The 116595-nt window shown below is 50.9% G+C and overlaps 4 protein-coding genes and 1 long non-coding RNA gene across 5 annotated transcripts; 2 read left to right on the top strand and 3 right to left on the bottom strand.

Moving 5' to 3' along the window:
• Window positions 1-21375: 21375 nt before the first annotated feature.
• Window positions 21376-72727, top strand: RIMS4 (regulating synaptic membrane exocytosis 4). Its single transcript, XM_086760812.1, has 6 exons — window positions 21376-21584; window positions 55474-55615; window positions 68614-68726; window positions 69363-69464; window positions 69723-69862; window positions 71766-72727. The coding sequence occupies exons 1-6, from the start codon at window positions 21488-21490 to the stop codon at window positions 71982-71984; spliced, it is 813 nt and encodes a 270-aa protein (XP_086616938.1). The 5' UTR covers window positions 21376-21487; the 3' UTR covers window positions 71985-72727.
• Window positions 72728-83188: 10461 nt separating this feature from the next.
• On the bottom strand, window positions 83189-87830 carry KCNK15 (potassium two pore domain channel subfamily K member 15). Its single transcript, XM_086760608.1, has 2 exons — window positions 87510-87830; window positions 83189-84174 (listed from the first exon to the last, which is right to left on the bottom strand). Exons 1-2 carry the CDS (start codon window positions 87790-87792, stop codon window positions 83261-83263), a joined length of 1197 nt encoding a protein of 398 aa, XP_086616734.1. The 5' UTR covers window positions 87793-87830; the 3' UTR covers window positions 83189-83260.
• Window positions 87831-99367: 11537 nt separating this feature from the next.
• Window positions 99368-100726, bottom strand: LOC147598700 (P2Y purinoceptor 1-like). The gene has a single exon (XM_086761012.1). It carries the CDS (start codon window positions 100530-100532, stop codon window positions 99477-99479), a length of 1056 nt encoding a protein of 351 aa, XP_086617138.1. The 5' UTR covers window positions 100533-100726; the 3' UTR covers window positions 99368-99476.
• A 276-nt stretch (window positions 100727-101002) lies between these two features.
• LOC147598701 (uncharacterized) lies at window positions 101003-103873 on the top strand. The gene is made up of 2 exons (XR_015260367.1): window positions 101003-101836; window positions 103091-103873. It is a non-coding gene; the product is annotated as an uncharacterized LOC147598701 (long non-coding RNA).
• A 77-nt stretch (window positions 103874-103950) lies between these two features.
• On the bottom strand, window positions 103951-109998 carry CCN5 (cellular communication network factor 5). The gene is made up of 5 exons (XM_086760623.1): window positions 109865-109998; window positions 107369-107585; window positions 106526-106777; window positions 106152-106345; window positions 103951-105611 (listed from the first exon to the last, which is right to left on the bottom strand). Exons 1-5 carry the CDS (start codon window positions 109922-109924, stop codon window positions 105588-105590), a joined length of 747 nt encoding a protein of 248 aa, XP_086616749.1. The 5' UTR covers window positions 109925-109998; the 3' UTR covers window positions 103951-105587.
• Window positions 109999-116595: the final 6597 nt, after the last annotated feature.

Consider the following 116595-nt stretch of genomic DNA (forward strand, 5'->3'; position numbering starts at 1 on the left):
AAGGCATCTGCATAATCCCATGTTTACAAAATGCTGACTTAGTGGTGGAGCTGGGCACACTGGGATGAACGCCTGTGCCAGGGAAATACGCTCGCTTGGGGTGACAGGCTGCCCGCAGCACTGCACAGGCATGTAGGACAGGAAATCAGGGAGAACAAATATCCTGTTCAAATACCAGAGGACAGCGTGTAATTACCTGAGCTGGGAGCCAGCCAGGACTCCAGGAGTAATACTGCTGCAAGAGCAAAAGAGCTGAAAAGCGGGAGGGAGGGAGGGAGGAAGGAGGTGGGTACCAAAGAACCAGGCGCAGAATTTGACTCTTTTTTAGGAAGGCAATAGCACAGCATCTCTGGCCTCTTCACACTGGGCCAGTTTATACCCTGAGCCAGTCCCAAGGGAAGTTTTTGCAGCCACACCTGAATGCTGCTGGAATGGCACGTAAAGACTTGAGCCCAACCCAGCCCCAGAACCTGGCAGTGAGGAAGGTGTTAGATGGGTTGGTGCAATGCACCATGAAATACTTTGGGGACCGAGCAGGGAGTCATAGGCTTCATCCGGTGGTGAGAACTCACTGGCACAGGAGCAGCGTTGGAAAAACTGTGCCAAGGGCTGTGGTGCTTGCTTGTGGGCTTGATGCTGGGCTGATGCGTGCATCAGGAAAGGGGCACTGCAGGCCTTGAAACCAGGAGGGAAACCTTTCTGCTTTCTGTGGAGGTGGTACTGGGGTCTTCCCTGAGGAGCCTTCTCAAGTTGGGCCAAGGCCTCCTGGCTCAATTTTGTGCCCATATTGAAGGAATCTGGATGCACCAGCATGATGATGTGCCATTTTCTCAGGACTCCGCTGGGTTCCCTTGGCTGGTTCATGCCAAGGCTTCGGTCACCCAGTCTCTACTGACAGCAGCTTGGTTTTTGAAAGAGCAGCAGTTACATGGCTGGGGACGTCAGACCTAGAAGCACCTCGAGGCATCAGCCTTATAGGGCTGACCTTGTGTGACTGACAGTGAAGTGCCATCAGCCTGGTGGACCAGGCTTCTTCTCGGAGGAGACCCTCCCCCCACAGAGCCTGGTCCCACCACCTGTGGATGCTTTTTCAAAGAGGTCTTTCTGCTCGGTGCTCCTGGACCTGATCTACAACCGCCTTGGCCCAGTGAAGCCGCTGGCTTTGGCTGAGACATGGGACCAGAGCCACGGCCGGGGCAGGAAGCAGTGCGTGGGACAGGCGGGTGGGGGGCTGGCATCAGGGGACCTGTGTTAGCGTCCAGGCACTGACCTTTAGCCCTGACCTTCTGTGTCTCCCTTGGGATCTCGCAGCTGGTGTTGAACTGATTCAAAGGCCAACCCGCTCTCAGGAGCTGCGTTTTGGTGTCCTCTGGACGCTAGGCTACGCAGTTCCCTTTGTGGAGAAGTGACCGGCCACCGCCAGCTGCTCCTTCCCATCCATATCCCTGTATATCCCATCACACTTTTCAAGAACAGTTTTTCGCCTTAACTACCAGCCCCAAGTTTCAAAGTTAATTGGGGCTGGTGAGGTATAAATAGACGCTGGACCAGATGGAAACTCTGTCGTGATTTGTAGCTAGCTGAGCCATCACATGTTCCGCTTGTACGCTGAGCAAGGGCACTATTAATTATGACACTGCCCAGGCAGATCGCATGGGAGGTTACCACAATGATATTCAAGCTGAGGGCTTAAATATAATCGGGCAGTGACGTTTTGCTGAGTGAGTGAGACGCAGAGAGGACTGCGGCAGTGGCACAGTTTTCGGGGCATTTCTCCTGCCAGCCCCAGGGCAGCAGGGATTTTGGAGAGCTTTGGGTGGACAAAACCAATGCAGCCGGTCCTTCGCAGTGACCGTTCCTTTGCAAGATCTTGCTTTTGTCCAGGCAAAGTGCAATCAAGCCGAGGGACATTTTCTCCGTGCTGAGGCCTGGGAAGGGAGCACTGTGCACTCCTGGCCTGACGAAGCCCAGTAAAAATTAAGGCGGTGTGAGCATCCCACCCCACAAGCCCTGAACCCTTCGCTCCGCAGCTCCAGCTGGACGTGGACCCTCGTCCTGCCAGTCCAGAGTGTCACCCCGAGGGGCTGCAGGGCGGGCTGACAAGAGCAGGGGCGAGGGACGGCTCCGTATCGGTGTTTCCAGGCGGATGTAAGGATCAAAGGACTTGCCGGAGGTCATCTTGGAGAGTCTGGCACTGCAGCAGGCCTCCTGAGTTTCAGGCCTCTTTTCATCAGTGCCTGCTTCTCCTTGCAGCCCACACTTAGGACATCTCTTCAGTTATCCATTGTGCATTGGGGTTTTGCTAATTACTGGAAGAAAACGAAGCCCAGGGCAAGCGGGGGTGACTATTCCTACCCTTCCGCAAGCCCTTTCTGCCCGAGGAACAGATTCTCCAGCCTTTATGAAGCAATCAGTTCATGAACGGTTTGCAGATATCCTGATTTTTCTGGGACCTGCTGCTCAGTGCGAAAACAAGAACACGAGCCACAGCCTCCTCTTGCTTTTAGAAAGCATCGACCTCTTGCATTCCCCGCACTGCGTAGCTTTCAGAATACATACAAGAGTCACACAGTGCTGCCAGATATGAAGAAATCTTTACAAAAGCTTCTTGGGAACTCTCTGCATCACCAACTGAGTAAGACATGCAATTACAGAGCCACGATTTAAGAACTTAAAAGCCGGCTAAGCTCGATAGAAGGTATCAGACTTACAAACAATATGTAGGGAGAACTTAATCCTGCAGTTATTGCAGTTATTTGAGGGGAGAGATTGTGTTTGGGATTAAGAGCCAAATTACTGCACAAGTTTTTATTAAATCTTCATATTTTCAGCCATACCTTATTATGGCTGTTTTGGGACAGGAGCTTGGTTTTACCATGGGCATAAATCCCGAAAAATAGTTCAGATTCTCTGAAACAGGCAAAACATGAAGAAAATTGATTTGGACCTTATCTGGGCTGCTGACTACTTAAAGCTCACACACAAGGATTTCATTAAGGCACGCGATTTTCCAGAAAGCACCAAAAGGAGGCAAAAAATATCTCATTTCCCTAGTATTCCTAAAAACCCAAAGAAGGCCAGAGCACACGCACGCACCCCTCGCTGCGAACCCTCTCTTTCCGCCTATACTCATCTCTGAGCATCCCTATTTTGAACCGATCTCAGTATTAACGCACTGCAGACACATTCACTTGGGGAGGCAACCTCCTCGTTATCTTAGAGCTCAAGGGACCAAAGCCCAGCTCCTGCGGGCTGCTGGGTGGGCATTAACGCGCTTTGCAGGGCTCTGCCCGTGCTGGTGGCTTTGTGGCAGCTGGGGGAGGTGGGGAGCAGGGGGCTCGGGGGCTGCCGGGGGCTCACGCCTGTGGCTGAGTCCACAAATATCTGTCGTCCACCTGACAAACGAACCCACGCACACCCACATCATGTCTTGGTGTGCAATGGATTTATCTGTGCAAGACGAATGTTTGATTTACAGTTAGCATCATTGCTGGAGCGGAGACGGTAGGAGCCGGGACAAACGCTTTTCCCCATTGATGTCTCAGGGTTAGGTGGCTTTAGGCAGCTGGCAGCTGACTCCAGGACCGCGGGCTGAACTGGGAGCCAAATGAAGCTGATTGTCCCCAGCAACATCGCGACATCCCTCTCCTGCGGTGTGACAGGAAATGCCATGTCATTAGAATAACACCGACTGCAAAAGTACTTGGGGAAGCAAAACCGAGTGTCCCTGGCTTGACACGGGCGGTGCTGGCCCCTGTGTCCCCACGCAGCCGCTCCCTGCAGCTTCTCCTCAGTGCCAGGTTCGAGCGCTCGTCTCGCTGGCTGGCCTTTAACAAACCTGGTCGTGTCTCTGCTCCTCTGTCAGTGGGGTGACTCACTCCTATCACCAGACCTGAGCATGTGAGCATTGTTTTATTGACCAGGTGAACACGGATACAGATCGCACGTCATTAAATGAACCATGGAGATCAGGAGTTGGGAGAAGGAAGGCGCAGTCAGGGACAGGGAGCAAAATACTAGGCACACACTGAGGTGTTTGTGGGTCAAATCCATGCCAGCAGAAACACTTCAACCTCTGCTGGGAAGAAAAGCATGTGCTGGCTTTCAGGCTGCCCGCTAGCCTAGCTGCCGGCCGAGGAGCGAAGCTGCTCCAGAGCTCGTGTGGTGTTTGGTGCTGGCTGTGTCTCCGCGCCCAGGCCCTGCCACCTCCCCGCAGGCACGGCTCCCGGCCAGGCCGCCCAGACCCCGCTGAGGCCGGGCACTCTCACGGCTGACACGGCGGCAGAAGCAGCGATCTGTTCCCTGCTGCCTCTCGCTGCCGCGCCGCTGGTCACCCGCTGCTCTTTAACGGGTCACTGTCCCCAGCTCCGTTTGCTGCTTTGCCCTTTCCAGCCCAGTGCGATTGCTTTATTCTTACTGGGATTCACACAGTTTCCCAAACTGGGTCAGTCTGGGCAACTCTGGCTTGTGCCAGGTCCCCAATACCTTTCCCCCTTTGCCCGTTCCATCAGGAGAGGCCGAGGGAACGCCGGGGCAGCAGCGCACACTGACCTGACGCGGGTACCAGGGAGCTGCGTCTGGACGGGCCAGCGCCGTCCTCCCTGCCCGCTGCCCACAGCAGGAAGGCAACGGGCAGGGAAACATCAACTAGTTCAGGGCTGGCTTCTTATTAGAGAGAGGCCTGATTGTCTCGGCAGGACAAGCACTTCTAATTTATGGTGACAGAGGGAAGTAATTGGATGTTTTCTGGCGGCTGCACTGTTCTATCAGCCATAACTTAATCCCTGTTGTGCAGAGCGCTGGCTCTGTCTGGAGGGAGCTGCTGGACGAGGCTCCCTGTTGGGAAACGGCCCTGCCCGGGCTGCAGCCAGGCTCTCCATCGGGACACCTCAGGCTTGGTTCTACCTCCCACGTACCCAGCGCCGTTTCCCCGGCACTGAAATGCGACCTCTGCGGGGATGGAGGACACCTCACCAATGTCCCCTGCTCCCCATGCCCTCCTGGGAGGGAAAACCGGCTGTGCACACTGCTGTGCCTTCTGGGCTTTGCACACAACTCAACATACACCCGCTGGAAAATCCTGGCACAAGCCCCAGCTCAGCAGCAGACAAGGAAAAATGAGGCCACTTCCCTCCAGCACCTTTTCCCAGGCAGCACCATCCCCACTGTGGGGCTGCTTCTCCCTCCCCAAGCCACCGGCTCCTTCCCCAGTGACCCGGGCTCACTCCCACTGCGGTTTTGCTGCCGCTGTGGGTGATTAATTCAGTGTGAGTAATTTTGGAGCAGATGATCTCATTCACGTGGTTCCTGCTATTCCTCGGAGAGGAGAGGAGAGGAGAGGAGAGGAGAGGAGAGGAGAGGAGAGGAGAGGAGAGGAGAGGAACACGATGTCTATGAGAGCCGCCCCTCCGTGCGTGCTCGGGAAGCTCGGTACCAGCCTGCAGACCGCTTAGTGCTACAGGCAGAGCAGAAGGAAATTTGCTGGCAAATTGGTTTCTCTCAACAGAAGGCAATTTAATTATTTAGGCTGACAAGGGCCCAATTATAGCTTTGCAACAAGACCAGTGTTAGGGGCAGCAAGCGGCTGCTGGGGCTGAGGAGCAGCCTTGCTTGCTGGACTCCTGGGGTCTGGGAAGGTCCCTGACATAGGACGTGGCACTGGGTGGCTGAGCCCTCGGGGACTGCCAAGGGGTCGGGGAGGTGGCAGGGACCCACTGCCATCCCCCGCCTTGCCAATGGGAAACTCCAGGGGATTTAGCACCCTCCGACTGCCTGCTAAGGGAGTTGGAGACATTAAAGAAATCTTTGGGCCCATGTTTGGAGGAACAGGACCTGCACGGAGGCGGCTGGCCTGTGGTGGGTCCCTGGGTGATGGAACAGCCACCAGCCAGGAGAGCGAGGGCGGCAGCGCCGCCCTGTCCTGGGCTGCACCACGAGGAAACTGGAGCAAACCCTATGAAATGGGATGAGATTAACAAAGCAGCTAAATTATTCTAAGCTAATAAAGTACCCAGTCCAGATGGCTCCCAGTATGAATACTATTAAAGAGAAAAACTCAGGGTAAATTAGGAGATTTGAGGCTAACAAACACTTTTAATTCATGTGCAGAAGATGCTCTGTGGGGTGGGGAGCAGCCCTGGCTGCCTCCAGGGACAGAGATTTGGTGCTTCCTTGCAGCCCTGGAGAGAGGAGTAAGTGCTCCTTCTCACCCAGTTTCTGCTGTCTTTCCCTCAAAACCCCACACTGGCCGCTCTTGTTGCCTCCTGGCAGCACCAGGTTTGGAGCCACGGAGGTAGTTTCCTGCCACACACGTGCCCGTGCAAACCCCAGCTGCTTGGGGTCCATTTTCAGAATTATTTCCCATCCCCAGGGGTGGCCTGAGCCCCCAGACTCCTCCTGCTGTCTGATGGGAGCCCACAACAGGACTAAGGGAGCAGGCGACGTGAGTTTGCTCCTGAATGCTGGTCCCTGAAATAAGCCCTACGCAGCAATGAGCCCCGCACTGCGATTGCCTCGCGAAGGGCTGAGCTGCAGCCCCGGGCGCAGAGGGGCTCGGCAGGAGGCTGTGCAGAAGGGCTGGGTGCGATCCGCAGCGTGCCAGGTGCTCTTCATCCCTCCCTTGCCCTGGGAAACGGATGCCGGAGGCAATAAGTGAGAGATTGCTGCGGAGCTGGGGTAGCCGCAGCCCTGAGCTGTGCTGGAGGGAGTGGGGCACCTACCCACCGGGGTGTCTGGCGGAGGATGGACATTTAAAGCACGTCCTGGTTCCAACAGGGAGAGGGAGAACCTACGGCAGGGAGAAAAGAGCGGGGTTTGCTCTGTCCGCAGTGACCAGGGCGATAGATGGCTGGTGTGTTTAGGTTTTGAATTACCCTGATGAGATGTATAAGCTTGTTGTTAGTTTTAATTAGTGTGAAGGAAGCTGTCAGAGTGCCAGAACGTGGTGAGAGAGGGGGAGCAGGGAGGGGAGTTGGGGACGTTTGGAATTGAAGCATCCTATTAATATCCTCGCTGAAAGACCATTAAAGAACCAAAGAAAAATGAGCGGGGAGGGAAATAAGAGAACCAAACCCCTCTCTCTGCCTCCTGCAGTCTGCATTGCCACCAGGACACAGTCCAAGCCTTGCTGCCCCTTGTCCCCTGCCTTTCTCTGCTGTTTATAAGCTGCCGGGGGGACCCACGCTCCTGTCGGTGCTGGACAGGGTGGGAGGGTTTCAGAGAAGGTGAGAGATGGTGCCTCAGGACATTGAAACTGCACCGATCTGCTGACATCCAGAGCAACGTCTCCTGCCTTTGCCCCAGGACCTCACCTGCACACAGCCGTGCCCCCGCAGCGCCGCAGTGAGCAGCGAGGGTGCAAATACCCCGCTGAAGGCACCCAGACCCCAGCCCCGGAGTGATGTTGGACAGGGAGAGGGGCTGCAACAGGCAGTAAAAACCACACTCGGTTTATTTTTTTTCATTTTTTTCTGCTCTTTTGGAGGTTAACAAGACCAGTGTGCGTTCCCAGCCCTGCACTGAAGCTCTGCTTGCCCAGGAATTGATTTGCCACGCTTGAGATAGAAGAAAATAAAGATTAAATTTAAGCTATTTGTTCAGTATCTCAGTTACGCAATTGGACATCATAGATTAGGGAAGGTGACCTCCTGTAGCACAGGGGGGGATTTACTGACATGTTCGAGCAAATATTACACTTCCTGGGATCCAGCACAGCTCAGGATGGAGGAGAAAAGGGTACCAGTCCAGCCGCCCTGTCTCCCTGCGCAGGTGCCTGAACCCTGGTGATCCCTGCCTTCCCCAGAGCCCCAGGCTGGAGGACCCAGAATCTCCAAAGCAGGGACCAACCTTGCTTCTTCCAGCAAGGAGAGGGAGAAAAGGAAAGGAAAGGAAGATGAATGGGAGGGGAAGGGGGGAATGAGTTTGCAGGATCTCCACTGCCTGCTAAGCATGAGCAGCCCCAGGAAATGGAGGATTTTGTTTTGGTCACCATCTCCCATGCTCCTGGCTCCTGAGAGCTTCGTGGTGTTGGTGGAGCCGAGGCTTTGGGATCTGGCTTGCTGCAGGGAGGCTCCCTGGGGCCAGGGCTCGTCCCGAGGGCTGTGGCAGGGGAGAGCAGAGGACACCATGGGAACGCTCATTCACTCAGGAGACCATTAACAGACCAGTAATTTTAATTTTAAATTTAAATCTGCACGCTTGGAAAAGAAGGGAAAGAAGCTGGGCGAGGACTGGTGTTTGCATTGCAAACTGGCACTGTCTCTGTTTGTGAAAAGGCTTTTGACTGACAGCAAACTTTGTCAGAGGCATCTGACGTCAGAGCTCTGCGCAGCGAGGTGTCGGAGTGACAGCCTGCCAACGGCAACCGCAGCATCAGCCGCCTCTGGGTAGCTCTGAGCTCTCCTCCTCCTCCTCCTCCTCCCCAGGCTTTCAGAGCAGACAAGCAGGCTGCCCCAGCACCGACCAGTTCACTGCCTGTGAAAATCCTGGGTGGAGGAGGAAAGGAAAGATGCTGGATTTTTCCTAACAAAGTGCTCCACGGCCCCTTCTCCGGCCTCTTCCTGGTTTGGAAAATTGATGGATGTGCTAAGGTCCAGGCTGCAATGCCTACCACCCCCTCTCCTTGCCGGCTTTTGTGCCACCTCTGACACGACCTGGACAAAGCCAGGGCTCTGCCTGAAGCAAACCAGGCAAAGCAGCAGGAGACTTAAACGAGTTATTGCATGCTTGGGCACTGAAATGACAGCTCTGGCAGGGGCAGGGCAAGGCCAGGGCAGAGCTGAGGGCAGAGGAGGAGGCTGGGGGGCGAAGGCAGCACAAACGGCTCGTGTTTGCTCTCTTGATGTGAGATCCTGCAAATGGAAATGATTTGCCACGAGAGCATCTGTTCCTCAGGCAAGGGCTGTACCACTGCAGACATCGCTGGCCCCCCTGTGCAAATCAACAGATCAACAAAAGCGGTGGCTACAGTGAGGGATTTGGCTGTCGGGGCTCGGGAACACCTGAGCCTTCCGGGATAATCGCCCTGTGGCTGTGGAGCGATGGGTTTTCTGAGCCTTGAGAGACCTGCTTGCCGCTGAAGTGGTTTAGTCCATCTGTTTAATGCTGTGCTAGCTGGGAAATTGTTTCTCTGCTTTGGCTTTAAATGATGAATTGTTGCCTGGAAGATTATCCTTTGTTTATCTGTCTTTGTTCCAGTGACCCCCTTTGCTGCCTCTCCTCTCACCTCCGCTCGGGCGCTGCGGCAGTGACGGGTGCCACTGAGGGCAGAGGGAGCAGGAGACGCCGTCATTCCCAGCCCTGAATATCAGGCTGTTCATCTTTCCTCCAATCCATCCCACCCCCAGCTGAAACCCTGCCTCTGCCCAGCTCACGGCTTTTCCAAAACACAGAGCGGGGTCTGGCACTCCTGAGATAGAAAGGAGCACAAGAAATACGTACCAGCTGGAATGAGAAAGGTGGGGAGGAGAAGGACCACCCTCCATGTCTCACCCCCTGCCTCCCTTCACCTTCTGCCTCTCATCTCCTCCACCTCCATGGAAAGGGCTTGGGGCCTCTCTCCATGCCTGCACAGGTCTGTGTGTGCTCAGGGACGGGGCTGTGGAGGCATCACCCTCCTGTTGAGGGCCAGCGGGATGTCCTGGGGTGGAGGGACACACAGATGCTCCATCCTGGCTTGGCTTGGGCAAACACTGGTGGGACTGAGACAGGCTTTTGGCACACTCAGCTGCTGCTGGCAGGGTTGGGCACTAAGTGAGAAGAGCTGGGCCTGGAACCAGCTGCAAAAACGTGCGTGGGTGCTCCCCGTGTCACTGCAGCACCCTGAGCCCCAGCACTAGGGGCACCTGAATGCCCCCAGGGTCAGGCTGCTTCTGTGGCTCTGCTCAGATGATTTCCTCTGTTTTCCCTGTCTCCAACAGAATGGTCTCTAGAGGAGGAATCTGCCAGCTTGATTTGCAGTTTAGAGAATTTTCTCTCTGAAATTTGGGGTGGCTTGCTGAATGTCCTAAGCCACCTGGGTGAGGAGCAGTGACCTCAAGCCCCGAAACCACCTTTGAGACACTCCTGTTTCATTCGGGTGTTTCTGAGAACCACAGCCTGAATTTGTCTCCGTTCCCTGACGACACAGACACACCGCTTGGGAACCAGGTTTTCATGCAAATGAATTCGCAGAGGAAATGGAGCCATTAAACAACCAAGCTGAATCTCACTGGAGAAGTTTTGCAGCATGAGCCCAGCTCAGCACACGAGCCAGAATAAAGAAATGAAGTGACAGGATGGATTCATCTGTAATTTGGTTAGAGCTGGGGTGGGAAAACTGCAGAAGGTCACAGTGACACTAAACAAGCATCTTGTATTAAACCCAGCTCAAGTCTTCATGTCTCGGTGAAAGAGCTGCAGCATCTATAACTAGTAGCAGGTTATTTTTGGCATCTCAACCTATTTTGTAGCTCCCAGGAGGACAAAACCGCTTCTCTTTGACTTTGCAAAGCCTGGATTTCTTTTTGTGTCTGGAGGATGCTGGGATCTGCATTTAAATTCCTCTGCCAGTGCCTATTTTAACAAAAACTCGCAGGTTCAGGCAATTACCGTTCTGGCTTGCTTTGCACAGAGCAAAGAGCCCATAACCTAGAAGAGGGCTGTGTTGTTCAAGCCGCTGTTGAAAATAACAATGCAAAAGGGTACCACAGCCCTAAAAAGCCTGAATTCCCAGTAGATGTGGCAGTTTGAGGGGTCGCTCTGTTATTCCCTTCTTACACGGCCACAGATATTCACTTGAGGTCACTTGGAAAGTCCAGAGCCAGGCCACCAAGGCTTTCCACAGAGCCACCATCAGACAGGTTTCCATGACTCTCCCTCTTCCTTAGCATGTCCCTTCCCGAGCCCCGGATGCGCCCACCCCCTGCTCCCACACTTCCGCAGGCTGTTTGGCAGATGGGTGCCAGCTCTCCAGTTCTGCTACGCGCTGTGTGACATCTGGTCTGCCTTCCCCCCCCTCTGCTTCTACCAAATCAAGATAGCCGGAAAAAATATTTAAGCCAGCACACACAGACCCATCAAAATCAAAGTACTTCACAAAATTGACTACATTTCACTGGAATTTTGTTTTGAAGTGAAACAAACAAACAAAAAGATCTGGCAGCATCAAAACATCTTGTTTCAGCGTTTTCAGGAGAAAGAAAACCTTCCTGTGCTATTCTGAAAGGGCTTTTCACTGCTGAGATTGTTTCAGAAAATAGCTAAATCAAGCAGAAAGCAGATTAAAAAATCAAAGTCTTTTGGAGATGGATCCAGTTTCCAGATTTTGCTCTGACTGGCAGCCAAGGGGGGCAGTGCCCCCCCTGGCATCCCACCCAGTACAGCGCTGATACAGCACTGGTCACCTCTGGTCCCTGTGTCTGCACCACGGGAACAGCAGAAGGTCAGGGAGGTGACCAGGGCTGGCTAAAACCTAGGAAAACCAGGGAAAATCAGGGAAACTCTGCTCGCCATGAGGAGATGCTCCTGCTCTCATCAAGGACCAACCTCCAGAATACAGCTGTGCTTTGAAGAAGGACAAAGGGGACTTGTGATGTGACAAAAGCAGATGTCCTGGAGGTGTTCAGGACATCCCTGCCTCTATTTCCTGCATGAGGAAGAAGCGGGGAGGTTCCTCCATCGCATCAATGCACCTAACAGCCATGACACGTACCCGGGACAGGAGTCCTCCCGCACTGCCCGTGCCAGATCCCAGCAAGGTGGGGACAACAGGGCTGAGTGCTGCAGCACCCTGCGGCTCCCCCAGCACCCCGGTGACGGGAGCAAATCCCACAGGGCTGGGGTACAGCTCACAGAGTGCGCAGGTTTCTGCTGCAAAGGTCATTATAGCAGAGTTTTCAGGGAATTCAGGGCTCTCTGCTTAAGCCTGGTTTTCAATTACCCAAACATCTCATCTCTTCATATGTCAATATTTCACATTTCCTTCAAACACTTGGATGGATTAGGCCACTCTCACTGGCATCGTGGAAAGTGGCCTCATGAGGGAGTAGAGCCCCTGGCACAGGGAAGCTGGGCAGATGCCTGCAGAGCCATCAGCTGGGGACTGAGGGAAGTGTGTGTCAGGGGAGCAACTCCTCCAGAATCCATCCAGGGCTCCAACGTTGAGTGTGTTTTGCCTTGAAAAGCAAAAAAAAAAAAAAAAAAGCAACAGCTTCAACAAGCGATCTGCCCCAGGGCAGCACTGCATCTGCTGGAGGAAGAGCCCTCTGTGCCCAAGCTCAAAGTAGAGCAGCCAGTGGTGCAGGGAGGACGCATGGGAACCAGGGTGCAGTCAACCCACCAGCCCTGGGGAACAGAAGATTTCCTGGGGTTCAGCGGCATGCGGTACGTCTCTGTCAGAGCTGACACACAAAATCGTGACACATACAAGTTTATTTAGGCAATTTGTTCGTGAAAGGAATGGAAGTGGATTCCAGCCACTGGATGCCCACAGTGAGCTGGTACAAATGCAGAAGGGCACGTCACCAGCACACTGAAGAACTTGGGCAGACGCTGCTGGATAAACAAAGTTCCTGCCTCCTTTAGTGATGTGAATTCTAGACAGGCAGGAGGGAGAGAAACAAACACAGTGCTTACATAACTAAAAAATACCCCTAAACCTCAGCCTCCAGGATGGGGACGCTACTGTCCACCCAGTTCACAAGGGATCCAAAGAAGAGTGGGTACAACACATGCTGGTGCATAATCAGTGGTGAATTCCTCCCTCCCATAGTTCTACATCCCCCACAGTTTTGCTGAAATAAACTCTAAGCAATTCTTGGGCCTTGTAAGACAAGGTACTTATCTCTACAGCCAGCCAGCAGCAGATTTATTGACCTCTGAGATGCATTCTAACCGTATTTTCTTTCGTGTGACAAGTGTCCTATTTTATTAAAGCAGTTTTTCAGCAGTCTGGAATCACTGCTGCAACTCCATTTTGTCAAAGGCAAACTGAAGCTGTTTGCCACTGGAGTCAAGGAAACTGAACGCAGTAGCTTTGTGAAATGGGGAACGTCAAGCCTTTCCTGGTAAGAATTGAAGGAAAAAAGGGCAGATTTTCAGGGAATAATGATAAACGCTTTAATAGCTGAACTTGAAAGTGAGGGAGGTTTTTTGGCAGCAAAAGTAAAAAAAAAATAAGGTAAACTGTTTTTACAGTACTTTCACTGAGAATTTGAATGAGTGGGCCTAACGTTTTGAAGATTGGAAGCAATTTGGATGAACTTGAAGAATTCTCCTTGGCAAAAAGTGTGAAACCCAGTCTGAGCTGCATTAGTGATGTTGACAGTGATGCCCTCAAAAAGACTGAACAAAGGTGACTGATTTAATGAGTTTGCAAATGTTAAAAAAAAAAAGCTGAAATTAAATGTGAAGAGGTGAATAAAAATAAGGCTGGTGAGATAAGAAATGGAATGATATATTCAAGTACTTGGTGTGAAGTGTAGTCTCAGTAAAAACATGAAAACGTTATCTGGGGTTTTACTGGTACCACAACCAAGGTATTTTTAAAGACAGATGATAAGAAATATAACAGCTCTGAGACCACTAAAGCAATCGATGTAAAAATATATTTCCAAGATATGCTAGTAGTGAATTTTATCATATGCTGCTTTAATTTTAAACTTTCAGAAGACAGACGTTCTTCCCAGTACAAAATCCCTTACACGTCCTCCTATAGTTTTCCATCCTTGGAGACTGAAGAGAGGAGTTACAGCACTTGAAAGAGTCTGTTGGTGGCATATATAGACGCAGCATTTTGAAAGGTAGAGCACATTATTTTTGGTTTTAGGATGGGTTATGTCAGAAGGCAGAAGAGAGCTGTGAAGGAAAATGGGAGCTTGCTGGTGAAGACTACAGCAGGTTATTGAGCTCTCTGTTTATTTTCAAGTCGATGCAATGTTTTAGGGTATTATGATAAAACTTGTGTTCTCACTTGGTTGATCATAACTGGCCTTGCCTTCAGTTTGTACTTATACAGTTTGAGTCACAGCTTCAAATTATTTGTCTTGTATAGTCTTCTATAAACAATCTGCTAGGGGCTTCTTATGTAATATGATTCCTCTCAAGTTCAAGGGAAAAAATGCTGCATGGTGAAAAATATGCATAATGTACAACAAATTTAGCCCCCTCGGTAGCCTCAGACAAGTGAATCTTCCATTCGTTTTGGAGCACGCTTATTGCAGTATGGAGGAAGGAAAGAGGGAAAATGCAAGGCAAAACAAGAAAAAGGGTAAAAGCAGCCTTTGTGGCAGTACCGTAAAAATAGAAATGCATTTTACCAAGCTGTTGCTGGCATCTGAGGTGAAGAAAAATTATTTTTCCCTTTCCCCATTGGCTTCTAGGGTCTTGCGCCGCAATGCAGGACACAAAAGCCCTTTTTGACTGAGACCAGCCTCAGCACAGGCACGGGCACAAGACGGCGACACATCTGAAGTATCCTCAAGTGTTTGCAGTGATTTCTCTCTCCAAGATGCAATTCTGCTGCAGCCGCTGTGTTGCATCACCTCTCATTCTACAAATCTGTCAGTGTCCATCCAAGCCCGGAGCAAATCCATTTCCTACAACTTTTACAAGGACTAAAGCCCATCTGCAGGATGCCACGCACAGGATTATTTCTGTCCTCATTGTACAGACTCAGCAGACTCATTTAAAAAAGATATTTCATAAACCTGTTGCCTCCCAGGCTGAGAGCGTGCGGAAGCGGCCAGTAGTCCGAAAGGGAACAGGCTGCCCGGGGAAGCAGTTGCGTCATCATCTTTGGAGATACTGAAAAGCCGTGTAGATGAGTCCCTTAGGGACATGGTTCAGTGGTGGACTTGGCAGTGTTAGGTTTAGGTTTCTATGATTCTATGACTTTGGCAGCAGTGATGACCCCAATGTGCCACTTGTGCAGAGTGGAAACGCTGAGATGAGGCACGCTGCAGTGAGGAACATTTTGTCCACATGATTATATGTTCTGTCAACTAAAGGACCCAAATCCTAACATTAAATCTAAATTAAATTACCATTCACTGAGCTGCTGAGAGGTATCTGCTCTAAGGGAGGGTTTATGCCACAGACTGCAGCAAAACTCAGAAGCTAATATCGGAAAGCTGCGATGTCTATTTTCTGTATTTTCTAGGAGATGGTCTAGTTGCACAGGTAGCAGAACTTCCCAGTCTTGGCACTAAATCTTGACATTACAACAGTATTTAAACATTTACTCTCTTTTCACACACACAAACATGAGCTCGTGGGTGCGCAGAGGGGAATCAGGTGCAGTCACAGTCCTTTAATGTCAGCGAGAGAAGTAAGCCTGAATCTTTCTAAGCATGACCTGGGATGGGTGCCATACCATTGCTGTGTAATTTGGCTGGAGAGTTCTGAGCCATCTTAATTCTCCAACCATCACTACTTTGCTTGGTTATCATTCATACATCTCTATATGTTAGTTTGTTTGGAGGAAAGAGGTTGGAAATCTACAGCTAGAGTGGATGAGTCTGTATTTTTGGAATTGGAGCTAAATTACCCACCAGTTAAAGCATTATTGTGTTTTACAATAATTGCTGATTAAAACTCAAACATACTACATTCCACCTGGCATTCCCAGCATCGCCTCTGCTGTGACAATGCCAACGCCACGCGCGGGTATGAATGAAAGGAGTGAAAGAAGCGGTTTGTCTGCACGACTCCATGCTTTCACTCAGCCACAATCTGCTAACTCCCCTCTTCCAAACCCTCGGGATATCTTCCACAAAATGTCTGCTCTACAGGATGCTTTGTAGAATGAAGACACTGCGGTTCAGGTTTTCAAAAGCAGCCTAAATTTTCACACCCCTGCAGGACAGACACCCGCCTGCCTGAGCTGCAGTCCTCTATCACTGGTGGCCGGTCAATCTGCTACTTTAATACACAGATGCTTTAATACCGAGACTATTCACTGGGTTTCCAGGTGGGCTTTTCTCTTATGAAGCCCTTTAGAGGAGCTAGATGGGCTGTTCCTGTACAGGAGCTCCAAATTACTGCCTCATTTTTGCTCCTGGCCATAGGATGTGCCCCAAGGCCATTTCTCCAGCTCTCCTGAACTTGCCTGTGGCTACAAATCTTCTTTTGACTGATTAATCTCCCCAGTCCTTTCCTTCTCCTCTTGTGCCTTCTCCAGTTCAGCATTTTTGACCTTCTTGCTTTTGCTCTTCCATCCTCCTTTTCCCAGGTCTCTCAAGGTTTTCCTCACTGTGCCTAGCATTTCCCAGCCTGGAGAGCTGGGGAGGTGTTGTGTTTATGATAAATCAAGGAAGTGGATAAGCAAGTACCTGCTCTTAACAGCATTTTCTCCACGCAGGTGTTTCCTCTTCCCTTTTGCTTGTGGTTGAATATTGCAACAGACAACACGTATCTGAAAATTACTGCTACCTTGCAATTCGCCAGTCTGGGTCCATATTTGAGTCATCAGAAAAGAATTGTCCTGATTTAACATCCGTTTACCCATCCTGGCTGTTTGAACCAGAAAAACAATAATCAAAAGCCAAAAAACCAAACCCCAGCATTTGGGAGGGCACAGTGAAGCAGAAGACGGTCTGCTGAGTTACACCCCACAGCAGTGCTCAACCCACTCCCCACTCCCACTCCCAGGGGCTGGAGGCCACTGAATGGGCTGAACCCGTCCAGATTTAGTAGGTGCCAACAGTAAAACAGAGCGCAGCACATGCCGTGAAGCCTCGAGTTCTCCTAATCCTTGGGAAAAGGCTGGCTAGACAGACGTGAGAAGAAGCAGGGCTAGCAAGGGACCCCAGGCTGAGGGCTCAGCATCTCATCACTCATCCTCTCGGCTCTGTCTCACTAGTGGTTTAGCACCTTGGTGGGCTTGTTTTTGATAGCTGAAGAGGGAGAGAGAGATGTGACTCTAAGACAACAGGATATTAGGAGAGAAGGGTGGAAGAACAGCAGGACTGAAAACAAATCTGCTTCTAGGTGGGGTTTTGGGTTTAAACAAGTGCCGTGTATTTTGAACGACGCTGTGCACACAGCGTAGGGTTCTGGGTAGCTCCTCAGGGCAGCACTTGCTGTGCCACAGCAGGACACGTACATGATTGAGCTATCAACAACTCAGAGCACTCCTGGCTTGCCCGGATCCCAACCAGCAAAGGATGCTGTAATCTTGCTATGGTTAGAATATGTGAATGCTTGTATTAGCGAAAAGCAGAAGGTAGTCTTGGGATTAAGGCAGGAAATCTGCATTCAATTCCTAGCTCCAACAGAGACTTTCCTTATGTAGTCTTGGGCAAGCCAAGTAAAACTCTCGTACTTCATACTCTGAACTTGTGTAAGAAAAATTATACTGTCTTCTGTTCTTTGTCTTGACTACTTAGACAGTGAGCCCTTGGGGAAGAGAAAGGCTTTCACTCAGTGTTTATACTGTGCCTGGTTCTTCAGGGCAGCAGTCTGCAAAATTCTCTCAACACAAATAATGAGAAATAATAAATAAGTTAGAATGCGTATTGTTATACAAGTGTGCCACAACCAGGCCCAGAGAAACTGTGGTACTTGGTGCAGTTGGGCACATGAGTCAGCAATTCTCAGCATCACCCCATATTGATGCAATGCCACAAGAACGGAGGTGGCAGTGCCAGGCCATTCGGCCGTGTTTATTCACTGGTTATGCGTACCCATGCTCAGCACATCGTACCTCCTGCCTTCCAGCCTGCCCAGAAAGACTGAGAGGAACTCAAATCAGGTAAGGGAATCAATTAGAGCCCTGGAGAGCAGGGATGATCAGGTTTGCATTTGCTTTTGGGAGCTGGAGAACATTGCTTACTACCAACCATGAACTGCCTGGCTCCAGCATCAGCTTCGCCCCGGGGAAGGAAGGGGAAGCACGAGGCAGGGACAGCTCAGCTCTCCCTGCTGTATGTACTCTGAGGAGATTTATGCACGAGATGTGTTCTCACTAGCAGGGTTTGTTTCTCTGCTACATTTGAGGTCCCAGCACGTGGACAGGGACCTCAGTGGCTGTGGGCAGACAGGGCAGAGGGAGCAACATAGATAAACCAGGGAGTTTGATTTTGTTTTCAAACAGGCATACGCAGAACCATAGGGGTGTACAAGAGGCAGAGGGCTGCGCGTCCTCTCACTCCAGTGTATAAAACCTAAATTCCTAGGCTGACCCAGACACCTAAGACTCAAGGCAAAAATATAAGCTATGTGACTAGTGGGAAGAGAAAGAACCAGCAGGAAAAATCTATCAGAGCTTTCCATGGTTCAATCAGCCAGAGCCTGCTTCACTGGGGAAACAATCGATGAACCACTTACACTAGAGCAGGCACAGACGTGCTGTTCTGGAGGCAGTAAATCTTTGAGTTTATTTGTTCTCAGTTCCACTCTCAGCTTATTTGCAACATCACAGGAATCTTCCTCCTTGCTTATCCTCACTTCTCTAAATTCCTCCCAAGGATCTTTCTGTCCATGATGATCAGTGAAGAAGAACACTTATGGACTAAGTTTCCAGCTTCACTGCAAATCCTTATTTCCCTTAAACAGGCAGCCAAAATAAACTGCTTCCTCCAGGCATCTGGAGGGCATTACGCTTTTAACTGTCCATCTGATTTCCAGCTGTCAACGCATTTTGTCTCACTCTAAGGCAGATGGTTTTGGTTTAGGATGTTTTGGCCCAACCAGTAACCAGAGAGCCCTGCAGTATAGAATTAGGCAGGTCCCTGGGAAGAGAAGGACCTAAGGGAGCAAAGCGTAGCAGGCAGATGAGAAGCAGATGACACTGAAGCTCAGGGATGATGCCGAGAGCACTCAGCCCAAGCCTCTCTGCAGCAGAAGGGTGCAGGAAAGGACTCGAGCATGGCCAGTCCCATGCCAGCGCTACACTTTCAAGACGTAGTGAAACAAGAGACATTTAGATGACCACAGCATAAAGCTGAGATTACATTTCTATTCCCGATTTATTTTTTTCCTTGCATGCTTTAAATGAATAGAAAGCAGCTCTCAGTACTTCTAGGTAGCTCCTGTGCCTGGGAACCTGGAAGCAGATTTTGAGTCACAGATGCCTCTTGCTCCTCCGTTCAAATGTGCTGCTAGGACTGGTAGACAGAAGCTATCTTAACAGCTCTAATGCACTTGGATTTGTCCCTATAGCTGCTGCTAATGCCTTGATTGCTGCCATTGAAATATCTTCTTAAACGTATGGTAATACATTCCTCACTGATGCCCCTGCCTTTCAAAATTCAGACCTGGAGTCATCATTGTCTGTAATAAGTTCATTCTGTTCCTTCTGCTTTACTGCCTGCCCAGCCTAGCTTTGATGAAGGAATTCATGTACCTCCAGAGCAAATTTTGAATAGTTTTTGAATTAAAAAAATGTATAACTGTATTTTCTATTGAGAAGCCCTACAAACTCAGCTTGGAATCTGATATTCAAATAACTTTTGCTATTCTGGATGCATTAATGAAGACTCTGGGTGGCAGTGCCCTAATGGGCCTTAATTGCCCTAATGAGCCTCATCTGGGGCTCACATCCACCCTCCCTGCCAGGAGCTCCATTTAACCTCCAGCCCTGAGGGCCTTCACCTCTTGCCTGGGCCTTGTTGTAGGTGAGCTCATCTCAGACCTGTTCCTGAATTGGTGCTTGGCTTTCCCTGGTGGACCTTGGAGCTGCTGTGTTGATAGGACCCATTGCCGCTACCACCACCACCACCCTGCTCTGCCTCCTGTGGCATGAGACTGTACCTGCTCGGCGGGTTTGGGTCTGCCCTGTGCTGGGGATGCTGCTGGCTCCTCGTCCCTGGGAGCAGCCCTGCTCTTGCTGCTTCCTGATGCTGGAATACATTGCAGCTCTGGTAGGATTTTCAGTAGATGGAAGACTCTTAATGGATTGATCTATTAACTGTTTGAGTGAAGAGTACAGGTGGCTATGATTCTTGTGTTGCTTGCTGTGCATGGGAATAAAAACAAAAGCAATATTTGTAAGTATGAGGTCTCCAGCTCTATTATAGCCTCAAGCAGGGTTGAGCTGAGTGCTGGGGATGACCGATCCCAGGATGCCCAGTCTGGTCACCCTCTGGTTGTCTGCAGCTGGGCTCCAGCACTGGAGGAGGAGAACACTTTTTCACTCCAGGCAGCACTTGGTGAATAGTAATTTTAGCTGCAGTTTTCCTTACGGAGATTTTGAGCTGTAATCTGCATTTTTTGAAGGGCACAAACAAGTCTGTCACTTGATGTGTTTCAGTGGTATGGCATTTGGTTACGATGGGTGGACAGACCAAACGTGTGAGGAACATCTTCCTTTGGGCCCCACGGGACAGCATCCTTGCTTGGTGGACAAAGTTGCTGTCAAAAATAATGCTCAGTCTCATCCCCATCCCAGATTTATGCATTGAATAAGCCAGGATATACTGGGTTTCCTTCCACAAAGTGGGAATGTAATACTGTGGACAGCTGGTACTTCCGAGCCAGCAATTCTCCATGAAGCTTGCCAGAAGAGAAATACAAGAAGCTAGCCTTTGGGAAGGACCTAAAATTCACTCTTTTTGTGGAGCAACCCCAGTTCCCACCAGCACCTTTCCAATGGTGTGCTGCAGAACTGGTTTAAATGCTGAGCCAGAACAGGCAGCAGCCTTCCAACTTGATTTAACCCTCCAACTGACCACCACAGAAAGCCTCTTGGTTTACATGCTTTCTGCCTGGGAGCTTGCATACTTCCAAACAGTGGCTTTTGGTTTTTGGGGTTGTTTTTCTTTGGGTGCCTGAAGAGAGGTACCTGGCAAGAGATGACTGTTGTGCTGGTGGGTGGTGATGACAAAGACCCTTGGGATGGGGGTGGAGGAAAGGGGAGGAAGTTTAATGCATGGAGTGATGAAATGCTGGCCTGGTCTGGCTGGGAGCGGCCTTCTCTGGGGAGACACAGGGCCTCCTAATATGGGTGATGGCCAACACAGCCTTTCAGAGCTGGGAGCGATGGGCAGCCTGACCGCTCCTTAAATTACACCAGGGTCGCTTATCTTTCCACCTCCTTTTGGAAGAAACCTCCTGAAAGTCCCAAGACTGTTTTCTGGGGGGACACAGAGGTCCCGCGCTGTGTGAGAGCCGCGGGGCAACTCCCCTGCCTCTGCCCCCGGGTCTTCCCGCCTCCCTCAGGAAAATGGCGGCGGGGCCGAGCAGCCCCCAGCCGCCCCTCCGCCCCCTCCCGCCGCCGGGCCCGGCCCGTCCCTCCCCTCCGGGCGGCGATTGGCGGTGCGGGGCGTGAGGCGGGGCGGCGCCCAGAGCGCCGGGCGGCAGCAGGTGGCTGCGCTCCGTACGGCACCGCACCGCGCCGCTCGGCTCCGCGCTCCCGCCTCGCCTCGCCTCCCTCCGCCGCCTCACCGCGGCCCCCGCCGCAGCCAAGACGCCGCGGGCCGTGCTCCGAGTGAAGAATGGGGCGGCGAAGCTGGCCAAGCCGCCGGCCGCGGCGGGCGAGACCCCCGGCGGCGCCCCCGGACCCGGGCTCTTCATGGAGCGGTCGCAGAGCCGCCTCAGCCTCTCCGCCTCCTTCGAGGCCCTGGCCATCTACTTCCCCTGCATGAACAGCTTCGACGAGGAGGACGCGGGTACGGTGGGGCGGGGAGCTGGGGGCTCCAGCCCGGCCCCTGGGTCCGGGTCGCGAGTGGGGCTGGTGGTGTGTGGCGGTCGGGGTGTAGAAGTGGACGGGGGGCCCCCCAAAGCAAGGGTGGGGGGGACACCCAGGGGTGTTGGTGGGGTCGGGGGCAGGGTGTGGGGCCGGTTTCCAGTGTGTGTGTGTCCACCCACGCGTGCCGTGGGCAGGAGAGGGCGAGTTGCGGTGTGTGGGTGCTAGCCCTGACCCCGCCGCGGGTTTGGGGTGTGAGGGGTCCCCTGCCCTGCCCAGCGGGTGTTTAGTGGGGTTTGTGCGTGGGGCTGGGGGGTTTGTGCAGGGAAGTGTGCGCCTGCGGAGATGGAACCGGAGAATTTATTGAGGACGCTGAAACGCATCTCGCCGATCGCAAACCCGGGGTGTTGGCAGACACATCCCCGTGTGCCGAGCTGTGCGAGGGGTGAAGGGCAGCGCTCACGGAGAAGGTGTCCGTGCTGCCGGGCGTTGTGTCTGGTCCGGCGCTGATTTACACACCATGAACTCTCGGGCCGGTTGTTCTGAGGGGTCATTAGCACAATGCACCACACTGCTTTCAGAGAGGAGAAGAAAAGGGATTCTGTTTAAATGAGGGCAAGGAGACCACAAAACACACACAAAACCCTTTCTGAATGGATGCGGTGATTTTTTTACCTGCTTCGTAATGACCTTTCTGGCCTCAAAGAGTTGTCAGTGGTCATAAAATAAGACCAAGCTTCGAGAAGAGGGCCATGGGTGAGGAAAAGTAGGAAAGAAACTAGGTTGAATGGGAAAGGAGGAATGGTGGGTGCTGGAGAAGGTGCTGGGAGTAGAGAGCAGCACAGCAGCTGTGTGGGTGGGGGGGACATAGGAGGGAGTGGATGGAGAGCTGTGTATGAGCACTTCATCCCTTCCCGGCGGCTCGCTTATAAATGAGGGGTGTTTTTCATAGTACACACCGTACCAGGGACTGAACCTGTAAGTGAACCCTCTGAGTGGCAAATAATGAAAGTTGGTAACTAAGGCGGATTTTAACGCTGGCTGTCATGGTTGCATCCCTCAAAATGCCGGCATGCTCCTTTGTCTAGCAGCTCATCCCAAGATGTGCAGATCCTAGCAGGAATACATGGGCAAATCAGCCCGCTAGCTGCTGCACCTGTAATGTTGTAGCTTTTAAAGGAATTGACGTAAGAATAAATTCATCATCTGTGTGGTTAACCTCGGGTTGTCATCAGCGTCATGCAGGGGTGTCAGGCAGAAGACTGAATCCTCCAGTGGATGTATATTTTTAAACAATTTTGTTCTCAAAATTTTACTGATGATTTATTTGCATTTTATGTTTGGTTTGAATGCTGGGGAGCATGCAAGACAATAACGGGAGCTTTGGGAAGTCTCGGCGCTGTTGCTTCAGGAATGATTGATAGTGAGACACGCTCGAGTACGAGAACCCGACACAATGCCTTGAGCAGTGTTCGTTCCCTGGAGTCCGACCCCTCTTCCTCTGAGCAGGGTGATGGTTTAAGTGAATCCTTCCTATTCCAGTGCTTAGAAAAATGGTTTTGCACTGGATTATACTTATTCACGCTTACTGAATGCCCATGCATGAATGTTAATAGGCTGCTCTTAATACAGCTGAAGTACTTGTCTCTGAATTAAATAAATCTACAATTAAGAACTCATTCTCCAGTAGCTTATTAGCGGATCTCGCCTGCCTGAGTTAGTCTCATTACTAAAGCTGCTTGGGATAATGTTCAGCGGAGTGGGGACATTGCAGTATTGCTCCTGTGTTTTGTACCTTTGAATGTATATCCAGACGTGTGTGATAAAATAGCAAGGAAGAATGTGTGCCACTTTGTATTTTTTGCATTGAAACTACAAGCGTATAACTTTCTCAAGAAAACAAATGTCATGAAAGAGAAATGATGAAAGAAATGCTGAAATCCTGCCAGACAAGATTCTGTATTATTCATACCGATGCACGCCTCTGAAATTGGGAGAGATTCTGACCAGTTTTGGTTGCAGTGTGATTTCTGTCAGAAAAATAGATCTTGATGGCTCATTCAGGGAGATGAGTACTACACTTGGCAAGATGTTCTCCAAAGGAGACGGCAGGAAAAAAAAAAAAATTGATCCCACAAGCACTGACAAAGTAAACAATCCTATTTCGGACAGACACATCATCCATTTTGTCTGAAGCGGAGAACCACACCTTTAAGAGAACAGTCATCCTACGGAAAAGGGAGAGGAGCTGATAAATGGCCAAGCTTAAAGGAAACTTGATGTTTGCCTCTGAAAGGGAAAACAGCCCAATGAGAGCTCAAATTTACAAACAAGATAAATTCTTGAGGTATTTCATTTAAGCTACTATGGATAGCTCGTGTTAAAGGAGTGTAAAAGGAAATTTGCAGGAGTGTGTACGCTGAGAGCCGTGGCGATGTGGAAACATAGCCAGCCACATCTGGCCTATGCTAACGATGCCTCTGGGTTGCAGTATTTCCCACTTTTAGTCTTGAAAATTGACTCTGCTTTTGAAAAATGCTTTACTTACAGAATATTTCCTTTTTTTTTTTTTTTTGTTGGGGCCCTTTTGTTCTTTGCTGTCCACCTTCTGGATAACAGGTGAGAAGACTCTTCTCATCTTCCACAGCTCTTCTGCCTGCCACCCCACCAGCGTGTCTGGGCTGAGTTCTCGGCAATGAAGTGGATGCGGATGATGCCCACTTACATCTTAGCGCGCGGAAGGAGGCGGCCAGCGTAGGCAGGGTAGCAGTAGGACTTGGAGCAAGAAACTGGATCACTTTTGAATGCTTCCAGAGCATGAGGATGATGGAGTTTCGGATCTGTCCTGTGGCAAATACGGCCACGTGCCTGTCTCTCCAGAGGTGGATGTGGGATGTGGACTTGCACTCCCGTGTTGTAGTACTCTTCCTTCCTCAGCTGCATGTACAAAGAGGATACTCTGAGCAAATAGCGAGCTCTGTTCACTAGTAAGCTGCAGTGGGGCTTTGAAATAACAGAAATTACTGTCTGTGTAAGGAGTCTAGGTTAATAACTGTCTTGATCTTGGCATGGTAATGTTGCTGTCCTTCCTGCTGGCTTAGTGCTGCTGTCTTCGCTCCATTGAGGTCCCCAGCAATGTCAGTGATGTTAAGGATTTTTAAACTGCGATTATTATCATCGTAATTGTTGGTTTAGCTTATGCAAATGTCTATCCTGAGCTCTGATAGCTTTTCAGTTATGGAGTAGTGGACTAAAAAGAGGTAAAAGTCAATCACATACTCTTTTTGGGTGATTGGCTTTTCTAGAAATACGAGCCTGAAATCAGTGCCTGTTTCTAACAGCGCGAACGCAAATCGTAGCTGTGCTGAGGATCTGCCGCACGCTTGGTCTTGGCTGGAATCAGCCATTTGGTGTGCTGGTATTCATGTGCAATGTGTCGGAAGGGACTGAACTGCCAAGTGGAGAGTGCGTGTGGGGTAGTAACAGGCTGTTAAGGATCCATGATGGCTGTGGGGACCAGCTTTGTAGGTGGCTTGAGTCCTGGGTGCCGTGCACAGTTAAAACTGTGGGATCACGGAATGGGGTGTATGAAAGCCACCTTTGGCAAAGGCCCTGCCAGTCCTGGGTGAGGGACGTCCTTAAGGTTAAAGGGGATGTGTTTGCTGGCATGGAGAACCAGCTTGCTCCATGTGCAGAGTATGAAGCTTGGAAAACTGGCTAAACAGCCAGCAGAACAGAAAGTGAGATTTTGGTAGAGAGCAACAGCAACTGACTTGAAGCTGCAGGTGCAAAACCCAGCAAGCTTTGAGGAGGAGAGAGGAGGTGGTTTTAGTAGCAGGGACAGTCTGTAATGGTGGTGGACCTGCTGGGAGCTGGGAAGCCAGAAGCAGCCCTCAGCTGCCAGGACCAAGGACCCTGTGTACTACAGAGGACAAGGACTACACCTAAAGAAACACAAGTAGGGAAATGCCAAAAATGACTGAAGGGAACGGGGTTTCCTTAAGCGCCTGGGCTAAACTGTAGGACCCAGGAGCTCTTCTCAGGCCTGGGTGTGTGCTCCAGCTGTGCTGTGGCGTAAGTGGGTGAGATGCAGTGATGCACCAGCTCCTTTCTGTTTCATCCTACGTCGTGGTTTTCTCAGGAAGGACACCGACTTGTGCTGGCAGAAGGCATCTGAGACGTGCCCTGACGGGGATGCAGATGTGGGTGTTTGGGAGACTACAGGCATGGGTCATATCACAAATGCAGCTGCCCTGAAGTCCAGATACAACTTGAGTACTTGCACAAGGGGAAACGTGTGTGTTCCTTGCAGGAATCTTATACCCATGCGAGTGTGAAGAGCAGGAATGCTTTGATCAGGAAGCGGGAGAAGGTACAGAACAGCTGCGAGGGTCGTGTGAGGGTCCTGTGGACAGGGAGGGTCCAGCTTGGCAGAGCTCTGCCCTGCCTGCAAGACAGCAGAATCACATCGTGTCTCAGCCTGCTGGAACCAAGTGTCTGGCAGAGAGAAAATGGTTTCCAAAGTCAAAATGTCTCCTAGATACTGACGGTAAGCCTTCCTTGTGTCAGCTGCTCGTTCAGAAAAGAGTTGAGTTAGAGATAAAATTCAGCCTCAGCTGCTGCGTTCGCACACTATCAGGTACTGGCAGATGCACTGTGTTGCGATCAATTGCTTTGAAGAGAAGCTATGTGAAATATTAATTTAGTGGATTGATGAAAACATTTAAAACGTTGGAGTGGAAGAACGTGCTGTGGATGTGTGGTTTAGCTTAGAATACTCTGTGTGTGGGTTTTATCTATCAAACTTCTCTGTAATTTTAAACATTAAAGCGTCACAAAGTTATTAAATAGAGACCCCCTCTGTGTGGTTTCATGTTGCCACGAATATTTCTCAATTGCAGCATTCTGTTGGGTTGGGGTACATATGATTTTTAAAGAAAATGATGATTCACGTCTTTTACCTGGTTCAGTTGTATATTTTTAACTGTATATGCACCCAGCATGTTAAGTCCTTCCGGTGTTTAGTCTGTTTTTGCTTCATCCAAAGTTACCTTTGATGTTTTCTAAGCTTCTAACTAGTTTTGTTAGTTGTTTGTGAGGTAGGTAACCATTTTCACATAGCAAGCGTATAGGGGACAAGGGAAATTATTCGCACACCTGCGATGTTAAATATTTTTCTTATTAATCTTTTGCATTTGAAATGATGGTTCATCCACGTAACCCTGCGAAGACACAGACTCTAGGGCTCATCTGGCAGTGCAGTTACCCCAGGGATGCTGCAGGACAAATCTGAATCATCTTGGAATGTAAAAGTACGTAGAAGGTTTGCCTGAGGCCTAATCCCAGCTGCACGCCAGGCCAGCTCTCTTGGCTGGTGTGGGAGGCAGCAGAAGCCAGGTAAGCAGATGTTTGTTTCATAAATGGATTAAAAGGAAATAAAAAATGAGAACAGTTTTAGAAGGGCTACTATTGAATCGATCTTTCGTCAGAGGAAAGCGTGTGAAACAGAACAGCAGAAGATGCCAGGGGTGATACGTGCAGGTGGGTGATCTCACACCCAGTTGTGAGTTAATCCAGGTCGTAAACGCAGCGACTGACTCTTGCACAGCGGATGCGCCCAGGCGGGGCAGAGCTGGACAAACCGGGCTGTTCCTTACGTCCCCTGTGCGCTAAAGGCAGCTTTCTGCTCTCTGGATCTGTTGCCTGCATATGTGATCGGTAGAGTGCAATTACAGAGGACGGGTTTTGTCTTCTCCTGGCCATGTGGGACCAGAGCAGAGCAGAATGCGTGCGGATGAGTCAGCACTAGGAACAAGTGATTTGAAACCTCATCCTCAGTTGTGTTGCTCTTGGTGTTGCGACCACATGTGAGGACTGTGTTCCTCGGTCAAGTTCTTGCTTGTAGAAATGCAAAGCAAAATGGCAGTCTCTGTCCCAAAGAGCTTACAGTCTCTGGCAAAACCCAACAGGTGGGTATGGTTAGACAGATGGGAGAGCACAGGGAAAGGGTGACGTGGTGTTGGTCCATGCTCAGTGTGGCAGGCATCCTTCCCAGGACACCAGCTGCCTCCTGCTCCCGTCTCCCATGGGTACCCTGGCAGAGTTGTGCAGCGTGCCCCAACCTGGAGCATCCACCTGTGCCTCACGCTGGTGTTGGCGTAGGCTGAGGAATTGTTTTAAGTGATGTAGGATGGAGGAAAGGAGAGGTAGTGGCTAGCCCTGGGATCTCAAGCACTGTGCCAGGAGATGTTTCCTTGGTGGTTGTCCGCCTGTGGGTTTACAGGGGCGAGGGGACATGGATGAGGTCCTGGGCCTCCTGATGGTGGCACTGTGCTGTCCCCTTAGCAGTGCGTACTGCAGCACAGCTCGCAGTCAAGGGAAGGCACAGTGCTGTCTCCTTCCCCGAAGGTGGCTATGTCTGGCCTGAGGTACCTTGTAGGTGTTGGGAGGATGGTGTTACGTTCCAGCCGCGTGTGCAGGAGTTGCAGAGGGCTGGTTATGCGTGACCCCTGCCAGCCGCCGGGGAAGGATATCTCTTTCTCTTATTTTGCTGTCAATTGACTTCCAAATAGAAGAGTCTGTCCCTGGAAAGCTTTCTGTCTAGGAGAAACTGTGTCCTTACTGCTTCTATTTCATGCGAAGTTAATTCTAATGCAACATTTATTAATTCAAAAGCACTTTCTTCTCCAGGCTAAAAGAATTATCTTTACTCCATCAGATTCCTACACCAGGACAAGTTGTGAAATGCTGTAACTACTTTGCTTCAACATTTCTGTTTGACAGAATGGATGTATCTGCTTTGTGTAGGGAAGAATTAAGTTTGATTGGAGTAGTTGTTTTGAGGAATAATTTATCTGTGCCATTATTTTCTGAGGCACTATCCGCTCGTATTTGCGTGCCTTCAGTTAGATTAAAAATGTGAACGTTTTAATTTTGGAAACGGTCTGCGAGTTGCTGATGTGTTTCAGTGGGGCAGTGGGACCTGGCTCACCCAGGCTTCTCAGCCCTGCTGTCTTCTCCTCTTCCCCACAGACATCTGTCGTGATGCGCCGTTAGCATATTTCTGGTCTTCTGCAGAACTGTTCAATGCGATTTGAATATCCATCTATCCAAATGATGTTCCTTTGAGGTTTGGTTTTATTTTCTGGGAGACGATGGGAAAACCATGCATGTGTCGTGACAGGGGTCCTGCAGCACAAATGGTCCCTCAGTAGGTGCCATGGCTTAAGTCATCTGCTGATGGCATGCACAAATTGGGCACCCTCTGCTTTCACTGTTAAACTATACTTGCCTTGGGATCTGCATTTAAGTCGTGTCTTTGGCTTTGCTTTTGCGAAACAGCACACATGTAACGGCTGGGAAGCCCTGGTGCAGCCTGACTTCACGTAGGAATACAACAAAGCTCAGCAGCCCTATTTTTTAACCAATTCCAGCCACAATTAAATCACTGTGACAGATCATGTTTCAAGTTCATGCCGTTAGAGTGTTATATCACCTTTGTCCAGTACACAAAGAGCTCGCACAGCCTCGCAGAAGCCAGTCTAGAATGTCTGAGTGCTCCACAATTTAAGAGTACAGCATGTACAGAGGTAAATGCCACATTTTTCTCAAAACTGTTTTACGACTGAGAGGAACTCGTGCTAGTGTCTGTGTGTCCTTATTGTTAGGAATGCAGAGGTAGAAGGGGTCCCAAGGAGTCACTTGTCTGCTCCGCAAGTAACTAACAAGCGACTATTCCTAATTAGAAGGACAGTTTACCCTAAAATTTAGCTTAAATCTCCATGGGAATTAAGTGGATTACGGTTGTCTTGCTCCCAGCAACATATGAAACAGTCGGTCACTGCTGTCTTCAGAGCAACTCTTCACATCACAAAACTTTTATTCCCTGTGCCAATAATCCCAAGCCAGGAAGTGACCACAATCACAACGATCACTGCCTGGCATCCTTCTCCCTCCTTTTGCTTTTTGGACCAAAGAAGCCTGATTGAGGTTTTTTTTTTTTTTTTGCATAGAGCAGTTTTCCAGGCATCATGTTGGCCTTGTTGTGGGACTCGGGATCTTGCAGGAGGAGCGGTGCGGACAGGGCTCTGGCTGCTGTGTGGCTCCTAGCAGGGAGCAATAACTGTCTCCCACACTTTGGGTGCAATATTCCTATTAATACACACAAGAGTGTCCCCACTCCTGACTCACATTGGAGGTGTAATCCGTGCCGCTTACCAGCTCATTCTCTGCAGGGCTGCTGCCTGGCTGCTTATTCCCTTTCTGGCGTTTGTGCATTTAATTTTGTCAACGTTCTGAAGTTACTATTTTTTTACATGAGCCTTTATTAAATTTCCTTGTACTGATTTAGAGGGGTGAGCTATCTTATCCCCTTGGTATTGGTCTGAATTCAGTATCTGTTATTTAGTGAGATCTATGCTGCTGGGATGTTTGTGGAATTGGGAGGTGGGGTAAGTGGCTGTGATAAGGTGCTTTGTCCTCCAGGCTCTGGGAATACTGCTCTGTTTTGTGGATGATTTTGGCTGAAGGAGAGCTCTGTAACTGAGGATCCATGGATGAAGTGCAGCATCCTTGAAAACCTTTGCTTTCAGTGCATCTGGAGTGGCCTGTTCTTTCAGCCTCCTTTTGCGCTGCTCGGTTCAAGGGACTGTTGAGGTGTCATTCACACTTAATAGCTAGAATAAAGATAATTGTGCTTAATGGTACTTCGCACTGGTGACAGGCCTGATTTAAGAGGTTGTAGCCTCCCTCCTCATGGCACACATGGCTTTCTGGAGCTGGCCATCCTCTGAGGTGCCAGAGCTCAGCTGTTGGTGGGCACAGACCTGCAGAGTGACCCCCCCCTTGGCAGGGGAACGGCAGCGTCGCCAGCGGACAGGAGCGTGTGTGTGGGCACAGCCTGCCCCGCACGCGGCTCCGTGGGCACTGCGGGTGAGGCTGACGTTTCCCAGCGGTGACAGCTTCCCAGCGGTGTGGGACTTTTGCCAGCTGCCCACCAGCAGTACGCGTATTTACAGTTAGCAGGGAGTGTATCCTGCCACGTGGATGGAAAACATGTTAATTGTGTTGCAGCCAAGATGTCTAAGAAGATTAAGATTTTTGTTGTTGTTGGAAATCCAGCTCCCTGTTTAGCATTTCTCAGCATCCTAGAAGGATTGTGTGGGTGGGTATTTTTTCTTTTATTTTTACCATTTACCTTTCCTTTCTTGTATTTGATGCATGACATCACAGCACTAGTGAAAAGTTAGGAAAATTTGATTCAAGATTCTAAAGTTGCTGCTTTATATCCATATTTAGGTTTTAATCAGATTGTCAGGAAAAAAAAACGAGAGAGCTTTTCCTCTTTCTAATGCCTGTTAGACTTCCAGCTGCTGTAGCCGGTTCATTTCTGGTTGACGGTATCGTGACAAATCAGACCCAATTGTCTCTTACGTTCAGTTCACGCTGCCATCGCTCTGGCTGAAGCCCTCTTAGCTGCCATGAAATCTCACCGGTGACCCACGGGAGCAGAGCAGCAGTTCTGCAGAGCCCTTCCACCTTTATAGTGGTTTTAATTCAACTTATGATAAAAGTGGATGGTGATCCAGGCTAACTTTTGAGACTTGACAGTATTCGGCTTTCCCCCTGTTCCTCCAAACTCAGGAATTGCAGGAATTGCTGTCACATTTCGATGGTGATTTTGGTAGGTTTGTCCAAAAAACTGCACATTTTTGTGAGGGTTGATCTCTGTACATCTGCCTTTGTGAATCACAGAGCCCATAGCTGCATCCCCTCCAGGCCTGGGATTTTTATTTCAATGTAAGTAAACAGGAAAAGGTTAGGTAATATTTACCTGACGTACCTTGACATATAAACGAGCTTTCTGATTGAGCACGAGCTCATTGTTCATGAGCAGTGAACATAGTTTTGACAACAAGAGTCTATGTTTGTTTTAAATATTAAATATGCAAAGTTGGGCATTTTCAAAAATGCCTGTGAGTTTTGGTCTCTAGTGTTTGTTGAAAGTGAATGGGATTTGCAGCCGTTCCTGCCTTCAGCAGTTCAGAAAATCACCCCTGCAAGCGTGGGGCAGCATCTCTGCCGCTGTTGTCGTGCAAAGCCAGGTCGAGCTGAGGAGCAGGCTCTGCCTTGGGTTCTGCGGTTCAGATAAGTCGATGAAGGAGCACTGAAGATGCTGGTCTGGAAAGCAGGGCAAGCAGTGCTCAGCCTGGCAGACGGTGCGTGTTAAATCAGGGTGATTTATGGAACTGTTTCTGTTAAAAGCTTTCTCGTGCACTGTAGAAAGCGGAGCTGCCAGGTTGGTCAAAATCCAATAGCCAGGCAGTTGAATTGGCTGCCGGCTGCAGTAATAACCGTGGCGAAGCTCTAACAGCCGCTTCATGCAGGCTTTGTAGGCTGCCACGTCGTTGCTGCTTCGCGGAAAACAGACAGTGTCAAAATGTTACGTGGTATGAGGACATTTCCATGGTAACGTTAGCATCCCATGACACCCGTTCTTGTACTGCGGTGTCAGCGCATGCTGTCGTCGTCGTACTTTCTTCCTCCATCTGGGGCCTTTAGGGATGCCGTGGTACCGATCGTATGGATTTCTTCAGTGGCTGCTTGTGGTTATGGGGCTGATGGTGGAAGAGATATTCTCTGTAGGCTTTCAAGTGTCTTAAATAAGGAAAGTTTTCCTTCTTTTAGCATAGCAACCTCACATAATTCAGCTTAAAAGCACCTGGTGTTGCTTCCTGCTGCTCTAAAAAGGCAGCTTTCCCTCTGTGATCAGACAGCTCGCTGCCATAACTGTCTTGTACCTGGCGTCAGAGGCACCCGCGCTGTTCTCAGTATTTCATTGACAAGCTGGAGCTTTGGCAAGAAATAACGAAGGTAAAGGTTTTCTGGATGGCAGCTCATGACCCTTCCACCAGCACAGATTTTTCACTGCTGCTTGGTACTTTGTGAGAGCAGTAGAGAGATCTTGGTTTAGTTGTTGTGCATGCATAGATTCTGAAATTGCGTGGGTAAAGAGACAGTCATTTAGCTGACGATTTGCCTACCCGAGATGCGTAAGCGATGGATGTGCAGTCTGGGTTTGTGGGTGCTCAGCAAGGCTGTTTCTCACACAGCGGTGCTGTAGCGTAAGGGGATCGTGTACAATAAACCCCAGCGCTTGTGGCTTACATATCTGGTCTGAACCATTTCACTTGAAGGGACTGAGAGGATAAATGAGAGACTTGACAAAGTACATGTTGAGATTAGGGGAAGAAGGAGAACTTGACTTTGGATCATATCTGTTCCTGGGGATCCACTTCTGGACTGTTTCACAGTAACTCTCGGCTCTCCTGTTTTGCACAGGGCTCTGCTCTGAGCCGTGCCAGAGTCCCCAGTTATCGTTCTGTAAACTTGTTTTTCATCTCTTTCCACTGAATTCTGAGCTTCTGCCTAGTAACAGGACTAGGTCTGTTCCTGTGTCCTGTCTGCTCTGTGTCTGCAGAAACACTCTTACAGCTCCTGGGCAGGAGGCAGCTACTGCATCCTAAACTCACTTTTTCCCAAGACTCAGCCCAAGCCACGTGCCTCTAAACCTGGCACCGTGTCGGCCCTATTTCAATATTTTTCTATTTCTGTCTCAGTACTGCCTGGCTTACCTACTAGAGCTCTATGAAATATTGCATGGTCGGTTGAGGAAAAATTTGACTTGCTGCTCTAGGAATAATAGCAGGCAAATTATCCACGGTCCATTTTAGCTGGTGGGTTTGACTCTGTTCTCACAGTCTGTTCACTGCAGCCATCTGCTGCAGAGAGACAGCGCATTTGTGGGACAGATTGACTATGAAAATCAGGAAGTCTTATTCCAGGCCATAATTATGTTTAATTTCCTGAAATGTATGAAACTGTTTATTGCCTAAAACACCTTTCCCCTCGAGCCCTAAGGCTGGGTGTCCAAAGAGGACCTGTACAGGGTATTAACTGCATGAAAAACGTTAGGGGGGGAGTGGATCCTGAAGGCGTGACGACATGATGACCTGAAAATGTTTCACTGATGGAAATATTCATTAATAATTTCCCAGGTTTCTGTCAGTTTTGTTACAAATGTGCTTTTATGTACGAGCTGACCAACACAAAGCTGTTCTGCGCGTGTCAGTGATGCAGATCAAAGCAGCGTTTGGCCTCTGGTATTCAGTAAATGGTTTGGAAACTGGGTTTTGCCTGCTCTGGTGCTGAACTACTATGTTGGGAAAGGTTCTCAGCATTTTATTTCAATTTGTAAGGAGGGGGGAAAAAAGCTTGACATCTTGATATGAGTACATATTACAAGGTTTAGACATTGTAAAAGATTTAGTGACCTGCTCTCTTAAGCGCTTATAGTCATCAGATTTGAGAGGAAATTGCAGTCAAAAGTGAACATTTTAAAACTAGCTGATAAAAGTGGTCTAATAGTCGACCTGTTTTTCCCCTTGGTATTCCTGTGCTTATCTCTTCAGACCTGCAGGTGTTCAGTCCACCAAGGCTGCAGCGCAGAAAGGGGAAAAGAGCCACGAAACTAGGACAGACTGGGATTATATTTAACAATGTTCTATTTCGACTTGACAACCAGCTATCGAACACCTACAAGTTTGCAACTGTGATTCACTCGGAAGCGAACATAACTGATGTCACGCTGTATTAATAGCTACAGAATTGTAACTCCTTTTAGCAATGAGATTCATTAACAGCCTCTACAAACACACTGACAATTGGTTGAAAACTTGAAAATATTAGGTGTATACAAAAATGGATTATGCCATAAAGGAACCTCCCTGTGCTGCCAAATATGTTTACAGCAAGTTCTTGCAGGTGTTATACATAATGATTCCTCTTTATCACTTTCAGTAGGTCTTCCTGGTAGCAGAAGGTGTTTGAGGACTGATCCACACTCTAAATTCATTAGGAGCTGCCAATCTAATGAGGTTACACAGTGGGAATGTATTTGGGAGCTGTTGCGGCCACAGGGTTTTCTTGGCAAGTGGAAGCTGTCCAACCAGTTCCTGCATAGGGCTGATGGTGTTTGGTCCTTCGCTTGTTTTAGTTGAACAATGTGGCTTCAATGGGAAGCATTGCTGTGACAAACGGCGCCTAGACAGTACTGTCCAAGCTGTACGAAGTGCGATGAGTTCAGCTCCCCTTTGAGCTTTGTACACTTTCCTTGGTGTGGGCTGCTGGCCACCTCCAGGGAGGCTGGTGTGGAGGAGGCGGAAGCGTTCAGTGCCTCCTACCATCTTCTTTGGAGATGCGGCATTAGCAGCTACCGATGGTGGCATATAACTGGTCCTCGCCAGTCCTCTGGGGTGAACGAGTCAGTTACTCTTCCAAGCTCTTAGTAAAGTCAGCACTGCGTTATGTATGTGTGGTTTTAAGGTTCGCACCACTGGCATGAAAGGTCACGATGTTGAAGTGAAATGAAAAGTGGGATTCAAGAGAAGAAGCGTTCAGGATGGCGTTGGCTCAATGTCAAGCTGTCACTGGGAGCAAACCAGTGGACCTGTGCATTTGGGCTGAGATTTCTAATGCTGTGGGTGCCTCTGAGAGCTGCTCCATTGCTCCTCATAGTGGTCAGTCATCCACTTCCTTTGGTGCCTTCTTTCCCTTCCCGTCACATTGCCTCTTCTCTTCCTTTTGGCCATGAATTATTCAATTGTGTTTAAGTTTTCAGGTGATGTCTGCTCTGTCTCAGTCATCTATCACCTCTTTTTGACATCTGTTACTTGGATGTGACTTTGCTTTTGCTGAGCTGCAACTCCTAGGCTGGCCTCGTGTGCTGGCTGCTGGAGACAGTCTCCTGAGAACAGCAGGAATGGTTGACTCAGGATGCAGCAAAATTGCAAATAACAGTCCTTTGAAAATGGTGCTGTCTGGCAAGTGAGCAAAATTCCTTGTCTTGATTTTTTTTTTTTTCTACCTTCTCATTATTCATGAGAAACCTCGTTTTCAAGTACACCACCAAACAGTCATTCACCTTCCTCCCATGGAGTTGGTTATAAGTAGCTGTCCAGGTAATTAAGTGCCGTTGGTCATCTTCCATAACACGGTTTGTATTTTAAATGTCGCAATAGCGAACGATTCATTGGTCATACAACACAAGTGATCAAACCACCTCTGGCTCACCGTGCCTGTGTTGAAGCAGCTCATGACAGTGAAGGAGTGTAATTAGCAAGACACACAGAATAGGATTGAAAAAAAGATGTGAAAATAAGCAGAAGGGTTTGAAAAGGATTAGGAGAGTAAATGACAAACCAGTAGTTAAATGGTGCATGATTAATGACTGTAGAAGTAAAAGGTTGACTAAATATTGTGACTCTGTAATGGCTACCCCAAAATAACAGAAATTACTTTGCTCAGAAGGCTCCAGAAGTGGATTTATATCGACACATATGCTGACTCTGCTTTTAGGGAGTTTCTTAAACTTGGCTTAGGTTGAGAGGAGCATCCCGAGATGCTTTCCTGGTTGACTTGATGGCCTGAGATTCATCGTCCATCTTTGACATTAATGGTCAGCATCAAAATATCAGGTACCCTGCTGAAATGCTGTGACATGGTTTGTTCCTCTTCTGACCCTTGGTACAGGTGGGAGTGTCAAAACCGTCTGGAGCCTCATAGGCCATTGGTGGCTCTTCTGCTGGTGTTAAAGGAAATTACATCTGTACTGGAACTGTTCTCCTAGTGCCACAAGACTGGTTTGTGTATGCAAAAGGAACCTTGAAGGAGGTGCAACCTCCACAGAGCTTAGAGGAGTAAGTAGGAGCTGCTCTGGGTAGTGTGGAGTTGCCGGGTGTAACTCTTTTTCTTAATACCGGCTTTGTCACGGCATTTGTATAACACCGGATCTAGGACTGGATTTTATCTCTAGTTTCTTCTCACTGCATCTTAAATTCCAGTTTTCAAGGAGGTACTGAACTCCTCCATGTATTTTGTAAATATACTGTTGAGGACTTGGAGCAGACTCTGGATTTTCTCTTTTCTGTGGTATCTATGTCTCTCCCCTATTCTAGGCTCAGTGTGCGCATTGTTCCTAGTCGTGTTTTCCCTTCAGACCAGGCCTACAGCCATTCTCAGATCTGCTGTCTTGAGTCTTAGAGGAAACAAAGATGTGCATTAATGTGTTTTAAAGTTCAAAATTTGTCTCAAACCCATAAAAACCAACAGAAGTGAAAGTGCCATCCTAATACTGAGACGCTTTGACCGAAGATTTGTGGTTGGCATAATTTTTCCGTTGGGAGCATTGAAGCAGAGCTGCAGGCTAGGGAAATTTTGACTGCCGCTGAATGTGGCTATCATGATGAACATTTGCTGTTAATATTGCAATGTGGAGCCCCGGTGAAATTATTCTGTAACCTTTGATTTGTGGTGTGTGTGCTACCCAGAGGGAGGGGAGCTATGGAGGGCATCTGCTGTCCGTCCCTTGCTGGAGAGGACACAGCCAACACTGGTGGAAGCAGCTTCTCTGTTTTTCTCCCATTTTCTAAAACAACATCTCATTACTGTCAAAAGCAACTTTTTTTTTTCCCCATTCCTGCTTACTTGTCACAGCACAGTTGGATCTAAGTAATGGTATGTAATTGTTACAAGTTTCTTCAGCAGGAGCGCACTTGGTTTCTGTTTCCCCACATGGCCAGAAGTTCCCTGTTCGTTTCTTTGAGGCCTTCATGTTGTGTCGGGAGAGAAGGGGAAAAACTTTTTCAAATCGGTGAATCTGACTGTCAAATCATAGAAACTGGAATAACGTGTGAATGGGAAGGGAACAGATTTAGGACTCTCAACTGTTTTTTAACTCGTTTTTTGGAAGTCTACATTTCAATTGGCGTTCGTCTCTGCCTTTTAAGGGTTGTTGCAGGCATAGCTGAACTAATTACACCTCTCCTTCCCAGACACCCCCGCCGGGGCTCTGCTGGCTCCTGCCATCGTCCGTGACCTATTTGGATGTGCAGGCTGCAATCTGGGCAGAGCTGGAGCATCTGTCCTCGCCGGTCACCTGGCCCTTGCTTCTTGTGGCAGATAAGAGACTGAGCGGTAACAGGCGTTTCCCTTGGTGGGGACATTAATTCAAATCTCTTTTCTGTCCATGGGCACCAGTTTTCATGAATCGTTGGGAATATGCTACCTCTGAAACCTGACCTCTCTGTCCAGTGTAGTTGAAAGGTTCAGAAGTTACTGAGGATGGAGAAAGAGGAGAGAAGTCTTGTTTCCAGAGGCAGCTCCGTTGCAAAGGCTATCCCTGCTCTGCAGAGAGGGAAACTACCGCTCCTGGGGCATGTGCTTAGAGCCAGGGTTGGGTTTGCAGAGACGTTTAGGCAACTACAGAGCCTCCAGAGCTTTAAAGACTGCTTCACGAGCTGATTCCCACCAATCCAGTATCTGTGTTGTCAAGAGGCTAGCATCTGTAAGAATGTGGCCTTCAACTGCAAGCGATGGGAGGCTGGCGACGTCGTTTTGTGTGCTGGGAACCGCTGATAGCGTGAGCCCTCCTCGTGCACCGGGCTGGGAATCCTGCGAGGTCTCCTGGACGCTGTGGACCTCAGCGAGCTCCAGACCTTTCGCAGAGTCAGAGGCCTGCAGTCTGAAGTGTAAATAGTCTGAAGCTGTGGTAGATAATTAGTTCTCGATAAAATGTCTCCAGTGACTGTCATCCTGCTGGCGAAGTCGTTATTAGAGGCGTGTATTAGGAATCTGTTAATCTTCAAAGATAAACCCATCTATATGAAATGTATCATATGTAACATGTTCTGTTGCTGTGGGACAAATGACTGCGTGAGAAATGGATTTAGATTATGCACTGCTTTATAATTGGGATCTTTGAATATAGTTATGTGTTTGTTGGATGCAAAAGTGGAAGAAAAAAGGTTTTATTTAATGCAACTGCTGTTTTATTTATAATGCTTTCAATAGGGAAATGTTTCCATTGTGGTATAACGGTCTGTGCAGGGTGCTTTTGATTTTAGCAGGCAGGATTTAGAAGAGCTCACTTCTCTCCTGGATACATACGCCTGTGCTGCATTGCAATTGGAGTTGATGGGAATAGCCAGCTGTGGAAGGAGGGGAATAGATCCCAAGGACTAGATCGTATGTAAGAAATTTCATCTGACTCTTACACAGGGCTAGTCATATAAGTTAGGTTTGGATGGGAGAGAGATCAGTGAATGAATTGCTTTTATCTGCCCATCATCTGCTGGGCATCAGGAGTTAATCAGCAAGTGATGTCCCGAAGACCAGTGAGAGTCCTCCAGTGAGACTTGTGAATGATTACTACTTTTCTCATCCCAAGTCCAGGCTTACCTACAGAGGAGGTCCCACAGTGTTAGAGGTGGGCTTTTGATCCCTATTTTGAGAATGTTTACTGCTGATCTGGGATGTTCTAGGAGGTGGGCAGCATTAGGGAAAAACGAGCCAATAGGACCATATGGTAGATCTGCCATATCAGGAGGAGGAGCTTCAACCTCCTGAGCTGAAGCAAAGTGTTAAGGCTACACTTGGAAAGCAGAGAAACACCACAAATGCCCTGCGGTGGCTGGGCGCCAGGGCAGTGACACCATCGCCTCTGCAAGAGCAGGGTGATACAGCTCCCAGCGACTTCATGCCAGCCCAGCATGGCCCACAGCTTAGTGCTGCAGGGATGGATCCACCTCTTGGCTCTTGTGGAGCGGAGATGGGGAAATGGTCATATAAATGTATCCAAAGTCATTGCAAAGGGACAGTGCTTTATGGAGAAGATAGCTGCCGTTGCTCGCCATGCTTTAATGAAGAGATGAGATGGTGTTTCCTCTGAGGTTTCCACTGGACTGGCAGTCTGCAGCGTGTCAGTAGAACTGTTCCGAGGGCAACCAGGCTCCACGTTCAGTAGCTCCCTGTTCATAGAATTTACTTTTGTCTCTGAGCACTGAATTGGTTTCAGTTCAATAACTCATCTCCCTCCAACTGCTTTATTGACCTTTGGTTTAGTAACAAGTTGCCTCGGACAGCTGTCCTAATGCTTTAGCACAGCAAAGGGAAACCAAGGGTTGCGCTGAGCACAGGTTGCAAAGGTGAGTACGTATTGCATGAGCAACCCACTGTTCCCCGCAGCTGACCCCGGAGAGACGGCACGGTCAGTAGATCGGGCGTGCAAGAATCGGAGCTCCTAAACTTGCATTGTCTGTCAGTGCCCCTTCCCAGCACTCATCCTCTCTCTGTCTCTCTCTTGCTGTAGAAAAACTTCAGCTCATGCTTTCTTTTTTTTTTTTTTTTTTTTCCAGAAGTGGGTTGTGGTTGTTAATTAGATAATGTTTGCAGAGCGGCGTACAAAACCTGCCAAGGGTTACTATCCTCACTGGTATTATTAGAGCTGGAGGAAGACTGCCAGAAGGTATTGATTACTTGGTAAAAATAAACCCTTCAAACTTCTTTGGTGTTTATCCATTATGGCTTTTTATTTCTGCATCCTGCAAACATTTCAGAGGGCGGATTTGTTTGCCAGAAGATCAAAACAAAAATGTTGACAACTACCGGTGCCAATTTGTAGCCTCCTGTGTGGGCAACATCAGAGGAGTTTGTGCAGTGCTCTGGAAAGTCTTTCTGGGCTTTAAATCCACTTGGATCCTGGAAGTGTTGTTTGAGGAGAGGATTCAAGTGGCCAGGTAGGGATAGCACATCGAGTATCAATAATGAGAGAATCTCTTTGGGGTTTGTGAAGCTGCATTGGGTGTAGAAGCTTGTTTCTGCTTCCTAAAGCTGACATTTTGGTTTGTTTAGTGAAGTTTGTTGATGAGTTGAGTACGAGCTGAGCCTGGCGATGGAGGTTGGGTGCTGTTGAGGGTACTGAGGCTGATGGGTGGGAAGGGCTTGCTGCCTTCTGTGTTTTCTAGTTCATCTCACAGTGATGGTTTACAGCTTCTCTTGTACCTCGCTGTGGGAAACAAAATGTCACGGTTTGAATTCATTAAGCAGCTGTGCAAAGGAGGGGGGGCTGTTGAAAGGGAAAGCTGTTTTCTACAACAGTGAAATGCAGGGGGAAAAGTCACATATCTATAGCAGAAAATATATGAAAAGGACAAATATTGTTTAACATTCAGAAGGGCCAAGCCATGCTTGGTAAAGTGAAGCTTCTGAGGAGAATGGATACAACAGGAGGACGCTTTGAATATGGCTCACAGGATACCAGAAGGGTGTACCAGTCAGTCATGGATCCAGAGGACTGGACATTAGTAGTGGCTGCACAATCAAGTGTGGCCTTATGGTTTCTCTGATTGAAATGTGCAGTCAGAGCAGAAGCAAAATGTAACATCCTTCTCCAAATTAGGCCAAGGACAAAGCACAGATCTCAAAACATCTGCACGTGTGATGACCTAGAAATTGCTTCAGCAGAAAGACTAAAGCCAGGCGTTGGTGGAGACTGCAAAGTGCTTTCTGTGCATGTGTCAGACTTGCAAATGGATTCGCTTTGGTTATAACAAATGCCCTTTGTGTTCATTCCAACCATTAAGCTTCTTTGAATGAATATTTGGGTAAGTAGGAGGTTTTAAAGCAAATACTGATGACTGCACTTAGTGAGAGTCATCCGTCAGTCTGAGAACCGACATGAAGCAAAGGGCACGTCTTGTCAAAGCCACCCATTAGTGCCTGAAGGTCCTGTGCTGACCTGGCGTGCCACCCTGCTTGCTCAGGAACGGAGCACCTTCCAGTGCACTGACCAGTGTTACTCTTTGATAATCTCAAACAAGTACCAGCTTATTTTCTTTTAAAGCCTGGGACAATTCATGAGCAAAGGAAGGGCAAGAACCGTGGGCAGGTGCTATGAACTCATTCCCTAGTGCTAGTTGCTCCGATTTCTTCTAGAACTAAGATGTGAGCGAGTCTTCTAGCTGCCTGTTGCATAAAATATGGGTGAAACAGGCTTTAAAGAAAAAAAAGCAGAAGACAGAATTAATGTGTAGGTACATTACTAGTGAAAGGAAGGAATGGTGACAGTGCTGAGAAGATACAAAGAGGTTTCTGTTACAGGAATGTGTTGTAACCCATCCGTAACTTAGGAGCATCTCGAGTGAGAGGGGAGGAGCAGATGCTCTGCAGAGGGCAGGGCCTGCCCTGGTGACCTGGGCACAGTTGGCGCAGGGAGACCATGCGGGACATCCATGAAACCTATTGCACAAGCTACAGAGGAGAGAAACTTGGAAGCAGCTTCGGAAGTGAATGGGTGAATACTGCAGTATGAGAACTGTGATCTCCCTTTCCTGTTGTGACAAAATGGAAGGAGTAAGAGGTTTTCATGTCTGGAGAAGGTTGGGGAGAAGATAAGAGAGTCCAGTGCCATGGACTCACCTGTGGGGGAGATGAGTCCTGGGCCAACTCATCAGCCTGACCTCCTGATCACCAGCAGTACAGGTTTACCGCCATCCCTGTGTAATGCCCAGCTAAATGGGAGATGGTGAAGCCTGAAAGCAGAAATGTGCCTTCTTCCCAGAGAGCCCCACTTCTGCCAGCCAGGAGTTTGGCTGCTTCTGTGAGCGCCCACCTCATAACCCAGCAAGCAGCAGCTGCCCAGATTTATTGGAATGCTTCTGGCACAGCCTCCACTGACTCCTGGCTTAGGGACTTACTCTGCTTCTGGCTTTTTTCCCTCATTAATTTTTGTCCGGTTGCTTTTTGAACCCTTGCTAATGTCCGGCAGCACCGCAAAGTCCTGCAGCAAGGAGATTTCCACTCCAGTGTCCGCTGCCCCTCTCGCCTCATTAGTTTGTCTTCCGAATTGTTGGCATGATGGGTTCTTGGCTGTGCTTTGCCACAGAGCTGTGGTGGGGCAAACCCTAATTTTAGCACATTATGCTGGTTTAATGACAGTAATAGAAAGTCAATTTATAGGCAAGAACAAATTGCCTTTTTATATGGGGAGGAGGATAATTCCTCCCATGTGTATACATTATTAAATTTGTAATCTTCATTTCTAATGCTTTTCAAAAGTGAATATTAACAGAACCTAAAATACAGATCTTAAATTTATGAGCTGCATTTTTTTGCCCAAACTCGTCAAATTCTATAATTTGTCTTTAAAGATGAACTTAATCAAAGGGTTTTTTTTTGTTTTTTTTTTTTAACTTAATAAATTAAAATCTGTTACTCGCTACCTATCCCTGGACAGGCTGGAAGGCTCCGAAGATCCGTACGTTTTAAGTAGCAGTAATGGGTATCTATTTCCATCTTTGCTGAGTGGTGAGTTCTGAGTTCAGGCTTATTCCCTAGTGATAAAAGGTACTGGAGAGGAAAGAGTGACACATTTTCGTGGGCCATTTGCTGGTGAGGAGGCTGTTGTGATGCTTTTCTTTGTTGCCAAGGAAACGTAGCCCTGAACTTGTGGCTCCGCAGGCAGGAGGAGGAGGAGGAAAGGACGTTATTTTGCTCCCAAGTTTGCTTTGTAATTTTGATTTGTGACTGGGGACTGTGAATGGGTTGGGACTGAGAGTCTCCCTCTGAAGTTCACCTTCCAAATTGTGTGTCCTACCTCCTCACGTTAGTTTCCATGTTGAAAAAAGTGTGAAGGCGGGAGCCGGGTGGCACAGCTCCACACTCGTACTGGTAATGGGGGCTGGGGGGCTGGACGCACACGGGCCACCAGCGCGGTTATTGTACATGGTGGAGGGAAATGGAGCGTGCAGTTGGTGATGGAAGGGGATTGTGCTTCTCTGACCTTACCAGTACCACCCTGAGAAATCTCACGGCCTTCTTGTGTCAGCCCAGTCTTTAAGTATGAGAATAGAAATGTGAAAGTTAACTGCAAGGATAAGAAGGAAGCAAGTTGTGCAGATGTAGGCGCTTCATAAGCGAGGCTGATGCGCAGTGTCCTCTTCTGACCTTGTTTCATTGCTGTTGGTCAGCTGTTGCCTGCACATCTCATAAAGAGGTTCCCATCGAATGGATTTTTTTTTTTGTTACGATAAAATTATTTTTTCACTCCTACATAAAGATACATTTTGCTCTGTAGTACATGTTTGATCTTCCTGAGCTGGCAGTGTTGTCTCCAAGACTGATACTGGCTGTGTCACAACTCCGTACTCCTGTTTTATTTCTTCTTCCTCTGTTCTCTTTTCTGCTCTCATAGTATAGAGAGAAGTCACCAAGGCCCTCTAAAGCGTTTTGTTCATCTCTGCTGCGTCTACAAAGTGTAATTAGACATATTTGGCACAAAGAATGGGATTTTGGTGAACTTGCTGCCACGTACATGTCACGGGGTAGCCGTGCTGCAAATGGCCATGCGCTTCTCGCGCGGCTGGGCTGGTGCGCAGCCGTTACACGCTGTGCGCGATTAGCAAATGCCGTTCAATACGATATCGAATGCTGCAGCGTGTCTGTTCCTGGCAAAGGACTGGTTCCGCCTGCATCGAACGCTTGGTAATTGAGAAAACTAGATCTTGGTACTGTTCCTAAAACATATTAATCTGCTCGGTTGATGGCTTTTTTTTCGCTAATCCTCAGTAGTCTTCAGACAGGCGTGATATTTTGGTTAGTTTCCCACGTTCTCCAGCACCTTTCAGCAGAGACGAAGACATCATGTCTATTTTTCAGCTCTGGCCAAGGGCTTTGTTTCCTCTTTTGGAAGCTCAATACTCTACTTAAGACAAACAGTAAACTGAATTTCCCAGTGGACTTCAGATAATTTGGAGTATTTTTGTGTCTGAGTGCCGCTTTGTGCACGCAGAAGACAGATGTAGGAGGCAGTTACGTGTCTGTCATGTTCGTCTGTGGGAGAGTTTGTCCCTCCAACGAGAGTCCGCATGCATCTCTTCAGGGTTTGGGCTGTGAAAATTTTGCTTGAGTTGGGTTTTTTTTTTTTGTTTTTTTTTTCCTTAGGAGGCTGCTGGTTAAATTTCAGTGCCTCTGATTTTGGTTTTGGATGGTGTTTTCCATTTTTAACAGTTCGGCTTGTCACCAGTGGAAGATATTTATGACGTATGGCTGGCAGGCCTGTTTGCTATGAGATGAAACCCAGTGTTTTGACCACTTTGGTTTCTTAGTCAGCATGAATCACTTTAAGGTACTGCTGCTCCTGTCCTGCTGACGGGCACTGAAGCCTGACCCTCTCTTCCAGCTGTCCGGAGGTGCCTGCAGCCAAATGATCAGGATCATGAAGAGCAAGGTGCTCTCCTTTCTCTCCACTCAAGCTGAACCAGGCACTTGGGCTGTGGGCCTGTCCAAGGATGTCTCTGTGTGGGTCAAAGCAATGTGTGGAATTAGAAGGGAAAAATGTGCTGGATTGCTTGCTTCCATAGCGTTTGCTACCGGTATTACCTGAAAATACCTTCGGTGAAGCCTGGCACAAATAGTTGTATCATCTGGTGGAACTGCCTGGAATTAGACGCTGAATGCCTGAAATTGTTTGAGTTGTCTGTAAATCAGACCATCATCTCCCCTTCTCTGTTTCCACAGTGGATCAAATAATTGCTTCCAAATGGACACAAGTTATTAAGCAGTGTGTGTAATTAAAGTCAACTCCTTGTGAATTTGATCAGTCATTTCCTTAAGGAAAATATGAAGTAATTACAACCCAAGCTAAACACCAATCAAATGCTATTCTCAGTGCGACTCTGCACCGTGATTCTGGTTTATGAATGACTCCAGGGTTCTGTGGCTTCATGCCTGTCAAAGAAATGTGGCTGTGTTTTTAATTGTGTTTATAATGAGTGATCAAAAGGTTGCATGACTCATTCGCTGTGCCAAGGCCGCTGCTCGCGCTTTGTGTTCGCACACGCATGGTCTTGACAAAGTGGCTCACTCCTAAAAGAGCGTCAGTGGGACAGAAGAAAAGAGAAAAATCTCGTTAATAAATCTGGCCTTGTCAGCTCATTCCCGTTGAATTTTATCTGTACTAAAACTAAACCTCGCCTACTCTAGCTGTGAATTTGAGGGAGGCAATTATTTCTTCACTGCATAAGGCAGAGCCCTGCCCTCTCCCCTCTCTCCATCACTCCCATCAATGTAGCACATACTTTCCATTTCGGCCAAATTTGGTGGAGAGGTGGAAGATGTGAAGACCCTGTGATGGCTCTGAGTAGAGAGAAAGACCCAAATCAGTGGTCCCAGAAGAATCATAGAATCACATGGTTGGATGGGACCTATAAGATCATCTAGTCCAACCATCTTCCCACTACCGTTGCTGCCACAGCTACTAAACCATATCCTGTAGCTTCTCATCAAGCCGCCTCTTGAACACTGCCAGGGACGGAGACTCCACCACCTCCCTGGGCAGGCCGTTCCAGTGCCTTACCACTCTTTGGGAGAAAAAGTTTTTTCCTCATGTCCAATCTGAACCTCCTCTGGTACAACTTGTGGCCATAATAAGAAAAGATGTGGTACGTAATCTCATCGTAAAAGTAACGTTCTGAACGGAAACGAAACCCTGGAGCTGAGCATTATGGATCCCCTGGATGGAAAGGTGTGGCAGCTTCTCTGAGCAGCTTTGGTTGCTTCAGGAGGCTTGTGACCTCAGAGTCCTCTTCTACAACAGGAAAACACAGCTTGCAAACAGGCTGCTTAAGTTATTTTGCCCACTACTTTCTTCCCAGGAGTTAGTGAAGAGCAGGGCGCTGGGCGCTGCCAGCCTTCCGCCCTTCTCTTACAATGATGCTTTCTAGTGGCTTGCTCTTTGTGAAGTCACCTCATTTTTGTGATCCTCTTCTAAACTGAGAAGTTTTCTGCAGCTCAGGATCATTCATATTTTAGATCCTGGACTTAAGCATCATCCTCAGAGTTATTAATAGTGTGAGATGGACGGCAGAATTAGGACAGAGTGCTCTGGTTCAACTCTCTTGTAATTAAGTAGAGATCCTGACCTGGCCTTCATAACTTCTGTTGGTCAGCTGGAGGACTGCCAGCCACAGGGACACGAATCGGCTTCACCTCTTGTCCTTGTGAAATGACAAGAAAGCCCTGGGGTGGCTCTGGCAGACAAACCAGCCACCCACCTTTAGGCTTTTCATGTTTTCCTGGTGCCCAAATCTTCAGAGCTGGCAAAGTTTTAAGAGTTTTGAACTGAAAACATTTCATCTTGAAGCACTGCAGGCTGTTGCTGCAATGTCTGACGTTTCTGCCAGCTTTCTAAGGAATAAATGTTACAATGTGGTAGTTTAAATAAAATCAGCTATTTTTGTTATTAATTGCCTGTAGCTGTGCCAAATGTACCTGTTCTCTGAGCCCGTCACCTAAGCTTTCCTCAACTTGGCATATGCTCAGATCGCAGACCCCCGGGGCTCCCGGGGGGGCAGATGCCAGAGGGGAGTTAAACTCCTAGGGAGGCTTAAACCACAAAATCCAAGAAGCGGGAAGATTGGCTCCCATCCTTGCTGTGCCATCGGGGTGTGTGCGCGAGTACATAATGTGGTTTATGGCATTATAAATAGCGTAGTACAGTGAGATTTTCTGGTTTGTTTTTTTTTTAAGTCATCAGCTCTTACCTGAGCACAGAAGAAGCAGTAGACGGAGAGAGGCCTGGGATGTCCCTGTCCCAGACGCGCAGCCCTTCCAGGGACGGCTGCTGCGGCATCGCCGGCCCCGTGCGTGTCTGTCCCCGGGGTCCTGTGCCCGCAGCGGGGACGGTGCTCGCCGTCCGTGGCTGGGCTGCTGGAGAAACGCTGCAGCAGTGGATTTTCTGTATGCACGTGGACATTTCCTTTAATCAGAGTCTTGCAAAGCATGGCAGATTGGGGGAAGAGAAAGGGGCAGCGTGTTCCGTTTTCTTATAAAAATAAAAGTGCAGAAGCAGCCATCGGATGAAGCTATTTGGATCCTGCTGCTGCAAACAAAATAGGGACATGGAAGGAATTCTGAAGAGTCAGGCCTAGCTGCAGAGTGGTTCCCATAAAGTACTCTGAAAGCAACAAATGTTTTTGTTAGTGTTATGGTACTGTGACTTTTTTGAACAGTTTTTTATGGTAGTCAAAAAAATCTGCTTGAAAGCCATTGACAGTGGAATATATGTTTACTTTTTGTTTTTTTAGCTTTCTCTTTTTTCAGTGAAGGCGAAAGTCTCAAAGTAATTTTCCTGGCTACATGTTAGTTGCAGAACTTTTTCTTTAGATATTTTAAAATGAAAATTTAATTTTTTTTTTATATAGATGAATTATCAAAAATGTCAAAATTAAAATAGTATCATGGGAACTACTTGTTTCTAACCTCAAAAGGAGCTGAAAAAAATATATCCCACTTGCCTAGTTTAAAATATGAAACTGGATCTCAGGAAGATAGGAAGCAAAATCGATGATTTGCCTGTGCTCCACTCAACCCACAAGAGCTGATAGCATCTTACGGGGGTGGTGACCTACTGAAATAGTCGTAGCTGGGTTTGAAACAAACCCCGGCTCAGACCAGCTTGGAGAAGAAAACACTTGCTCTAGTGGTGGCTGAGGAGTTGGGGATCTGGGTTGTGGGGTTGTGAGGAACTACAGGCAAATTTAGAAAGAGACGCGTGGGGTTCAGGGCTTCCTCTGCCCATGCCGATGGGGTGGAGGGTGCAGTGCTCATCTTGCTGGGGCGGTGGGAGGGAGGGAGGGACAGGCTGTGCAGGGGAGCGTCGCATCTGTGTTCTGTTTTTAGCATTTATAGGAAGGGAGAGGAAGGAGGTTAGCTTTGTCCTACCTAAACTAAGCTACTGTTGGGTTTTAAAAACAGGGCCGTTGCTTTATGAAGGCTCGCAGAGCTCCTGTGCCTGCACAGCTACGTAAGGAGTCGCCCTTCAGCAGGCTGGAGGAAGTTTTCTGTGGTGCATCTCGAGCTCAGTGGGTAAAGAAGGGAGGGCAGACCCTGAGACTGCTGCCAGGTGGTTACTTAATAAAAATAACCCTGTGAGTCACTTTTGGTACTCTCTTAATGGTGAGGAGGAAGAAGAAACAGTTATGGGTTCGGGGGGAGAGCCCGGGTGTGACCACTGCCTGTCGGTGTGGGTGAGGAAAGGCAGGGTTGGACGCTGGGATGAGAGGAAGCTTTTTTGTGCTGAAATTCCACAGTGGCCCGGGAGCAGTGGGACGTGCTGGTGACTGTGCTGTGAGCGGGAGTTCAGAGGAGGCGGCTCATTGGCATCTCCGCAGGCTGCTGCGCAGGTGGGCTGTCCTGGCGCTGCTCTGCATGCAGCTGGCGTCTGTAGCTGTCACGGAAATACAAAGAGCTGCTAATTTTACTATTTTCTAGCTCTCACAAGAAGAGTTGACTGACCTTTCCCAGCCTTATGGATGTAGTTAATCTGCACAGATTAAGAATTAACATGTTGAAATTTTTTTTCCACCCCATAGAAGATTTTCTGCTTAATTTGGAAAGAAAGGGTGTGATTTTATTAGTGTCTGAAACTAGGACAAGGGGAACTAAGCAAGCAGCCTGATGAGTGCCCCTGCTTATCCTCAGCCTTTTTCTGTCATTTCTGGTGGATTACTCAGGCTGTGATGATAGTCTGGCATGTTCTGGAGCACGGTACAAACTGCCTCTCTTTAGGTGCTCGTAATTCACACTCCATTAGGATGTTGATGTAGGGAATACTTGGCAGGATGTCAGAGCTTGCCAGGCATGATGAGATTGAGTTCATCTCATTAAACTGCATTCTGAAATGACAATCTGATATTTATTTATTTATTTTGCCTCAGCAGCAGCATCCCCTTAGGAGAGTGGCATGGCTCGCTCCGAACACAGATACCGCTGTAAAAGGGCCTGCGATGCTCAACCCGAGAGCCGCTCCGCTCAGCGTGCGCCAGGCTGGCACAGGTGTTGGATGTTCATGCAGGGCTGTGGGAAGACTGTTCTTTTTTCCCTTTGAAGCCAAACAGTGGAATCCTTTTATTCATCGCAGAATTGATTCATGGCACACGAATCTTAGCACATGGCTGTAGGGATTCAGCATCTGACTAAACAGAAAACAATCTTTTATTTTTAAAGTTATTAGGAACAACAGTTCCTAATAACTGTTTATTTGAAGCGGAGAAGCTAACATATTGGCTCTTTTCTCGGAGTATTTGAAAATAAGTGGTAGGTAAAATGGTCTGCGCTTCAGCAGCCTCACGGGGTGCTGAGCTGAGATTCCCACTGCTGCTTTTTGCCCACAGACATGCCAAAGACCAGTCATTGGGCTTGGGGACCTTCTTCCTAATCTCAGCAGGTGGTAATATCCAAATGGGTGCTTGGTGTTTTCCCTTCTTCATTTTCAGACCCAAACTAATGTGCATCGTCTTTTCTCTGGAGCAGATCTTCATGGAGAAGAAAGCAAAAATCAGCTCTTTGGTTTTGATCTCAAGAGTGAAGTTTATGGCTGTGGTAAATGAAAAGGGCTTGTAAAACCACCTTAGAGCCAAGGATAGAGCAGGTAGATTTGGTGTAAACTGCTGCATAGCTCGGGGCATGTCTCCTCTGCTGGCAGTCTGGTCCTGTCCCACCCTGCCATCTGCCCTGGTACCCCTGGATGCTGGCTGCAGATGCACTCTGCTGTCACAAACATTCTCTCCCCTCATCTCAGCTCATCTCTGCTTCTAGATGATCTGCGACATGCTCCGAGGAGTGCCTCGACTCTGTCACATGGGTTTTTCTCTGTTTCCCTGCTGGGATTGTTGATTTTCCATGCTTCATAAGTACTGGTTTGTACCTGGTCCTCATTTTGGAGCAAGGCAGATAATTCACTTGCTGAGGAACCCAGGAGTGAAGCCAGAGAGCAGAGTGGGCCCAGGTCAATACCCTGCAGCACGTGTGGATGCAGATCGATGCATGCTGCTTGGCTTGGGTAGGAAAGGCAATAGAAATGCAGTCTCTTCACTCAGGCTTGGACTAATCTTTCCTGGAAAATACAAAATGTTATTTTGTCCAGAGCTTTACAGTGGGAACAAATGCAAACTGAACGCAAGCATCCAACTGATTTCCCTTCTTTCCACCTTGCACCCCAAGGTGAAGTTTGGGAAGGAGAAAAGCGAACCAGGCTGTGTTGCTGGACCCTTGGTATGTTTTGGGTGGGTGTGTTGGTACTACCTGCCTGTGTGTTTTGGGTACCAACGCTTTCTGTGCTTGGAAGCAGTTGGTTAATTTAGGAGCAAAGCTGGTTGAGTTGAAATTCAGTCAATTCCTAATCTCCATGTTAAATCAATATCAATTAATTCTGAAGTATAGGAGGGTCCATAGCACATGCATCATGCTGGGTTCTTTTTGTGTTGGTAGCATCCAGAAAACTGAGCAAACGTGGAAGAGAAAATGGAAAGCAAAAAGGAAAAGAGAAGGAAGATACTGAGTACCTGGGTGGGGGAAAAGGAAGGGACAAGAGAGGAGGCAGTGAAAGGAGAGCAGTGAAAGGGGCACACTCTATCCCTCAGAAACACCAACTCAGTAAACATCTATTGTACAGTAGTTCTGTGTAGGAGTAATAATTATATAACCATGACCTTGTGATGAGCTACTGCAGAACTCGCATAGATTTTTTTCAAGACTTGATGGCCTCTGAGCATGGAGAGACCTGTCAGTAGCAGAGAGGAAGGGCTTTGAAGAGTCGTGTGTTAGCCTGACATAGAAGAGGACGTGAGAAACGGTGACTCTTTCCTTGGGGAGGGAAGAGGACGGTGCTGCTCTTATTTTTACCCATCTCCAAGTTTTAAGGCAAGTACAATTCTTGGTGGCAGTCAGTTCTGCCACAGGAGTGGCATCATCCTTGAAGAGCTGCCTCAATGCATTTGACAGCTTAAAATATATTTAAGGAAGGGAACTGCAAAGGATGCTCTGCACTATGCAGGGCATCTGCACGGTCACCTTACTCCTCTTCGTCCGCTACGGGGTTTTCTGGAGGGAACTTTGGTTTAGCTGGTCTGATGTCGCTCACAGGCAGAATTAGGGGAAACATGATAATGAGATCCAATTAATAAAGAACAAAATGATGGAATATAATTAATGCCATCAAGAAGGATTTATGGAAAATGGGTCTTGTCAGACACTTTTTTTTTTCTCAGAGTTTCAGCAGAAGCGGGTATCTGGGTAAATGTGAGAAGTACGTAAGAGTTTTGTCCTAGAACAACGTGACCCTAAAAAATGTGATAGCGATAAATAGATTGAAAGCTTATTTCACATCTCAGAAAGCAGTCATCAAGGAAAAGCTGCAAAGGCAGGAGGCTCTTTTCAAGGCCTGATGCTATTCAGTGTTTTCATTTGATTTGGAACAAGCATGAGTTTAAACCTCACCAAATTCACACATTAGCAGGATAATAAATAATATTGAGGGTGGGAGAATTGTGTAGAGCTGTCTGGACTTTTTACTGTCTCCTTTCAAATAAAATGTGTTTTCTTAAGTATTCCTTAACACAATGTTCTACGAGGTCGTACCAGCAGGACAGGCAGGGACTGCACAGCTCCCAGGTGAGAGGTGATGCTGTACCAAGATGCCATACGCACCGTGGTCTCGGGACATGCAAGCAGAAGCAGTGAAGATGAGAGTACAAGCTGATTGTTACCTCTGTACATGTTTTTGCACTGAAATGCCGTCTCCAATTCTGCTGTGCATGTTCTCAAAAGGACATTTAAAACCTGGGGAGGTCACAAAAAAAAAATTCAAGGGCAGGAGAAAAAAATGCCAGAGCATGAGAAACATAAAGAGCTCAGTCTATTTAACTTGTCAAAAAAGATTGAGAGATTACTTGATTATGTTGCAGAAGAGTCTTTACAGTGAGAACACAAAGCAGCCCTCACAGTGTAGAAGGACATTAAAAAAACTGATGGGTGAAAGCTGAAACCAGACAAACTTAAGTCACATCTTTAAATGTCAGGTAGTAAAATAAACTGCACAGCGGTTTATGGCAGATTCTTCATCTCTCAGTATCTTCAAATCTGGAGTGGATAGCTTTCTAGAAGATATTCTTTAGCCAAACGTAAATTGTTTGGCTGAACAGAGCAAAATCTAAGCGCCTGTCAACTCAGAGAACTTGGCGAAGTGTCTGCTGGTCCCTTCTGGTGCTTGGCGTCTGCAAGGTGCTGTGTTTCTTCATCCTGGATATTTGAGCAAAAAATTTCTTCTTCCCAAGGTCATTCTGAAGCAGAATCTGCTCTTCAGCTGCATCTTGCACTGCAAGCTTGACTGGCTGCTTAACCTTTGTTGTTTACTGCTTAACTGGAAAAGGTGCAGGGGATAAATTTGATGACACTGCAGAAAATGTTGGTACTACTCTTACTTGCTCCAGATACCACTTAAGACAAATGGTTTTGCCAGGCAGCCCCCACGTAGGTGCATATCACTTACCTGCTTGATTTATAAAGGTGTTGAAAGGCAAGATTTCAGGTGAGGGAGGAGGCACAGCCCCCGTGCGATGCTCCACACTGACCAGAGAAGGTTGCTAGTAGGTCACTATTGCTTGTGAAATCTTTTTGGTCCACAGATGAGCAGTGTGGTTTTGTCCGTATTTATTTCCTTTCCAGGTGTGCTGCCCCGATCTGCCCTTCTCTCCCAGCTGAGGGAGTTAAAACACTGTATTTTTGTGACATGCTGACTACAGGTAGAGTTTGACTAAAGGATTTGTGTGGATAGTTTAGGAACTATATCCCATTTCTGATGGCATTTCCAGTGCTTACCCCAATCTCTTATCCTGTTTCAGGCTTGACTCTGGCCGGAGTGGTTTGGGAGCTTGCCTTTTTGGCAAAACAGGTTATTCCCCTTCTGTTCAAGGGAAGCTTCTGGCAAAAAGAGGCTGGAGGAGAAAAGGACTGGAGAAACCTTTCTCCCAAATAATGGGAGATGGTTTGTGAGATGCAGGAGTCACTTTGCATCTCTATCTGGAAGAGGAGGGAGGAACGAAGGATTGTTGTCATCTGTTCCTATCTTCTTGTTTTCCAGAGTTTCTTTATTATAATTATTTTTTTTTTTAATAAGAATATCCATGTCTCACAGCTGTAAAAACAAGGAATACTGGAAAACCCCACACTTACAGAAAGCCAGCAGTGCAAAGCTGTGCATGTGGTGCTAGAGCTGAACTTGCCCTGTGCCAGCTGAATCGTGGCTGGGCGTTGATGGGTGTAGAGGACTGAAAGCTCGTTTGTGGAGGTGAACGTGAGGCAAATTAAATGGACCATCAAGCCTGCCCGCAAGGCTGTGGGAGAAAGGAACCCACAAACCCCGTCAGAGGACCCAGCAAGCTGTGCAAGGCTTGTGGAAGGTGCGTCAGAGGGACTGTGCTGCGGTGGCTGGGGAACAGGTGAGGCCGTTTCACGAGGCTTTGCTTTTATCGATGCCTATATTGTTATTCTTGCCTGAAGCGTTGGATTTTGAAAGCACGTTAAAAATACGTTTAGCGTTTGTGTAACTTCCTGATTTATACAGGATGCTTCGTACATTGCTCTAGGCACACAAACAGTACAACCTGTAGTTAGTGTTAACCCAGAACACGCGTATTCTGTCCTCTCAGCCCGCAGGGACGTGCATACACATGCGGCACCGTATGTGGTACAGAGCCCCGGGGCCAACGTGTTTACCCAGCTGGAAACCTCGTGGTACCAGAGGGAAAGGGGCTTTATAGCTGAGTTTCTAGAAGAATTTTTGCCTTTACATTTAACTGTAGGTATAATTTGAGAAGTAAGATAGGAAGCATTTCTGGTATCTTACTGACCTTTTTTTTTTTTTTTTTTTTTTTTTTTTTTTTTTTTTTTTAAAAAAAAAAAAGTGCCTGTCCACACCAAGATCCAAAGAAAAGTGTTTCAGGTCAAGCAGTTTGCTACACAGATAACAACGTTCTGCGTATTTTAGGTTCTTGCAGATTACCTCATATTTCCAAAGTAGTTGGGAAAGATTTGTTTTATTTAATATTAAGGCATCCTGAGTTCTCTAAAGTAAGTAGCCGGGTCATTTCTTCACCCGGGTGGTACTCAAAAAGCTGCTGGGTTTCTGAGAGCACCGTGGTCAGAGGTTTGCTGCCTGAAGCCAGGTTAACGGATGGGCATCTTTAAAGGATTTAGATAATTCTGCTTTGTTCGGAGAACTTGTAGCAGATGTGTTTCAGGATGAGTTGCTGTATGTGGGATGAAATCTGGAGCTTCCTAACACCAGCTAAGGCAATTAATAGTAATGGTATTCATTACATATTCATTACATAACGTGGTTTGTTCTGAGAAACAGACTGCTAGAGACAGAGGATGAAAATAGCAGCTGTTAATTTGAGAGGGCTGAGCCTCTGAAGACTGCACCCAGGAGGAACCAGATCCTATTTAATTCCCTTGGTGCTGTGGCCCGAGGGTGTATATGAAGGGGAATAGTCCTCTCCAGGGTTTTCCACTCCTGGTGCCATCTCAGGTGTCACCAGGGAACATTTTGGCTGTGCTCAACTATTCCCCTGTGGCCTCTCTGGGTGGACTCCTGCCTTCACAGCACCTCTGGTGCTGCCTGGCCTTTTCCTCTCCTCTCCTCTCCTCTCCTCTTCTCCCTTGATGCTCACCAGGAGCTGTGGCTCTTTGCTGCTGCACACAATCTGAGGCAGCAACATGGGATTTAGGAAATGTTTTGAGGCAGGGTCAGGCTGGATGCCTCATCTCTCCTCCTGGTTCCTGCTGCTGCGTTCCCAAACTGGGTAGCTCCACGTGTAGCCAGCTTGTGTGCCTGCACGCACCTGCGCTCGATGCGTAATTAATTGGTACAAATGGTTGGGGTAGGTCGGGTGGTGTGTATGTGCTGAGTATCTGCTGCGCCCCGGCTTGCTGGAGCGCTGGGTTTGTGCCAAAGATGACTGGGAGCTGCTGATGAAGCAGAGCTGAGTAACGAAACGCTGCGTGAGCGCGAAGTGCTGCCTGGCTGCCAGATGCCAGGCTGATCTTCTGAAAGACCTTCTCTGCTTCTCCTTGAATCTGTAGTTGCGAAGGGCTCTGGGAGCAATAGCTGACTCTCTTTTCTCCCCTTTTTTTCCTAGATGGGGATGGCCGGAGACTCAAAGGAGCCATCCAGAGGAGCACAGAAACGGGGCTGGCTGTGGAAATGCCCAGCCGGACGGTCCGTCAAGCCAGCCATGAGTCCATTGAGGACAGCATGAACAGCTATGGATCAGAGGGAAAGTAAGTCACTGAAAGGAGCTGAGTAATCACTTGTGGGATGCACCGTTCTTCTCATACCTATTAATTTTATTCCAGCATGATAGATGATGTGTTTTTCTGACTTGCCTGTGCTGCAGGTGTACTGCCCATTCAATTAGAGCAAAGTGGATCTCTGCCTGCGTAGCTGGCACTTACTCTAGCTGTTTATGTACTTTTTTTTTAGTGTCCTCATTATTCTGAGCTAAAGCAGATACCCATTACTTTTAACTGCTTTTCCTTTAGAAGAATAATTCAGGGTGAATAGCTCAGGCTCATTACGAATAATAAATTACAAGACAGTAGTCTTTAACGTTGCACCATAGCTGTCCATCTCTATTTGGAGATTAACCTTTTGGTTTGGGGGGAAAAAAGTGCCAAGGTGATGAAAAGGATGCAAGTAGCAAAGTAATCATTCTGATGTCAAAATACATATTTAGAAGCCTGTTTATACTTTTGGTAACAAGCTTTCTTTTGTTTCATCTGAGTTAGTGTCCTAAAAGAATGTATTTTAGAAACGTTTTTTGAGCCCAAGGAAAGTTATAACACACTTGGCTGCCCTTCAGCTTTACACCAGAGTGCAAAGCAGAGGATCCTTGGGCCAGGACTCTGGGGGCTGACTCGTCTCCAGTTCTCATATTTGTATTTCCATCATTTGAAGCCATGTGTGGAGATTATGATAATTTTATTAAGATAGCCATTCATGGGAATCTTTATAAGTGGAAAAAAAAAGCAGTATTTAAAAAAGGAGCAAATCTATCAGAATCTGTGCTTCTAGGTATGAGGCCAGAATGTTTGTTATATCTAAAACGTGCTCTGTTTAAGCCAAGTACCGTGCTTGGCATCGCTCTATATACTCTAGTTCTACGTGGTATTCAAGTGCACTGTACTGCTGAAATGCTGAGATAGTCCAAAGCTGCTCCCAATTAATGTGATTCTGGTGTTAAATAAGTAACAGGCTGTAAATTAAGAGAGACTTTCTTTAGCTTTAAAAGTAGGCTAATCCTGGAAAGGCATCATAGATCTGTGCTGAAGGTTGGAAATAGTAATGAGGCACAGGCTGCAATAGCAATCTTGTCACTCCAAAGCCGTGATGTACCTTATCTCTTCTGTGAGCTCCTGTCTCCGGGGAAATATTCCTGCTGCACCAGCACAGTCCTGCGGCTCGGAGTTCTGCCTCCGCAATGAGATGCAGAGGATTAGTGATTAAGTTCAGTCCCTTGGCAATGCGGGGCTTTCACGCAGACTGGAATTCTTTCCTTTTTATATTTACACAGCTCACACTCCTGGGAAGGGGTATAATTCTTCGAAAGGTCTGTGTCCTATCATTGCATGCGCTGGCTGCTTTGATTGGGCTTTCCTGGAGAGAGAAGATTTCTGCCAGTATAATACTGCACCCATACAAGGGCTGTTCTACCCTGAAGGCAGGCGGCATGTAGCTATCAGCTCAACAAAGAAAGAAAAATCCCATCTTGCAATCCAAATGTCTTTATTAGAACAAGTCTAAGATTTGGTATTCCAACATCGAACGCTGCCAGAACATCCTCGCCAGCCCCTCTGCCTGGGATGGGACGGTTTCTCCTCTTACTTCTCTGAGAAGTGTGATAAGTGATTCCTGGATGTTTTTTTCCTAGGTGGGATAATTGATCTCCTCATGAAAGCCGGTGGGAATTGCAGCTATCTGTCTGAGCTGCAAGTGATAAGCAAACAGAGCTGAGAGTACAAAGAGCTAAGAGGGCTCTATTCTTTTGAAACATGGTGGGAGGGGAGTTTCCTTTGAGGGAAAGAAAGGAATTGTTTGGGGAATAGCTTCGAGGGACAGAAATGTATTCTCCTAAATCAGATTTCTGTCGACCTCTCTCTTTGCTGTAGCCGTGTTCCCAGGGAGGCGAAATGAAGATTTGTATGACTGTGTTAGCTGTGGCAAGTTTATTTTCTTAATGCTGGGGATAGCTTGAGCTATCTGCGTCTGACTGATGCAGACACTTCTAGGTCAGGGACAGTTTTCACCACTGACTGTCAAAAACCTGGTTTTCAGCAAGATGAAGTTACTCTCGTTCTTCCTACCCATGCATCTCTTTGGTGTGTTCACACAGGGAGGAAAATGGATTCAAAAGCTCATCTTCCAAGATCTTGGGGTCATTTCCCAAATTCAGTATGTTTTCCTAATCCTTTTCAATTGAAGGACAAAAAGGGACAACTTCCAAAGATGGCACACCAAAATAATCAAAGATTTGGTGAAACTTTGCTGTAGAAGGCCTTAAAATACCTGCTCTCAGTCATACAGCCGCGCTTTTAAAAAGCGATGCTGGTTGACTGCTTTCGTGTTTGTCGCGAGGAGCTGGCTGCAGCTGGCTACAGCTACTCCGTGCCAGTGAAAGTACCGCAGCTGAAGAATTTTCTGTAGTGCAGTGCTGATGTTTGTGTGAATACTAGAGTGCATAAAATCCAGATGTTTTTATGGAGAAGCTTATTATGTAGGGATACACTGCTCAGATATGCTAGACCCTCCTTCAAGAAGATACTCCCTTTAGGGTTTTGCCTGAAGATGAAGTGTATTGAAGATTAGCTGGTCTACAGGATGTCTCCTGGAATTTAGGCTCATACAGCATGCCAGTAAGTGCTGATAATGTCAACACACTGCTCCATTTAATTTTTTTGCGTACAAAATTCCCCCAGCCATATTACTCAGCTTTTATAATGCACAGTGGTTGTGCACCAGTGTGGGAAATCAATATAATAAAACTCAATGTGAGGCCTTACAGAAGGGAAAGGTGATATTTATTCTAAGCAAAACTGTTTTCAGTCATTCACACTTCTAGGTTTCACTCACTCGCGCTCTCACCGCCCCACGCAGACGCCAAGCCTCGTGCAGCCAGGTGCTGTAGCCAGGCTTGGTTGTGTGCTGCAGGGAGGACCAGGGAAGCCATCTGTCAAGCCTTCGCTGTGTCTTCTGAGTTGTTCTTTACAATTGCTGGCTCTTGGACTGTTTCTTACACTTTATAGGACTTACCTGTTATTATGGGGTGATCTTTCACCTCAGGATCTTAACATTTTTGACTTTCATAGATCTTAAGCAGTGCTGCTACCTTTTTGTTTCCTGGTTTGGGGAATCTTCATGGCTATAGTCTGCCTTCAGATGGGCTATGGGAGTGACGTGCTCTCTAACTCTGTAGTCCTCCTCCTGGACAGGTTGGTTGTGCTTTTGCACACACAGATGTTTCCGTTCATAATTCATCCAGACCAGTCTTCATACTGGTTACAAATCTCTACAGAAGTGGGTGTTTTCTTCTATGTATGTACTTAAAAATCTACATGAGAGGACAGTTCCCCACTGTAGCAAATGCCTACTGGGTAGTCTCAGGACACCAAGATTACTGCAAGGATAAAATTCTGAATATAGAAATAACTCACAGACAAACTCCTGAGATTCAGCAGAGATCTCCAGCTTCATCCTGGCTCTTGCACAGCCTGCATCTTGTTTTGGCTGGGTTTTGCTGCAGCTGCACGAGGCCTTGTACAACATTCAGAAAGCAATAGATTCTGGATTTATATGTAACTTATTCCTGCCAACCACTTTTCTTTCTGAAAACAGAGCAGAAAGACAAAAATGGACTTGGAACAAGAGACTGCTAGCTGCCATAGTTCCTAATAAGTGGTACTTGTTGGCTTCTTTGTTCTCGTTGGCTACTGCTGAGATGATTCATTTATGGAAAGCTAAGGTGATTTTTATCATAGAATCATATGAATTGTAGAATGGTTTGGGTTGGAAGGGACCTTTAGAGGTCATCCACTTCCAGCCCACCTGCCCTGGGCAGGGACACCTTCCACCAGACCAGGTCACTTGAAGCCCCATCCAACCTGGCCGTGAACACTTCCAGGGATGGGGCATCCACAGCTTCTCTGGGCAACCTGTGCCAGTGCCTCACCACCCTCACAGTGAAGAATTTCTTCCTTATATCTCATCTACATCTACCCTCTTTCAGTTTAAAACCATTATGCCTTGTCCTATCACTACACGCACTTGTCAAAATTCCCTCCCCAGCTTTCTCATAGGCCCCCTTTAGGCACTGGAAGGCTGCTGTAAGGGTTCCCCAGAGCCTTCTCTTCTCTAGCCCCAGCTCTCTCAGCCTGTCCTCATAGGAGAGGTGCTCCAGCCCTCTGATCATCTTTGTGGCCTCCTCTGGACTCGGTTCAACAGGTCCACATCCTTCTGATGTTGGGGGCTCCAGAGCTGGACACAATACTCCAGGTGACGTCTCGGAGTAGAGGGGCAGAATCCCCTCCCTCGACCTGCTGGCCACGCTTCTTTTGATGCAGCCCAGGATGCAGCTGGCTTTCAGGGCTGCGAGCGCACATTGCCATTTACCTTAGAGAAGCACAGCAAGTGATGACTGGCAAAGCCTTATCTGAGATGAGTCTGCCTGTCCAGCAATGAAGCATATTGTTGTTGGCCGTATCATCTCTCTTTTCCCATCGTGAGGGCAGCACCAGCCTGAGCCCTGCCCGAAGCCACCGTTGTGACGAAGGCTGGAGGCGGAATGCAGCCTTGCATGTGTGCCACCATTCTGCCTCATGCTGTTCCTGCAAGCTGTGGCTTGTACTGGTTCTCACATCCGTGTGTACGGGGCTGATGTGAACCAATCTGGGGCTTAAGCCAGGTGAGCTACCTGCCCTTCTCTGCTTCGCTGTGGAGCAGTAACTAAAAGGAAGCTCGAGAAAATACTGGCCTGGCTTTTGACCATATGGCCATGTGAAAATTCACTCCCTTCACCAAAAATTATCCATCGTCATTTGAGAATTGCCAAAAGACTTGATTCCTAAACCCACCATTCAGGGAGAGTCATGCCGTAGCTATTCACTGAATGTCTCTCTTTCAATACCCAAAGCCAGGGGATTTCTAGACCCTTTTATAGCCAATTATCTTTAGGGCTCTCCTTTTATCCATTCCTTTTAAAAAAATGTAATGAAATATACTATTAATACAGTTCAGGCTGTAAGAAATCAAGACCTTTTGGGATAGAAACCGGGAAAGGCATGGAGATTGTTTCTGTAACACACCAAGAAATCTGTCAGCCTGTCCAGCAGCAGCACGTCCCTGTGTGCTGTTAAGCTTAACCAGCACGGCTCGGAGAGGATGCGACCTTGAGAGCTGTAGTTACAGCAGTAAGGACAGTGAATCCCACCTTCAGCAGCCTCTTGGGAACAGGCAGAGTTGCTCTCCGGAGGCAGGTAGCTATCTTTTATTCAGTGCGTCTGAGATGGCTTGTGATTGCTAAAAATGGCGCTAGGCTGGTAAGGTGGGGAAGGGAGTGGGGGAGGCCTTTGTACAGAATTCACCGCGTCGTTTTTATAGCTCCGTTTAGGTGGCAGAACTCATACAGCAGAAGGAATTGGATACACGAGCGGAGTACAGTGTGTTACAGCACATAAGACAGCACGTCACAGTGCTAAAAATGCTCCAGAAAGTGCAGTGGCCAGGAGAGAAGCGGAGCTTGTCGAGAGGCGGAGACGGGGATGCTGCCTGGCAGAGGAGAGGTGTGCGGTCGATGGGGTTGGGTGGGGTTGGGTTGGGGTCCTGCAGGGATCAGTGCTCACCTTTCCAGTCACAGTGAAGGCTCCTGCAGCATTCTCATCAACTGTGACATGGTCAGGGGCTGAGTGCCCAATTCCCTGACAATGCAGTCAGATGCGGATTGCATTAATAATTCCTGATGTGCACCATAAATAATTTAAAGATGGGCAGTGGGCATTAAATTAACCAGTTCTGCCTTCCTCCTTAGCTGATAGATATCTACTTGGCTTCTGTGTGTAAGGTGCAATTTAAAAGACCTTAACATGCGATATGGGTGAGTGTGATTGTTACACAGTACATTGCTGCTCCCTGAAATGGGAGTTCTGATGGGTTTTTTTTAATGCTCAAATAAAATAACTGTCAAATATGTTATCAGTCACTAGGAGACGTCCCCCCTCCATTTCTTCTGGAGGAAGGAAGTATGTGACGTTGTCCCTGGTTTTTAAAGGCAGAGCTGGAGGACTTAGTTGTGCATTAGACGTAGGTGTATAGCAAATTTGTTAGTTCAGCTGGGCAAGTCAAACCATTCAGTTGCTTGTCTGTGTTTAGGCAACTTGCTTATTAATTGCAACTTTGTGTGCTAAGAGGACAAAATAAAGTCTTTTAGAAAATATTTATGAAAACAGAACAATAATTTCTGAACCCTGGGCCCAAACACGTCCCATGTAGATACTAGACACAGTGGAAAAAGTCAAGATGTGCAAGTGTAATAGAGAGGCAGTGCTGGGGGTTTGTTCCGGGCAGAGGGGCACACGCAGTCTTCTCAGAATACCTCTCTTCTTGACAGAGCTCCTCAACAAAAGGGTGTTACACCCAGCCTGTGAAGGGAGCAGGAGATGAATACCTCGCTCTGTGTTTCTGCACAGACATAGCAGCTGGGGTGTGGCCGTTACCAGTCCCAAAGTCTTGTTAAGATAGAATTAAAAAGTAGTGGATCAAGGGCAAAAGAAAGGAAACACGGTGGTCTGTGCTTTGAACCGAGAACTCACGAATGATGTTGAGGACTGATGTGTAAAGAGGAAGGACCTGAAAAAGATTTGGAAGGAAAAAGTAAAGCAAAGCACAGGAATAAATTCTCTAGAGAGGGATTTTAAGAACAGATTAGACAAGCGGCTGTCATGAATGATGTAAATAAGGCTGCTGTGGCCTTGGAACCCGGGTGTGGACAGGGTGACCCGTGGAGATGCCTTCTTACCATATTTCCTGTGAGTTCTGCAGGGTTTTGACAAGCTGGTTCTGCAGACGCTTGCAGCAGCATAATGGTATACCTGGCATTACAGAGTCCCGGAGGCAATTTAAAAATAGATTTAGAAAAGAGGTCAGACAAACTCTGCATGGACAGGAAAAGAAATTAATGATACATTTTCCCTAAATGCGTCTGTGCCGTTACGTGCTCTGCATGCTGATGCGCAGGGAACGGTGCGTGGGGATGCGCGAGAGGCTGAGCAGAGCCACGTATTTGGTACGGGGGGGAGCGGCACAGGTGCTCTGGGTGCTCATTGTACGACTTTACATTGAAATCAGTATTGTCCATCCGGGCACTCAAATCCTGATCGGTTTACCAGCAAACTTTGACAAGCTAGTTCTCTGTGGAAATACCTCTGAAGAAAAGTGACCTTGCTGTGAAGGAGCCAACTGCCCGACGCTTTGCACGTGGCGAGGAAGGGCACGGAGCTTTGCGGTGGGTAGGTCAGGAAACGCTGCTGCCTTGGAGGAGCAGAGAAGCAAGCAGCTGGCAAAGAGCCTTTCAGCCACTCTTAAATTACACCACAGAGGGCAGATTTCGTGTGCCCTCACCCGCAGCGTGCAGCGCGGGAGCGGAGCCTTCAGAGCGCGCTTGCACGGATTTCCGCAGTAATCGGGATGACGGATGTGTTTCAAAAGAGGAGCATCCCGGCAGGCTCAGCCCCGGTTCGAGCGCACGGCTCCTAAGACCGACTGAACACACAGTTTTACCCTGCACGTAGATGTGTCGCGGAAGAAATAAATGGTTCGGGCCGTGGCCGTTTCCCCAGGCCGGGCGCGGTGAGTGGGGCCGTTCTGCGTGGGGCTGCGGGGCTCTGCCGCCGTGTGCGGGGCCGTGTCTCCCTCTCGCGGGTGTCCGAGCCACTGCAGCAAGAGCCGCTGTCCCGTGCTGTCCCGGGGCGTGTCCGTGCCCGCGGCGTGGCGTGGAGGGACGCCAAGGGACAGCCTGGGCTGAGAAACGGCTGCTTTACCCGTGTGTCTGAAATGGGGCTTGCAGCCTTGGGGTGGAACTGGCGCCTGTGCAAATACCATTACTGTTTGCAGGTTTCTGCTGGTGCTGCTCTGCGTCGTTGGGCTCGGAGACCCCCCGCATCAGTGGCCTCGGAGCGCCGTCCTGCTGCTGCCCCTGCTCTGCTCCCCCGCCTACAGCCGAGGGCCGTGTTCTGCGGGTCCTCCAGCCAAATGTCCTTCATTCGTCCTTGACACCCCGGAGGTGTCACTGTACTCTCTCTGTGCATTCAGGTCAATAACAGAGTGACGTTCAGCTTAAAACCCATTCCACAGCAAACCCCATCATCTTTAACTTATTGAAATCATTCTCATTCCGCTGTGGCAAAGCAGGGCCTGTGAATCATGACTAGTGAAAGCAGAGGGCTAGAAAAGAGATAATTAATTTATCTTTCCCGTTCAAAAGGCTGTGCTGCCCTTGCTCGGCAGGGGATTTGTGCCCTTTAGACAAGAGGCTGGCAAGTGTCACCTGTTCGTCTTCTCTGTGTGGCTGCTTGTCACACGAGGTGGTCCTGCTGCAGCCCCGGTCCCCAGGGCGCTGCTGGTTATGACAGTTGCTATTTGCAAGTCAACTGCAAAATGCTCCGTCTTTATTCCTCCTGTTATTTTTAGCACTTCTTTTTATATTGCAATTAAAAAAAAAAATCCCATGTTGGTGATAACCAAGTTGTAGCATTTTCTCCCCTTATGGGAGGAGAAGGGCTTTGAGGGTCGCACCGGTGCACGTGAAACCCATCCGCTGGCTGTCACCTCGGGTGGAGCTGCCACTGTCACCTGTGGCCGATCCCTTCAGGAGCGCGTCTCCCTGCCAGCACATCCAGTGTGTGGCGGTTCAGCTGGAGAGCTGGTTGCTGAACCAAGGGCAGGTGAGGAACTGCTCCGTTTCTGCAAAGGTCAGGCAGGAGAAGTCTGCTGAGCGTGCGGCAGAGTGGCAGGGGAGGGCTCTTGAGAGCACCAGGGATGTGTTTAAAGACCTGAAAAAAGTCATGGTGGTCCCTGAAGCTCTTTTCCTCCCTGCTTCACCTGCAGGAAAAGCAAATGAGTGTGTGGGGAAGGTCGGTCCCGCTGATCTCTGAATCACACCGTGTGCGGCCCCCTCACCTCGGCATCCCAGCTTGTCTCCGAGCGCTTGACACACCGAGCTCACTGAGCTGGATTTGAACATCCTAAATGTAGCCAGTGCAGCTAAATGGTTCCTGCTGTTTTTAATTCACATTCATACTAAATTTCTGCAGTTTTATTTTCCCCTTCCCTCTCCTCTTAAGGGAGAAGCAATGGCTTTCTTGGAGGTAGCTTATGATTTTTCCAGACAGAAATTGTTTCCATTCCAGGTTTATTGGCAATACCCAAATATATGTCCAGGAATCAGTCAAAGCCAAGGAGCCTGATTTAGAGCTGCTGCTTCTAATGTCTAATAAAGCAGCACTGCAAAAGGTCAGCCTCTGTGCAACGTAGCAGCCAGTCCCACCAGCTAATGGCATAATCTACTAAAGAATTAATTCCCTACGTCTTCCCTTCCCAGGCAAGTATAACAGCAGCGGGGAACATTAACTATCTAACCTAATATTGTGTTTCATATAGTGCTAGTAAAGCTATTAACGGAGGCTGTTATCCAAACTGCCGGAGCCTTGACCTTGGGCTGTGTTTTTGAGTGGGCTTTTGCGCTTCCTCTTGAGATCAGCCTGGATGCTGCAAAGCGGCAGCAGCTTCGCTGGAGGAGCAGCTCCCCTGCTGCCCGTGGGAGGGCCAATGCTTGCGGCACGGCCTCGGTGTCCCTGCAGCAGCGTGCTGCCCTCTCGCTGTAATGTGCACTGAGGAGCATTCATCCTTCTGAGGTTGTCCTGAGCCCCCTGACTTCTGAACCTGTGTGGAGATAACGGCAATGTTTACTTTGCTGGAAGCCCTTTCAGTTGCTGTTTGTTCATCTTTAGCCCAACAGCTCTTGTTCTCCTGCTTTTTAATGCTGTTCTTGATGCTCTCCTGCTGTTTTGCTCAGTGTCATTGATGGAGCTGCTCCATCAGCCCATGCGTTTATTTTCTCCTGAGCTGCCCCAGCTGCTGGGCAGAGCCATTGCTAGCTGTGTTGCCCAAAGGAGGGGTGAGCTGGTGTGTGAGAGGATGAGTGGTTTCTCTCCACGCACATATCAAGCACAGACAGGTAGCTGGCATCAGCCTTTGACGTGATTCTTTCCCCAGCAGGTAAGCGGAAATGGTTTCCTGTGGCAGGTTTTGTGAATTATTTTGAGTATTCAGGGGCCAGAACGATCTCTCTTCTTTGCTGTTCTGCAGCAAGTGGAGTTTCTGTCGGTGGTCTCCTCCGAGCTTTGTGTCCCCACTGCAGTAATGCGACCGCACTTCACCCTGGAGAGGGATCTCTCCCAGACCTGGTCCTGGGTGTGCTGCAGGCTCTCGCAGCGCTCGGCTTCGCTCAGTCCTGGGCTTCTCCTCCGCTGTCCCAGTACCAGGCATCTTGCTAATGAGCCCCAGCATCTGTTTTGAGCACAGCAGTCAACATTTCCCTGAACAGCTGTGAGTTGTCTTGCCAGCTTGTTATTTACGTGCTTGTTCAGGTCACGTACTCCCTGGGGTAGGAGTGAGACCTACGCTCAGCCCATTTATCTTCCATGAGTTGAGGAGAATAAAGAAAACATTTACCTTCTGGCTGATGGTCCGTTCATCTCCCGCTGAATCTTATGTCTTTCTCTGTCAGATCGCCTTTTTCTTGAACTATTTTGGGTTCTCTAAGCACTAGTTTTCATCCTTTTTTGACTCTCTATGGGCAGCTCAAAATGCCTGAGCCAGCAGCCTTGAGGAGTCTCGCTGGTCCTCCTGTGGAACAGGACTCACTTCTTCCCTCCTTGTATGGGCAAATCGTGAGCCTGATAAAGCCCGTCTGGCTCCGGGCTCCCCCTTCCCCTGCTTTCCCCATCACACGTCCCTGTCCCTGCGGATTTCCCGGCCCTGGGGATGCCTCTGCACAGCCTGTCCTCAACAGCCTGGCTGCACATCCAGCATCTCTGCCCGTTCGGCTCGGGACACTGCTCCCCGGCAAGGGCTGCCATTGGGGCCAGCAGACACCAGCTGGGTGCTGGGGCAGGAGCTGTGGACCCACAGGGAGCAGAGTGTGGCCCCGCGCCGCCTCTGCCCTGGGACAGACGGTGGCACTGGGGCTGTGCCTTGTCCCTCTGAGGAGTCGGTGACTCTTGTGGTTTTGTTCAGTGAGGAGGGGCCTAAAGCGGTAAAGGCTGAAAAAGAAGGAAAGACTTAAGCCTTCGCTGCAATTAATGCCAATTACAAACCTGCTGTTTCTGTTGTATCTCAAAATATCACTGGAGTGTTTGTGCAAACAGTGGATGCAGGGTGAAAAAACACCCAACCAGGGAACATCCACCCTGTGCAGAGCCCTTCCCAAGCCAGTCTTCCAGCATGCCCAGACACCCTGATCCCTTTTCTCAAAGGTGACATTTGTAGAGAGCTCAAGGGCAGCGTTTTCCGTGCTGGCAGCTCAGCAGCTCCCTGTGAAGCAGCGATAACCAGGTTTCTCAAGGAGCTGGGTCAGCATAGAGGGGGGTGCCGCGCTCCGTGGAAAAGTCTGGCCGTTTAATTTGGTGCCCCTGTCACAGGGAGCTGAGCCACCCCATGAGCCTGTCACGAGGACGTGTGATAGTGACACATCCCTTCAGTCACACGCATGGCAAGATGTTGAGGTGAGTGTGCTGACTTCCTCATCTGAATAAATCAATATTCCCATGGGGCTGAGACCAGTTCTGCAAATAGCTAATGAGAGCTGAAAGCCCAGCCTGAAATTAACACTCTTCTGGTCGAATAGAGTTTTAAAAGTTTTTCTTTTTTTAATGTCTTTTAAATGTAACTGGCTTGCAGGGGAGAATTGGTGAATCTTTGTGGCTGACTCGGGCTGTGTGAGAGCCTGTGGTCCCCAGCCCACCACGCAAGCAGGGTTCCTCTCCGGCTTCACTTGTCCTGAACGTGTGGCCTCCTCGCAGCCTTCCTCCTAAGAAATGAATTTGGGGCAGCAGGGAGCTGTATCATTGTGTGGGTAATTGTCCCTCACCAAGGACAATTGGAAGACTGCAGGGGGTTTGTAATTGTGCCTGACTTTGATGTGCCACAGATTCCTCGGAAGCGTTGCAAAACCCGGTGCGGTAGCGTGGGTACCCGGCACAAAGCTCCTGACGTGTGTTTCGGCAGCTGTGTTGTGGTTTGGCAGATCCCTACAGAACAAATGTGGGTGTCAAATGGTGGCCTCAAGCCTTCTCCTTACCATTCATAGCAAGTTTTCCCAGAACGTCTGAAACAGCTGCGTAAATCAGAGTACAACTGGGTAAATCTGGGTTTGTATCAGCATACCACGGGGTTTGACCCTTTTGTGTTGCTTCACCCATGCGCAGTGCAGTGACCAGCACGTGTAGCTCTGCTGTAGACCAGCCTCGGGTGCCTGGTGAATGGATTTGGGGACTGTGTCCCCCTGACAGCTTTTGTTTTGCTGTTTTGACTGCGGCAGAGGCGTAGCTGGTGTTTGAGGGTGTTGTCCCTTTAGCTGTGCACCAGTGTCCAGGTCCTCTTCGTGATCGCTTCAGGCCCTGTCACGGAAGCAGGTGTGAAAACCGCACAGTGGATATGATGGGCGGTAGGAAACCTTCTGGTGCTGAGCGGTAGGAAGTGGGGGCCTCTGGCCAAGAGGGAGATGCATTGCTGTGGGCGTGTGTCAGAAAAAAATAGTGAACTGAGTCCCAAGGGGGTTGATGCCAGCACCCCTTATCTCACTTTTAACTGCTGCTCTAGGTGTGTAAGCTATGCTAGGAACCTGCTTAGGTTATGATGTGACCTGGACAAGGTGACAGGCTGTGTATGAGCCAGAGATGGCAGAGATTTTCCTTACAGACAACTAGTTGCAGTTAAACAAGGATTAACCAACTGGTGACTGCAACCGTTACTGTTTCAGGGGGTTTTTTGTACAAGGGAAGGGATTTAAAATGGATTCCCTGTAACTAAACTGCCTGGAAATCGGTGAGTTTTGCAAGCGAAAAAGGCTTCTGTAGATGTCATTTCAAAGATATGTTAAATCTCGTTCTTTAGTTACTGAATTGCTTTAAAATGTAAATTAATCACTTGCCAAAATAAATTTCTTTTGCAGCTTGAATTTCAGTGGAGTCCATCTGGCATCTGCTGGGCAGTTTAGTGACTTCCTGGGGAGCATGGGCCCTGCACAATTTGTTGGACGTCAGACCTTGGCCACCACCTCCATGGGTAAGGAACACAAAGATGTTAAGTGACTTTAATTTAATCTTGAACAGACTGCTCCTACAAGCCACCTAATAACGTGTCCAGCATCTGCTGCTCTACCAGGCCCCGGCTCCCTTTCTCTGTTAAATCAAGTAAGCTTGGCTGCAAGGTTTTGCTGATGGCTGTGAAAGTAGCGTTAGTAGAACACCAGCTTTGTGCTCAGATCTGAAAGGCGTAGACTAAGTAAAATGCAGCTAAAATCCTGAAAATGCATCCTGCCCATCTTTGTGTTTTTCTTGCTCTCTAAGGCCCGCTGGGCTCTGTAAAGATTTTCTTGTGGTCCACCATAACTGCATTTTCCAAAGCAGCCTGCAACTCTAGTTACTCCAGCTTGGGAGAGATGAGAGGCTAGCTGCCACTGAAGAGTATGAGACCGAGCTGCCAAAGCCGTGTTAGAGGGCTGACCTTAGAGATGGCTTTGGAAAATGTGGGCTTGGATCGCTGCAGCGGAGTAACGCAGGGGGAGATCAGGCACTCAGGGCCTGCAGTTTGTTACGGCTCGTAGCAGGTGTGACATGAAGATGTTTTTTTTTTTTAATATTTTAGTAGCCCACAGATGTGTTGTTTTGAAAGTCTGTCTATTTTGACATTTTGGTTTAGGGGATGTGGAAATTGGCTTGCAAGAGCGAAACGGGCAGCTAGAAGTGGATATCATTCAGGCTCGAGGACTGACACCAAAACCCGGCTCCAAAACGCTGCCAGGTAGTATGCTTTGACCTCCTGAAGTAATTCACTGAGCCCCAGCCTCCTGCCATGCTTGTGAATAGGAAAAAAAATTAATTCTGCTTGGCTTCTGCGGGAATAAGCAGTCTGTATGCGGTATTGAAAATAAGGCTGGTTGAGCAAATCTTTTCGCTGCTGTAAATGCCTTCTTTAGAAATACCTGAGACCTGGCACTCTGTGTTTTCTGAAGTGAGCATGAGGATTTTTTTCATGTTTGACCATATTTATTTTTTCCAGCTGCTTACATCAAAGCTTACCTGCTAGAGAATGGCGTGTGCATTGCGAAAAAGAAGACAAAAGTGGCTCGCAAATCATTAGACCCTTTGTACAATCAGGTGTTACTGTTTGCTGAGAGCCCCCAGGGCAAAGTATTACAGGTAAGATGACCAAGTCTTAGGTCTGCCCATTCTCTCTTCCACCTCTGCTGGAAGATACTAAGCCTGGCAAGGGATCTGGATAATTAATATAGATGAGAAAAAGCCAGTGTTTTCACTGAATCAATCACTGTGCTCGATCTGAACGTAACAAATGGAAAGGAAAACCTTTTTTTCATACTCAAACTGGTTATTATTCAACATTCTGCTAGGTTACATGGGTGCCTACCAGGAAAAGGTTCATTTTTATTTTTTTTTATTATTTTCCCTGCCCAGTTAGGAAATAGGTGGTACCTAGGCATGCTAAACAATCTTGCAGCGCAGGTTGTCTTCTGTGTTTGTATGTATTCAGAGCACTCTGCTTCAGCCATCACCCAGTCGCATATCCTACCTTTTTCTGCTTCTTTTCTTTTACTGCCATACATTTTCTGCCATACTCATACTTTCAATTCTGTAGCTACGTTTCCAGAGCAGAGAGTGATTTACATTGTTAATTCATACCTAAATAATTTCCATCCAATAAAGCCTGACTGAAATCCCCTGGTAATACTGATGTAATTGATCCGTGAGTTTCTGTTGCTTACCTCTGCTGGCACATGGATTGCCAGCTAACCCGCTGGTTCCTTAATGAACTCTTCCTCATTTACCTTGATAAGAAGCATTTTCCCCTGTTGCAACACGACTGCATTTTTGACTGAAATGGGCTGGGACCTGGTTTGGTCTGCTTTTGCCTTGCCTGAGTTTCCCTGCCTGCTGCCTTGCTGCCAGGAAAGGCACTTGTTCCAATAAAATGAGGACCGTGGCTCTCTGCCAGTGGCCGTGCCACCAAACCAACTTTCTGCAGTGGCTTGCTCCATCTCGTGCTGACCTAGAGCATTAGTTTTTGTCTTTGAATTGACATTCGTTATCTCTCCTACCTCATTTTACAGAAAAATGTAATGTTGTGGTTATTTGGAGCTGTCAGGATGAGCCAGAGATCACTAGTCACCGTCATAACCCATCGCACTCATCCTCTCCGCTTCAGAACACGGACTCGCTCTGGAGTCAGTCGTCACCTTTGTCTTGAGCCATGTAGGGCCACTTGGTCACGTGCAGACCTCCAGCATGCCTTAGCCCATGACCCTCACTACATCTGTTGTTCCACCCACTGGTCTCCATCGTTTCGTAAGTGTGATTCAGCTTTCCCTGCTCGTCTGCCAGCTCTCTTTCATTAGACCTTCATCTGCGCCTGCAAGCCTTTCTCGGCAGTCTGTTCTGCTTCCCCTGCATGCCACTCCATGTGTGCCCCTTACGTCACCGGTCCCGCTTGCCAGCGCTCGGCTCCTGCCCTTTCTCCAGGTGAGTAGCCGTGCCCTCTCACCATCTGCCCTGTGTCATGAGCTGAGTGCAGAAGTTAAGACATGCTCTTTTCCTCAGACTGTTGGCTCTTGACCCAAGCTGCTGCCCACCTTTTTTTTGTTGGTGTATTTTTCCATATCAGGAGCCCTTCCTGCCCTTTTCCCACAGGCCACCTTTTGTGGTGTCCAAGGCCCCTTACTGTGCCAGGACCAGGTTTTATGGGCAGGTGTTGGAGATGCAGCTCCGGGGATACTTTGTGCATGCGCTGGCCCTGCCTGGCAGGTAGAACAGCAGAATGGTGTCTCATGCACACGTGCATTCAGCTTTTTTCCATGGGAGGAAAAAAAAAAAGTCTGGTAGCATTAGGATTTATAAGGCTGTGCTTAAAAAACAGTATAAAATCGTCAGCCAGAGCTTCACATCACCTGTTGGTAGTGTAAACCTTTCTGCTCTTCTCGAATAAAAAAAGCCCTGGGAAGTTGGAGAAAGGAGGATTGATCAGACTTGTGCTTCCCAAGCCAGTGTGCAAGCTGGAGGATTAACTGTGCTCCCCTGTCTTGTTCCTAAGGTGATAGTCTGGGGAAACTATGGACGCATGGAGCGCAAGCACTTCATGGGAGTCGCCAGGGTCCTCCTGGAAGAACTGGATTTGTCCACTTTAGCAATCGGCTGGTACAAGCTCTTCCCGACCTCCTCGATGGTAGATCCCACCACAGGCCCGCTCCTGCGTCAGTCCTCCCAGCTTTCCCTGGAGAGCACAGTGGGACCCTGCTGTGACAGGTCTTAGTGAGTGAGGAAGGGGGAACTGCTTTTGTTTTTTAAACATGCTGTCAAGGTTTTGTTTGCTGGAACTCTGACCTCAAGCGCAATGCATGTTCAATCAGTTCTTGTGGAGCTGGAAGAGGAGGATAAACCAGTGACCTTAGACAGAAGACGAGGGGGAGGGCGCTGTGCCCTCTCCGTCCGAGGAGGAGGTGCCGCGGGGCATGAGTCCTAGTTGTTAAATCAGACATACACCTCTTGTTTCACTTCTCTCGCTGTCATTCTTGGATCCTTGTTTCAGATCAGTATTAACCCTGGAGAGTTGCAGCATTTGAAAGCGTTTGGGGGGAGTAAGGAAGGAATTTTTCTTAACTGTGCATCTTGGAAATTTCTAATACAGATTCTTTCATGAGAAGGTGCCTGAAAAAATCAGAGGCTGTTATCTGACCTGAAAAGAGCAGGAGCAGAAAGTTTCAGAGGAAACATTAGGTTTTTTTATAAGATCTTCTTGAAGGGAAGAAAAAGAAAGAAACCTGCAACTCTTTCTTTAGAATCAGTTCCCCATCACTGAGTCATGTTAACTGTAACACTGTCGTTGCTGTGTTTTCAAACTGTGCCAAATTACCAGCAAGTGTCTTTACTGCATTACTTGTCTAACACTGCTGACGGAGCGTACTTGGTGGGGAGAATAAGTAGCGCCTACTTAGACCAGACAGTTTGAACAAGTTCCAGTTTAGCAGGCTAATTAACTGCAGTTTTGCTCAGAAAAAAAAAAACAAAACAAACAACAACAACAAAGAACCATTAGAAGTGGGAGCTGAACATCAGACTTGCAGCTTGAGATGTGTTTTATATTATCAGATACAACGTTCTGCAATTTACTGACTCCCTTACTTGTTGCTCTGCATCCTTGATTCACGCTATCTTCTATCTCCTGCTTTTCTTCCATCTCCTTTGTACCGGTACATATCTGCTGGAGATGCTGCCCTTCCCGTTGTGCTATGGACTGACCTGAAACAGGACTGTTTTGTTCTGCCACGGGGGAGGAGATTGAAGTTTCTGGGGGTGCGGAAGTGAAAAAAATCCTCAGTTTGTCATCCGAGAAGAAGGTGCTGGGGAGCGTGTAACCTTTCTTGTGGAGAGAAGGGTGCTTTAGGCAGTCTGGGTGGTACACAAACACTGTTGAGTGTCCTGAACAAGGAGATGCAATCCCCAAAGATATGGAGAGGTAGTGGGTGAGGAATCTGAAGTCACGGTGGTCACAGCATGTATATTTTGTTAATTAAAGTGCAACGCTAACTGTAAACGAGTCTTGTAGATTAAGCCAGTACAGCACGTTCTCTGAGCTGCAGTGGCTGTTGTCAGCAGAGTCACGTGCTGGAGTGAGGTGTGTGAGATCCTTCAGACAATTAAAAACGTGTTATCCAAAATTACAAAGAATCTCCAAAGATTTTCTGTTGATAAACCTGTTTTGGCTAGGTTTGGTCTTCGTTCCTAGAGGATTTGGTGACTGCTGTCTCAGAAGCTTTTGGAGATGTTTTACTTTGTGATTTAGAAGAGAAGGTCCCGTGCCATGTTTAGGAATGAGCAGATTCTTGACCTGTTTAGAAGCGTCCTGAACATTTATTTCTGCATGTAGACCTCAGCTTTGTTAGAATAAAAGCATGAGTGTTGAGTGGGTGGTAAAGCAGTTGCTTTTGGTCCTAGCTTGTCTATGGCATTTTAAATTATTTTTAGATAAATTACAGGATAGATGCAAAAATAATAGGCCTTACAATAATCTCTGTAAAAAATTATATAATATAAAGGAGAGGGAAGGAGGATAAGGGACATAGAATGAATAGTTTTTTGAGTCTTCAGTGGCAAAAGCCTCAACATTTCAGATAAATCTCTTAATTTCCTTGATCAGATATGTCTCTGGTCTCTCACTAATTATTTTTTCTAATCGTATTAGGCAATTTCTGTATATTAGCTGAAGAAAGTTTGTTGCATGCTGGTCAAACTATGTTGTAGCGCTCTCTTCTATTTTTTTTAAAAAGCGCATTTACTGTAATTCAAGTCAGCATCTTTTCCTCTTGGTATGTAGTGAGTACTAGGCAATATTGTACAACGTGTATGAACTAGAATAGATTAGGTAGATTTAGTGGTTTGTAGCACTGGATCTTTTAATAACTACGTCTTTAAAAGGACTGTGGGGAGCTCCAGGTACACGCCAGACCTGGCAGCTGAGTAACAGGGCTTCTGTCTTAAGTTATGCCGAAAACTTTATCTTGGTACTTAGTTTGGACATTATCTACCAGTACTGGCTAGCTAATCGTGGTTTTTCTGTATCCAGTGAGATGAATGCAACATTTTTGCAGTCTTTAATGGGGAGTAGGAGACTATATATGCCAAAAATATTCCCCCAGAAAACTTTGTTTAGTGGCTGTCTGTTGGAAAGCTCAGTTCCTGTATGCCTGGCAGATGCCGTGTGTGTCCTACCCCTCCAAACGCTCTGCAAGCTCAGTGGTGATCGGTTGAGTTACAACAGGACCACAGAACACTGAGGACTATCTTCCATGTGGTTTTAATCATGCTAAAAGGTCACTGTCAGGGTGAAAAAAAAAATAAGTACACTTCTACTTGTGTTATTTTTGTTAAGATCTCAGATTCTGAAATTTGAAGGCAGTTTTAAGTCTGCTCCGTCCTGTTTTCTCCTGCATTTTTTTCCGTGGTTGATCGTAGTCCAACGGTTCTCGCTTTTGTTTCTACTTACTTCCAAGTCCTGGTTCTCCCCAGTGAGCGAACGTTGCAACCCCTGGCTGCCATACACAGCAAAGTCACACAAACTGGCAAGTGCAGGTGATGTTTGTAAAGCAGACTCCCAGGAGCCCTTCTGAGAGTGCCCACGGGGCGCAGAGTGGGGCCGGGAGAGTTGCACGGTGCCCTACAGTCTAAATTCTTGCTTCACTCATGCCTGTGATTCCTGCACTGACCGTGGTGTATTATAATTAAAAAAGAGGTCTTCTAGTTATCCATCAGTTTAAAGACTCCAACTATAGCATCCAAGGCAAGTCTCTGGCTTTGAATAGCCTATTTTATAAAGCCTAACCTCCTATTTTTGCCCCAAATTTGACTTGCCAGTTTCTGTCGAAGGTGATGTGGTATGACAGTTGGGATGACCAGGTAAAAGGTAGCACTTTGGTAGAGTGATGAGCAGCTGAAAACTAAACTTTAGTCCCCTTTGCAAGTCCTGACTGATTTTTTTTTTTTTTTTAATTTTTATTTTTTTCCCCTGTGTCTAGCTGTTAGTTATAGCCAGGGAGGGGCAGAGAGAGGAAGAGCAGGAGACCTAAAAAAAAAAAAAAGTCATCGTAGTATTTTTGGTCTGTGAGGGATGAGACAGAGATCAGTCTGGGTAGATCAATATCTGCCCAGCTCAAGGCTGATTCCCTGTTCCTTGTGCATGAAATAGTACATATTAACAGTCATGGGAGCATTGCTTGCCAAAAAAAAAAAAGGAGAGCTGGTCACTCAATGTTACCTGATGCGGAGAGCATCCCTGATCTCTCCCCATGGGAATCCCCGGCACATGGAGAGAGCAGCCTCGCACGTGGCTTGGTCCTCTTTGTGGTCTGACCGGAAATCAGCCGTGACTGTGGCTAGTCCTCGTTTGTTCAGGCAAAAAATATTTTCCCAGTCTCCTGGTGTTGCTTTCCCTTTGCTGGGAATGCCATGTAGCCAACACAAGATCCTCGCTCTGCGACTCGATCCGTGGGTCCCCAGTCTGCAGCCGGAGCTGCGCGGGCAGGCTGGAGCATCTCCTTTGCGCTGCGCGTGGGCATTGGTGTCCACGGGCAAGGTGAGGGCCAGGTGACTTTATGGGTCAGCCAAATACACCCCCACTTCTTGGCCATGGATTGCTTCCAAGGACATTGCAGAATTTTTTGCTTTGAATGAAAAAAAAATATATTTATTGTTTCTAGCTACCAGATCCTTTATCAACGTACTGTTCTAAATTTGCAGGTCTTTGGAGTCAGAATATCACAAGTTCCTGTCAGGAGCTGTTTTTAGGATGTTGAGGCAGTTAACAGAATCTCAACCTAAGCATGTTTAGTAATGTTTAGACAGCAAGACAACTTTTTTATGAAACCATTTTAAGTTAGTTTATTACATGCTGTTGGTAATATTTTAAAACAGGAAAAATATTTTTCTTTAAAGACAAAACTATGTATGTTTTTTAACAGATAACATAATTTAGTGTTTTAAAAAATGTTTAATGTTTTTGGTATGAAGTTTACTCATTCTTTTGATTTCTATGTTCCTTGTTGCATTTTATCAACTTTTTTTCCAAAAGAAAAGAGGCATATGTAAATAAACACCAGAGGAGAGTCCTATAAGAAATTCTGTTCAAACTGGCCATAAAATTATTAGTAAATATTTGTTATTGTTCATTAACTCTCAGCTACTATTCAAGCCTTTGTTGAAAGAATTGATGTTGTATTTTCAAGATGAGAACTACTTAGCTAGTTTTGTCATAATCCTGTACTCTGTATAAAGATCTTTTTATAAAGAAAGTCTAATAGGCTAACAAGCAATAATATATTCCACTTGGTGTGCACAGATTGTGATTGCAGGCTGTAGTACATATTGTTGGTACGGTTTATAATTGTCTTCAATCTCAATGACATCACTTTTGAAAAAGATCCATATTAACTTTGATTGTAAAAAAAAAAAAAACACCACAAAGACTGGGCTTTTGCCTTGTGAGATATATTCATCCCGTAGACTTCTCTGTGAGTGTGTGTGCCCATCGCCATGAAATCTCTCGTCGGTGAAGAGTGGAACAGCTGTAGGTGACTTCATACTACAGAGGTAAAGAATAGTTTCGATATGAACTTCATGACTGTTTCAATCTCCCTGTTTTTCTTAGGCTCTCTAGGATTTGTAACTCGATGAGAATGGTTCCCACTGCCACTGTAGCCCTGATAAAGCAAAAAAAGCCTTTGCGCTCTGGGGCCGCATGAGTTCTGCCTGACAGCTGCCTATTTTCCTCGAGATGCCAGGGCAAGCTAAAGCGAGGGTTTTTTTCAGAGCAGCAGATTGAGCTGCTCTTCTTTAAAGGCTTTGTGGGTTATTTTGTCCACTTCATAGATGGTATTTGTCCATTTTGATGGAAAATTCCACCCAAGGCAGAGAGATTGCACCTTCGCAGAGGATCGCGGGGAGGTAAAACAGGAACAGGCTGTTCTGTGCCGTTCTTCAGAAGGTAGATAATGCCGGGCTCATCTAAAGATTTTTCTGAAGTGGCAGGATCAGGGTATTGGATTTTAAGTCAGCTCTATCATTGATGCAGTGCGTAAAATAAACCCGCTTCAGAACAGCATCCCAGTTCATTGCCTGTGGATTTCTTGCAGCATTTCCCTTAGGAAAAATCTTCTTGTTCTCAAGATTGCCAGTCCGCTGACCACACAGGCTGCAAGCCACTGGCCCAGTGATGCTGGGAGCCCCAATGAATGATGAAATAATTCACGTTTTTTTGTGAAATGCTTTGAGAAGAAAGAGCAGTGTAAATGCAAAGTGCTGTCAGTAGAGAAGTCCAGGAGATGACACATTATAGCACCTTTAATAACGCAAAGGGGCAGACTGAGACTGGAGCGAGCATCTAGAATGAAATTGCAGCTACTAAATTTGAGCCAAACATTTAGAAGAGAGCATGATCAGTGAAGGCTTTTTCACGTTTCCCCCAGTGCACCCCTGCCAAGGCGTGTGTGTTAGTGATGTCTGTATGCGTGCGTCTGTACCAATGTGTACAGGCGCACAACGCACAGCAACGCTTTGGAAAATGCCAGGGAGGTGAAATCCCTCTGGAGCGGCTGGCTGGGTGTGCAGTCAGCGTCTCATTCCCTTGGGTGAGCCCTTTGCCCACGCAAGGCCCAGCAGCCAAGTCTGTGGGACGCTGGTGAAACCCAGCACGGCAGAGACCCAGAGCTTTGCTCCTGCTGCACCCTGCGTGTATCTGCCGCTCTGCCAGGCTTTCCAGCCTGCGTCTGTGAAGGTGGTAATTCCCCAGGGAGTTTGCAAGTCATTAGGTTTTCTCTAAAAGTGGCTAACGACTCTTAAACTCACACTGCCAGACTCTTTGCTCAGTGACCAAGCAGCCACAAGTCCATCCCTAGCCCCAGCCGCTCCTGGGGAACCTCAAGCTCTTCTCACGATGTCGTCACCCTTCTGCCCTCCCCTCCCTGTGGTGGCTGCTCTCATCCTGCTGGAGGAGAGGAACCAGGGAGAGTTTCTTGTAGCATTTGGTTCTTTGCACTTTAGCGGCTGAAACTGAGAAGGAGCCAGCACCAGCCCTTTACAGAGCACCAGCAAACAGAGGCTACGACCGGATGATGTCCCTTCATGACTTCCCAGTAGTTAAAATGGCAACCAAAGCTATGTTGTTCAGCCCCACTCTGCTGGGTCAGTAGACAGCCTTTGCATTTACACTGCGCGCTGGGAACCTCGCGGGGGCTTGAGACCCCCGAGCGTGGGAAGGAGAGGGCTTTGTCGTGCAGAGGGGCCGCACGGGCACAGGCAGCAATGAGCTCTGCTCGCAGGGACAGAGGCAGAAGCAGCCCGAGGGAAGAATCGAGGCACACCTTCTGCTGAAGCCCTGACTGCATGCTTTCCAGGAGCTGGGTTTTTGTAGTTGCTTGGGCAGCACAGGCTGGGATAGCTGCCCACCAGGGCTCCAGATCCCACTGAACACCAGCCTGGAACTTTAAATCCTGCAGCAGTTTTTTTCTTTGGAGGTGTTGCTCTTTACACAGTGCTGCTCACTGGTCTCTGCTTTGCGGGTTTCATCTCCTCGACCTGGAGCTGGTTTTGCCTTTGTTTGGAGCAAGGAAGAGCGAGGTTTGGAGAGTGAATCCAAGGTGCGTTCCCCCAGCCTCACCGCTCTGGGCTTGCCTTCCTCCTGCGGGCTGCTCCCTGGACCAGGTGGAAAGGGCACCCTGGGGATGCAGGGCCTCCCCCGAGACCCCCTCACGCAGCACTGCCATGGCCTGCCACCCACCCGGGGTGCCGGTGTCCTGCCCACGTTTGGTGGCAGTCCTGAATTCGGACCACAGTGGGGGTCCTTCCTTTCCCATCCTTGGTAGGAGTGAAGGGTCCCAGCGCGGGTGTGACATGTCCTTCGGCCGGGAGACGGCAGGGATGAGGAGGGAGCTGCCTCTGTGCTGGCCAGGGAGAAGGGGAGCTCCCAGCGAGCTTTCCTCCAGGTTCCCTCTGCTTTCCCCTGCGCCTGCTTCTCCCTGCTTGGGTTCTCCCTTCCCTCTTGACACGAGGCCTTATTCCAGCCCGAGGGGACTGAGGCTGCCCGCAGCATCTCTTTGCACTGAGGCCTCCATCCCACGCTGCCCGCGGGGAGCCCCGGGGCGGTGCCGCAGAGCTGGCCTCTGCGCGGGGATGGAGCCACCACCCCCAGCCCATCCGCGCTCTCACCTTCCCAGCACCGGCGTGCCGGCGCTCTGCCTTGTACCCCCGCTGCCCAGGGGCCTGGCCGCGCTAGGGAAATCTGCTCTCGTGGGATTAAACCTTTTTACTTCATTAATTGCTCCATGAAAACCAGTAGCTTTGCAGGGGCGCGGTGCGGCTGCTACCTCTCCTCTTGCCTTTCCATAGGAGTGGGGGCAGCTGATCTGCTCTTTCTGGCCTCTGTAACCCTCTCCAAAACTTTTTGGAGATTTTTAACATCACCTGGTGGGATGTAATCTCCGTGCAGCCAGAGGGAACACAGGCAATGGAGCCGGGCAGCCTGCTTGCCGCCACGGCGAGTGGCTTGCGAGGTGCGTGGGCTGCCTTGGGTGGAAGGTGGGACGCCGTCCCGGCAGCGCTGGTGGGACGCCGGCCGCTCATTTGTAGTCGGGAGAGGATTCTGCTGTACTTTTTTCCTGTCTGTAGGTTTTATTCAGACAATATGTAACGATTGAGTGATTTACAATTCAGTGTTAAGCTAATGAAAACATTGATAACGGTGATAATAAAACCTTTTCTTTTTTTCCTATGGTGTGTTGGAGGTTTTTTTGTGGAGTGTCTCTGCCCTCTGTTACCAGCACCATTATCTTCAACCTAAGATTTCAGCTGACCCCATCCCTTCTCCTTGGCCCTCAAGGGAACGAGCGCAGCTCAACCTCGTGCGTCTCGGCGCTGTCCCAGGCTCTTTCCCAGTGCCCTCCGTGGAGGAGCCCTCTCTGAATCAACCCAGGCTTCAAACCTGCATTTCCCTTTGCCATTTCCAGATGTAATTTGGCTGTGGGCATCTCCAGGCACAGAGCTAAGCTTGCTCCCAGTTTGTACTGTGCTCACCCTGCCGCTCTGGCCATGAGAGGTTGATTTTGAAATCTTGGAGGTGAAGATGCTGCTGGCCTAGCCCTGGCCTAGGATGTTGGGAGTCAGCGTGGGTGCAGGGGGGACCCTTGGGGAGGGAGACCCACAGGTGTTGCTGGGTTTGCAGCTACTCCCTGATCCAGGATGGCCTCGAGCTGTGAGCCCTCAGGTGGGGAGCGGTCAGGGGCTCCGGTGTGACTGCTGCTGTGGGGGTCTGTGGGAGGAGGCAGCGAGAACAGATAATGTTCCCTGGGGAGCAGCCGCAAGCCCCGTGGAAGTGGAAAGAGGGCAAGAGGCGCCGGCTCCATCCCAGCCGCTGGAAGGAGTGAGAGATCTCTGCTGCACAGCTCTGACGGCAAGGGCACCACAGCACACCCGAGCCTTGGTGAGAGTGGGGGGACAGGACCCGGCAGCAAAGGGGCTGAGCTGGTGGGATCAGCGTGAAATGACACTGCTCAGAAGCCAATGGAAGCCTCATTTTTAAGCCTGTTGTATGTGCTCACAGCTTGCTTTCTCTCCCCTCCTCCTTTCTATCTAAACGAAGGCTGGCACAGCTGGTCCAGGTTTGGGGCCACTGGTGCAAAGCGATGCAGCTGCTGAGCACCTGGGGGGGCCCACAGCCAGGGCATTTTGGTGGTGGGAGGCTCTCCACCTCCAAGGTCTCCATGCACCCCAAAGCGTCCTGCGGAGCACCCAGGTGAGGGTCTCACAAACCAGCCCCTCCTGCCAGCCCACCATCCTCCCTGCCTGTGTGCCCCGGGCTGCGCAGCCCAGGGCTGTGATCCCAGTTCCGTCACCGTCCCCTGCGCACGCGTGGGACCAGGGGATGGGCTGAGCATCCTGCATGGGAATCCTGCTGCCCGGGGACAGGAAGGATGGGTCCACTGTGGCCACCTTGTATCCTGAGAGTGAGTGTAAAGTCCTACCTCTGCCTCCAGCGAGCTTGAGACCCTGGCAGGGAGCAGGCAGCCATGCCAGAGAGCGTCCCCCCAAATAAAGACACCAAGTGAGGAAGCCCCCTCACCTACCCAGCCAGCGCAGCCGCCCCACAGACCTGCCCCTCCGGCACTGCTCTGCTGCTCTGCCAGCCGGCCCCAGCAATCAGAGCTCCTGCCTCTCCCTGGACTCGCTCGCGTGGGCATCGCCTGCCTCGAAGCTCAAATCTCTGCCATTTTAGAGACTGGAACAGGAAAGTCCCAGTGGTAACAAGCCTGCACAGATTTGGGGTGACATCAAAGCCCAAAGCTGTCTCCAGGGTAGCCCAAAGGCCAGGAAAGGTTGGAAATGTGAAGGTCGCTGGCCAGGGAGGGTGAAGGAGCCCAGAGCATCCCAATGTAGGGGGCAAAGACACCATCCCACGATGGACAGCGAGACCCAGCTGCTTCCCAGCTCCAGGACAGCCACTCCATCCCCGTCCTCCATCTGATGCCCAAACAGCCCAGCAAACATCCACAGGGATATCCCTGGGCACAAACACTGCCCACGCCCCTGCGGTGGGGGAGCCGGCCCTCGTGCACCACTGCAGCCCAGCAGCGCTGGGGTCTGGGGCTCGGCTCCCTCTGCTCCCCCTCGTGACAAATAACCGACCACCGGCTGGATCCACCTTTTATTAAACCGTCCTGAACGAAAAGAGAAGAGAGCAACGTCTGCCCTGAGGCCTTCCCAACGCTGGCGCTCCGCATGCCTTCCCCACCAGGGAAAGGGTATTTTAGACAGAATAAAGAGTGAAAATTTCCCTTTATGGGGCAAAAAAAAAAAAAGTGAAATGGAGCTGCTCCTCTCCCAGAGCCCCATTGTGCTTTCCTGCAGAGGAGGCAGGATGGACACGGCCATGTTGGGGGGCACCAGCTGGGAACAGCCTCCCAGGTGGGGCTGGGCGGGTCCGGCATCCTGCCCGGGGCACACAGGGAGACGGGATCCACACTGGGATGGGATCACGCCATCTCCGATAACCCCAGCAGCAACGGGCACAAAGCCACAGGCCTGTGGGGACCGGAGGAGGTGAGGAGCAGTCAGGCTTGCTGGGCTGCCAGCGGCAGGAAAGGTGGTGAGGGAAAGGGTGGTTTTAGCTGATCTCATCAGGGCCAAACCCTCTGCGGGTGGCTCTGTAGGGCTAAGGCGGGCTCTCCGGGGGCTGTGTCCTTAGCCAGGCTGGGCTCATCCCAGAGGAGGGCTTACAGCTGGGCTGGAGGAGCTTTGCGTCCCCTGCGAACGGGACGGAGCATCCCCCCAGCCTGGAGGACCCACCAGGAGTGTGGTAAGGGGTGCTGGTGGGGGTGAGTGTGGGGACCCCCAGTTTCCAAAAGCACCGAGCCAGCCACAAGCCTGAGCTTAGACCTGGCCGCCCGATTGTGGGAGACACCGTGCCGTGAAGCTGTCCCCGTGCGCCGAGCTCCAGGACTGCAGCCCGTCCCCTCCTGCCCACCCATCAAACCTGCCGCGTGGCATCAACTTAACTGCGCCCGGCGTCAGGGGACAACTCAAGGATCCCCAGACCTGCAGGGCTCGCTAACGCGGGCTTTGCTTTCGGTACGCGCTCAGCAAGCGCCATCCAGCCTCTGTGGTGAGAGGCTGGAGCAGCCAAGCCAAGGTCAGGCGGGACAGGAGGGCAGCAGCACCTCTGTCTGGGGAGCAGGGAGGTGGGACAGCAGACCTGCAGCCTGCTGGGTTTTACACTGGGGGCTTCTTCCCAAACCCAAATGCTTGGGCCTATTTGGGAAAAAAAAAAAAGCAAAGGAAAACTAACAACGTCATCCAGTGCCTGCAAAAAGGACTGATAGTTTCTCAACAGGGTCTCAAGGCTCCTGCTGGACCCTGCGCGGGGCTGGCTGCCAGCTGAGAGGGGAGAGGAACAGAAGAAATGAGAGCAGTAAGAAGGACCTGACATCCCTGTTCTTAATTTATCACCAGAATAAGACTCAAGCACCGAGTACAGCTCGGCACGCGCTCCTAGATGGATTTCCTCCGCAGCCGGGGGTGTCGCCGGCAGCGAGGGCTGTTGGAGGATAAAGTGCTCCCCGGGGAAGAGCCGGTCTGGCCCCGCGTGCTCAGGGAGACCTCGTCGATTTTGTAGGAAATGGAGTTGTAATACACGGGGTTGGTGTGGCAGCTCAGGGTCTCGGGGTGGGAGGGCACTGGGCTGCCGCACAGCTGAGGTCTGTAGCACAGGCACGTGCAGAAGGAGGGCACCGCGGCCGCCGAGTTGGCTGACTGGCGCCGCTGCCTCTCCGCGTCCTCCTGGATCAGCGGGATGAGGTTCATCTGGCTCGTCCTGTCCTCCACGGGAAGAAAAATGGCATTGCTGCTCTGGCCGTCCTCTTTCGGCTTGAGGTGGATGTTGTTGCGGGCTCTCCTCAGTGAGGCTCGCTCTTCGGCGTCCCGCCGCTCGTCCTCAGAGTTCATCGTCAGGAACCGCAGCACCACCAGGTTGAGGAAGGCGCCGATGACGGTCAGGCCCACCAGGATGTACATGAAGCTGAAAGCCACGTACGGGGGCTTCTTCTGCAAAGCCTCATTCTTCTGCAGAGCCACAAAGTCTCCAAAGCCGATAGTGGTCAAGGTTATGAAGCAGTAGTAATAGGCATGAAAGAAAGTCCAGCCCTCGAAATAAGAGAAGGCTGCCGCACCAATGCACAGCGTGCCCATGCAGGACAGAAAGCCCACTAGGACCATGTTCTCCATGGAGACGTTGGTGGTCCTCATGCCCAGACACTTCTTGATCTTCTTGAGCAGTAGCCGCACAACGGTGTTCATGCGCTCCCCCAAGCTCTGGAACATCACCAGCGTCAGGGGGATGCCCAAGATGGCGTAAAACATGCAGAAAACTTTGCCAGCGTCCGTGCCTGGGGCAGCGTGGCCATAGCCTGCGAAGGAAAGAGGAAAGGCGGGAGTCAGGCCCTCAGCGGTGTTTCTGCCCTGGGACCAGAGGAGCAGTGGGAGAATGGGGTGGGGACGCCGACAGTGAAAGTGAATCAGTGACAGATCTGCAGGCAATGCAAATGGGGCTGTGAGATGCCACCTCCTTTGGGATGATGGCACATCACAGTGAATCCTCACAGCGAGGGAGGGCGGAGGCTCCGCAGGATGCCGACACCAGCGGTGCCAGGTCACCCTGTGGGAAGGTCCACAACTGTCCTTGCAGAGCCATCGTCGCCTCCCCCCGGGACCGGCTCCTGGGCCCTCCAGTGCGATGTGCACCCTTGCTGCTTGGCTACGCAATCGTTTGCTGTGTGGCCCGTTGGACAGGAGCTGTAGGGCCCCAGCGCTATGGGGTCAGTGCCCCCAGGAGCAGCTGAGTCCGGGGGGGCTTCTGCGGAGTAGATTTACGCCAGTGTCCTAAAGCACGGTGAGACCACTGGGGAGCAGGGGTCGTGCTGATTGAATGCAGCGAAGTATTTGTGCCACTGCAGCCCTGTCAGCCCTTGCCCCAGGGATAAGGAGCTCAAGGAGGACGAGGTTCTCCTTGAATGCCTTCTGAGATTTAATTTCCCCACGTTGCCTCAAGTTTCAGAGCTGTGACTCAAGGACACGCACAATTACACCATGAGTCGTAATGAGGTATTCACCGCGGGCTTCCGGACTCCAGTGATTCTGCGCCCACCTCACTTAATTATAGAAGCTGGACAGAAATCGGTGGCCTCTGGCCTGAGCGGATGAGTAACGAACTCGGTGTGAGGGAGTCATGCAGTGTGGGGAGTAAGGGCATCCAAAGGCATCCAAGCCTTTTTTTTTTTTTTTTTTAGTTTCTAGGAGAAACTACTGGGGCTGGAAATCTCCTTTCTGAAGGCACCAGCAGAACAGCGATGGCTCCTTCCCACGCTGCTGCGTGGCTTTTGCAAACAGCTATGTGTATTTTCACTTTTTCCAGGTATCCACGGGACTTTTGCATGAAGAACATGGGAAAAAAAATGCCCTCTTTTCATTTCTCAGTCTTGTTCAAAGCTGTGACTTGGCTTCACCTCTGTCCCCGCTGCCCATGGATTTGCAGGACTCTTAGGGAAGCTGTTAGCATGTGGTGATGGGAAGACCAGAGGATGAAAACCACATTCTCCCAGGCTCCTGAACGCACCTCCCGCTCCAGGAAACTTCTGCAATGGGACAGGGCTGGGGGCTGAGGACAGCGTTATCCCTGACCGTGCTGCGCTCCAGCTGCAAGCGGGCAGGAAGGGACCAGTTCCTAACAGCTGTCTGTTCATAAAGCCAGGAAATCAAAATTATAAACTTAATGTCTGCATGGCACATTTCACAGAATACAGAGCAGGCAGGAGACTGCAGTGGCCAAAAAACCCCAATCAGATCCAACCTTAATAACCGAGTGCAATTATCGGGTCCTAGGCTACAAGACAATACAATGAGGTAAAGATAATGATTCAGAGGTAAATATAATGATTCAGAAGAGCAGTAAGTGGAAAAACAGTTGTTGTACCCCGAGAGACTGCTGAAAGAGCATTTGACTGATGCTTTCAAAGGACAGAGGGAATTAGAAAGAGCAAACACAGCTACATTAACGTTAAAGCTGGGATTCGGATCGCAGCCCCATATGTGACGTGCCAGTGTTTTAGAAATATGGCATCTAGGCTGAAATTATTTATCGCACGGGGTGGGTGATAAGCGTAGCAAGTGTTTGTCACAGTCAACAGGGAAATAATGTCAATGAAGCTATAACCTGTCACGGGATGATGGAGGTTTTCACTGAAGCCATTCATCCTACCATCCTGCCGGGGCCTGACACTAGCCGAGCCCTGAACCCATCGCCGGTTGCTGGCCACGTGCGCTGCCAGCCGCGCGCACCCCCCAGCACATCTCGTACGGGCGCACGGAGCCCCCAGGGCAGGGCCCACGGGGTACCTGCCCCTCTGTTACCTCTTGTCCCCAGGTAACGGAGCGTAGCTGATCCCATGAGCCCTCGTCCTGAGGGATGATGCTTTCAGCCACCGGACGTATTTCACCCACCCCACGCCCTGGGTAAGGCTGAGGCCCGTCCTACGGACGAGGAGGTGGCTGCTGGCTGTGGAAGGGCAGGATTTGGCCTCAGGGTTCCTGCCTCCAGAACACATCTGCTGACTGAAATCCCAGCACGACCAACGACAGGAGCACAGGATCCCACAGCTGTCTACCCCCACGGGATGCTCAGGGTGCATGGATGAATAAAAGTGGATTAATTAAACAGTGCTCAATTCCCATGTGGCTAATCTCAGCTAGAATTAATGCAATCCTCATTCAATTTAATTTCATTCTCTTGCAAAATTGAAGAGGGCAAACCAAGGCACTGGGCTGTAGTGTGGGTAAATGTGTCCACACAGGGGCTTACTGCGCTTCACCCGCCTCCAAGCTGACTGACACCCATCTCTCTGCAGGTTCCCGTGCAGGCAGAGCAAAATTCAGTGCCTGGTGGCTCTCAGCTCCCTGAAAAAGGTCTCATACAGCCAAGCATCCAGAGTTCTGAGCTGGCAAAGAAGCCAACAGTTCTTGCCCAGCTCTTCAGCTTGGTTTGCTGGCTACAACACTGTACACTACTACGACAGACGTGGCTCCCACCTCTGCCCTCCTGCATCCCCACTAACTTCTGCAGGTGCCTGCAGAAGCTTTACGTGCTGACACCTCCCTGGGACAACGTGCACGTCACATTTTGTGGCCCCAGCCATGGCAGCACCTTGACATCCCCCAGAACCGGGCAGCCCCCAGCCTGCCCCTGGATTACCTCTCGCACCGCAGGGCACTGGATGTCCCACAGGGCCAGCTCGAGGGTGGCCTGAAGAGATGCCCCAGCCTTTTGAGGGTGAGATCCGTCTCTCCTATGCAGGCAACGCCCCGGGGCTGCCCTGGGGCACCCAGAGCTGGTGGAGGTGTGGGAGGTTGTGGAGGTGCAGAGGTGTGGGGATGGAGGGATACAGGGGTGCTGGGATGTGGGGATGGGGGGATGTGGGGATGATGGGGCACTGGGATAGTGGGATGGAGGATGTAGGGATGGAGGATGTGGGGACGATGGGATGCCGGGATGTGGGGAAGGAGGGATGTGGGGATGATGGGGCACCGGGATGTGGGAAGGGAGGGATGTGGGGATGGAGGGATGTGGGAACGGAGGGATGTGGGGACGAGGGGGTGCAGGGATATGAGGACAGAGGGATGTGGGGAGCATGGGGCGCGGGGACAGGGGGATAGAGGGCCACAGGACGCGCGGCGGGGTGCCAGCACTGACCGATGGTGGTGATGACCGTGATGGCGAAGTAGAAGGAGCCGGCGAACTTCCACTGCCGCCCGGCGCGGTGCGGCTCGGCCTGCAGCACCAGCCGCTCCAGCTCCCGGTAGTCGTCGGCGGAGAAGCGGTACTTCCTCCGCAGCTCCCCGCGCTTCTGCTCCAGCAGCCGCTTGCGGCCGCTCTCCGCCTCCGACTCCAGCGCATCGAAGACGGCGGCGCCCACCAGCAGGTAGGAGAAGATGCAGAGGATGAGCGCGGCCGTGCGCAGGTTCTGCCGCTTCATGGCGAGGGGCGGCCGCCGCGCCTCAGCCCGGGCTCCGCATGGCCCCGCGCCCGCCGCCCCCCGCGGGCCCCCCGCGCCCGCCCCGGCCCCGGCCCCGCGCACCGCCGCGCCGCCCCCCCCCTTGCCCCTGCGCGCCCCTTGCGCGCCGCCCCCTGCGCGCCCCGCGCACCGCCCGCTCCGCGCGCCGCCACCGCGCACCGCCCACCGCGCGCCCCGCGCACCGGGTCCTGTGAGCACCGGGTACCTGAGCATCAGCTGCACCGCACACCGGGCACCCCCGCACCCCGCACCGCCCCGTGCACGCACCGGGCACCGGCCGCTCCGGACAGCAGCTGCTTCAGGCTCCCGCAGGCACCAGTACCGGTTCCCGTTCACCCCCAGACTGGGGCTCCTGCGTACCCCGGGCCAGAGCTGGCAGCCCCAGGCTGCAGGCGAGCCCGCGTGTCGTGCCGCGCTGGGGGCATCCATGAGGGTCCCTTTCCCAAAGTTGCAGGTGGCCGCATGCTCCCAGGCTGGAGGAGTTTCTTGTGCCGGTGCCCTCGCCACCTGCCCTTTGGGGATGGGTGGTGGGGTTACGTACCCGCAAGCAGGGCCCTTTGGGGTGGGGTGCCGTCCTGCCGTGCCACCCCCAGTGCGGGCAGCCCTTGCCCACGCTGCTCCATCCGGCGCTGGGCAGGCAGGTGCCCGCTTCAAACCCGCAGCGGCGAGGAACGCGCCGTGCTGCGTGTTACCGGCCTTACCGCTGCTTTTTCCAGCCGCTCACCAGAGCGGATGGCCTGGCCCGCGCTGTTTTAACAGAGCAGAAAGAACAAAATAACCAGGTGGAGTGTTTCTGCTGATTTCTCTGGCACGCTGTTCATCAGACACTGGGGCGCGGGGGCACGCGGGGCCCACCAGCCCTGTGCTGGGTGCGGGGGGCGGTGAGCGGAGCCCCCCCATGCTGACACACTGCGGGCAGCCCGGTCAGCTCGAGGTGCGGGGAAATGAGATGTGGTAGGAGGCAGAGCCCGCAAAGTGAAAACCCCGTTTCTCATTACTGGTTTCCCAAGCTTTTGTGTAACCCTTATGTTTCACTTTTAAAAATAGAAAGACTGTTCTCTGAGTTGCATGTTGCAGGAGATAGCATCTCCTTCAAGAAATAAACTCTCCTTCTTTTGACTGGGGATAAAACCAGCAAGGAAAACAAACCAAGGAGCGGGCTTACATCCCTCTTCATCTGTCTCTCGTCTCTCTCTGGGGAGGACAAGATGCTTGGGGCTTTAATTGCAGCAAAGGAGGCTTGAACTGGACATAAGAAAAGCTTTTTAACCATGAAGAGAGTGAAACACTGGAACAGATTGCTTGGGGAGATTGTGGCAGCCCTGTCACTGCGGGATTTTAAAAATAAGATAAGCAGATGTCTGGGTGTCTGCTGAAAGAGCTCTGGGTACAGCCGATGCTCTCCTGGAGCAGGGGAGGACTCGATGCCCTCCTGGAGCCCCTTCTAGCCCTGTCCTCGGCCAGCACGAGGGACATGGTGCCCTTTCCCTCTGTAATCGTGAACTCTTTTTCACCCTGGCCACTTGCCACTTCCCTCCTCCTTGCCAAGCCTCCGTGGCAGCACCATTAGTGAAAGTTGTTCTTGAAGAAAAAACACAGGCTCCAGCATGCATCACCAGCAGCGCAAGCTATCGGTGGGCTGCTGTTCGACATCGTAGCGCTTGCAGCCTCCTAAATCACGTGGTGAAGCCTTCACTGGAGGAATGTGTCTGGTTTGTGTTCCCCGTGGTGCGGTCCCCAGCCCTGCTGATGGGGCCTGGGATGCTGTCACACCTACGGGCGCGGAGCAATGTGGGGGCCGTGTGCTAGAGAGGATACCCGTCACCTGCTGCCGATGGCTTACTCCACTGGCCAGCAGTGACATCCCACCTTGAAAACAGGACACGGTGCCGCTAACCCCGGTTGGTTCCATTGCAGAGGAAGCAGATCGCACGGTGATCACATCACCACGTGCCTGCCACGCAGCTTTTATGAGGGGTTTGGGGCCTGCAGTGCCTTGCAGGTCAAATCCTGGGGTAATATTTGGAACATTAAGCTGATGCTGTAGCACATTGTCTGCTGCTCCGTGCAGACGTTGGGCCAATGCGCCAGCGCATGTTCAGGCATGCGAAACCCGGGGAGATGCAGCTGAACCCAGGACCATACGGGCAGTAACGCACACAGCCCTGTGTCCTGAGTGGGAGTTTGTAATTAAGATGATGTTAAAAATCAGCCTGCTCTGCCATCTTACTGCTCACACATTGCTTTTTTCCTGCGTGCGGCGAGCACAGGGGCATGAGTGAGACCAAACTGTGTCAGGTCGCTGTGGTGCGGGGCAGTCTCTCCCAAGGAGGAGGAAAGTTTCACGTTTTCCCACTGGGAAGCTCCCTCAGTTCAACCTTTGTCTTTCCCCCAACTTCGCTGCGCTTGAGAAAGGTCAGGCTGGAGCCGCAGGATCAGGCCGGGAAAGATAATGTACTTCATCATTGATTTCCAGTGAGAAGTTGCATTATGAGATTAAATGTCTCATTTTTATTGCATGGGGAGGCAGAGAGAAAGCGAGAGCTCTGAAAATAAAACAGAAGTCAAAGTGATGGGTTTCTGTTGTAAGGTGCTTGTGACCGGGAGCGAACATGCCCTGTTTGTTCCGCCCTTTGGAGGGGAACTTTGGGAAGCTGCTCCCTTCCAAGGTTGGTAAACAAAGTCAAACCTCATCTGTGTTTAAACCAGTGCCTAATTAATGTGTTTAATTGGCCCACATCTACTAATTCTAGGCTGGCGGGGAAATTATTAAAAAGCTTTTCTAGTTTTAATGGATTGAAATAAGCAAAGCTGCTTCACCGTCCCAGATGAAGGATGCTCAACAGGGACCAGCAGCGTGGGTCTGTCTGAGAGCCCCACAGCCCGATGCATGTGGGGAGAGGTGGGAGCATCCCACCAGCTTTGCTCAGGCTGCTTCGGGCGTCGACGCGGCCTCAGTCTGCGCAGACAGCTCCTGCTCCCCGAGAGAAGGGGTCAGCGGTAGCGGGAGTGCTCCTTTCGGTTATTTTTAAAGACTAAATAGATGTTTTCTTTTGCTTTAGTAAAAGCATCAGCCATTCTGGCTTTAATGCCATTTAATGCTGAGATTATAGCCTTGCCGTGCCACAGGATGTTTTTAAAGCAATGGATTAGGTGATTTCTGAAAAGGATTAGATACCGAGATATGAACAACAACCAGCTGCGGCTGCCCAGACGAGAGCGGGGCCGTCCCGGGCACCGTGAACCGGACACAGGGTCCCTGACCGGACCCACACTGGATGTGGCAATGTTTGCTTCTGCCCCATGTCTCCGTAAATCCTCCTGTAAAATATCCTCCTGCCTCCATCCTGCAGGCCAGGCCCTGCGTTCCTGGACGCTCAGGAACCTCGTGGCGCTCTGGGCTCCGGGGTTTCCCCGCTGCCTCTCTCCCGGCCTCTCTGTAGCTCAGATGGCTGCGGGCGTTTTGCTCTGTGCTGCGACTTGGGAGCTCAGCGAGGGAATTACTGAAGTGTTGGATAGAACCTGGTTGCGAACGCAGATGGCCTCGGCGTGATCACCGTGGATGCGGTGTGCAGGTTTCACACCCCAGTGCAGGGGGACGCAGCTCCACGTACGACTGAACTCAAACTGCTACCAGCCACGCTAAACCTGGGCCATGCCTCCTCCTGGCACCCCACAGCCCACTGGTGAGCCTTCCCCAGTCACCCTTCCTCCCCAAAACGGGTTCTGCATCCTCCCCACCCCTGCTCCCCCCACAGCCCAATCTGATGGTGCTTGTACACAAAGCAGAGCTGGGCTGGAAATGCTGACACTGCTCTTGAGAGTTTATGGTCACAAACTCTATTTTCAGCCTAATAAGTTTTTTATACGCTTGGGAAGCTGTCAGTTGAACATCAGCCAGGCACAAAGTACCTGGCCATAAACTGCCTGGACCGCAACCAAGCGGGAAAGGGGCTGCTCTGCTTTAGCAGGCTCTCCATCTCAGCTGCTTTGGCTGGTCCATTTATTTGGTTTGAGGATCTCTGCTTTAATGATAAAATAATAAGATAAAATAATAATGTCCCTGCTTAATAATTTGTGGAAATATTTGCTGAGAGCCTGTTAAATCAGAGCTGGCAGCCAATTTGGATCGGGGCTTGGGGGTGGGAGGCTCCGTGGTGCTGCTGCCGGCGCTGGGGTGGGCTGGTCCCTGCCAGGAGCCACCGGACCCCTGTGATGAAGGAGAGAGGCTTTGGGAATGGGTCTCCCGGAGCCATTGCTCCCTGCGAAGGTTAATCTGGAGACAGCCGCGACCACAGGCTCACCACAGGAATATGGCCGCGTCAAACCCTTGGCCAAACGGCGAGCAGGGCCCGATCCTGAGCGTGCCTCCACAGCAGCGTCGCAACGCTGTAAATGACTTCCCTGCATCACAGCCCGCGGGCTGCCGGGAAGGTCAAGGATGGGGAGCCAAAGGGTCTGGGAATGAATTGCAAATATGCAAGCCTCTTTCAGAGGGTGCCCTGCTGACAGCTTTGTCCTGTTCTGCAAGGCAGCCCCACCGCGGCGGCACTGCACAGTGGGGATGGGAAAGGTTGAGCTGCTGTAGGGATCCTGTGGGACCCCCGGGGTGAGCGATGGGCTCTGGCATGCTGCGGGACACATTGTAACCCACCTGGCACCCTGTGAGCATCGTGGCCTCCACAAGGAGCCTCATGCTGCACAACCAGTTTGTTAACCGGGTCCTGCGGCACCCTCCTTCCCGCGACGGCCGCACGTCCCACCGCAGGCTGGCTGGGACAGGAGATATGTGTGCCCGCCTGGGCATCCGTGTGCTTGAGGGAGGAAAGGTGGCGGATCCCATCCCATCCCACCGTCCAGCTGAACCCCGCTCCGGGTCAGGTTTGGCCATGCCAGCAGCCTGGGCGGTGACTTCATGGCGCGGGCGCTGGAACAGCCCCGTCTGCCACCCCGGGGGTTCGCTTCCCAGGCAGACAGTTTACAGAAAATGACTCGTTTCAATGCTAAAAATAACCTAGTGGGAAACAAATTGGCCCCAGCACTTCAAGTGGGGAAAAGTGCCTTTATTAGTAAAACTCAAGACGTCCTTTCCTGTTCTGCCTCTGCAGCTCAGGGAGCCGGCACTGAGATGCTGACTGCGCTTCTCAGCCAGGAACCAGCTTGTTTCAGTGCAGCGTTCGATTCCACCAAGATGCATTTTTCTTTTCCTGCTAGCGATGCTCCACAGGCTGGTCCCGGCCGCCAGCCTCCGCCAGCCAGAAGCGGCTCCGGCTTTGGGGCCACAAGCGATGATTTCCCGGCCGAGGGAGCAGTGAATTGCTCCGAGAAAATGCTCCCAGCTGCGCCACGCCAGAGGGCACAGCAGGTTCCTGGTGGGGAATAAATACAATAAAATGAAAATATTTGTTTTCTTTTACGGTGAAAGCACCATGTTGGGGCCGTATTTCTTCTTCCACCTCAAAATTGCAGATTTTACTACGTCTTGTTTGTATGCAGAGATTTTCCAGCTGCTTCTTTCTCTCCAGGCTTTTCTCTGGAAGGATTAATTGGGGAGATGAGACACATCCCCTCCAAATTGCAAAAGCAAAGATGCTCCTGCGTGCGCCTGGCCCAGCTGTTTGTGCCCTGGCCTGTCATTTCCAGCCGCGCTTGGGGGCTGTGCCGTGTCCCCAGGGCAGAGCGAGCGGCGGCACAGGAATCACAGCTGTTCCGGGCATCAGGATGCCGGACCTGCCATGAAGCAGTTCTAGGGAATCCAATTAACACCAGGCTTTTCTGGAGGCTGCAAACCACCTGAGCTAAATGGGAAAATAAACTGGAGGCTTCTCTGGGTTCTGAAATATTTAGCTGAAGTTTATGTCCCTTTTCTGAGTGTCTTTTGGGGTGGGAGCTGAGGCAAAGCAGTGACAGGGGACAATGCTCAGTATCCCCCGCAGGGCACCTCCAAACAGAGCCAGGCAACAGGCTCAAGGCACGGCCATTTTTGGGTTTCTGGCTTGGGAACCACATGTGAGCGGTCCCCTTTATGCAGGAGGATTGGGAGCTGCGAGCTGTCTCCCAGCCCCAGATTTGCAGGTGCCGATGTGACTACAAGTCCATCGCTCATTCCTGTGCCGTGCCCTTGGGGGAGGATGCTGCCTTGTACTCCCAGGCTGAGTCTGCGGCTCTTGTTCGTCCAGGAACTACCCTCTGCTCCTCACCCGCGCGGCACTGGAAAGGAAAATAAACCCTCCTCTTGCCTGCCATGCTGCTGGGTTTGCTCCCACTGGGGCTAACCAGAGCTACTGGCAGTACATCTGGGGATGAGGAGTTGTGAAATGGAGACCTGGCAAGGTCTTGGTAATGCCAAGATTGGTTTCTTCACCAGCATCTTGTGGTTGTAAAATCCAGCCATGGAGTGATGGCTCATGCTCATCCCTGTGGGCGGATGGGTTAAAACACAGATTTCTCCCTCATATTTCAACTCACAGGGCCCCTCTCTTTCACTGTGCCCCTTGTGCCGTTGGTGTCTCTGTTCCGCAGCTCAGCTGGCCAACCTGCCCGAGCTCTTCCCCACCTCCCAGCTCAGCGTGGCGGGATGGCGGCTGTGGTGACGGGACTGCTGTTTCTGCGTTGCACGCAGACGGATGCTTTTCCCCAGCAGCCCTGAGGAGGCTGCACCATCTCCTGTTGGGTACTGCTTGGACATCCTCTGCCCAGCGTGGAAGCAGCCTCTCTGAGGAGGAGCTGTGGTGCTGCTGAGCATCCTGCGAGCTTTCGGATGCTCCTTAGGGAAACGGGTTTTGCCCATCAGCCCAAGCAAGCAGAAGAATTTCACGCTGGCTGGGCTGCACCCTGGCACAAAGGGCTCTTCAGGGAGCTGGATCTGACCTGAGCATCTCCTGGTCGGGGCAGAGTGGAGGTGTTGGGAAAATTCAAACAATATTCTCCTCCCAGGTCGCTGAGAAGGCAGTGCAGGTCGCGGCGCACAGAGCAGCTCCCGGGGATTTCTCGCTGCCCTGCCCTGAGCGCCGAGCAACACCGGTGGCAAGGAGCAAGGAAGGCTTGCTGCTGGGGGATATTTAGGCGGATGGTCTGAAAAATGGCCCATCTCTGTTAACCACGTCCTCCCGGACAAATCCCTGCCTGCAGGGTGCAGCCGCAGTCGCTCTGTAGCGCACATACAAATGCGTGTTAGAGCCGCAAGCTGCGCAGCGCCGCTGCTGCCGAGCTGCCAGCGCGTTCCTGCGCCCTCGCTCTCCCCAGGTCCCACGCTCCACGGCATCACCTATTTATAACTGCATGCGCTGCAGGAGTAATATTAGACTGATGGCCTCACGCAGCCACGCTAAACGTTATTCTATTTATGTGATTTGCTCTTCTTCACAAGCTGTTGGTCTCCCAGATGCCAAAACACTCTGCGTAGCACAGACAAAGGCTTGGATTTTTCTCTTTTATTAAGATCTTCACCAAGCGCACCCAGTCCCAGGTATATTTACCATTTTTTCCCACATCACCTGGAGTAATTGCAGCTACTATTCCTTCCCCAGATCGATATCCCTGGTAAATAATGTAACCTGTCAGGCCTGTTGTCCCTGTGGCCGAAGGTATTTGAGCGATGAAATTGTTTTGCTGGAGAAATAAATGCCTCTTGCTGAATCTGAGGATGCTGTGACCTTTCATTAGCGACCTGACTCATCCCTGTTTTCTGTGCGCACTGCAGCCTCCCACCGTGCCGTAAAAGATGCACCGCAAGGTCCCGCTGCCTGGCACCCGGCGTGACGGGGAGCTGAGACCCGCGGAGCGTCCTGCTCACGCTGCTTCTCCTCCGCTTCGCACGTGGCCTTCACCGGTGTGGGCCTGGGGGCTCTCGTGCTGCGGAGGTGCCCCGTTTGCACGGCTGGGACCCTGTGGCGCAGCATCCCCAGGGCTGGCCGGGTGTTTGGCCCTCTGCACCATCTCAGTCCCTCAGCGACGGCCCCGGCACCGCCAGCCCTCGTCTGAGCAGCAGCTCCTGCTCCCTGGAGCCGGGGAAATCTCTGACACAAAGTGAAATGAGGAATTAAACGGAGTTGAGTCCTATGCATGTAGCTGCTGCTGACAGTATTTTCTTATTGTAGAGTGTTTTGCGTGCCAAGAAAAACAGGTTTGCATTTTAGGGAAAGAAAGTGGTTGTACATCTGTGCATCTGCATGCGTGCCTGTGAATTCTGCCTGAACGGCTTCCCGGCGCTGTCAGCTCAGAAATTCTCTTTAAGGTAACAAATCTTGACTGTGTTTGCAACAAATTCTCAACCAGGAGGGGTTTATTTAATGAGGCGAGAAACACTGCCAAGTTTCCAAGCTTGATCCCAATCCCATTAATGTCAGCAGGAGAGTTCCCACCATGTTTGGTTTGTTGGTTGGGTCTAATCTGGATAAGGGAGTTAAAAATCTGCGTGCGGGTCAGATTTGCAGACAAGTTCATTGCTCCACTTCGCTGTGCCAGAGAGTCTGTGGGAAAAGCAGACAGCACAGGTGGGATTCCTCTCGCCTGATTTTCGGCATCTTCAAGTCCAGCCACAGACAGCCAAGGGAGGGAAAGAAGAACATCCAGCTCATCTTAAGCCAGGAGCCCCAAAGAGGTGAAATTAATTTATTTCTTCCTGCAGAACCATCTCACCCCACAAGGACGTGCAGCTCGTGCAAAGGAAGCTGCCAGCGCCGGAGGTCTCTGCAGCAGAGGGGAAGGGACCTCGCTCTACGCCAGCCCCCCGACTGAGTGCAGACCCCCGTGCTGCCACAGGTCTTCTGCTCAGGTCTTCTCCCCGCGCTTGTGCCAGCCAGGAACGGAGGCTGATGCCGGGTTCAGGATGCAACCATGGCACAGCAACTCCAGCGGGCACCAACCCGCTCCTGCCAGCAGCAAATGCTTGCGCATGGCCCTAGAGCTGCTGGGAGAAGGGGAAGGAGGAATGGGGCAGCTCCCCACTTTCCCTGTCCCCTCACCCGCTGCCGAAATATCTGCTACGTCCTTGCCTCTCCCGTGCCACAAGAGGGAACCGGCACAGAGCCGGAGCTGCCCGCGCTGGCTACTCCAGGGACAATCCCACCCCTCTGCTCCCAGGGGATGAAGAGCCCTGGGGAGGTTTTGAGGGGTCAGCGGTGCCCTCGCGTTTTGAGCAGCTCCCCAGCAGTGACCATGCGCCTGCAGTGTCCCTCAGAGAGCAGCAGCTGCTCTTGGCGAGGGAAGGAGCATCCCTGGAGGGCAAGGGCTGCTTTGCTGCTCCATCACCAGCTGCGAAAGCTGGCCATACAGGCCCATGTGCCAGCACTTGGCCCTTAATTACACACATACCTCATAAAGGGAAGGAGCTCCCTTCATCAGCTCACAAGGGGGAGCAACATTGTCTGGGAATGGAGAGGATGGCAAAGCACAAGACACTAAAAACCCCTGTATCTCAGGGCCATCATCCCAGGACACAGCTCTGTAATGGTTTTTGCTGATTTGACAGATGCCGAACATGGAAAAATGAGCAGATTTATGGCTGCAACTGTCCCTGGGGCTTAGAGATGCTTCTCAGAATACAGATCTTTAAATCATTAACAGTGACATGAGGAGGCACTGGAGAAGACAGAGTTGGGCGCAGGGATGCAGCGGGTGAGAGCAGAGTTTGCTGGTGCCTCCCACGCAGCGCTCCCTCACCGGGATGCGGTGATGCTTTATCTCCATCAATCACGCACGGAGTGGGTGCGGTGACAGGGTGCTGCAGCTCCTGTGAGCTGCGGGGAGCCGAAGCTGGTTTGGTGAGGAGCTGTAGTGTCTTGGATGGGATCCGGGTGCGAAGATGGAGAGCTGGGCAGCTTTTGGAGGTGTGGGTGTTTTTTTCAGGAAAGGAAGAGAAGACTTCAGAGCTCTGGAGAAGCCCCAATCCAGGGTGTGTGTGCAAGGAGCAGAGGTCAGACCTGATACTAATGTCCCGAAGATCTTCCCTACTGTAGAGACGGAAGAACATCTCATTGGGGAATTTAAGCTTTGTCTTTTGAGTTTCCTCTGGATGAGATGGGAGGTTAAAGTTTCGGGGCTTTGCTGGGCTCCTGCCAGGTGCTGAGCAGATTTTGGGGACCTACCTTAGTGCGTGCCTGGCCCAGCACCGCTCTCCGCCATGCAGGCAGCTCCCTGTCTGCAGAGCCCTGGGAAACTCATCGGCACTCCCTGCAGCAGGTGGGCCCCTGCTCCAACCCCCAGGCCAGCCGGCTCCTGTGGTCCTATAAAGCTTTAAAAGAAGCCACACAACTCCCAACCGAAAGCATTAGGTGTTTATTTGCACTTTAGACATATTAACTCCATCTGAAAGTCCGCCGCAGCTCCCTTTGCGCAGCAGCGAGCGTGGGTCCCTGCGAGGAGCAGCTGCGCGTGATAAACATCAGGCTCCGGTCCAAAGAGCGCAGCGCCCGCGGGTCAGCGCTTTCCCAGCACAATCCACTGCCTTCAGCCGAGCTGCGAGATCTGCTGTGGCGAATCGTGCTGGTCCTTGCACAAGAACCGAAGCGCTCAAGCTGTTTGTGGTGGGAACCACCAAGAGCAGAACCCAAAATGCCCCTTGGGAGCCTCTGCTCCCCCCGAGGCAGAATCCTCACGGCACCCCCGGCAGTGACACGTGGATTTCCCTCACCACCGAATCTTGCCTCCACAAGCCTTCAAACTGGCGCTGCTTCTCTTTTTCTTTTTCTTTTTTTTTTTCTGTTTCCTTTTTTTTTTTTAATGTCTAATTTTTAGTAGACATGTCTGATCCCCTCACCAGGCTGGGTGCAAGATTAAGATGCAGCCGCCCACCTGAGGATTTCAAAACTACTGGGATTTGCCTGCTGAAAGCAGCGGTTCAGGCTACTGCAGCCATTCGCCTTGCAAGAAAAAACCCCAGCTAACGGCCTCCAGAAACTTTTTAAAATGTCAATTTGTTGTTGTCTGCTCTATGGTCTTCCAAAAGAGAGTGAGTAATGCTGAATTTTTTTTTTCCTTCTGCGAAGGAGGTGGGCAGTGGAGGACAACACAGATCCTGAAGCAGCTCAGTCACCAGGAACAGCTAACTCAGGAACTGGCACAGCTTAGTCATGTATTTAAAACCTGATATTTTTATGAATATTTCCAATTACAAAGCGCTTCCCCCCACCCCCTGCAAAAACTCACCCTCTCAGCTGTCCTGCAATGCTGGTGGTTAATTACCAGTGCCCTCTCCTCAGGTGCAGGAGGGAATCCTGTCTCCAACCCATGTCCAGCGGGGCAGAGGGGGTGCAGCGGGGGACAAGGCATCGTTCACCCCCGTCCCTCATCCACTGAGGAGCTCGATGAGCGGCCAGGGAACCAGGGGAACGTTAACCGGCTTGGACAGCTGCAGCGGAGGCTGGACTGAGGATACTTTGGGACTCAAGTAAACGCAACACTTATCTCTCCATCTCCAGGTGTACTGTAGGCAAAACGGTTGGGATGAGTAGCTTTGCTCTAAAACCTGGTCCTGGTTTGCTCTCTGATGCTGGCAGTCCTGTCTATCCCCTGTGTGGGACTGGAGCCAGTGGTGCTGCAGTCACCATCTCTGCAAAACAGGCATCGAGGTGTGGGGGCTGCTCCTGAGAAGAGGCCAAGCACAAACTGAAGTGGTGCATCCTTTGGAGGGGGTGTTGGGTACCTCAAAGCTCATCAGAAGCCTCCTGCTCGCAGAGAATGATGCTCATCTTCTTCTCATCCACCTGACAAGAAGCTCTCCTCTGAAAGGTGGACCCTAGGGACTGGCCAGCTCTTTGGCGAATGGTCCTCATGCGTGACATGCAGTCTTCGCTGGTCATCACGTAGAGAAGGGGGTTGAGGGCGCTGTTGAAGCTGGCCAGGCCCCGGGTCACCTGGTAGGAAACATAGATGTTCTTTAAAGCCTGTGTGCAGGACCCTTGCAGCTGCCAGCCTCGAGACAACAAGTTGAGGTTTCTGAAGATGTGGTAGGGGAGAAAGCAGATGGAGAAGAGGACCATCACGAGAATCACCAGTCTGATGCTTCTTCTCCTGAGGCTGAGGTCCACAGTGTCATTCCTGCAGAGCACCACCACCACGTGGCAGTAGCATCCGATGATGATGAGGAATGGGATGACGAACCCGGTCACAGTGATAACTGTGGTGTACCGCAAGTAACCACCCAGGTTCTTGCGCCCTGTCGTGTCGTGGCACTGCGTCCCCATGTCATCCATCTTGCTGAAGGTGAAATCGGGAGCTACCTGTGCAATGACCCACATCCAGACCATCATGCTGAGCCACACTGAAGAGGTTGCCCCTTGGCACCTGCCCCGCGCCTTCAGCGGGTGCACGATGCCCAGGTAGCGCTGGACGCTGATGCAGGTGAGGAAGCCGATGCTGGCGTAGAGGTTGAGGTGGAAGAGGGCCCGGGTGATCCGGCACCAGCCGTGCCCGAAGAGCCACGCTCTGCCCCGCAGGTAGTAGCTGGCGAGGAAGGGCAGCGTGCTGACGTACAGCAGGTCGGCCAGCCCCAGGTTGCACACCAGCAGGCCCAGGGGATGGCGGGTGCCGTGCCGGGGCCCGGTGCAGAGGTGCCACAGCCCCAGCCCGTTCCCCGCCAACCCCAGCGGGATCACCACCAGGTAGACGGCGGGCAGGAAGCGCTGGGCGAAGGCGGCATCCACGGGGCACAGGGTCCCGCTGCCATTGCCGGGCCACGGGCTGAGAGCCTCGGTGGCCATCTGGTGCCCCAACCCTGCCCACGGGGGGGTGGCCGCTCCTGGGGCGGTGCTGGTCGTGGTGGCTCTCGGAGGTTTCGGTGCGTGGTGAAGCCGTGCCCGTTGCCCGTAGCAGGGGTGGAGCAACACGGGAGCACCTTGCCCAGAACCAGTCCCAGTTTCCCGGCACAGGCGGTGGCTGCTCCCTGCTCCTGCTGGGCCCCAGCCGGGGGGTTTGGGGTGCAGGGCTGTCCCCCGGAGCGTGGGGAGGATATGGCGAGGGCCGCCTTGGCCGAGCGCCTTGATGTCCGGCAGCTTCCGCCACTCCCTTGGTGCCTGCTGCCAGCCCACTTGAGATATTTTGAGCCGGGCGCCAGGGACTGGGCTATTTCGGTTGCGTGCGTGCCTGGAGGGTGCAGGAGGAAGGGAGCAGGGAGGCGGGAGAGGGGCAGGTGGGAAATGTCTCATGACCGGGGCCAAAGCTTTCAGCCGGCTTCTGTTCTGTCCCACTCCGGGTAAGGAGAAACCCCCCATCCCTACAGACCAGGGGCTGGAAGCCTGCACCCCATGAGCCGCTCCTTCCACTCCTGACACCCTTTCTCCCAGCCCCGCTGCTCCTGTCCATCCAGAAATGCTGGGAATCGGGGTAAGACAGAGATCGGCAGCTTCCCATGGAGTGGGAGCTGCCAGCCCTGCTCCAGCAGCGGTGCCAGCGGGCACCTTCCCTACGGCACACGGCAATGACCCGCTCCCGCTGCCTGCTTCTACGTCCCTCCCCAAATAGAAAAACCCTCTCCTCTCCCTCCTTTAAGCAGTTTTGACCCACGCGGGAAGATGATGTGAGGCAGGCTGGGACCCTGCCTTCCCTGGCACGGGAGATGTCACTCAGAAGACGCCTCGGTACCGTGAGGCTGGGACAGGAGTGAGAACCAGCAACGCAAAGAGGACCTCTCAGGAAAGCCAGCCCACGGTTATGCTGCTGAGCAGCTGCTGCACAAACGATGCCAGAAATGACTTTTATCTCCAGGCGCAGGAGTAAACAGGGCAGCGATCAGAAGGGACAAACTTCACCCCGGCAAGCCATAGGGAAATGACCTTGGGAAAACAACCTCAGGTGAAGGGCTGGGCACAGGAAGGGCTGCAGCCACCTGCTTTCCTGGAACTCAATCTGGGGCAGGGGGTGAGAAGAGGCTGGCGTCCCATCCGCCCGTGGGGAAGGAGTGGGGTGAGTCCTGCCGAGCCGTCCTGACTGCCCTTCCCTGGGAGCAGCCGAACGTCCCGCCGGACCATGCTGGCGTAGGGAAGCCTGACTGCCCGAGCTGCTTGTTGTGAGTATCTGTGCATTGACTCCAAAAAGTGCTTGCTGGAGCAAGTAAACGATGGGAAAGCCTGTATATTTCCTGCCTACATGGTACCACCTAGCCGCTACAGGCGTGCCCTGAGAGGTGAAGCTAAAAATCTGCTTCCACGGGGTGTGGGTACGGCTTTTCTGGTGGGTCTGTGCTCCCAGAGCAGCAGCAGAGGAGGGGGTGCTGGGGGTTCACCCCTCGGGAAAGCAGTCCTGCATCCTGCCCCACTCCTGCTCCCTTCGCCTCCCCGGGTTTCAGCTGCCCCTGCAGCCTGGGGTTGGGGTGGCCCTTGCGGAGCAACTTTAGGGAGGTGCTGAAGTGCAGGGTGATGAGAGGAGCAAACTGGGAGCAGCCTCCTTTGTCCCAGAGCATCAGCCAGTGGAGAAACTGAGGCAGAGACAGCAGCTGGCTGGGAGGACTGCTGTCATCATGGGGAAGCTGCTCCCAACAGTGTAGGGAAAACGTTATCTGTCCCCAAAACCAGGGCATGGGGCTGGGTGCATCCTCCCATGGGAAGGGAGGAGCAGGGCAGGGTTTGGGGAGCACTATGCCCTCCACATCTGCTCCCCAGTTGCACTGGAGGCACACGCACAGCAGCACGGCTCCTCTCCCCTGTGTGCTTGAGGTGTTCACTTGACCCATGATTTCACTCACGATAGAGGTGATCAGCTCTGCTCGAGCATCCCCTGTCAGGATGCTCCTCTCTGGTACCGGGCTCCGGCAGGCGATGCTGATGCCAGCACATCCAGGGCAGCGCAGGAGCACAGGGCTGGGATGGCTCCTGCGGGCGGCAAACCTGTAACCTGTGCAATGAGTGTTCAGGGAACCAGTTCAAGGCTCTTCACCAACAGCAAAAAACAGACCTTGATCTATTTTCTTATTCAGCACTGCACTCCCATGCTCAGGGAGGTCTCTGAAAACGTTTAGCTTTAACGAGAGGCTCATCCAGCCCTTCTCAGCCAACTCCATGCATTTAAAAGTCATTGGTCATGAGAACGGCTTGGAAAAAAAAAAAATTCAGGTGCACGTGGCTTACTCATGCAGCAGCGCACGGTTTCTCCTTCAGCTGCTGCGTGTGCTTGCGCTGCAACAAGCCTTGATGTGTTGTGCGCTGCTGGTTCGGGAATACGGTTGTCAAACCACGCGCCATTCATGTGTGCAGATGTGGCAGTATGCCTTGGGGACGGGGATGAAATATCTTCTAGTTTTGCAATTATTTTTTAATCTTTACAGGTGACCACAACCATCTGCGGATGGCCGAGTATTTACCTGCTGCCCCAAAGGAACAGGCGAAGCCCGGGACCCAGGGCATCAGAGTCTGCAGTAAACGTGATCCCCTAATGACCGCGTGTTTCCAGGGCAGCAGGGCTTTAGAGGGAACAGTAAATATTGTGAGACTGGCAATCGAATTGCAGGAGTTGATTTCCCTGTATTCTTAGGGAAAAATAACTCTGATTTATTTGGATTCCTTAATTCATTATTTAGATGTTTTCTACTTAGTGAATCAGGGAGAAATGACATTTTGCAGGAAAAAAAAAAAGAAGAAAAATATAGCAGAGGTGCATTGAGTCATTTCTGTTGGAGATGAGAGTTGCAGGTTGCTTCTTAAAAAGTGACCTTTTGGTTTTTATTGTCACCCAGAGGTGGCTGGGCAGGATTTGGGAGGGGGCGAGAGCCCTGGCAGCGCTCCCTGCCAGCAGCTCCCCCAGCCTTGGTGGCCGTGTCCCACCGTGCTGAAACAAGAACTGGCTTAAAACCAGGATTTTCAGTACACAGGACATGTCTTATCCATGTCAATCAAGGAACGTTGTGGTTTTAATGTCTACATGAACCTCGTGTCACCGCTTTGTTGGCACGGCCATCACAGAGAGAAAAAAGCCGACAAAAGCCACAGACCTTCGTTCTGCGATTTGCTGCCTGCCAGAGGTTCACTGTCTCCTGTTTCAAACTGAATTAATGATTTGTGTTTGGGCAGAGCACCAGATGATCACAGTAAATAATTGTCTTTGTAAGCGATGTTTCACTGCATGAGCAGTGAGACTTTTTTTTTTTTCCCCCCCTTCTCCCCCCCGCAAAGAGGAGACTGAGAAGCATCCTTGATATTAATTTTATTTTCAGCACTTGCAGGGGCCAGGGGAGTGGGTGAGCGGCTGCCTTGGCCCTGCTGCCTTTCTCCCTGTTTGTGGGGGGGTTTTCCCCTGGACGAGAGAGAGGGGAGCTCCGTCTGCCATTCAGCCTTTAGCCCCAAATCTGCCCCAGTATCGCATTGGCCTGGGTTGGGAGGGCACTCAGCTGCTGACGGTGGTGGCACGATGCCAGGGAAATCCTGGTCTGGGGGCAGCAGAAGAGATGTGGGGCAAGGGGGCAGAATTCAATCCAGGATACAATATACTGTAATAATGTTTTCAGTGCTTTCACTTTTTTTTTTTCTTTCTTTTCTTATTTTGAGCAGCCTGAATTGAAGTGCCTCCGCGCTGCCCTGTCCTGGGTCAGGCCCTCCTGCAGCAGCCGAGCTGGCCGAGAGCAGCAGGGCTCTGAGGGCTCACCCTGCACAGACACGCTCCACACCTAGACGAGCACATCTTTATTCTCACTTCCACGAATACGCATCTAAACTGTCCGGATCTCGGCTGGACACATCAGCTAAACCGCCTTTCTCGCCCCGCTGTGGGATGTGCGTTCCCTCGGCATGCTTGTGCGAGGCCGTTAGAGGGCATTTGGGTTTCATTTTTCCGTTGTCCAGAAGAATTATTTCTGTGAGAAAGTAAAGGCAGAGCTGCCGAGCAGCTCTCCCGCGCAGACTCTTGTGTAGCTGGAGCAGCTCCAGCCCGTGGGGAGACGGCCCCGACTCATCTTTGCGATGCATTTTCTTTTTTTCTTTTTTTTCTTTTTTTTTTTTTTTTTTTTCCTGCTTTTCTTTCGGCCTTGGCTGGCGGGGTAGGCGCTTGGATGGCAGGCGGTATGTCTGGTGCTGCAGCGTCTCCTGCGTCTGAGCTCCTGGCTCGCCGAAGCCCTGCCAAACCGCCAGCGCTTTGGAGAGGAGGAGGCCAGGCGGAGCAGGAAGGCTCGTGTTTATTCTGGAGAGGTGGATTAGAGATGCCATCAGGAGGACGCCTCTGCCCATGCCCAGGATGGTGGCTGCTGGGTTGCGGGGTGGGTATTGTGGGACGGCTGAGCTCGTGCACGGTCGAGCTGTGCAGCCCAGTGCGATGGTGACTTGTGGTGCGTGGTCCCACGTGGCTGTTCCTTCTCCGGCGGGCTGGGGTGTAAGGGGTCCCCCCCAGAGATTTGGACATCCCCGTGTTGGATGTGGTCTCCTTTGCAGCCCCTGCAGAGCAGAGCTGTGTGTGTGATGCTCAGCGGAGGAGCAGCATCACCTCTCCAAAATCCCCATGGAACCAGGAAAGGACCAATTCCCAGTTTCTCAGACGGATTCATGCTCATGGAAGGGTTTCCCCATGTCCCATTTCGTTCAGCCTTAGAAACTCAGGGATGCTGCCCAATAACCCTGCCTGGGGCAGTGCGGTGCACAGAGGGGGCAGGTGCTGTGAGAGACTGGGGTCTTGTTCTCTGCTTCCACCCTCCTTTGCAGCCAAAGTCCATCGGTTCTTCCCCAGTTTCCCAAGGGATGCATCCTCCATCTCTGCCGAAACCACAGTGCCGTGGGCTTGTGCCAGACTCTTTGCCGGGACGAGGCGTTGGCTCCGGGATGCGACCAGGGTAGGTACGGCTACAAACGACCTCCTCTTCCCCTCTAGAAAGGCAGAGCAGAGAGTGACGGAGAGATGGAGTGGGGTGGTGGGGCGGTCCCCACGTCTAGGGAGCAGGGGCATGTGGCAGTGCAAGGGCCTGGCCCTGGAAAGTGCCAGCTGCGTGTGAGTGGGACAGTTTTGCACCGCATCCGCACTGGGGCTGTGCCAGGCTCATTAAAGGGATGGCGGAGCCCTGCCACTCGTGTGTATGTGGGGAGCTAGGCGGGAGCTCCAGGTGCATCTCCAGCCTTAGGGGCATGCCGAGCCCACCTGTGTGTCTCAGGGTCACATGGGATCCATGGTGCTCTTGGATTTGAACATCCAAAGACCTCAAAATTCAGGCCTGCACTTGCCATCAGATAGCTGTTTTCCAACCACAGTTTCAGGAGATGGTTTATCTACCCCTGAGACGCAGTCAGCTCATGGCTGGGGAGCGGTGATGGGGTGCCCACGGGTAATCGGGGGTCCCATGGCTCCTGTTGGCTGGCGTTTCCCTTTCTCAGTTGAACCAGTTGACCAGCTTCACTGAAGCCCTCACTTACCGCCGGGGATGCTGCCGGCAGAGCCGGGCAGGGTCTGGCCATGCAGAGCCGCCTCTGAGTCTCCAGCCTGCAGTAGCGGTTCTGGTTGGAGATGCGGGTAGAAAAGCCCACACCGCAGGAGGCTGAGCAGGCGCTCCACTCCGTGCCCCACTCCTGGCAGGGGTATGGCAGCAGCGGGGACACTGCCCCGGGGGCTGGATGAAAAGAGATGAGGGGGGAAAAAGGGTGGTTGGAGCCAGGTTGCTGTGCAGCATGCATAGCCCTGCATGGCGGGGAAACGAGGTGCCTCCTGTTGATATTGATGGTTTGGGATGAAGGGACCATCCCCAGAGACCTGCGTGGGCATCCCCTCGCTGACATGTCCTGCATCTTACCTGCCCCAGCATCCTGGAGGAGGTGCCGGTCCCGGGCTTCGCAGATCCACTCTGGGCAGCACTTCCCCGGCACCTCCACGCGCCGTGGGTAGGGGCAGTCAGGGGTGGGCAGCCGGACGTCCTCCTGGCAGAGCGGGACACAGGTGAAGCCCCCGTCCAGGCAGCGGCACTGGAGTTTGCAGCTGGGCTGGAAAACCTCCCCGTCTCGATAGACTCGGCCGTTCACCTCGCAGCCCTCCTCGACATCTTCAACTGCAAGCAACAGCCGGGGAGCCCGTCAGGGACAAAGTGACAGAGGAGTGGACGGCAGAGGGGACTGCTGGGGGAAACTGGGGCTGGCATGAAGGGACTGAACTGGGGGGCCACAGAAGTGACTGAGAGGTGTGTGGGTGGGTGTGCAGCAGTGCATGCGTCACCCAACCTCCTCCTCGTGCCTGCCTCCTCTTGTCATCTCTGTTTTCAGAGCAGCAGCTCACCATTGCTGAGAAACCTTCCGCCTTTGGCTCTGACCCTGCCTTTCAGGATTTTAAGGTTAGAAAAAGTTTCTCTGAAATTCCTCTGCAGGACCCCCAGGCTCCAGTCGCAGGATGACTGCAGCATCCTCGGGACCCCTGTGTCCATCCCCGCTCTGAAACCCCAGTTGGCGAATGGCATGAGAGCTGGCTTGGAGCCACAGCTCCGTCCTGCAGCCCAGCTGCGTGCATCAGCCTCAGGTAAGCTGCTACTGGAGCCCAAACAGCTTCCCCGAAAGCAGTGAGGGGTGCCTGGAGCTGTCTGGGGCCCTGGCTGGTGCGTGCTGGGCTGGGGGGCATCCCCAGGGCGAGCGGGCACCCCTGTGCTCACAGTTGCAGGTGGCTCCTGTCCCTGTGGGCGCTGCGCTGTAGTCGCAGACGAGGCCCTGGCTCCGGTCGCAGACGTGGAGGAAGTCGCAGGGCTCTCCCAGGCGCCGGGCGCAGATCTTGCAGCAGCCGCAGCCATCCAGGACCAGGGGGGACCCGCGGGGGCAGCGGGGTGGCACCCAGGGGCAGTAGCATGGCCTCCGGCACAGCTGGGCACACACCTGTGGAGGCAAAGCCATTTCTGATCCAACACATCTTGTTTTTTGGGTAACAGCTGCTTTTTCACTGGGACTGACAGGTAATCCTCTCTCAGTCATGGGGACAGATTTTTGGTGAAACTCTGAAACGGAGCAGCCTGGAAAGCCGTTGCCTTCTAAAGGCACAGCGTGATGGGCACCCATGGAAACCAGGGAGAACCAGGGGTGCTCAGGGTTCTGCAGGGTGGGAATTTGAACACCCCACTACTCTGAATGGAAAGGAGGAGGATGGAGCTGCAACACCAACGTCCCAGGTAGTGGTGGTCATTTAACGGGGCTGGTAGCCCCGGAAGGAGAGAGGGGGAGGAAGCAGCCTCCCCTGACACCCGCTGCTGGGGCAATGGGTTGTGCCCAGCTGGAGATGTGGCGTCGCAGGGGCTGAATGCACACGGTGAGGGCCCAGCACCTCACTCCAAGCATCTTGACACCTCCCATCCCTGGCAAGAAGCAGGGCATCGCACTGGCCGGGGGGGAGCCGAAGCCAAAGGCACCTCCCTGCTTCCCTCCCCGGTCCTGCTGCCTCGCCTGCCTCTCCCTGCCTGCAGCACCCACCCCGCTGGGCCAGGAGCCCTGAGATGGGCACGGTTTGGGGGACTGGGAGCTGCATCTCGCCTCCCAGCTGGACTGGGCCATTACCTCGGTAGGGCTGTGCACCACGGCTGTTTGCCAGGGCTGTGCCCGGCTGTTCACCCGGACAGGTAGGTGTTTGTATCGGTGGCTCATTCTGCTCACACAATTACCCGGGCACAACCAGCTTTTGTGGGCAGCACTCATGCTCCCATCATGTCACACCTGACAGGGTTTGTTGCAGGTAGGGCCTGAAGCCAAGTGGTTTGGCTCTGCGGTTTGGACGTGAGCTCTTTGCCAGTACTGGCCTGACAGTGTGCCCAGCAGTGAGCCCCCCACAGCAGCTCCGAGCCGCCGGCCGGCAGCCCCACCACTCTGCTTGCGGGGCAGCAAGCAAATGTGCAACCAAAAAATTCAGCCCTGTGATGGTCCAGACACTGGTGTCTCTGCTGAGGGTTCAGCTGGACCATGTGGTTTTTAGATATCATTTTTCTTTCTCTTTTAGTTTCTCCTAGTAGCATCAGGTCTGACGTGACCAGTTAGACAGAGAAGGTGGGTACTGGTGCGCTATCTGTTCTCCATTTGCAGGAGTTCAGATGTTTTTCATGGGCCTGTAGAAATGTCAGTACCAGGAGGTAAAGTATATCCAAATGGACTGAGCAATCTGGTTCTCGTTCCAATTTTATCAAGGAGCAGCATTATCAGTGTGGCAGAAGCCAGAGGCTCGCGGCAGGGACCGAAGGATGGGCTGTGGTGGCCAGCTTTGGGCTGGAGGCACGAGGGCCCTTGGTGATTCTCCAGGCACTCACGAGCACCTGGGGCAGGAGTCGTTTCTCTGTTCACAGCTTACCCAGGCGGCCAAGGGCATTTTTCATCTGTCTGGAGGCTGATACTACAAACAAATGCTTTAGAAAGATTAGCCAAGCCAACTCGATTAATCCATTTCCCTCTGCTCTTTGTAATTAACTTGTCTTTAGATGACAACGTGGCTCCCATCAGAGATCTTAACTCTCTGGGAAAGGAGTCAAACAGGCACGACGCTGCCACGATGTCCCTGCTTGCAGAAGGTCTGCCTTGGGGTTCAAGCAGCAATTAGAAGAAGTTGGAGCTGAGATACCCCAAACTTTTCAACTTTCCTATTCTCTGCACAGGGAACTATTTTCACACAGAGTCCAAAAGAGAAAAAAAAAAAAAAAATCACTACAACAGCACAAATCCTGTCGGAGACATTGGCTTTGCCTGAGCATCCCTGGGGAGGGAGGAGAGCTGAGTAACGCCGAGGCCGGTGCTGGCTGCTTGGCCCCCAGCCTGGGGAGCCTGGGCAGGGACCAAGGATCTGCAGGAGCTGCTACCGCCGAGCTGCTGCTCGCTCGCTCTCGGGGACGCATACCACAGCCCCGGGCGCGGGAGAGCCGCAGGGGCGCGAGCAAACAGAGCGCATTGCTGTCATTCCTTGCACAACCAACGCCTTTGGCCCATGGATGTTAAGACCCCGCTGCTCGATTTCAAATCTCTCCCAAGACAACAGCTTTGCCCCTGTGGGACTGCGTAAATACAGCCACCGGGCTCTGAGCAGGGACGCTGTAACACCCCAGTCCTCCCTGCATCTCACTTTACAAGAAGCGGGTGCCTCCCCGAGCAAGGCTAAAGCCGCCCCGGTGCCCCATCTCCCTTACCTTGGAGAGGATGCAGAGCAGGGAGAGGAAGAGGAGCTGCTTCTCCAGCTGGAGCCTCATGCTGCTCTCCCCTCGCCACTTCAGCACATCACCCCCCGGGCAGTTTGGAGGCAGCGGCGTGTTCCCGGGATTTAAAGCCCCGCGTAGGTCCTGCTGCTGTTTATACTCTCCCTGCTCTGATGTCACTCGCAGGCTCCAATATAAACATGAGTAGGTTTGGACAAGCCTCAAGGCTTTCTTTTTTTTTTTCTTCCCTTTTTTTTTTTTTTTTTTTTTTTTTTTCCCCAGCCCACATTCCAGCTGCCATTTCCACTCCCCTCAAGGTGAGAACCTGCTGTCTACTGGGAAAGCGAGCGGAGGGAAGGGATGCTTTCCCAAGGAAGCACGGGAGAGGGGCTGGGGAGCCAGGCTAGCAGGGTGAACCAGCTCCTTGCTGCCAGCCGTGACCGGGAGGGAAGGTCCATGCCTCTTCCCAGTGACCAAGGCCTGCCCAGACAGAGCCAGTGTCCTTCTGGATTTTGAAGGGTCTGGCAGGGCTGTCCCTGCTGCCACAACCAAGCAGGAGCAGGGCACCCACCAGGGATTTGCTGTGGTGGCGGTTCTGTCAGAGCATCCCCTGTCCTGTGTGGGGCTGGGGCTGCCCCGGAGGCTGCTGGGCTGGGCGGGTTGGATGCTCATCCTGTGGCTTTGCCCCAGGTCCACGCTGCAGAGAGGGCTGCAGTCCTGCCCTTGCAGAAGCACTGCTCATTTCAAACCTTGTAAAGCCAAATTCAGCTTCTGAAAAGTTACGACTGTCTTAAGCAATCATGAGAACTTAAAATCCAGTTTCAGGGAAGAGGAGCAGGTGCTTGGGATTTGCCTCCCAATGCTTTACCACTTTTCAGTCTGCCCTCTGCAAGCTTTCCTCACAGCCACTCTGTCTGGGGACCACAGGAAAGAAAAAACTAAACACCTCAAGACCTTCAGGAAACTGAGCCCCTTCTCCACGTCCCCATCCCCCAGATCTTCTCACAAGATGTAAGAAGGGGAATTTGTGAGCCCAGAGCTGGACGGAAGGCCCTGCCGAGGACGCGGGGTGCCCTGCGGCTCCCCCCAGCCCCTCTCCTGCACCCCCTGGGCTGCAGGACACGGTCTGGGGGCCGGGAGCGCTGCTCCTGCCCCAGCCCAAGGGATGGATCCCGACGGATGCACACAGATTCGCAGTGTCTCACAGGCATGATGAGAACTGCTGCTATATACGATACGTTATGATATACATTGGCAAACACACGGGAGGAGCTGGGCGATGTAGAAGCAGAGCACTGAAGCTGCGTGACTAGGAGTGATGCCTCATTCCTCGCTCCAGCTTTTTTTCCCTTCTTTTTGCTTTTGCTGTTGCAAAACGGGTCCTCAGTCACCTGAGCAGCAACCCTGACCTCAGCTCCGCCGCTTGCCGTAGCCTGGAAGCCAGGGCACGGAGCAGGGCGGGCAGAGCTCTCCCGTTACCACCCCGATTCTCCACCTTGGTTTTGCTTCATTAGCCGCAACCAGTCTGTTAATGAAGTCATGGCAGCTTGTGGAAATACCAGGCCACCTTCCAAAGGCTGCTGTCAGTTATCCTGGCACTGGGGTCTCCGCTTCTCACGTTGGAGCCCCAGCCCCGTGCATCACCCAGGCTGTGCCCGGAGGTCTGGAGGTCTGCACTGCCCACCCTGCCCGTTGCAGGGGAGGCGTGAGGACGGTGCCTTGCTCCATCCTTGCTAGCAGGTGGGTTCAGGCCCTACTTATGGGTGCTCACAAGCCAGAAGGTTTGATGATAAAGGCTGGAGGCACATCTCATGCTGCTGTTTTCTCCTTTGCTCCCCGGAGCTGATGCCATCCCGCCGGCCACTGCGTTTCAGATGCCACAGCCGAGCTGGACATCCCGGAGGCGGCTGCGGTGTCTCCATCAGGAACAGCTCAAGAGCAGCCAAAGCGCTGATCCAGCCTTGCTGCAGGGGAATAGTGAGTTCAATTAATTAACCCAAGCTTGTGTATATTACGGACTCCCGACTAACGGGCGTGACTTCATTTCCCAGTTGGAAATCAGGTGACAGCGCTGGTAAGGGAGATAAAAATCTCTGGTTGCCCTCAGTGAGCAGCTCTGGGAGCAGCCAACACTCTCATGCATGAGGCCTCAGGGGGCAGCGGGACATTCCACGGGGGGCTGGGGCTCACGGCAACCCAGGGAGCCCACTGGTGAGTAACCCCTCTGGGATCCCACGTGCCCACCCAGGCCACCGTGCCGGGGGACCAGGGGCATCACGCAGAGCCTGGCAGAGCGATACAGCCCCTGCGCAGGTTTTGGTTTGCAGAGCTGCACGAGAGCAGCAGGTTAGCGGTTCGTTTTATAAAAACTCCAGTTATAACCCTCCCTCTCTGGAGCGTGTACCCATACGTGTCCTGTACCATACGTGTGATTTCATAGCCAGTAACCAAGTCCATATGTTGTGCTCCGCAGTTTCCATGGTATTATTGTCAGGATTTTTGGGGGTTGTAATTTTTTTTTTTTTTTTTTTTTTGGTCAGTTGTGCAAGAAAATAGTTGATACAGGGATCTGAGTACATCTCCTTTGAGTTAGCCGCTGGCAAGCTCTGCAGTTTCTATAGAAATGGAGGAACTGACCCAGTGGATCTACATTTTAGGCAGCTGGGTTTTTTTCATGTCTCTGCCGTTTAACGTGCCATCGTGAGTAACACTGCGAAGCTCTCATTTGTGCACTCTGCTCGGCTGAAATTGCATCCATCTGTGATGGATACAGACCATATTCTCCTTCCATCCCTCTCCTTTGCTCAAGACTCCCTTTCTTTACTCTCCATGTGTTCAATGCCATCCCTAGTGCTGGCTGAACTCAGACCAGGGTCTGGATGTCCATCTGTGCCGAGGAGCACCTAGGCTGTGCTGGCTCCTCCCTGGGTCTGTTCCTCTTCGTGTCAACAGCAAAATCTTGGGTCTAAAGTGGGCCCAGCTCCATACTTTGGTGAGGAGGATGTTCCTTTCACTTCTGGGTGCTCCTGATTCAAATCCCTCTGTAGTAGGGTGGACAGCACGGGTGGGAAAGATGGCTGGACACCCAGCTTGGAAAAGCCAAGAGCCCTGAGATGAAAAGGAGACATCTCAGGTCTCCCTCCGCTGTCGGACATTTTGGGGTGGCTGCTGCTGGAAACACCCCGGCCTTGGGAAGCTTTGAAATACCTTTGCATTTGGCAGGATGGGAAAGTTGTTTCCTACCCAGAATGAAGCTGGCTCCAGTTTCAAAAAGCAAGAGCTGTGAGAGGTGGTGATGGCCATTTCCATCCCTGTCTGGCCATTTTTATTCCCTCTGGTTCTCACACCTTAACTGGAGAGCAGAGCCAGGCTGGGAGGACTGGCCACCCCGAGGGACCGGCCAGGCAATCTTTTACCTTGAGGTCACTGCTTCCACCCCAGACCCAGGCTAGGAGAGACTGAAAGTATTTACCATCTGGTGCCTGTCCAAGTGACTTGGGAGAAAAGAATTCAGGGCTGCCGTCCAGTTTCTGATGGTCAGGCAACTGCATCAGAAAACCTCGGCTTCATCTGGGACCGACTGACCCCTCCGAGCTCCCAGCCACCGCGGCGAGGCCAGCAAGGGAGCGAGCGACAGCCAGGCTTTCCCAAGGAGAAAGGGTCTTTTGGATAGGGAGCGGCACACGGTGATGGGATGGTGGTGACGCTTGATCCTTCACCATTTTCCAGGCATTTTGAAGTAGATTTCATTAGAAAGAAGCACTGATAAATGGGAGCTGGTGCTGGTTCTGGTCTCAGAGTCTGACGTTGCCAAGAGGAAGGAGCCAGGCGATCACATGGGGAGCAAGCGGACTATCACAGCCCTGCTTTGCCAAAACCACAGTGAGATCTCATCGTTGAGACTGAGGGGCTTCTCACCAGTACAGCCCAGCCCTGTATCAGCTCTGTGAAAGGACAAAGCTTTTTCTTAACAGACGTATCAAACCCTGGGCAGTAATTCTGTGTGATTTTTTTTTTTTTTCTGCAGTCCAGATGACAGCAATTCATAATTGTCCCCCTAAGTTAAACATTCAGATAGCCCGAAGAATAAGACTTTTGTAAAACAAAGCCTGGAAATCTCAGCCAGATGAGTCTTTCCATTATTATTTGGAAAACAGTGTCAGAAACCACCATGTATCAAACATTATGATCCTCTGAGAGTTTGTTTTTGGTATCAAACATCATCAAACATAAACTTATTAAAAAAAAAAATCTCACTAGAAGTTTTGTCTTTCAGACAAGATATAAACCTCAGATCCTGACCTTGTGTGGTTCCTGACGGGCCCTTGGTATTTTCCATGGAGCTGCATGGCTAACTCACGTTTCCTGATCAAATTGCTCATTCTTTTTGACTATCTCTGTTTTTCTTGTGGTTTCAGTCTAAAATAGACAGTGTTTTTCCTCCAGTTCTTGTCTTGCTCGAGTGTGCTCTGTGTTCTCAAGCAGCTGCCATCTCCCTTGCAGCATCAAATCGGCTGCAAATCAAGGCATGCACTAAGGGACAGCCAGTGGTGCTTGTAGGTCTCGCCAAACTCAGGTTTTCATTGCAGCCAGCTCTGCTTTAGAGCAGGAGAGCTTGGGTGATGTCTGTGTTTCCCTACAGCCCTGTTTTCTCTGCCTCTTTGAGGACGCAAGGGCTGCACCCATGCAGCAGCAAATGTTGTGCCTGGGAAGCTGGTGGTGTAGAGGAGGTTTGGGTGCCACAGGTTGTGTCTGTCCCCAAATGGCATGGCCCTTCACGTCCCCAGGGCCAGCCTTGGCTCGCCATCCGCAGAAGCACTGTGAGCCAGAGCAGCTTGGCGCGCTGGTGGATCCGGGATGCTGGAAGGGTGTGCAGGGGAGGGAGGGTGACGGTGATGGGGCAGGACAGTGCTGGGGAGAGGACAGTGACCTGGGGCGAAGATAACCCTCCTTGGCTGGCGTATCTCCAGTGGATGCTCTGCACAGCTTCCTTCCAGACCCCTGGTTGTTGCTGGGACCTTCCCAAAGACCTTGTGCAGCAGGTGCTTCTTAGCATCCTTGTTGACCAGAAGGAGTCTGGCCCACACAGGGGAGGGGCTTCCAGCTGAGACATGGGATGCATCAGCAGGGCTTAGTGTGGTCAGCTGGTCTGTGGAGGACAGAAGAGCTGCCAGTTCATCTGTCTTGCACCAGGGCTTCATTTGTACCCAGCACTTAAAAAAACCCACATGGCCGGTCACCACCCGAAACCAGTTGGGAAGGGAATCTGCTCCTACTCCCCAGGGCTCACACCAAAGGCTTTGGGGGTGAGTCCTGCTTCCTACCTCCACCCCAAGGAATAAAGCAAGGGCTGGGCTTGCTCTCCATCTCCTGAGCAAGACTAGAAAGGCTGAGGCCCCCAGACCTCCCCTATGTGCCCTCCCAATGCCAGAGACATCCAGAGACATCTCCCAAGCATGCATAAACCACCTCCTCTTGTCCACATCCCCAGCCAAGTCCATAAAGACACGACTGAAACCTTTAGTGTGTGTGTGGGATCCAGTCGAGAAAAACAAACCTCTCGGTCTCACAATGGTTATGAAAGCAACGATGTCGCCTGGAAAGTATGTACCAGCGAGCAGAGAGCTGCCTGTGCTGAGGGGCGAGCGGAGGAGGTGGGCACCAGCTCAAATATGACTCAAAATCAAGGGAAATTATTTCTGATGAACGTAATTACTTCGGCTCCAGCCCTGATCAATATGAGGAGCTGAAACGCTCATAAACCGGCCGAGAATGCAAACTATGCGGAATGATTCGTAAAAGGTGTTTGGCTGGGCTCGCTCTCGCCTGGCTGCCGGGCGGCCACGGGGCAGGGTGACCTGCTGGCGCAAGAGGTGGGAGAGCGGTGACTTGCTAATTGCAAACCGGTGGCCCTTGAATGAGAATCCCCCGCGACAGAATGGGGAGGCAGCTGCCTCATACAGGTCTGGAGGCTAATTAAAAGCAAGCAGCCTGCTTGGCTGGGGTTTTTGTGCTCTGACCACAAAGCAAGGGCCAAGACAGGCCTGTTACAGCCAGGCTGACACATGCTGGCCCCCATGGTGTGGGGAGGTTTTGGTGGGCTGGCACCTAGCACAGCCTGGGCAGGGGCTCTGCGTGGGCACTGGGGGGGCTGGAGACCTGTGGGACCATGGGGACTGAGCCAGAGGGGACAGTGTCCTCAGGCACTGGCTGAGCCCCAGCTGTGTCAAGCACAGTGTCCATCTGAACGGGGGAGATGCTTCCTCCCCAAGGGCATGGCTGTGTCTTGGGGAACCGGTCCCACAAAAGCAGATCAGGAGGAGGAATTGCAGCCTGGGAGATCCTCTGAGCAAGTCCCCGCAAAGGGGGGCAGGAATTTGCCCCTGCGAAAGCAAGCAGAGGCTGGAGAATGGTGTATGGGGATCTCCCACAAACCGGTGGTTTCTTTGATGTGGTGAGGAAAGGGAAGGAGAAGAGCTGTGACAGTCTCGTTTTTGTCCCACTGTTCCCCAGAGAGACTGGAAAACCCCACCATGAATGTCTCCCAGCACCCAGGCTTCTTCTTAGGAAAGCATCCCCAGAAAACATAATGGCAGAGAGGCAGAAATGGGAAAAGAAGATGAACAGAACCCCTGGGCTGGGAGCTACCCACACCCCAGCATTGCAGTGGGAGGAGGAGATGGAGTGGTGAGAGCTTCGCCTTTCTCCTCAAGCAGCACCCAAGC

Source organism: Chlamydotis macqueenii, chromosome 16 (genome assembly GCF_036417535.1).
Source record: "Chlamydotis macqueenii isolate bChlMac1 chromosome 16, bChlMac1.mat, whole genome shotgun sequence".
NCBI lineage: Eukaryota > Metazoa > Chordata > Aves > Otidiformes > Otididae > Chlamydotis > Chlamydotis macqueenii.

What these genes read in the sequence shown, in the direction of transcription:
- LOC147598700 (XM_086761012.1), bottom strand. Translation starts at nt 100,532, where the DNA reads ATGGCCACCGAGGCTCTCAGCCCGTGGCCCGGCAATGGCAGCGGGACC.
- RIMS4 (XM_086760812.1), top strand. Translation starts at nt 21,488, where the DNA reads ATGGAGCGGTCGCAGAGCCGCCTCAGCCTCTCCGCCTCCTTCGAGGCC. An exon ending in CGGCTCCAAAACGCTGCCAG is followed by an intron (nt 69,465 to 69,722) that starts GTAGTATGCTTT and finishes TATTTTTTCCAG; the next exon opens with CTGCTTACATCAAAGCTTAC. An exon ending in CCCAGGGCAAAGTATTACAG is followed by an intron (nt 69,863 to 71,765) that starts GTAAGATGACCA and finishes CTTGTTCCTAAG; the next exon opens with GTGATAGTCTGGGGAAACTA.
- KCNK15 (XM_086760608.1), bottom strand. Translation starts at nt 87,792, where the DNA reads ATGAAGCGGCAGAACCTGCGCACGGCCGCGCTCATCCTCTGCATCTTC. An exon ending in CACGGTCATCACCACCATCG is followed by an intron (nt 84,175 to 87,509) that starts GTCAGTGCTGGC and finishes TTTCCTTCGCAG; the next exon opens with GCTATGGCCACGCTGCCCCA.
- CCN5 (XM_086760623.1), bottom strand. Translation starts at nt 109,924, where the DNA reads ATGAGGCTCCAGCTGGAGAAGCAGCTCCTCTTCCTCTCCCTGCTCTGC. An exon ending in GACAGGAGCCACCTGCAACT is followed by an intron (nt 106,778 to 107,368) that starts GTGAGCACAGGG and finishes TGTTGCTTGCAG; the next exon opens with TTGAAGATGTCGAGGAGGGC. An exon ending in CCTCCAGGATGCTGGGGCAG is followed by an intron (nt 106,346 to 106,525) that starts GTAAGATGCAGG and finishes CTTTTCATCCAG; the next exon opens with CCCCCGGGGCAGTGTCCCCG.